This window comes from Pseudorca crassidens, chromosome 16 (genome assembly GCF_039906515.1).
Source record: "Pseudorca crassidens isolate mPseCra1 chromosome 16, mPseCra1.hap1, whole genome shotgun sequence".
In the NCBI taxonomy this organism is placed as follows: Eukaryota; Metazoa; Chordata; class Mammalia; order Artiodactyla; family Delphinidae; genus Pseudorca; species Pseudorca crassidens.
In genome coordinates, this window is record NC_090311.1 from 71,364,390 (window position 1) to 71,508,568 (window position 144,179).

General features: G+C 42.4%; 1 protein-coding gene across 10 annotated transcripts; it reads left to right on the forward strand.

Moving 5' to 3' along the window:
- The first annotated feature begins 2,824 nt into the window (after positions 1 to 2,824).
- On the forward strand, positions 2,825 to 94,966 carry RHOBTB1 (Rho related BTB domain containing 1). Of its 10 annotated transcripts, XM_067710868.1 has the most exons (12): positions 23,541 to 23,788; positions 26,577 to 26,627; positions 42,598 to 42,798; positions 55,213 to 55,414; positions 55,933 to 56,036; positions 72,388 to 72,573; positions 75,350 to 76,329; positions 78,029 to 78,147; positions 85,471 to 85,621; positions 89,416 to 89,504; positions 92,127 to 92,232; positions 92,775 to 94,966. In XM_067710868.1, the coding sequence occupies exons 4-12, from the start codon at positions 55,223 to 55,225 to the stop codon at positions 92,942 to 92,944; spliced, it is 2,097 nt and encodes a 698-aa protein (XP_067566969.1). In that variant the 5' UTR covers positions 23,541 to 23,788; positions 26,577 to 26,627; positions 42,598 to 42,798; positions 55,213 to 55,222; the 3' UTR covers positions 92,945 to 94,966. The 10 variants fall into 10 exon arrangements, with proteins under 10 accessions (XP_067566971.1, XP_067566973.1, XP_067566969.1 ...); XM_067710864.1 differs by lacking the exon at positions 42,598 to 42,798; XM_067710865.1 differs by lacking the exons at positions 23,541 to 23,788; positions 42,598 to 42,798 and adding an exon at positions 24,261 to 24,520.
- The last annotated feature ends 49,213 nt before the right edge of the window (positions 94,967 to 144,179 follow it).

Genomic DNA, 144,179 nt, shown 5'->3' on the forward strand with positions numbered 1-144,179 from the left:
ACAGAGACTGGAAGGAAAGAACATTATATGAAGATTGTTATTTTATGTTTGTGTATATCACTTCACACATACACATACCCTAGTTGGTCCTTTTTATGCATTTTCATGCATTTTGGAGTAGAGAATGGTGTTAAACATTTGGGGGGGAAATAAGATGGCTCAAGACAAAGAAAGTTTTTTTTCCTTTAGTTGGCTTGAAACAATCCATAGTTATTACTGAATGCCTATTCATTCATTCATTCACTCAGGAGTTACCTACGTGTAAGAACCATCATATTAGATGCTACATTTGGTAATGTGTGAAATAAAGCAACTACAGCAGGGAGCTTATAAATAAGAAGGCGATGCTAAATCACATGATACAGAGAAAGATGACACAGGAGTGTACCCGGCTAGCAGCAATGTGCTCCCCCAGCACATGGTGTGGATTTCTTTTGGAGGCCCATGGGTCTGAAATGCTCGCCCAGTCCAACAGAGCACAAAACTTTCTATTTAAAAGGTGATGACGAAACACAGGAAGCTTCCTAAATGGGAAGGGAGAGCCTGAGTGTGTGTGCTTTTCTAATGCTGAGGTTTTCTTTTTTAGTTACTATTGCTTGTTTAAATATTTTATTCTGCTCATAGATATTTTTACGCAAAGGGTGCAACTTTCAAAAGAGACTTTTTGCAGGGCTGTCCTAAAAGCCTCTTATCATGCTTGTGGCATTTACCTTCCGGGATCTTTTTTATTGTATTCAGATTATTTGCTGATTAAACTTCTTTATTCACTTTCATTTTATGAAATTGGGAGTAAGATGCAAACCTCAAGTCTGTGAAGAAAAAGATTAACGATGTCAGAATTATAATTCAGTCAATATTTGCTGAGCCATTTGGGTCTTCTGTATGAGCAGAGGGTAATGAAAACGGTCTACCTATATGGCAATGAGTGGCTCTGAGGACATTCCTGCCATAACTTTGGGTCAAACCAAATGACATGGTTTGTGTGACTGCTTGTTTATGCAGACTGCTTTGGCTGGAAGTTACACATATTTGCAATACTTCCTGGGGGACTTCTGCCATCACATCTGAATCCATGGTCTGCACTACAATCGAAGGCTTTGAGACATTAGAAAATGGACTTCCAGTCCTAACGATATAGCAGACGGTCTAACTAACCATTTATGATGGTCCAACTCTAGATTAGGAATGACGTATTTGTTTAAGTACATTGAAACCTGTGGATAGCTTAAGTGATATTGCTTTGAAGAGGGCAAGTAGCAGAATCATAGCGCTGTCAGTTATGTACAGGTTATGTTTAGGAATCCAGGACCAACCCAGCAAGGGGACAAAATTGTTACAAGTGGACAAGAAACCATAGCATTTTTTAAATTATTTCTATTTGGCCAAAATTGACTAAGCCAAATTTTATTTCCAGGGCTGCAGTAAATAACCTTAAATCTTCATCAAAGGACGGGTGAGTGTCTAAGTACTTGTCAAGTGTGAAACTTCTTTAGAAGAAAACAGAAAATGAGGACTGTTTGAGAAAGACTTGAACATTTACTCTAGACATTTTATGAGGGGGAAAAAAAACACTATATAATTTGCTTCTTCCTGAAGATGTGGAAATTTCCCCTAAAAGGTAAAAAAAAAAAAAAAAAAATATTGTAGAAAGAGCAGGTATAAGAGCTAATTTGCCCTCCTGACTATTTTGCATTTGTAGTTTGAGATGGGCCTATAAAATGGCTACTCTTAGACATTAATCATTTCTCTCTCCACCACCAATTCTGAGTGCTATATTTAAAAGGAAAATAGGGGCTTCCCTGGTGGCGCAGTGGTTGCGAGTCCACCTGCCGATGCAGGGGACACGGGTTCGTGCCCCGGTCCGGGAAGATCCCACGTGCCGCGGAGCGGCTGGGCCCATGAGCCATGGCCGCTGAGCTTGAGCGTCCAGAGCCTGTGCTCTGCAACGGGAGAGGCCCCAACAATGAGAGGCGCGTGTACCGCAAAAAAAAAAAAAAAGGAAAATAAAACCATTGTGTGTATTTTGATGTATTATCTGTTGTAGAAAAGTGTCTCTTTTCCTGTTCAGAAGGGTTATATGGGAGGTCAGAGATAGCCAGATGATTTTAATTTGGTTCCAACAAAAACTACAGATCACTAACTGCAAATAATTCATCCGCAGCCATTTTCTACCATGTGGCTCATTTTGAAAGTTTCTGCTCATAACACTCCTACCACTGGATCTCAGGTGCAGAAAAATGACCAGTTCCTTTAAAAAATATTATAAATAATCACTACATTTAATTGCACTGCAATAAGATATTAATAGAATAACCTTTTTTTTTTTGGTACGCGGGCCTCTCACTGTTGTGGCTTCTCCCGTTGCGGAGCACAGGCTCCGGACGCGCAGGCTCAGCGGCCATGGCTCACGAGCCCAGCCGCTCCGCGGCATGTGGGATCCTCCTGGACCGGGGCACGAACCCGTGTCCCCCGCATCAGCAGGCAGATTCTCAACCAGTGCGCCACCAGGGAAGCCCCCCATCTTACTTTTATAGCTTTTTTTAAAGTTTAACTTTATAGCTTTATTAAAAGCACTTCCACACATGGCAACTCATTTAAACTTCACGCTGATCCTAGGTGGGTGTAGTTAGATCCATTCCAGAGAACTTGGGGGACTTTCCCAAGGTCACATAGCTAGGAAATGGCTGAGCTCATTCTTGGGCAAGGTCTCCCCACTTTGAGTCTAGATCTAAGTGACATTCTAGTGAGTCAGTATTTACAATCATTGCATTCATTTTATCATACAAGGCAGCCTACTTCTAGCTGACGTAACGTAGTGCTATTATCATGTGGCGGGCAGCACACTCAAAGCACAGGTCTCCCTTTTAGAGAGGAGGAAGCAGAGCCCCAGCAAGTCTAAACGCATCGAGAATCACACAGCTAGTGAGCCGTGGAGCCAGGGACACGCCAGGTGAGTCCAGCTCCGAAGCCACACTGCTTGCCAGAAAAGCACTTTCTTTCCAGGGCGGCTATTATTCTAGACCGGGCTTTCACACTCCCCTAGCTGTTCTATTCTAAAACTGTCGGTGGTTCTGTGCTGACTTCTGCCTCGAGGTTGTACATTTGCATTGAATCCGAGGTTTTCTACACGTTCCAAATGATGTTGGGGTGGGCCCTCTGTTTAAGGTGTAACTTGCAAGGCACGGCGCCTCCCAAACATCAACAGAGGACCAAGTGAAGTAATCCCGGAAGCCTAGCCCTCTTAAAGTGACAGCCACCCCTCCCGTTCCTGTGGTTCGCTGAAGGGTTAGAAGAAAAGGAGGGTCTGAGTAAAGCACACTTGACTCTGAGTACAGAACAGAGTTAGTGACCCTCCCCTACCCACAAACCCAACCCCAAGTCACGAAAGATACGGAAGAGCTGTAGAAAGAAGTTTGAAAAAGACTCCACAAGCCTGCTCTCACCACTGTGGCCGTGATGGGGACAGCATCTTCCTGAAGCCGTAATAACAAGTTCAAGGGTATTAAAGGTGGTAAGCAATGCAGCAGGCCAGTCGGGGGACGGGGGTTAGGTAAGCTTCCAGGACTACCCAGAAGCCCACAGAAAACGCAGTCCCACTGTAGCCATTACAAGTGCTTCATGACTTGGGCTGCGATTGCCCGTAAGTAAGAACGTGTCGGATGGATGGTGGGGACATGGTCCAAAAGTAATATCATTTACAACTCTCTCATGAATATTTCCAGTTTAAATATCTGGCCCAACTGAATAGTTCAAACTCAGATACTATGAATATGACTTTCGGAAAAAGCAGTCATTTATTTGATACAACGTGCTATGTTGCAAACACAGATCATTAAATTTCCCATTCTCTAAGGGGGTACTTTGTTCCTGTGGGGAGCTTATTTACAACTGGCAAAACCACATGCCTGACTGTGGACGTCAGACTCTTGTTGGGTTACTTAGATAAACATACTATTTGATTAAATTCACCAGTGTAATCAATAGGGGTTCTGGCTGTCTCATTAATTACATTCTATGGAAATTCTATGGATGCATCATTTAATTAGATTTTTCACTTAGTACTTATCAGAGTATAGGAAATGTCATCACAGTTTCTTTGCACATAGTAATGAAGTCACTGGTACATTACCAAGATTAAATCATGAAAGAATATCTACCCTTCTGTTTTCCTTCCTGCTAAAATTATTCAAGCTTCTTACGGTACCACCTGTGATAGGCGGGACATGCAGAATTTCAAAGCTTTCCACAACACTTACCAATCTCCATGTCAGAGAAAATTAGTATTTCCAGTCTACTATTTATCATTATGGCATTTTAGACCCTCATAGCTAATTCTTAAGAACATTAACAACATCTACCTTTATTTAGTGTTCAATATGTGCAGTGAATGTGTTGAGTGCTCTGCTTACGTGATCTCACTTAATCTTCAGAGGAACACATTGCGGTTTCTGTCCATTATACAGATGTAGAAACTAAGGCACCAGTCACATAGATGGTAAAGGACAGAGCCAGGACTGAAATCCAGATGTGACTCATACCAAGGCCCATCTAATCTAACCCCCTTATTTCACAGATCCAGCAACCAACCCGGGGGGTAACCTGTCTTTCCAAAGGGCACACAGCTGGAGAGTGGCATACAAAACTAGGATTCAGGCTTCCGTCGGTTACCTTTATTGCCATGAGCCATCACTAAAGACCTGAGCTACTCAACTTCTAATTTGTTTCATTTCTATTTCAGCACAGAGCAGCCAGGCTCAGAGACACGTAAGCAATATCCATTAGCACGGCTGCCTGTGATGCGTAGAGCAACCCCATGTTTAATGGACTCTGTCTGAGTCCTTCCTGGCCTGCATAGCTCTTAAAGAGGTCTGGAGTTCATTTATTGCTCACCTGGTGTCAACACTCGGCATAGTTCCTCCAACGGTAGAGTTGGGTATCTGTGGATTTTGCTTGCTCCCACACCCCTGGAAACTTTTCCCAGGGAACGTCATACTGTGGCTCCCTGTTCAAGGACCAAGAACGGTGACTGCTTCATAAAGAGCCTTCTACTCTGAACAGCACAGATGTAGCCATGGCTTTTCCTTGCATTCAATAACTCGGATGAAAATTTGTATCATGAATGAATGTTGAATTTTATCAGTTGTTTCATCTGCATCTAGCGAGATCATGTGGTTTTCTATTCTACTAATGTGGTGATTTACATGATTGATTTCCTTAATAGTAAACCAACCTTGCATTCTTGATCACTTGGTCTTGATGTATCAACCTTTATTCAGTTGCTGCATTTTCTAATATTTTGTTCGGGACATATGGCTCTATGCTCCTGACGTCCTTGTCAGGGTTTCTCATATTACACTGGCCTCACCTTAGTCCGAGTGGTGGTCACATAGGTATTTGCATACATTAAAAGTCATTGAACTTAAGATGTTAGACATTTTACTGTGTGTAAATTACACTTCATTTAAGTGCAATTTAAAAAAATCATTCACAAGGCTTTACCTTGTCCTCAAGCCAAATTGATGAGAATGGCCTTCAAGGCTTCTGTCTGCTTGGACAGCTGGGTAACCACTGTTCCTGCACCTTACACTAGGGCCGCAGAAGGCTTCACTTGCTCTAACCATCACATTATTTCACACTCTCAGAACTTTGCTACTGCTCTTCCTCTGGCACAGAATGACCCCCATACGACTCTTTCTCCACCTGGGAGAATTCCTTTCATCTTTCAAGGCTTAACACAAACGCTGTTCCTTCTAGGACATTTCCTGGAAGATGCTGACACCACCCCCCCCCCCAGCCCAGCCACTGGCACATGAGTTGATCCCTTCTCCGTGCTGCCATTGCACTAGGCACACAGTGTTCTAGCACACAAAACAGATGCTGTGTGTGAATGTTTCTGTCTCCTCTGTTAGGCTAAATGATTTTCTGAGTCTCCTTCTCATCTTTGGGTATCTAGGGCCCAACAGCACGCAACAGGAGGACTTGGAAACACTGAAAGAATGAATGCTTCCTCCAATACAAAGCTGGGGGAAGGAAAAGAGTATAATATGGTGAAGTTGTTACCACTTTATAAAACCAATAAACAAACAGATGAATGTCTCCTCCAAAACAATTTTGGGAGGAGGGGAAAAGATCTGGTATAATTATGTCTATGTACCGTTGCATTAAAAATTAACTCAAGGGACTTCCCTGGCGGTGCAGTGGTTAAGACTCTGTGCTTCCACGGCAGGGGGCCCGGGTTGAATCCCTGATCAGGGAGCTAAGGTCCCACATGCCGTGCAGCGCAGACAAAAAAATAAAAAATTAACTCAAAAGTTGGAGGCATAACACAACAACTGTTTCACTTATTTGCTCCCCATTCTGCAGCTTAGGTGGGACCCTGTAGGGGAACCTGCTCCGCATGGCATCGTTTTGGGGTGACTCAGCTGGGGCCGGAGGAGCCGCTTCCAAGACAGTCTCATTCAGCTGGCTGGCAAGTTGGTGCTGGTTGTCAGCTGGGAGCTCAGCTGAGGTTGTCTTCTAGGGCCTGCCTATTTATGGATACACGGGGCCTCTCCACGTGGCTAGGCTACGCTTTTGCAGAACGGCAGTCCCAGCGCAGTCCAACTTCTTACATTGTAAGTAGTTTCCTACGAAGTCTGCAAGCAGAAGCTGCCAGGCCTTCTTAAGGCTTAGGCCCAGAAATTCAACCACACTTTACTGGCTGACGCAGATCCAAGGGCCAGTCTTCCACGAGGGACCCCCCTCGTGGAATACTGAGAGGCGGGGTCCACTGGGGACCACCAAAGTAACATGCTACCACAATGAGGACATCACCATATAAACTGTAAAACTGAAGTCATTTTTACTTCAAACTCCTACTCTTTCCTCTCTGTTGATGGTTGATATTTTCTGAGAGTTTCTGAAAAAAAATTTAGAAGTTCATATCGTTTAATTCCAAGTTTTGCCTTATAGATCCAGTTATGCTTACTCATCAAATAAAAAGAAAAAACTTAGCTCCTCCGACCTGTGCAATATCAAGGTCCCAAACCCTTTAAGAACTAAAACCTTTTGGGTTTCTTTTGCAAGAGACCAGCTCAGAAATGTTGATTTCTAAAGGAAATGAGAGTTTAGCAATTTTATACTGGACAAGTCTTCAGAAAATTTACAATCACATTAGTGTTCTTTACAACACACTGTGCTCAAAATTCAGTGTTTCCAGCCTTCGACTGTATGCTTATAAAAATGGTATCAAGTTCCCTGTGATTTCCTCATTCAGAGGTGCTTGACTTTCCCACCTCCCTAAATTTGGCATTAGCCTTCTCGTGCCCTGTACTCAGTCTTTTAACCACATGTTCTGAGAACCCAATTACTGACTTTGTAATCCGATTAACGGTGGGGGTCTGTGTCTGTCCTGGCAGAGAAAATACACTCACAAGTGATGTCTGCTCACAGTAAGTCCTTCCACTTTGCAGAGGTATTGTACAGTGGTTATGAATTTGGGTTTGAATTTAGACTTAGAATTTTAATCCTTGAACTGCCCTTTCTAGGGATATGATCTCGCACAAATGACTTAGCGCTCTATACCTCAGCTTTCTCATCTGTTCAGTGGAGAGGAGACTAGTACCTCAGAGGGCTGCCATGAGGTTTACAGGATCTGATAAAGCTTGCAAAGCACTGAACAGAGTGTGTCAGGCACAGAGTAAACATTCAGTACATGTTGTTGTTGTTATTATTATTACCAGTGGACAAACTGTTCAGAATACTTTGTTTTTCAGAAATAGATTTACTAAGTTTGTGATTATCCTAAAACCTCGGGCTCCACCCCCTTACTTATTCTGTGGACTTGCTCTGTAGCATTCTCATTAGCAACTAGCATCTGATTCAGGTTGGTTTTGAGGATGGGAGAAGGACGTAAGGTGAACTGACTTCTAAGGCTTAGCGGCAGTTAAGCCACTGCAGCAAATTGTTTGCGAACAGCTGTAGTCACTCCGAAGAGGATTACCAGCCTATTAACAGATGAGGTCCACATGACAGTCTTTCAGTGTGTTCACTGATAAAAGTTAATGGCTAAACATGGTTATGAATTTAATAACATGTTTAAACAAAAGATACCTCATCTACCATGATAGTACATATTAATTTTCAAAGTAGGGACATTCTTTTTTCAAACAACAAACAAGCTTGGTGTACACATGGGTTTTTGTTTCCTTTGCAATCAAACGCTGGACCCTTTTGAGTATCTATCATTAACAGGTTACAGAGGACAAATTTAGACTGAGAATGCTTTCCAATACTGGGTCTGCTGCTACCATGCTACCTTAACTACTTACAGTGTTTTATAATCAGCATTGCTGGTATGCACTGAACTGGCATTTTAGATGAATATATTTGTGCTGTGTAATGATGGCTGGCAGTTATCTGTGGTTTGGAGTAACCCAGGACAGTTACTCCTTGAATAACTAACCACAATGACCCGCACGTCCACCCAATCAGGGAGGAGCCTCCGTGCCGTTTAGAACGACTGATCCGCGCGGTACACTGCTGTGGTATTCTTAACGCTGATGTTCACAAAGTGTGTTTGAGGAACACTGTGGATTGTTGATAGGTATTCTAAGACCACAAAGAAGGGATCCTGGTCAAATAAGCACGGGCAGCTCAACACAGACTACTTCCCACTGAGAAATTAACTTTCACCGATAAATGCCCTGAGAAGTCTTGCAGTAAGAAAAATAACTTTGCTTAAGAGGAGGATAAAATGTAAAGTATTTCTCCAACTGACACTACCGTTTATAAAGAAGGACTTTTCCCCTTCATTAACAGAGTTTCACCCAGTGCTGGTCCAACAATCAACTTTGGGAAATGCTACTTGACCATTTCATCTCCTTCTGTTTATTAGTAAATTCACCACTAGATAATTCCAAAAGTTCTTCGGTCTACTTCCCTTCAATTCAGTTTTGCTCCCCTCTCCTCACCCTTTCTGACCCACTAAATCGCCAGATTTAGCAAATGAAAATACAGGATCCCCAGTTAGATCCGAATTTCAGAAAAACAATGAATAACTTTTTTAATGTATGTCCCAAACATTGCATGGGACAGCTGAATGTAATTGGGGGTCCTGCATTTTTATCTAGCAACCCTGACTCCAAGCCGAATGAGAGCCATCAGTAATTAATGAAACTGTCAGCTTAATTTAGTAACAAGTACATGGGAAGAATTCATTCAATGTTTGTTGAATATGTTTTTTGAATCTTTCACAATAACAAAAGTGTGAAGCGCTTTTTGAGATCACTAAGTCTTTGGTCTCTTTATCATAATTTCAACATGAAAAGTGTATTCACTCTGGACTGCCATGAACTCTGGTACTCCAGTCTGAGCACTTTCATTTTAGAGATGAGGAAATTGGGCCCTGAGAGAAGTGACTTAACTTGCCCAAGGAAATTCTCCCACAAGGAGTTGATAACGGCCAGTCTTGAGTTCTCGTTACCTAACTCTCCAGCCAATGGTCTGAACCCCCAACCGGGCTGTCTTCATTGTTGTACACTGTATTTCGTAGAGCCAGAAAATACCAATTAAAAAAAAAGGTGACGAACGGGTTAATAAATGTTCTGAATAATAGAGTTAGCTAAGTTTACCATTTTAATTGATAAAATCACAATAAAATTGAATACATTAAAATACATTTAAAGCTTAAATTATACTGAACATACCTTAAATTTTTATCATTCATAAGGCACATGAGTATGTCCCAGTATCCCAGTCCCCCATTTCTGTATAGTATGCAAGAGTACAAATTTAAAGAGAATTCCAGGTATCTTCTGGGTGCCTATGTGTTTCTATTCGTAAACTATCGTTCAGGATATGCACACTTTTTTCCCATCCATTCGCCACCTCAAACGTGTTACTGGGAAGAAACATCAAGGCCAGCAATAATCAAACAGTACGAAAGTCATGCTTATAAGAACAACTGTTGTGATGGGTTCCTTTCCATAGAAAGCGGAAGAACTATTTACATGCACAGATGGTATATCTTTACTATTAAAAAGAGGTATTATTTGGACTGAGGTATCGAAAACATGCTGCACCACGCCCAACACATAGTGGATGCTACCTAAATATTAACTAGTATAATTACAGATTAAAAAGTCAGGTGGGGGCTTCCCTGGTGGCGCAGTGGTTAAGAATCCGCCTGCCAATGTAGGGGACATGGGTTCGAGCCCTGGTCCGGGAAGATCCCACATGCCTCGGAGCAGCTAAGCCCGTGCGCCACAACTAATGAGCATGCACTCTAGAGCCCACAAGCCACAGCTACTGAGTCCACATGCCACAACTACTGAAGCCTGTGCGCCTAGAGCCCGTGCTCTGCAACAAGAGAAGCTACTGCAATGAGAAGCCTGTGCACCACAACAAAGAGTAGCTCCCGCCCGCTGCAGCTAGAGAAAGCGCACGTGCAGCAAAGAAGATGCAATACAGCCATAAATAATTAAATTTTTTTAAAAAGTCAGGTGGTCATGGATTCAACTAGAGTTTATCATACTAAGTGAAGTAAGTCAGAAAGAGAAAGACACATACCATATGATATCACTCATATGTGAAATCTAAAATATGACACAAATGAACCTATCTATGAAACAGAAGTAGAATCAGGGACACAGAGAATAGACATAGTCTGGGGGTTGCCAAGGGGGAGAGAGGTGGGGGAGGGATGGATTGGGAGTTTGGGATTAGCAGATGCTAACTATTATATATAGGATGGCTAAACAACAAGGTCCAACTGTATAGCACAGGGAACTATATTCATTATCCTGTGATAAACCATAATGGAAAAGAATATGAAAAAGAATATATATATATGTATAACTGATTTACTTTGCTGTACAGCAATAATTAATACAACACTGTAATTTAACTGCACTTCAATTAAAATAAATTAAAATAATTATATCTCAAAAAGAAAGTCAGGTAGTGATCACGGTGTTTATTACTATTATTCATGCACACTAGTACCTTACCTGTTTATTATACTTTACTCTTTGCAGAATATTTGCATGATCTCAAAGTGCCCTTTCATGGATGATCAATGTAATGTTGGCAGTGGTTACAGTGGAACAAATAAAGCCATAAAGGATAATTTTCCATTAAAACTGCAGCTCTGTCTTAAGTCACATAGGTGGCCTTGTATATATGAGTAACTAGAAGAAATTATAACTAAGGAAACTTGTGAAAGTTTTATCATTCACCTTTATTATAAACCAGTTACTCTGGGCTTTCTCGCCCACAGAGACACGACACTTTCACCAAAACTCCAGGCTCCTCTGAAGTGGATCTGTGATGGGAAGTGAGATTTTGTCCCTGGCCCCAGGAGTTATCGGCTTATGTTTACAAGCTAAAGGACTAGACTCCTGCAATGTTGATCACGACGTGTTTAACTGCTTATATCACTCACATGTGATTCAGTTAACTACTTGTTCATGAAGCGGGAAGTTTACCAAGTAGTAAATCAGAGGTCCTGTGAAATATTAAGATAAATATAATATTTACAGAGCTAAGGAGCGATTGCAGTTGTGTGCACGAGACATGGTCTTGACTCCAGAGCAAGGAGTCAGATCCTCAGCGCTTTTAGACAAGGAACCATGATGAAAGCAGAAGTGATGACAATTCAGAAAAAGCCTCACAATTCAGCTTTTTTCTGGGGACTGACTGGTAGGTCTCCTTCCAGGTCATTGGTGTTTCTAAAAAAATTTATATTTCTTTTAATGTGGTATCTATACATAAATTAGTGTACTATGCACTCAATTACTTCAGAATATTTACTTTCATGTGGTCAGAAGATCTGGGTTAGAATTCCGGGTTAGATAGAATTCAGGTTCCCCGTCTGCTAACACACAGCAAGTCACTTACCCTCTAGTAAACTTCATTTCCCCATCTCTCGAATTTTGAGATAATAATTCTCAAGGTTGTCATGAAGATTAAGTGACATGTATATTAGAGATGCTTGGTAAGAAGAAAAATGTGATATGAATATAGGTGGAATTAGTTTTCTGACATGAACTGTGTGTGTGTGTGTGTGTGTGTGTGTGTGTGTAGTCGATTTATTTTTCTAGTTTCCGCATGTAGTTTAGCTCACTTCTAGGGAAATGCAGCAATTACAAGTCACCGGCACAGCAAAAACCTCAAATCTCAAAAACTAAACCTTCTACCTTATGGATAGAATTTGGTGTAGGCTATTCTGTATAATACTTGCAGTCAGCATTTGGGGCTGAGTTGTGGGAATGATACAGTTCCTATAAGACTGATCTTTGCTACTCCGAAATCCAAGGATACACTGTGCTGTACAAGATTTTTAAATGGCTTCAGGATGAGTCATTTTACACTTACAGTGTGTATACAGTTTCACATTTTACAAGACATTTTCATTATTTCATTTAGTCTTAACAACTTTTTAGAAAGTTATTATTCTCATCTTCATCTCATATATGGAAATTTGAAATGCAATGGATGAAGGAACTAGCACAGAATTACATGACTAGTTAGTGGGATGGCCAAAACACAATTCCATTTTCCTACTCTTTCCACTACTCTATGCCCCCTTTAATGTGTCTCCGTTTGGGGTTTTTCGGGGTTTTTTTTGTTTTTTAACTTATGTCATGAAGAGAAATACAGTTTTGTATTTTTTGTATGAAACAGTTGGTCGGGCAAGATAGCCTTAAACATGCTATGACACATAAACCTTGTCATTTATTTGTAATTAGGTAAAGTTGAAGCTTAATATAACACCTTTTGTAATATTAGGAACATAGCTGATTTTGAACAAATGTCCCTTTCAAATGCAGACTTCTTTCCCAGTACAGAGCCCTATTTTTACTTTTTTTTTTAAAAGCAAAGATAATGTGCATTAGGCTACTGTGTTTTTCTTTTCTAGAGGTGTGACATACCAGGGTTACGATCAGCAACGCCATGCTAAACAAAGCCAGCCAGAGGCCCATAAAAGCTGTTAGCTACCTCCTCTTAACACATGCTGAGCTAGACCAGCGGAACACCACCTTAGTAAGAGAGATTCTGACAGGAAGATGAACGTAGTTAGAATTGCCCAGCCCGCAAAACCACATTTTTACCAAACTTGCCCCACCGTAACAGAAAACCTAATGAAGGGATGCATACAGAAAGGATTTTATGCAAACATGCACAAATACATTTAACATGCTATAATCAAAGGATACCTTTTTGTCTATTTCCAACACATGGCCTATATACACTGGTGCCCAGTAATACACGAACGCCAATGTAAAAAGCATTTTCACCTTCATAGAACTGACAACTGAAAAGCACACTGACTGTATTTAACGCTTCTGTCTTTAAATGGGTAACCAAGGAAATGCCAAGACTGAAGGACTAGTTAATTTACACTTGTAGCTTTTAGGTAAAGGACAGTCTCCTTCAGTTGATTTCCACAGCCAAGACTAGCTTGGATTTCCCCAGAAAATAGGAACTTCAGGGACCACAAGGGCTGGTTTGAGTAACAGCTGAGATAAATTCCCAAGTAGTCAAAACCCCACACAGCTGGGCTCCTGGGGCTAAAGGGTCTTCACTCTACCCACGTGAAAGCAATTTGGCCAAAGCCTGCCTGTGGTATTTGGGACAGAAAGGGTTCGTGATGGTACGTAATTCCATGTGGCTATCAATGACATGAGAGCTGGCGAGGGGGCCCCAGACACAATGCTCGACAGGCCCCAGAGCAGTCTGACATCTGGGAGAAGCACCTACTCCGGCAGAAGTACTAAAGGTCCTGAATACAAGAAAGAGTTTCAGGAGAAACAGAGGGCCCGGGAGGATCAGGTCATTTTCTTTTAGATCCCGCAATACTTTGCATTAATCTAGAGCCCCGAACAGGGGCTGTCTTACCTTATTGCCACCGTTCGCTGGAGCCGCATACAGTCCCTCCTGCCAGCTAGGTCCAGACAGACGCCACTGCCTGCTGGTGGGAGCCAGAGCCCCGGTCCTCCTGGGCAGCCAGCGAACAAGACGATTTGTACGGGACGAGGAAGTCGCCCCTCAGCCAACGCTGAAGTCCGGTGCCCACGGGCCTCACTCTGTTCTCTGGTCCAGAAGCATTTCTTCAAAAGCCAGAACACCCGAATACATGAGACAGCATGCCACTCACTAGGTCTCCAGCCACCATCTCTTTAGAGTACCGCAGAGTTGTCGGCTGTTCCACATTAACACCAGGAATCTGCTCCAATAGCTGTTTTTCAACATTGTTCTACCAAACACAGCTCTCCTTAAAACAGGGACATGTCTTCAAACGCTGGTAGTGCTTGTCTCCGTAACACCTGGAACCCGCCACCCAGGATAACATCCTCTCAACAGCCAAGTACAGCATCCTACCGGGCATCCAAGGACAAGGAGAGAGACGAAGCAAAGCCGGCCTCACTCAGGCTTCTGCTGCAGGCGTAGCTGCGTCGAGCACGCACACACACCGCCGGAAGAGGCGTCTGCGACTGCGCGGAGACAAGACGTCCACGACTTGCGCTGCGGCCACGTGTGGGGCGGGCTCTGCGTGTTGGTTACCGACAGCTGAAAACCAAGTTAATTAAATAATCCTGAAAGACCCTCTCTATAGGAGTTTTTTGTAAATACTTGAGAATACTTACTGTAAACACCTGAGAATATTCTCTATAAAACGGATGGCAATAGAAGTGTTGAACGATAGTGACTGAACTGAAAACGGAGTAATCTTAAGGTAGCATTTAATTTGCATCTGCAAATTCTGTGATCCCAGAATATTTTTTTATGTTTATTTTTATTTATTTGTTCCTATTAGTCACCCATTTTATACACATCAGTGTATACATGTCAATCCCAATCGCCCAATTCAGCACACCACCACCGCCACCCCCTGCCACTTTCCCCCATATGTTTATTCTCTACTTCTGTGTCTCAATTTCTGCTAGGCAAACTGGTTCCTCTGTACCATTTTCTAGGTTCCACATATATACGTTTATCTACGATATTTGTTTTTCTCTTTCTGACTTACTTCCCTCTGTATGACAGTCTCTAGATCCATCCACGTCTCTACAAATGACCTAATTTCTTTCCGTTTGATGGCTGAGTAATATTCGACTGTATATATGTTCCACTTCATCTTTATCCATTTATCTGTCGATGAGCATTTAGGTTGCTTCCATGACGCGGCTATTGTTAATAGTGCTGCAATGAACATTGGGGTGCATGTGTCTTTTTGAATTATGGTTTTCTCTGGGTATATGCCCAGTAGTGGGACTGCTGGGTCATATGGTAATTCTATTTTTAGTTCTTTAAGGAACCTCCATACTGTTCTCCATAGTGGCTGTATCAATTTACATTCCCACCAACAGTGCAAGAGGGTTCCCTTTTCTCCACACCCTCTCCAGCATTTGTTGTTTGTAGATTTTCTGATGATGCCCATTCTAACTGGTGTGAGGTGATACCTCATTGTAGTTTTGATTTGCATTTCTCTAATAATTAGTGATGTGATTCTTGGCCATCTGTATGTCTTCTTTGGAGAAATGTCTATTTAGGTCTTCTGCCCATTTTTGGATTGGGTTGTTTGTTTTTTTGATATTGAGCTGCATGAGTTATTTATATATTTTGGTATTTATATATATTTATATATATAGCTATTTATATATATAATATATATATTATATATAATATATATATACATTATATGTATCATTTACAAATAATTTCTCCCATTCTAAGGGTTGTCTTTTCATCTTGTTTATGGTTTCCTTTGCTGTGCAAAAGCTTTGAAGTTTCATCAGGTTCCATTTGTTTTTATTTATTTTTTAAAAATTATTTATTTATTTATGGCTGTGTTGGGTCTTCGTTTCTGTGCGAGGGCTTTCTCCAGTTGTGGTAAGCAGGGGCCACTCTTCATCACGGTGCGCGGGCCTCTCACTATCGCGGCCTCTCCTGTTGCAGAGCACAGGCTCCAGACGTGCAGGCTCAGTAGTTGTGGCCCACGGGCCCAGTTGCTCCGTGACATGTGGGATCTTCCCAGACCAGGGCTCGAACCCGTGTCCCCTGCATTGGCAGGCAGATTCTCAACCACTGCGCCACCAGGGAAGCCCCCATTTGTTTATTTTTGTTTTTATTTCCATTACTCTAGGAGGTGGATCAAAAAATATCTTGCTGTGGTTTATGTCAAAGTGTGTTCTTCCTATGTTTTCCTCTAAGAGTTTTATAGTGCCCGGTCTTACGTTTAGGTCTCTAATCCATTTTGAGTTTATTTTTGTGTATGGTGTTAGGGAGTGTTCTAATTTCATTCTTTTACATGTAGCTGTCCAGTTTTCCCAGCACCACTTATTGAAGAGACTGTCTTTTCTCCATTATATATCCTTGCCTCCTTTGTCATGGATTAGTTGACCATAGGGGCATGGGTTTATCTCTGGGCTTTCTATCCTGTTCCATTGATCTATATTTCTGTTTTTGTGCCAGTACCATATTGTCTTGATTACTGTAGCTTTGTAGTATAGGCTGAAGTCAGGGAGTCTGATTCCTCCAGCTCCGTTTTTCTTTCTCAAGATTGCTTTGGCTATTCCGGGTCTTTTGTGTCTCCATACAAATTTTAAAACTTTTTCTTCTAGTTCTGTAAAAAATGCCATTGGCAATTTGATAGGGATTGCACTGAATCTGTAGATTGCTTAGGGTACTATAGTCATTTTCATAATATTGATTCTTCTAATTCAAGAACATGGTATATCTCTCCATATGTTGGTATCATCTTTAATTTCTTTCATCAGTGTCTTATATTTTCTGCATACAGGTCTTTTGTCTCCCTAGGTAGGTTTATTCCTAGGTATTTTATTCTTTTTGTTGCAATGGTAAATGGGAGTGGTTCCTTAATTTCTCTTTCAGATTTTTCATCATTAGTGTATAGGAATGCAAGGGATTTCAGTACATTAATTTTGTATCCTGCAACTTTAACAAATTAATTGATTAGCTCTAGTAGTTTTCTGGTGGCATCTTTAGGATTCTCTATGTATAGTATCATGTCATCTGCAAACAGTGACAGTTTACTTCTTCTTTTCCAAGAAAAGAAGAAGTAAACTTCTTTGATTTCTTTTTCTTCTCTGATTGCCGTGGCTAGGACTTCCAAAACTATTTTGAATAATAGTGGTGAGAGTGGATATCCTTGTCTTGTTCCTGATCTTAGAGGAAATGATTTCAGTTTTTCACCATTGAGAATGATGTTTGCTGTGGGTCTGTCGTAAATGGCCTTTATTATGTTGAAGTAGGTTCCGTCTATGCCCACTTTCTGGAGAGCTTTTATCATAAAGGGTGTTGAATTTTGTCAAAAGCTTTTTCTGCATCTATTGAGATGATCATATGGTTTTTATTCTTCAATTTGTTAATATGGTGTATCACTTTGATTGATTTGCGTATATTGAAGAATCCTTGCATCCCTGGGATAAATCCCACTTGATCATGGTGTATGATCCTTTTAATGTGTTGTTGGATTCTGTTTGCTAGTATTTTGTTGAGAATTTTTGCATCTATCTTCATCAGTGATATTGGTCTGTAATTTTCTTTTTTGTAGTATCTTTGTCTGGTTTTGGTATCAGGGTGATGGTGGCCTTGTAGAATGAGTTTGAGAATGTTCCTTCCTCTGTAATTTTTTGGAAGAGTTTGAGAAGGATGGGTGTTAGCTCTTCTCTAAATGTTTGATAGAATTCACCTGTAAAGCCGTCTGGTCCTGGACTTTTGTTTGTTGGAAGAATTTTAATCACAGTTTCAATTACATTCCTTGTGACTGGTCTGTTCATATTTTCTATTTCTTCCTGGTTCAGTCTTGGAAGTTTATACCTTTCTAAGAATTTGTCCATTTCTTCCAGGTTGTCCATTTTATTGGCATAGAGTTGCTTGTAGTAGCCTCTTAGGTTGCTGTGTATTTCCGCGGTGTCTGTTGTAACTTCTCCTTTTTCATTTCTAATTTTAGTGATTTGAGTCCTCTCCCTCTTTTTCTTGATGAGTGTGGCTAATGGTTTATCAAATTGTTTATCTTCTCAAAGAACCAGCTTTTAGTTTTATTGATCTTTGCTATTGTTTTCTTTGTTTCTATTTCATTTATTTCTGCTCTGATCTTTATGATTTCTTTCCTTCTGCTAACTTTGGGTTTTGTTTGTTCTTCTGCTCTAGTTCCTTTAGGTGTAACGTTAGATGGTTTATTTGAGATTTTTCTTGTTTCCTGAGGTAGGCTTGTATAGCTATCAACTTCCCTCTTAGAACTGCTTTTGCTGCATCCCACAGGTTTTGGATCATCGTGTTTTCATTGTCATTTGTCTCTAGGTATTTTTTGATTTCCTCTTTGATTTCTTCAGTGATCTCTTGCTTATTTAGTAACGTTTTGTTTAGCCTCCATTTGTTTGTGTATTTTACGTTTTGTTCCCTGTAATTGATTTCTAATCTCATAGCATTGTGGTCAGAAAAGATGCTTGATATGATTTCAATTTTCTTAAATTTACTGAGGCTTGATTTGTGACCCAGGATGTGATCTATCCTGGAGAATGTTCTGTGCACACTTGAGAAGAAAGTGTAATCTGCTGTTTTTGTATGGAATGTCCTATAAATATCAATGAAATCTATCTGGTCTATTGTGTCATTTAAAGCTTGTGTTTCCTTATTAATTTTCTGTTTGGATGATCTGTCCATTGGGGTAAGTGAGGTGTTCAAGTCCCCCATTATTATTGTGTTATTGTCAATTTCCTCTTTTAGAGCTGTTAGCCATTTCCTTATGTATTGAGGTGCTCCTATGTTGGGTGCATATATATTTATAATTGTTATATCTTCTTCTTGGATTGATCCCTTGATCATTACGTAGTGTCCTTCCTTGTCTCTTGTAACATTCTTTATTTTAAAGTCTATTTTATCTGATATGAGTATTGCCACTCCAGCCTTCTTTGGATTTCCATTTGCATGGAATATCTTTTTCCATACCCTCACTTTCAGTCTGTATGTGTCCCTAGGTCTGAAGTGGGTCTCTTGTAGACAGCATATATATGGGTCTTGCTTTTGTATCCATTCAGCAAGCCTGTGTCTTTTGGTTGGCGCATTTAATCCATTCACGTTTAAGGTAATTATCGATATGTATGTTTCTATTACCATTTTCTTAATTGTTTAGGGTTTGTTTTTCTAGGTGCTTTTCTTCTCTTGTATTTCCCACTTAGAGAAGTTCCTTTAGCATTTGTTGTAGAGCTGGTTTGGTGGTGCTGAATTCTCTTAGCTTTTGCTTGTCTGTAAAGCTTTTGATTTCTCCATCGAATCTGAATAAGATCCTTGCCGGGTAGAGTAATCTTGGTTGTAGGTTCTTCCCTTTCATCACTTTAAATATATCATGCCACTCCCTTCTGGCTTGTAGAGTTTCTGCTGAGAAATCAGCTGTTAACCTTATGGGAGTTCCCTTGTATGTTATTTGTCATTTTTCCATTGCTGCTTTCCATAATTTTTCTTTGTCTTTAATTTTTGCCAATCTGATTACTATGTGTCTCGGTGTGTTTCCCCCGGGTTTATCCTGTATGGGACTCTCTGCACTTCCTGGACTTGGGTGGCTATTTCGTTTCCCATGTTAGGGAAGTTTTCGACTATAATCTCTTCAAATATTTTCTCGGGTCCTTTCTCTCTCTTTCTTCTCCTTCTGGGACCCCTATAATGCGAATGTTGTTGCGTTTAATGTTGTCTCACAGGTCTCTTAGGCTGTCTTCATTTCTTTTCATTCTTTTTTCTTTATTCTGTTCCGCAGCAGTGAATTCCACCATTCTGTCTTCCAGGTCAGTTATCTGTTCTTCTGCCTCAGTTATTCTGCTAGCGTATTTTCTAGCGTATTTTTCATCTCGGTTACTGTATTGTTTATCTCTGTTTGTTTGTTCTTTAATTCTTCTTGACGTTTGTTAAACATTTCTTGCATCTTCTTCATCTTTGCCTCCATTCTTTTTCCAAGGTCCTGGATCATCTTCACTGTCATTATTCTGAATTCTTTTTCTGGAAGGTTGCCTACTTCAGTTAGTTGTTTTTCTGGGGTTTTATCTTGTTCCTTCATCTGGCATATAGCCCTCTGCCTTTTCATCTTGTCTATCTGTCTTTGAATGTGGTTTTTGTTCCACAGGCTGCAGGATTGTAGTTCTTCTTGCTTCTGCTCCAGGATATATTTTTGAAGGAAAAAAAAAATCTCAAAACTCAGTAGTTAAAAAAATCCAATTACAAAGTAGGCCAAAGAGATGAACAGATATTTCAGCAAAAAGAGACATGGGACATGAGATGTTCAACATCATTAGTCATTAGGGAAATCCAGATTAAAACCACAATGACAAAGCTACTGTACAATTGAAAACAAATATTTTTTAATACTGATAATACCAAATACTGGTGAGATCTTGGAGAAACTAGATTTCTCATACATTTCTGGTGGGAATGTAAAATGGTACAGCCACTCTGGAACATAGTTTGACAGTTTCTTAGCATATGACCCAGCAATGGCATTCTTGGGCATTCATCCCAAAGAAATAAAAAACTTAAGTTCACACAAATACCTACAATGCAATGTTTACAGAAGTATTATTCTTAATGGCAAAATACTGGAAGCCACTCAAAAGTTCCTCAATGGGAAAATGGATGAACAAATTCTGGTATATCCATCTAATAGTTTACTTAGCAATAAAAAGAAATGAGCTACTGATATATGCAACACCCTGGATGAACCTCAAGAGCATTCTGCCTAGTAAAACAAATCTTTCATTCAATCTCAAAACGTTACATACTGTATGCTCTTATTAAAGTAAGCCTCAAAATGTCAAAATTCTAGAGATGGAGAAGAGATTAATGGTTGGTGGGGGGATGCAAATACCAAGACTTAGCATGAAGGAGTTCTTTTATGATGATGAAACTTCTGTATCTTGATTGTGAGATTTTTTTTTTAATCCTGTGACTTCGGTAAATAATTACCATAAAAGGTAGTCAAAAGTCTTTACACCACTTTTGTGCAGTATAATCCTGAGTGTTTAAATACACAGTGTTGGTTTAATTAAGCTTAAGTACCAAATTTTTCTTTTATTTTTGGCTGCACTGGGTCTTTGTTGCTGCGCTTGGGCTTTCTCTAGTCACGGCGAGCGGGAGCTACTCTTCGTTGTGATGCGCAGGCTTCTCATTGTGGTGGCTTCTCTTATTGTGGAGCGCGGGCTCTAGGTGTGTGGCTTCAGTAGTTGCAGCACACGGGGTCAGTAGTTGTGGTGCACAGGCTTCAGTAGTTGCAGCACGTGGGCTCAGTAGTTGTGGCTCGCGGGCTCTAGAGCGCAGGCTCTGTAGTTGTGGCACACGGGCTTAGCTGCTCCGCGGCATGTGGGATCTTCCTGGTCCAGGGCTCAAATCCGTGTCCCCTGCACTGGCAGGCGCATTCTTAATGGCTGCACCACCAGGGAAGTCCCACCAATTTTTATATTTATTAAAAGTGAATGGTATTGATTTTATTAGCAAGCCACAATTTTAGTATACACATGTGGATTATTTTGTGGTAATAACAAGAACAGGGCAATAACAAGATTCATGGCAGTGCTTCAGAGGATTATTTGCTGTTGTTCTTTTCCTTTCCTGTTGGCAAAATATAGTCTGTACTCATTTTGTCCAACTTTTTTAGAATCCTGAGTTTCATGTGTAAAATTTGGGGGCTACATAGCACCACTGTGGCAACCTCTTTCTCAAATCACTGCCCTGGTTGGGAAGGACTTCCTTAAATCATGCCCTTTCCTCTGCCGCACCTGAATTATTGTTTACACCAATTTATTTTCCTGGACATTCTTCCGGTCATTTTCCCTCAGATGTAGGCATCCAACTGGGTAATTCCATAATGATGGTTAATTCTTTGCCCCCTGGAGAAGAAGCATCCTTTGGAAGGCCTATCTGAGCCTCAGTGCCCCCTAGGGGTGGAGGGCAACGTCTGAACAGTTGCCTACCAACTGGGGTCTTTGTATAGGTGTCCTTCTGGTCCTACCACCTACCTGCTGCTTAAACAAGCCATTTAATTCTTTTTAATTTATAACTGGGGAAATGAAAGAAATTGAGAAGAGGCAGGATGTCAAAAAGCCAATTAGTGGTAAAATAAGGCCTTAGCACAGGCTGACCCAGGTGCAAATGCAGCTGTCAGAATCTCAGGAAACTGCCTCTGTGTGCCTCAGTTTCCTCATCTATAAAATGGTTATGTTAACAATGGCATCTACCTCATCCGCTGCTGTGAGGCTTGAGACACTGTGTTTGGAATCTCCTAGCCTAACCCGTTGCCTGCCACATGTGAAGGCCATAATACAGTTGATTCCTATTTCTTTTGAGGTTTTACACTATTTTTTAGCCCCTCTGGACAGTTTGAAGAGAAATGGCTTGCAATAAAGCGAACTGATTGCTAGGAGTGAACAGGGTTAATTAACTTTTCTCAAGAAAGAAATGTGTTCCTGAAAAAAAAGTATAATATATTGATTAAACCTTTCAAAATGGAGTCACTTTTACATAGACTAAGCAAAGTCTGTTTTGTGCCAAGTAAATGATCACCCCCTCATGTATCTGTGCTGAAGTTCTTAGAATAGACGCCCATACTTGACTTTTCATTATCCTCTTCTCTGGGTATCAAAGATTAGGGACTAATAATTCCATTCCCAACAGACAGTTCAGTGAGGATGGCTTAAACAAAGCAGGTTGCCCTTAATAACCTTCCTTGTAAAAACACTGAATATCACTATATTCTGGGGTCTCTGGGAAATTCAGAGAGCACCAGGCAAGACTTGGTCCCCAAAGGGAATATAACCTAGTGAGGAAGAGTAGGAATATCCAATGTAGTAAAACTCATCTGGGGAGCCTACGAAGGGAGAGCAAGTATTCCATCTGGAAATCTGAAGATGGTTTCTTGGAAGAAACTGAGGGAGAGAGGGGTATGTTCGCATGTATAATTTTTTTCTAATGTTCTGTTTCTTGAGGGATAACACAAAGAGACAGCCTTTGCAATAGAATGTGGGTCCCTCTTTCCCAGCCCTGCAAACCTTCAGGAACCCATTAGCTGAGAACTCCTCGAGGACATTGTTGCCATCTTTGTATCCCCAGCCCTTAGTACACAGACAGCCTTCTCGTTGAAGGTTTATCAAAGGAACAAGCCCCTTAAGGTAGCTGAACACATCAATACCTTTATCTCCTAATTGCCTGTTTATAAGCTGGGAATAAGGAGGTTTAAAACACAGTAATTTTAATAGGCTGACTGAAAGCACGTTGAGGGCCGGCACCAGGTTGGTTGTGTTCGCTGTCACCTCCTTAGAGCTTGACAGGGTACCTGACACACTGTATATCGACACTAAATAAGTACCTTTTACGTGCGTGCATGAAAACTGCCCCTGGTCCTGTCCTCAAAGCTCAAAGTCAGCCTGGAAGAGTAAGAAAGAGTTCACGAGGAAGGATGGACTGTCGTGGGCATCCAAGAATTTTGACAACCCACGAGCGGCCAGAATCAATTTCACTTCCTCACTCAGCCATTTGTAGGCGGTTGTAAATCGCCTACTTACTCGGGGGGCAGCCCGTGTGACCTTACCGCCCCCTGCGGGGACCCCCACGAGCCAAGTCACAGAGGAAGGTAACCCAGAGGGGGGAGCCGGCCAACACGTGCAGCGCCCAGGGGAGGAGCAGGCTGGGCTAACGCAGCCCTTAGTCAGCAGCTGGGCTCGGTTTTGAAACAAAAGCCCATGTCCTCCCTCGGAGTCCGCGGCCGGTCAGCTCCTTGGGGGAAGAAAACCATGCCGCCCAGCCGGTTAGTGGCCCAACTTACTTTTCCGGAGCCTGGGACAAAGGGCCAGCAGTTGTACGGGAATGGGTGGAGTGCTGGGGACAGAGGACGGGGTGGGGTGGAGGTGGGGGCGGGGGGGGCCTGGTCGTCCTGCCCCTCCCCGCCCGGCCGCTAGCGAGTGGGGCTGGGGTCTGCCAGGTACTGCGCACGTCAGCCCCGGGCCGTCTGCCTCCGAGGCCGGGCCCCCCCCGGGTCCGCGTCAAGCGGAGGCACCTTTGCAACCCGCGCCCCAGCGCACAGACACACCAGGCCCCGGTTTCATGAATGAAATCCAACCGTGTGGCTATAAATAGCCGCGAAGGCTGCTAACGTCACGGAGCGAGCGGCGGCCGCCAAGGCGGCGGAGCTGGGTGCCGAGCGCTCTGTTCCGCCCGGCCGGCCAGCCAGCCTGAGAGCCGGGTGGGGGCGGGAGGAAAAGGGGAGGGCTGGGGGGCGGCGGCGGAAAGGGGCGAGCCCCTCCGGCCCGGCACCGGGAAGAGCGGCCGCGGCGCCGGGCGAGCCCGGGAGGCGAGGCAGTGCCATGCTGCCTTTGTGCAAAGTTGGGCGGCGGGCGGCGCGCCGCGCGCAGGGGCCCCGCACACCCGCGACCGCGCGCAGTCGTGGCTGCTGCTGAGTGGCGGGGGCCAGCGCCCCCCCCGCCCCCCGCTCCCCCAGCCCTTGAAGGCGGAGAGAGCTGGCGTCTCGCTCGGCTTCAGGGTAGGTTCTGTGTCGTGAGTGCGCTATGCTGTGAAACTTCTCCGAGCGGCCGCCGCGGAGCCTCGCTCCACCCGCCCCGGCCCCGGCGGGTGGCCTGTGGGAGCCCCGGGCCGCGCGCCACGCGGCGGGCAGCGTCCCGAGCGAGAGTCGTGGGACCGAGCTGCTCTGGGAGCCGCCCTCGCCTGTCTCGCGAGGCCGGGAGCCCCGCCATCAGAGGCAAGCAGAAGAGATTCCTAGGAGCGCCCGTCCAGCCGCACCCCTAACTTGGAGCTGAGAAAATGCACAACAGGCACCCTTTGCAGGCGGGCGGGGCGGGGTGCCGCGCAGACCAGAGGGCTCTTTTCCTTGGAAGGACGGTGGTGGGACTGCAGAGGGGGATACCCGAGCCCCTTGGGCTCTTGCACCCCCCTGACCGGTCAGCCCAGAGTTCGGCGCTCCCCACCACCAGCCGGTGTCCATGGAGTCTGTTGTGAGTTGCTGTGACAACAGTAGGAGCTGCCATGAGGGGCTGGCAAAACACCTTACCTTGTCTCTGCGCGCTCAGCTTTCGGGGAGAAAAACGGGGGGTGGGGATATGCAGACAGGGAATCCAACCCCTACTACAGAAGACGAAGTGGAAGGAAGGCCCAGCTATGTAAAAATGGACCACCCGATCCTACTGTCGCTCTGCCGTTTCTACCCTCAGCAGTATCAAACATCTCAACCGAGGAGCAGTGTCAATATTTAGACTTGGAGGAGCCAGAAACTTAGAGGGGAGCGCCAGGCGCAGGGTTCTGACTTGGTTTTGCACGTCAGCACACGAGCGGTGCCTTTCGAGCTGACTGCACACGTTTGCTGGGGTTGGGGGCGGGGAAAGGTACGAAGATCGGTATATACACAAAGGCACCCAGACCTAGGAAGACCTAGGAAGTTAAGACCAGAGGAGTCGCCTTGACTTTGAACTTCCCCCAACCCGTGCTGTTCACGCAGCTCTGTTGAACCCCAGCCAGACGCTCAGCTTGAGGTTTCACTAGTTTGGGGCTCCCCACCACCAACCGGGGCAGTGCTGCATATTCTACACCGTATTGTGGATCCTCTCTAAGCTGCAGAAGTATGTTATCAGTAGTTTTCATCTCTGTATAACTGTGCTCTCACTATCAGCAGATATAAATAGCCAATAGGCTCTGTGTGCAGCAAACGCTAGGCTTTTCTAAACATACAGATAAGTTTGTTTAAAAACACTCTTCAGAAATTTGGAGTTATATTTCATTTCCGGTAACTCTGTAGATGCCCAAGAGGGTCACTGATTGCTAGAAAAGAAACACAAGCTCTTTTCAATGTAAATAATGTCTACACACCGCTCCGCAGGTGAAGTGGGCAGCAAATTATTATTCAACTGGGGTTTCCTCTGAGATACCTGGATTGTATTTGGACATATTAGTGGGAAGGGGATTTAACTTGTTCATCCCAGCGTGGAAGACTTTGAAAACTCAGTCGGAAGCAATGAAATCATAGTACTCTAAGCTTGCGCCATTGATTGTTGTTTTGAGAGGAGCGTAAATTTAAGTGCATAGGGGCTATTGTGATCACAGAGGTGAAAATAGAAACATAGGTAGTTTGATGTCACTGGCACAACAGCATAACTTATTAACTATACAAATGTAATCAAATAGTAAAAACCAGAATCATTTGGACTTTTACTTATGATAATATGGTCCAAAAAATGCTATTTTGGAAGAATAGCGTGTCCACTTCGTTGACTTCCATATTGTCAAATGCCTGTAAGGTTTTCCTCGTTCCTATTCCTGAGTTTGTGGTTTACATGCTTTATTCTGTATCATCCCCAAAGGCTCAGAAACAGACTTTCAGAAATGCTGCAAAAAGTTAACCTAGCCATTTCAGGAGGTATATGACCCCAAGAAATGCCATTGTAACACCGACACTTGGCAGAAGTAAAGCAGATTCTGCCCTTTTGGGGGGAAAAAAAGGAAAACAATGTATGTTTAAAATGTCAGTGGCTCCCCATGTGCTCCTAGCAAGCAGTAGGATTTATAAAGTATTTCTCTCTTTTGTGTAGGTAAGTCCAGCTGTGAGCAGGGTGTTCTGTTCTTCGCTTCCAGCAAGCCAGGTCAGTGTTCTTTGTGCAAACCCATGACCATAAATTGCTGACATCCTATGTCTAGTTCTGAGCATGCATTTCAGAACAAGTTTCTTAGTCATCTGTCTTAAAACGGTTCGTCTTTGTCATGTTTTTATTGACTCAATTATGAATATCACAATTTCAGTGATTATTAAAATTATTCTATTTACTCTGAGCAAAGTGGTACTAAAATGGGCCTTGAATCAGTATGTTCTTTAAAGACTTTTCATTTTCACTTTGGGGATCCAAGTGGCGCCAAAATAGCTGAAGATACTGGGGATTTGGGTGCTTGATAATTAAGATTTTACATCTATGCTAATCTTAGCGCTCTAAAGCTGAAAGAAAATTGATACAATAATACTTGACATTTTTGAGCATGAACCAAAGTTCAGGTAACGTGCCGCATTCTTTATACTATGTTCTCAATCTGCATCAAAAAAATCCCTGTTAGGTGTAACTACTCCCTTGGTCGCCAAAGGACAGGTGAGGAATTGAAAGGTCAGAGAGGTTAGGTAATAGGTTCAATTCCTGCTTCTCTAGTAAATGGAAGAAATAATATTTTTTTCCAAATGCTGTCTTACTCCAAAACCTAAATTCTCTAATTGGAAAAATCTTATCTCCAGTAGAGAAACTGGGACCACGAAAGGTTAAGCGACTTGCCTGAGATAACTTGGTAATTACAGCTTATGTAGTAACATTCAGTGGCACAGCTGTTACAAAAGAATAAATTCCATTCTCTTAAGTATTGTGAAACAGCAAAATATTAAGTATTCATATGTACTTTCTGGCATGGCCCTGTCAAAATTTAAGAAAGTTTTTACCATGGGGTCTCTGGTTTTAAGGATCTCACAAACAGATTTAAAAGACAAGATATTAAACATTCATGTAGGAAAAGTGAGAAAATAAATCAAGATCATACATGCCAGAAGTTTGAACTGAGGGTCAATGGTACATTTACGAGAAGTTCAGCATTTTCCACCCTGTGGGACTACTTTGCAGTTCTATGTATGCATGGAAAAGAATTTCCAAGCACATTTTTGTCAGGATAGATAATAAAAGGGTGAGAGATTGAAGAAAGACAGAATGTAGAATTTCAAACCAAGAGGGAGACATGCATTCGTTTAGAACTGCTAAATTACAGTATCTCAAACTCAAGGTGTTATTGCTTCAAAAGCGTTGAAACAAAATTGTGAGCTGTCTGAATCTTCACAGCATCAATGAGAAAGCATTACCATTTGGCGTACCAGATTCCTTCTGAAACCTCAGTTTGTCTGATATGTGCCACGTAGATAGATTTGTATACCTAATAGTTAAATACCAGCTAAAGTTCTGAAAATGGCCAGTATTTAAAGATTAAGCAGGACATTTTCAGTTTTTGCCGGAGTTGACAACCGTCTCCTTCCCCCCTTTCATACTCCCCTCCTACTTTTTGTAGAATAATTTGTAACAGTTGTTAATCCTTCTCAGAGGGTATTATATAAAGGGATAATAAAAAATAAAATGGGGAATAGATTACTAGAGAAAGCTTTACTATATCATCTTTTTTAATGTACTGAAAAACCCCAACCCAAGCTAATAACCCTAAAAGCTTAATTAGTCAAGAGATACTTTTAAGCATTTAAGGGGTTGTTATAAGCTGTCCTATTACACCTTTGTCCTGTAAAAGTTGTTATATAGTGTATCATTACAAAATAGATCATAAGAGCACTGTTAGACTGGGAAGATCCCATTACAGGTTAAGGCCTCATTATCAACTGATATTTGCTTAGCTATGACCATGGTATGTCGTAAATTATCCGTATAACAGCTATAAACCTATAATTACTTAAAGAGTAAAATTATACTCTGAATCCTATGATGTTAGCACCGAAAGAAGCTTCAGAATGAGCATGGTATCTCCAGTAGTAATTTAATTAGCAATCATTTGTTTGCTTTTTTGAACTTCAGAGACTTTGGTTAATATACTTGACTTATCTTAAAACACGCCTGGAAATATTTGACACTTTACTGTGTTTTTTTGCTCAGGAAATTTACCTGTAGAAAACAGGAATTTTTTCTTTAACCTTTCTATTGGTCTTCCTTTTAGAAAACAGGCAGTTCAACCTCATTATGTGAAGGATGGGGTTCAAAGAGTACAGGCAATTGGAATCTGGTTCTTGTGTTCATCTTCTTTTGTTCACCCAGGCTTCCCAACCTGGCAACACCAAAGCAAAATTTGGACGGGGAAGGAAAAATAAGTCACAAAAAGTGTGGCGTTTGTAGAAAGGGGGAGGGGGTGGGAGAGTGTTTGAGTGCCGGGGGAGGGGATGGGGAAAGGGAGAGCTTTGGCAGGGAGGGCAAGAAGCAGTCACTCAAACGGATGGGATGTGCATGGATTGGTTATTGACATGTCAGCATCAAAATTGTTCGGTTTTTTTGGTGGGGCTTATAAGCAAAGTCAAGTCACCTCCTCCTAGAATCTTTTGTTCTTTGTGCGCATTAGGCAGAAACTGGGAAATAGGCAAAAAAAAAAAAAAAAAAAAAAGCCACTAAAATGAAATGTGGGTCTGACAGGCACTCTTTCCAGATGTCCCAGGACACTCCTGTCTTCAGACACTCCCTCCCTCCAGCTGTCCTGTCAAATACATCAGCATTTCTCTTACAAGGTTTTATCCACTGAGGGTGAATTAGAAGGTTTTTACAAAGAAAGAAAGAGATAGATGCTCGTAGGTCCAGAAGAAGCATGATTACATTTCTCCACTCTGCACCTGAGTTTGTTATTGCATAGACACAGATGAATGGCAAGTTCCCAGTGCTAATGAGGTACAGTCTCAGGCTCCATCCCTCTGTGGAGAAGTTTCCTCTGAATTGTTACCCAGTGGTAGTCCAGACCCCTAATGACCACTGGAATAACAATAACCAGTACTTATTATGCTCCTACTAGATGCCAGACACTTTACTGCATTACAGCTAATATTCACTATTAATTCCAATTTTACAGAAGCCTAAGGGAAACTCAGATATGTTAAGTCAGAGAACTAATTAGAGGTAGAGCTTGGATTTGTACCCAGATCTAAGAACTTGAATATATATTTGTTTTAAATATATCCTGGGGGGAAAAAACCACTTTAAAAACATTAAATTCCAGGTTATTCTTGCAGATGGTAGAGTACAGGAGTTAAGTAATTATTCTTGTAGGGTTTTTTGAATTTTGGGGTTTGTTTTGTTTTGTTTTTTTGTTTTGTTTTATATTTGGTAACTTGAACCACTCAGCAGTCTTGTCTGGACAGACTTGTTAACTCTTCAGGTCATTTCTAATATATTTTGATGGAAGTCACAATTGTAAGCAGTTGAGTCATGGAGGGTTGAATCATGGACCCAGAAAGGTTCTTAAGGATACTTAATCCAACCTCATGTAAGTGAAAAAAATCTGCCACCCAGAGAAGCAATGTAACTCGCCACTCTTACAGTTCATAAGTGGCACAGCTGGAACTGAACCCAGGTTTCCAAGGCCCAGCCCAGGGCTCAGTTCTATTACATAACACTGCCTGAAACGTGCCAAGTCTTCAGAAGCCTCCAACTTAGCCCAAATTACAGCTATCAAGTTTGAAATACATCTGAAACCTAATATACAGCCAGAAGTGGGTGATAAGAGGATTCCAGCAATGTAATGATAAGGTGGGTTCTAGGAGAAGCCTCACTTATCTTCACTGACACCAACATAGACCAGTCTTGCCTCGTCTTCGAACCATAACAGCTCCATACTCTTGATCCCTTCCAAGCTGTCTCTGTTGAGATACCTGTTTTCATCAAGTATGGAGCTTTTTTATTTTGTCTCTGGAGTTCTGGCTTTTTATTAACTGTGTGATGTGGGTGACATACTTCTTTGAACCTTATTTTGCTCGTCTGTAAAATGCTAACAGTATCACCTGTGTCAGAGGGTTATGAGGATGCTATGAAATCACACATGTAAAACAGATAGTAGGTGCTCAATAAGGGTGAGTTCTCTTCCTAGCCATGCTAAGGTATCTTAAGGGAAAATGTTATAACACATAAGGGCATTCATGTCATTTTGCTGCTAAATGTTCTTCAGTCATCTGAAGTCTGATATTGCAAGGGATGATTACAGTGACCTTTTTTCTTGGGTGAAAATGGGCCCAATCGTGTCTCAGTACCAGCGGCGTCTCTGAGTACCAGTGGCGTGGGCACGCCTGGGTACAATTACATTTGTCTTCTTCACGGTCTAGGGTTGCCAGGGTTTACGTGAATTATTTTATTGCTTCGGTTTCTGCTCAGACTAATACCAAGCTCCTCTTGGAGATCTGTGGCTCTCATTTCCTTCCAGACACTGTTTAAGTATCTAACGTGTTTTCCACATAGACCTTTGCATCTCAAAGTATCCACTGTGTTTTCAGCCAAATAACTAAGAAATATTTCCAGAGAATAGTGTTGCCAGTAAAACAATTTTGCTTTCAATTTCAAAACATGTGAGAGCTTCCTCCCATCATTTCAATTAACTCTAGTATTGAATCTTTCCTGTGCATTGGCCCTGTCTTTTCTCTTTGCCCCGGGTTGCCGACTGCTTTATTGACTGGGAAATACATAAGCACTACAATTTCCCCCTTTCACCCTCAGCACTTGATAGCTACCCTGGCCTAAATTACATCCCTGGGAAGTGTTTCATCACATCCTCTCTCCAGCTACCACACTTTGTCATGTGGCCCTTGCTGCCCTGCTTTGGGTTTTAGGAACCAAGCCTTTGGCAATGTGTCCTACTCATCATATACATGCAGGAAAGCTACTGATAACGATTATTTTCTTACTTGTACTTTCCCCCCTGTTTTTGACATTAATAGGCCAAGTGGCCTAGAATGGCCTTTATTTTCCTAGTGGCTCAGTTTCCCTTTTCAGTATTTGACAGATGTGACAAATGGCAAGATGTATGTCCTTTTCTTCAGGCTTCGGTGTAGCGATTAGTTGTTTTCCCCAGTGCTGCGGCTCAACTGGTGCGAGATGCTTACAGATCACCAACTGATCGGTTATACAAGTTTCAGTTCATACTAAGAAGTTTATTTTTAAAGCAGTGCTTTAAAGCAGTGCTTCTCAAACTTTAATGTACATACACATCACCTAGGCATCTCGATAAAAAGCAGACTCTGATTCAGAAGTTCTAGGATGAGACCTGAGATGATGCGTTTCCCAGGGGCTCCTCACTGATGCCAGCGCTACTGGTCCGAGGACCACATTTTGAGTAGTGAAATATACTGTACTCTCTAAAGTATAGTCATTACTCTATCTGATACTGAAACTCACGCCTTGGAGGCTGTAAGGCTCCCATCTTATTTTGTTTGCTTCTTTCTTAAATTATAATAGAGAGTCATGGAATCTTAAACTTGAAAGGGATATGCTGGTAAATCAACCAGCACTCTGGGGAATAAAGGAATGCATTTATGTGCATACATAAGTTGATTAAAAATTTTACTGACAAAGGATGTGTGTAGCATACGATTTATAAATAATAATAAAATAAAGAATACTCTTTGTTGTGAACTCCATCTAGCTAATTGGTTAGTCTCACAAAACACTTGTTGCTTTTTGAGAACTCACCTATGGTACAACTGATGAGTGTAATTCCCATATAAACGTTGTCTGATCCTTTCCCTTATGTTAATGAGTAAGATAAAAGTGAAATAACGAAGACATATGTCAGAACTGTACGCATTCATCAAAGATATGGGGGCTTCCCTGGTGGCTCAGTGGTTAAGAGTCTGCCTGCTGATGCAGGGGACACGGGTTCGTGCCCCGGTCCGGGTAGATCCCACATGCCGCGGAGCGGCTGGGCCCGTGAGCCATGGCCGCTGAGCCTGCGCATCCGGAGCCTGTGCTCCGCAACGGGAGAGGCCACAACAGTGAGAGGCCCGCGTACCGCAAAAAAAGAGATATGAATGAAAAAAAAAAAAAAAGATGTGAATGACTGCTGAACCAGATAATAGCTTTTAAATATAATAAGATATTTCCTTAAATGTCCTGTTCATAATGTAACAGCTAAACATATTACACACTATTAAGTTTAATCTGCATTGTTAACATTTTTAAATCACTTTCTTAAGTCAAGACAATCAACAGAACAAGAAAGCAAGCCCTGATGTGAAGCGGTTGCCAGTTTCACTGGTATAAATACTCCCATCATGGCCAATTTGAAGCCATCATTGTGACTGAGCTGGAATTGGAAAGAGATGGTACAGTAGCACACCGTTACATAGCCTTTCCACCATACAGGTAAAATGTGCACAGATAACCTCAAAATATAGATAACAGTAAAATAAATACAAAGGGGTGAGTTCTGAGTATTTAGTACCTTTGTTTTTAGTATACTTTATTGAATTGAAACTTTATCTACTTTAATTTTCAACACTGACCCTATTTTAACAGGTTTGCAAAAGTCCTGAACATTTAACAGTTGGTTCGTGGGCTCGTAGAGGCTGGCTCCAGCGCACCACTGGACCTGGATCATCTGGTCCCGGTGATTCTCAGCCTTTGCTGTACACTGGAATACCCCCAGGAATTTACAACCTACAGCTTTAGGAAATTCATGTCAGGGCCCAGGAATCTGGATTTGTTAAACATTTTTATTGAACTGTATCTTATTTCAAGACAAATACACAAATCATAAGTATATAACTTAAAGAATTAATCACAAACTGACCGCACACCTTCACCTAATCTAACTAACACCTGAATATAGAAACAACATCACCAGAGCCCAGAATCTCTTCTTAAGCCCCTATTCAATCACTACCCAATTGAGCCAACCACTGCCTTGACTTCTAATACCAGGGATTAGTTTTGCCTGGTTGTGAACTTTTATATAAATGCAATCTCTTTTGTGTCTGGCCTCTTCCCCTCAATATTATGTTTGGAAGATTCATTATAATATATGCAGCCGTAGTTCATCCATTGTTTCTTAAAGAAGCTCTTCAATTTTACCTTCTTTTAAATTTTTATTTTATCTATTTATTTGGCCGCACCAGGTCTTAGTTGCGGCGCATGGGATCTTTGTTGCGGCATGCGGGCTCTTAGTTGCAGCATGCATGTGGGATCTAGTTCCCCGTCCAGGGATCGAACCCGGGCCCCTGCATTGGGAACGTGGAGTCTTACCCACTGGACCAGCAGGGAAGTCCCAGTTCATCCATTTTTAGTGCTGTATAATATTCCATTGTGTGAACAGGCCTCAATTTATTATTTCTATATCCATCATACTGTCGACGGTTTGTTTCCAGTTGTTGACTATCACAAGTAGTGCTACCAAGGACATTCTTGCGCAGGCGGCAGTATTTGAAACGAAACAAATTCCCCCAGTGATTCGAATGAGCAGCTGATTTCTTGACTGCCTCCTCTATCATTTCCCCTCCTGTCTTTTATTTCTCATATGATGTGACCGAAGCTATTGCTTCTTTCGTGTGAATGTACTTTTAACACCTTAGGCCGTGAAGCTGTGTGCTTCCATTCATTACAGCACGTTCTCCTGGCTCTTTTCAATATAGGTTCACCAACACCCCCTTTCGTCAAGACATCTGCTCTTGTGCACTCTAAATAGAGAGGCGATTTGGCCTCACATCAATAGCACGGAGGAATATTAGACATGGTAGAGATGGAGCCAAGGCTAAATCTGGCAGCCGAGCATTAAGGCTCCTGGAAAGAGGCTTCAAGGAAGGGAAATCGTTTCCCTTTGTGTGTATCAAACCAAAATCAACGGCAAACCTTTGGAATATTTCCGATTCTAAATTTTTCAAAATTGATTTATTTGAAATAGACCAGGGACTCTCTTCTGACACGAGAACTGACATCTCTCGAAGTCTCATGATTTGATCTGGAGAGAGTACAGAAGGAGGTGTTGCCGTGGGCTTGTTCTACACCTCGTGTGCAGCCAGTGTAGCCCTGCTGCGTCGTTCTAGGCTGAGTGGCTGTGTAATTTGTGCCTTTGGGCCTATTGAGATATTAGTTCCTTTGATAGAAGTCAAGGGAGCTGAATGGCCAGGAGCTCCAACATGATGCTGTTGATGGAGTAGGATGGGTGCTCAGAATGGAAAGAAAGGTGCCAACAGCAGCAAGGCTGTTTCCTGCCATGTGAAAGGCAACATCACTTACAGCTTTCATGATATGCAGAGAAAAAGTAAAGAATAGACACTAATTCCACTTAATGAAAGAAGAATGTATTCCCACACACATAAATATCATAGTCCCTGGTTTTCCTACCTCCCCAACCTCACTTTTTTGTAAAATGTCTTTGTTACAAAATAACACATGTTCATTATAGAAAAGATGGAATATGTATTAGATAAGAAAAAAAGAAAAATTAAATCAGTTATAATCCCAGTTGGCATTAATATTTTAACGTATCTCCCAAATATTTTTCTGTATATTTAGGTACATAATTTTTTTTAGGTACATGATTTTTAAGGAATGGTGTTACTCATGAACCTCTAACTGAAATTATAAATGTACTCCTATAACATATTTTTAACTGCTATATACTCTCCCATTATATGGACACTTTTTAAAAATCCCTCCCCTGTGGTTGGATTTCTAAAATTGTTTCCAATATTTTGTTTCCACAGTAATATGATGAACACTCCTTTAATGGAATCTTTTTGTAATCCTAAATAGTTTTTTAGGAGTAAAGTCTTATAACTGGATGAAAGTTATGGACATTTTAAAGTCTTTTGAGTGCCAGTGGCACTCCAAAATAATGATACCATCTTCCACTCCCACTAACAGTGCCTCATCCTGCTTTTAAATAATGTACAATCTTTCATGTAATAATTCCTACCTAGAGTTGGAGGGTATAAGAACATGTTCTGAAAATACTAGCTAGAATCCACACGTTGCTGGCAGCCAATAACCTCGAATAAAATACGAGATTTTTAAGGTTTTTGTCTACCAGCATTTTTGTGTTTCTGGTCTAATGTTGCTAAGAAATCCTGGGGGGCAGGTGGTGGTGGGGGAATAGTTTTCTTCATTTGCCTGAATGAGAGCATAAGCTAATCCTAACCGACATGTTATAGTCTCATCAATGATTAAATGCAATTGTTTGATTGTCATCATATCTGAAGGTTTCGCAGCAGGTGGTCTTTCCGGTGCTACAGACGCTAACCCAAGTGACATCTTTAGAGAATACTTGGAATGAACAATTTATGACAGAGGACTATAGAGACTTCTCTATACAAGGACGGATTTTTAAGGGCATCTAGTCTGCAGACTTGATATGAATTTTCTCAAACGAGCACTTTGACATCTCTTTAAAGACTTGACCAATATTTTCATTATCAATTCTTGACAAAGCTTCCTGATCCAGCCTTTGGCTAAGGCTCACCCATATGAGGACTACAGGCCCTCTGAAAACAATGTATAGTGTCCTTTGTTGCTTTATATATATTTTTGACTTTAAAAAAGGATATTGAAGTATAACATGCATAGAGAAATGTGTCTAGATCAGTTTGTTTGTGTACAGTTTGATGAATTTTTGCAAACGGAACATACGTCTGTAACCAACACCTAGATCAAGAACCCCACTTCTGGTCACCACCCCACTGCACCATCAGTATGTCTGAACCGCTTCAAATTTTATGTCCTGGGTAAGTCACTCATTTACAGAATTTGATTTTTGACTGAACCCTTCCTTAATATGAGCTAGCTGCAGTCAGCTTTGATCAAACTATCTCCCTTGCAACTGAGAATATGTAGAATCTGCCTTTCCGAGTAAAAATTATAACATTAAATTCATGCACTGAGTGTGCAATATTTATGTGTTTGTGATTTGCAGGTATACAAATACACAACAGGCATACAAACGAATTTGGAACTTTTTTTCTTAATGAATATAAAGCTGATTATACTACATTATCCAACTTAAAAAAATCTTAGCTACAATTGATTGCCACAGAATAGTTCATGGGCTAAGTTCCCACAATTTCTTAAAATTGCTCATTTTCATTACCGTAAGTATTCCCTTTAAACACTCAAAATTTAAAAGCCAAGAATTTTTCATCTCTTTGAAATAGAATCATATATTAAGTATCCTGGTTGTCCACAGCTGTCTCTTTTGGCTCAATTGCTATGTCTGATATTCAGCAAGATATCATTTAGGTTCCTATGTTCTTTTTTTTTTTGCGGTACGCGGGCCTCTCACTGTTGTGGCCTCTCCCGTTGCAGAGCACAGGCTCTGGACGTGCCCGCTCAGCGGCCATGGCTCACGGGCCCAGCCGCTCCGCGGCATGTGGGATCTTCCCAGACCGGGGCACGAACCCGTGTCCCCTGCATCGGCAGGCGGACTCTCAACCACTGTGCCACCAGGGAAGCCCTAGGTTCCTATGTTCTTTTTAGTTGAGAGGTTGAGTCAGAAAAAAACAGGTTTAATAGGCTCACTATGCTTTTTAAATACATGATTTTGAAAAATAATTAATCTATCATCAAAAATCATTTTTTATTATTACCGGAGTGTACCAGTGTACTCTTAGTAGAATTAACAATCAAGGGTTATGCTTATGTACTCATTACTTTTTTTAAAATAGTTTTCCCATTATAGAAGTAATACATCTAAGAATATTATTCAGCCAATAAAAAGGAATGAGGTACTAATACATGCTACAACATGGATGAACTTGAAAACATTATGCTAAGTAGAAGAAGACAGACACAAAAGGCCATCTCTCGTATGGTTCCATTTATAAGAAATGTCCAGAGTAGGAAAGTCCATAGCAACAGAAAGTAAATTAATGGTTTCCAGAGCTGGAGGGAGGAGGGAACAAGAATGTCTGCTAATGGGCACAAGGTTTCTTTTAGGGATGATGAAAATGTTTTAGAATTAGATAGTGGGAATAGGTGTACAACTTTGTGAATATAATAAAAAAAAAAACCTGAATTGCACACTTTAAAAGGGTGAGTTTTTTGGCATGTAAATTTTATCGCAGTTTACCAAAAAGAGGTAATATATTTTCACCGTAGAAAATTTGGAAACTACAGGAAAGCAGAAAACTGGCAACAAGTTACAGCCCCATGATCCAGCCACAATCACTGGCATCTGTTTAGTGTACTTCCTTCCAATTTATTTTCCATGTATTGTTGCAGGAGGAGGAGACTGGTATTGTTGCCCTTTAGATGGCAAGGGCACAATTTATTAAATTTTAAGTATTCACTTATCAAAACCCACCCATCTCTTCCCCTCCAAACAAAGGGCGGGTCCCCAAGGAAGATCCGTTCGTTGGCTGAGGGGAATGCACGTGAGAGAGGCAGAGAGCAATGGCCAGCCCTGTGAGGGGGGATGAAGCAACACCTGAAGGGAAAAGCTCTAGGGTCCCGAGAGGCAAAAAGACAGGTTTGAGCAGTTGCCATGGAGGCAGAACTCTTCAGGGAAACATCCCAAAGAGACTTTTTAGAAGTTTCGCTGCAAGATGCCTGATACATTATGTGAACCACATCTCTCTATTCTTCAATACCTGTATTGTTTTCAAGGCTTTCTAAAAGTCACATTTTTGTCCCTTTTAGATGTGTCACTGTGGTAAGGTGGTACTTAGAGGGAGAGAACAAGGAGGCTTGATTTTATTCGAGTTACACATATTCATTTTATGTAGTTTTTGTCAACTATATTTCAGATGACTCTCCTGCACTTTCCCCTCCGTAGTGATACATTAGCACTTCTCTCAGTGACTGCAAACTTAATGTAAACATAATTTTAAATAATGATAATCTTAACAGATCAGACTTACTGAATGTTCTCTTGATGGCTGGCATAGTGATTAAAATATTTTACAAGCATTATCTAATTTCATCTTCACAACAACCATTGAGGGAAGTCATCCCCAGTTTACAGACAAGGAAATAGAGGCTTAGAAAGATTAAGTAATTTGCCCAAGATCACATACCAAGTACCTTAAATAATTATCCCCCGACTTATCATAGACAAGTGGTTTGCAATTTTTCCTTATTCTTAATAAAGATGTGATAAATATGTTTGCTTTTAAACATTTTCCATTTATAAAGTTCTTAGATGGGTATTTTTCAAGTTTCCAAGTGGTTGAGTTTCTTGGTTGCTGTCATAAAACCTTTCCTCTTAACTTTTTCATTTCTTTCTTTGTGGCTAGAGAATTTGGTTGCTATAACTTATGTTTTGAAGGATATTTGTCTTTATGATCAGTCCATATGTAGTCAACTTTTATAAAGGTGCCAAGAACACTTGAAAAGAAAGCACTCTCTTATAGATTTTTTTAAATGTGGGTTATCTATTAACTTAATGCCACTTTTTATGCTACTCAAGCCCTCCGTGTGTTGTATTTCACTTTTGCTTTCTTCATCTGATGGTGATTCTGATTATTCATCTCATGTCAGTTATTTGCATTAACTTCTCTTTTTACTTATAGAATTTGTCTTCCTTTTTATTACATGCCTTTTAATCTATCAAGGGTCATTATTACTGCTATGCTTCTACTATGAATTGCTCCTTTTTACCTTCTAATTATCTTTTACAGATAATTTTTCTATATGAATTTGAAACCAAAGGCTAAATAACTGTAGGCTGGTCTTATATTCTCGACTGGTTCTGGTTTCCACAGTTCTTTGAAACTGAAATGTCCATTTTTTTCATTTTTAATTATCTCTGGGTGTTTTGGCAAGTATCTTTGAGCAGTTTAATTCCTTAAAGACATTTGAGGTTTTGCCCCCAAGTCTTTTTTTTTTTTTAGTAATGCAGATGGCTTTTTTTTTTTTTGGTCTGCATTGGGTCTTAGTTGCGGTACATGGGATCTTTCATTGCAGCGTGTGGTCTTCTCTCTAGTTGTGGCGTGTGGGTTTTCTCTCTCTAGTTGAGGCGCGCAAGCTCAGTAGCTGTGGCGCGTGGGCTTAGTTGTCCCGTGGCATGTGGGATCTTAGTTCCCCGACCAGGGATCAAACCCACGTCCCCTGCATTGGAAGGCGGATTCTTTACCACTAGACCACCAGGGAAGTCCCACCCCCTGAGTCTTTAACATCCAAAAATAACTTTATGTTGCCTTCACACCAATATTAATTTGACCTGATTCACAAATTTGTTATTATATCCTTTTCCTTTGAAAGCTCTGTGGTTTCTACTGCATTAAAATAATGTATTGGTGAAGTATATGGTCATCTGTATTATCCTTTCTTGATAGAAATGTTTTTCGCCATTAGTTTTAGAAGATGTTTTGCTAAGATACTTACAGGATTATTATACAATTATTTTTTGCTGAAAAATATATAGCTTTGGAGTCTTCTTATCTTCTCCTTCTTTTTCTCCCCACTACATCGTCCTTTTAGTACTGGGAAAAATTTGTTCTATTAAATCACATTTTGCAACCTTATTTCTTCAAGAGCCCTACTATCTATGGGATTGCTTTTCAACAGCCTCTTACCTGATACCTTCCGTTACATCATTTTCAGAGGGCCTTACTTCTGGATTTAGAGTTTCTCATGTTTGCCCTCTACCTCACGGATTCATTTTACTACATTTTCAAGGCTGCTATTGACTGTTGCCAGTATGGTTTTGAATTTGGCTGACTCATATTCCATTTATACACGGCCTTTACTTACCATGTTCTATTGCCTACTTATAGCCTCATCTGCTGTTAGTATACCTGCATTATCTTCTTCTGCGTGATCAAGTACATGGATAGGATTTTTCTTCTTACGTTTCTTAGAGCATATCTACTTCAGTAGAAGAATTTTCTCTATGTCTTTAGCTAATTTCTTGTACTTTTCTTTTTTATTAATTTTAATTGGAGTATAGTTGATTTACAATGTTGTGTTAGTTCCTGCTGTATAGAAAAGTGAATCAGTTATCCACATACATATATCCACTCTTTTTTTTTTTTTTGGCTGCATTGGGTCTTCGTTGCTGCACACGGGCTTTCTCTGTTTGTGGTGCGCGGGCTTCTCACCGCAGTGGCTTCTCTTGTTGCAGAGCACAGGCTCTAGGCACACGGGCTTCAGTAGTTGCAGCATGTGGGCTCAGCAGCTGTGGCTCGTGGCCTCTAGAGCGCAGGCTCAGAAGTCGTGGCACACGGGCTTAGTTGCTCCACAGCATGTGGGATCTTCCTGGACCAGGGATCGAACCCGTGTCCCCTGCATTGGTAGGTAGATTCTTAACCACTGTGCCACCAGGGAAGTCCCTCCACTCTTTTTTAGATTCTTTTCCCATATAGGTCCTTACAGAGTACTGAGTAGAGTTCCCTGTGCTATACGGTAGGTTCTTATTAGTTATCTATTTTGTATATGGTAGTGTGTACATGTCAATCCCAATCTCCCAATTTATCCTTCCCCCCCACTTTCCCCTTTGGTAACCATAAGTTTATTTTCTACATCTGTGACTCTATTTCTGTTTTGTAAATAGGTTCATTTGTACCATTTTTTTAGATTCCACATATAAGCAATATCATATGATATTTGTCTTTCTCTGTTTGACTTACTTCATTCAATATGAGAATCTCTAGGTCCATCCATGTCGCTGGAAATGTCATTATTTCATTCTTTTTTATGGCTGAGTAGTATTCCGTGGTGTATATGTACCACATCTTCTTTATCCATTCCTCCATTGATGGACATTTAGGTTGCTTCCATGTCCTGGCTATTGTAAATAGTGCCGCAATGAACACTGGGGTGCATGTATTTTTTTGTGTCCAGGTTTTTAATAGACCATATGTTGAATGGTCACTGTTTAGTCCATCCATATAAAAAAGGATTGAAGTATATTTACATTCCAAAGGCTTGGAATAACCGTAGGCTTTCAGGGACCAAGGCAGGGCTCTGTAGAGATCCAGGAACCCACCCAGTCCCCAGCGGACAAGCAAAGCTATTCAGTTTGGTTCGGGTTGAGGACTTAGGAGGGTGAGATAAGGACTAACGTGAGGAGTGTCACCACAGAGGATATACCGACGTCCAGCCTCGTACGCCCTCACCGCACTCCCTCTGGCGTCAACATCACAAGCTCAGTCTCTTCTGTTTGCAGTGTCAAAGCGGAAACAGCCTGGCGGGGCCAGCTGAAGGAAGCAAAAACCCGTCTCCTCCATGCTCGGTGCTGCCTGCCCGGCCCAGCCTCAGGAAGGGGCAATGACAGCAGCCTGCTGGCGTCATAATGGCTCTCCAGCGGCTCCACAATCTCCTCTTTCCACCCTGTCCCAGTGAGTCCAGCTCGTATCACTCCAGATCACAGGCATCTGTGGCAAAGAGCCTCCTGCTTCCCTCCAGGCCAACTCTCTTCCCCGTGGAAAAGAGTGACCTTCTCATTTGGCTCCATGGAAGTGAACTGGGTGGAGATCTTTGCAGTTTCTGGTGAATGGATACTTCTTACTCTTAGTTTCTGGTACTGTTTTGGAGTCTGCTATCTGTACAGAATAAGGTTAATTTTAGTGAGACATGGGTAGAGGGGGGTCCAAGGCATCTGTGCTTTCATGGCTAACTTGCCTTAAGTCCAGCTAATTGCCTTTTGTGATGTGGCTCTTGTAGGTATAGAGTGAACTCTGTCTTCCAGACTCATGTTCGTATCAGTTATGAATCTTTCTCCCTATGTAGTGGATGCCTCCCTTTTCCTCTTCTTTTTCAGCCAAGCAGTGAAGAGAGTTGGGAATCCCTTGAATTAGGATGTCAAAGTCTAAAAGTGGATGAGAACTTTATACGTCCCTTATACATAGATATTATCAAGATTCATAAATTGGCTATAGGCACTAGAGCACAGCGAAAGACCACATTCCTTTATTTTTCTAAATCAGGTCCAGCCCGAAGCCACTCTTATCTGCCTATATCGGGGCTCCTCTGCCTTCCCGTTTGGTGGAGGGGCCTGGACCTTGGTCCGTGGTGGTTCCCATGGTTACTGATGCTCTTCCTGCTGGGGGAGCCATGGCTGGTGCACTGCCATCTGTCAGAGACAGCTCTCATGATGGGCCACACAGATGTCCCTCAACGTGTTCCTCTGCAGGCTTGGCAACATGCCGCAGCTTTCGAGGCCATGGGCTTAATTATCAGTCACCAGAGACAGCCGAGCGCCAGGTCTCTGCCAGCCCCAGGTGGAAGGCTTCCTAAGGAAGGTGGAATGACCGTGCTGTATATGCAAGTGAACAGATATTTACGGCAAGCCACATACTGCCAAGGCACCATGAAAGGATCTGAGGATTTAAAGGTGAATAACAGTCTCTGTTGTCAAAAGTGCATAATCTTGGTGAGCCTAACTGTGAATATTACAAAACAAGAATTTGATAAATACCCTAGGAGACAGGATAAAGGGAGAACGTGCTAAGTGCTTCTCGATCCAAAATGAACTTGAATGTGTCTGCTTTGCTCCATCTCTGCTGATTCCACCCTGGTCCCAGCCACCACCCTTTCCCTCCTGGAGAACTTAGGAGCTTCCTAGCTGGGCCTCGGCCACTGCTCAGAATCCCCCCACATGCTCTCCACACGGCAGTCTCGGTGAAACCAATGATCCTTTAAAAAAAAGCAAGTCAGAACCTGTTATTCCTCTGCTGAAAACACCTCAGTGGCTTCTCACTTCACTGAGAATAACATCGAGACTCCTGACCGTGGCCTAAAAGGCCGTGTGTGACCTGGCCCCTTCCTGCCTTGCAGCCCTCTCTTGCCCCAGTTCCCTACACTTGAGCTTTTCCCACCTGCTTCGTTCCCATCTCGCGACGGGGCCCTTCTCATTCTTGAGAGCAGGGAAATGGAACCTCCTTGTGGAGACCTCCCACCCATCATTTCCTCTCATAACCCCTTTCGTTCTTCCTCAGGGAGCTTATCAAACGTACAGTTATGTCCCCAGGTTTAGTGGTCCCTCCCCACCTGACTGTGAGGGTCCCTGAGGGCCGGCACCACCCCTGGCCTGTCTGCTGCTGTCCACCTGTAGGCCTGGCACTCAGTAAGTGCAGCCTCTGTTTCTTTAACTATGACAGCCCGAGTCCTAAGAACTATTTCAGCGGATGGATCGGGGGCACGAGAAAGGGCATTTGAGCAGAAATAACGGCACAGTCAACGTCAAAGGCGAGGTTACCTGGCATGTTTGTAGGCATGTAGCCCACACTTTACTTATGGTGGTTTTGAAACCTACCCTGGAATTTGTATGCACCTTTTAAGCTGTTTCTGATTTGTTGTCTTTCACTGAGACAGCATGTATTAAGGGCAGTGGATAGACAGAAGGAGAAGTCTATTTCGAATCCTGGCCCACCTTCCCCACTGACACTGAGTTTTTAAAAAGGAAGAAACGTGATCTGGTGTAGGTCTTCACAGGGCTCTGCTGAGAACGAGTGAATGTTTCTAAAAGTGTCCCTGTATTATCTGTATTCCTGGACTTCTCTGCAGTGCTTTTTCTGTTACTTAATCTCTTTTTTGTTTTGATCACAACTTTCAATTGAAAAAATATTGTTGCTCTGAATGATGAAAGGCAGTATTATCCTGGAGATATATTTCGGTGAAGTTTTGATTTAGGGAAGCCCAGCGCAGCCCAGCCCAGCCCAGCCCCGACTGTCTCTTTCCCCAGGTCTGGACCCATTCTCCATTCCAGCTGAGATGTTTATATAATGCATAAGGCAGCTCCTGCCTCACTAGGACTGGTGATTAAGAGCTCAGGATAATGAAATCTGCACAGTTGAAACTTGGCTGTTGGCTATAGTTATTATGCAACTCTTAACATTTCCCTTTTGTTCCGGCCAATAATATAAAATTCTCAGTTTTTCTTTCAAAGTTAACTCTTCAAAGACGCTGAAATTTGTTCCGCTAGTATTTTTTAATGACCAAGTTAAATTATTTCTTAATGTTCAGAGTATATGCTTTTCTAAAGGACAAGAAAGTTTAGTGGCTGTGCAAGAGCCCTGTTCAAACTGTTAGTAACAGCCGAATGGAGCTTAAAGTACAAAGGCCCCTCTATGGGCCTTAGATTTCTGTCTTTAAGCAGACTGCTCACCTGGCCTTGACTGCAGTAGCAAATATAACAAAAGATACGGAAAAAGTGACAGTAAGAGGCGGCATATTCCGAGAGTGGGGTGATGCGGAGGAATTAGGAGATGCTCAGTGAGGCATCTTAGACAAGTGATAAATCTTTCCTTGCCACCCGCTCTAATGTCTGAATTTCTAGTGTTAGAAGAGATCTGCACCCTTACCTGAATTCAGATAGTGGCCCTATCCTAATGTGCACCCACCTGGGACACGCGGAAACATCTAGAGTTTTATAAGCCACAGTGCCTCTGAATTATTCAGTTATGGAGACAAGACTCTGACCGTCACCTAGCTGTCGTGTGACTGAGGAAGCGAACGTGCCTGAGACGTCCTGAGAACCTGTTTCTTAAGAGAACAGGACAGCACAAAGGCCATCATCTCAAGGACTGAAGGTGGGTGTGGGGAACCATCACAGGAAGGAACATGCTTTGAAAAGCAAGCAGCCTAGGGCGGCTAGGGTCATGTTAGGCTCCATCACTGTTTTGCCCATGGTTTGCCCAGGAGTATATTAGGGACCCATGACACAGCTTTATAGAAGAGGGGCATCGTATGCTCATATATTCCAAGCACTTCCGTATATAGTAGTACCCCAGAAACAGCTGATGATTCATTCAGTGAACAAGACGGGCACTTTGAAGTTACAGCCGCAGGGAAAAAAAATTAAAAGGTCACAGACCACCATTCAGTGATTTGCTAATATAAGAAAAAATGAGTGTGAGAGAGAGGAAGAGAAAGAGAGTATCTATGTTTTTGACTGCTTCTCCTAAAACCATTTATTGGTACAGAGGAGCAAGTAATTTAGTCTGTGGGGAGGTGGGGCAATTATGAAAGCTTTTTAGAGGAGGTATTATCTGAATAAGATTTTAGGGAATGAATAGAATTCACCAGGCAGATGAAGAATTGCGGAGGTACACACAACGTTTAGAATTTTTTTTTTTTTGGCCACGCCATGCAGCACGTGGGATCTTAGCTCCCTGACCAGGGATGGAACGCGCACCCCCTGCATGGGGAGCGCAGAGTCTTAATCCGTGGGCCGCCAGGGAAGTCCCCAGTGTTTAGAATTTTGAAAGCCATTTTGTGCGGCTAAAGCAAGCTGTGTTAGTTTCCTACTGCTGCTGTAACAAGTTACCCAAAGTTAAATGTCTTAAACCAACAGATGTATTATCTTATAGTTCTGGAGGTCAGAAGCCTGAAACGGGTCTCACCGGGGTAAAAATCAAGGTGTTGGCAGGCTGTGTTCCTGCTGGAGGCCCCAGGGGAGAATCTGCTTCCCTACCTGTCCCAGCTCCCAGAGGTTACCTGCATTTCTTGGTTTAGGGCCCTTCCCTCTATCTTCAGAGTCGTCCTTTATTTCTCTCCGACTCTGACCTTCTGCCTCCTTCTTGCCTCCTTCTTCCACATGTAAAGGACTCTTGTGATTACACTGGGCCTACTCAGATAATCCAGGATAATCTCTTTATAGTAAAGTCAGCTGGTTAGCAACCTCAGTCCCATTTGCTACCTATTCCCGCATGCCGTGTAACAGAACATATTCACAGGTCCCGGAGATTAGAACATGGACATCTTCGAGGGACCATTATTTTGCCTACTGCACAGTGCAGTGCAAGAAGTTGAGGGTGACGGTGTAGATAAGCGTTGGCATGATTCCTCAACCCTAGGTAGAAAAGATCATCCTATCGTCTGATATGGAAATGTATATATTAGTTTTTAATGGAGGAGTCGAGGTTCTGGAGATTTTCCTAAAGAATAATGTATATGTTTCAATTAACTATCGCTCTGAAACAAACCACCCCGAAAGTTGGTGGCTTAAAGCAACAGTTTATTATTTCTTAGGATTCTGTAGGTTGGCTGGGTGATTCCTCAGCTGGTTTCAGCCGGTTCACTCATAAAACAACATTCAGCTGGAGGGTTGGCCGGCCTAGAGGATTCAAGATGGCCTCCCATTATGTGGCATTTGGTGATGGCCATCGGGCCGGACTGCCTCGGTTTTCCTCACTGAATCCTCATCTTCTGCTGGGCGGGCCTCAGAGGACAGCCTTGAGGTTGCTCCAGTAGCACGAAGGTGGAGCTGCGGGGCCTGTGGAGGCCTTCATTCCGGAACTCACACAGCGTCACATTCACCACATTCTTTTGGGTTGGGCCAGGAAGTCACTCACATTCAAGAGGAAGGGAAATAGATTCCATCTCCTGATGGGAGTCGCTGCCGTGGCCATATTTCACCCAGCACTGGGCTGTAAAGACAGGATTTTTTTGCTCTTAGAGTAGGATTTTGGAATTGGAGATTTCAGAGGTAAAATGTTTCTGAAGGACAGCGATATCCAGCACACGGCCAAAAGGTACGAATAGCTCCAGTACGGTGTGGTGAATGTCACTGGCACTGAAGAGGCGAAGAAGCTCTGAGGCTTGGGTGTGGGGTGCGTCATCCTGTGGACGCAGCAAGAAGACTGAGTTGGTGGTGGATGTGCAGGAGCGACGTGAAGTCCAGTAGATGGCAGTAATAATGGCGGGGGCAGATATGGGATAACCAAGCAGATGGCGTAACCTGAGAGCTAGAAGATCGGGACCACGCTGTTCTAAGCCGGCCTTGTGGAGGGCACCGGTACCCAGAGCAGTGGCCTCCCTGCACCTCACCAAGTCCTTCACTTCCCAACCTCCACAATATCTTGTTCACTTACCAGTTTTTTTTTTTAATTGAAGTATAGCTGATTTACACTGCTGTGTTAGTTTCAGGTATACAGCACAGTGATTCAGTTATGCATACATATATGTTCTTTTTCAGATTCTCTTCCATTATAGGTTATTACAAGATATTGAATATAGTTCCCTGTGCTATACAGTAGGACCTTGTTGTTTCTTTTATATACAGTAGTGTGTATCTGTTAATCCCAAACTCCTAATTTATCCCTCCCCCTCCCTTTCTCCTTTGGTAGCCATAAGTTTGTTTTCTATGTCTGTGAGTCTGTTTCTGTTTCATAAATAAGTTCATTTGTAACATTTTTTACATTCTGCATATAAATGATGTCATGAAATTTGTCTTTCTCTGACTTACTTCACTTAGTAAGATAATCTCTAGGTCCATCCATGTTGCTGCAAATGTCATTATTTCATTCATTTTTTATGGCTTAGTAATATTCCATTGTATATATATACCATGTCTTCTTTATCCGTTCCTCTGTTAGTAGACATTTAGGTTGCTTCCATGTCTTGGCTATTGTAAATGGTGCTGCTATGAACACTGGGGTGCATGTATCTTTTCAAATTACAGTTTTCATCTTTTCGAGATATATGCCCAGAATAGGGATTGCTGGATCATATGGTAACTCTCTTTTGTTTTTTAAGGAACCTTCATACTGCTCTCCCTAGTGGCTGCACCAATTTACATTCCCACCAACAGTGTAGGAGGGCTCCCTTTTCTTCACACCCTCTCCAGCATTTATTGTTTGTAGACTTTTTGATGATGGCCACTCTGACCAGTGTGAGGTGATACCTCATTGTAGTTTTGATTTGCATTTTTCTAATAATTAGTGATGTTGAGCATCTTCTCGTGTGCCTGTTGGCCATCTGTATGTCTTCTTTAGAGAAATGTCTGTTTAGGTCTTCTGCCCATTTTTGGATTGGGTTGTTTGTTTTTTTTGATATTGAGTTGTATGAGCTGTTTGTATATTTTGGAAATTAGTCCCTTGTCAGTTGCATCGTTTGCAAATATTTTCTCCCATTCCATAGGTTGTCTTTCTGTTTTGTACGGTTTCCTTTGCTGTGCAAAAGCTTGTAAGTTAGTTTAGGCTCCTTTGGTTTATTTTTGCTTTTATTTCTTTTGTCTTGGGAAACTGCCCTAAGAAAACATTGCTACGATTTATGTCAGAGAATGTTTTGCCTACGTTCTCTTCTAGGAGTTTTATGGTGTCATGTCTTATATTTAAGTCTTTAAGCCGTTTTGAGTTTACTTTTGTGTACCATGTGAGGGAGTGTTCTAACTTCACTGATTTACATGCGGCTCTCCAGCCTTCCCAACACCACTTGTCTTTTCTCCATTGTATATTCTTGCCTGCTTTGTCATAGATTAACTGAGCCTAAGTGTGTGGGTTTATTTTGGGGCTCTCTATTCTGTTCCATTGATCCGTATGTCTGGTTTTGTGCCAATACCATGCTGCTTTGATTCTGAAGTCTGAGAAGGTTATGCCTCCAGCTTTGTTCTTTTTCCTCAGGATTGTTTTGGCAATTCTGGGTCTTTTGTGCCTCCATATAAAGTTTAGGATTATTTGTTCTAGTTCTGTGGAAAATTTGATGTGGATTGCATTAAATTTGTAGATTGCTTTGGGTAGTATGGCCATTTTAACAATATTAATTCTGCCAACCACCATATGACCCAGCAATCCCACTACTGAGCATATACCCTGAGAAAACCATAATTCAAAAGGACACATGTACCCCAATGTTCATTGCCCCACTATTTACAAGAGTCAGGACATGGAAACTACCTGAACGTCCAACAACAGATGAATAGATAAAGAAGATGTGATACATATACACAATGGAGTATTACTCAGCTGTAAAAAGGAACGAAATTGGCTCATTTGTAGAGATGTGGAGGGACCCAGAGTCTGTCATACAGAATGAAGTAAGCCAGAAAAAGAAAAGCAAATATCGTATATTAACATATACATGTGAAATGTAGAAAAATGGTACAGGTGAACCTATTTGCAGGGTAGGAATAGAGACATAGATGTACAGAACGGACATGTGGACACAGGGAGGGAAGGGGAGGGTGGGATGAACTGGGAGATTAGGATTGACATATATACACTACCATGCGTAAAATAGCGAGCGGGAACATGCTATAAAGCACAGGAAGCTCAGCTTGGTGCTCTGTGATGAACTGGATGGGTGGGATGGGAGGTGGGGAAGGAGGTGCAAGAGGGAGGGGATATAGGTATGTATATAGCTGATTCATTGTACAGAAGAAACTAACATCACATTGTAAAGCAATTATACTCCAATAAAAAATGAAGCTAAAAATATGTATATTAATTCTTCCAATCCAAGAGCATGGAATATCTTTCCATCTCTTTCAGTCATGTTCAGTTTCCTTTATCAATGTTTATAGTTCTCAGTGCGTAAGTCTTTCACCTCCTTGGTCAGGTTTATTCCTGTGTATCTTGTTTTTGGACATGATTTTAAAAGGGATTTTTTTTTTTTTTTTACTTTCTCTTTCTGATATTTCATTGTTAGTGTAAAGAAATGCAACAGATTTCTGTATGTTAATCTTGTATCCTGCTGCCTTGCTGAATTCGTTCATCAGTTCTAACAGTTTTTGTGTGGCGTCTTTAGGGTTTTCATATAGAATACCATGTTATCTGCATGTAAAGACAATTTTACATCTTCCCTTCCAATTTGGACACATTTCTTTTTTTTTTTGTCTGATTGCTGTAGCTTGGACTTCCAATACTATGTTAAATAAAAGTGAGACTGGGCATCCTTGTCTTGTTGCAGATTTTAGTGGGAAGGCTTTCAGCTTTTCACTGTTGAGTATTATGTTGACTGTGGGTTTGTCATAAATAGCTTTTATTATGTTGAGATATGTTCCCTCTATACACACTTTGCTGAGAGTTTTTATCATGAATGGATGTAGAATTTTATCAGATGCTTTTTCTGCATCTGTTGAGATGATCAACAGAGGTTTTGGTCTTTTCTGTTGTTGATGTGGTGTATCACAATGATTTTACGTATGTTGAACCAGCCTTGTGACCCTAGGATGAATCCAACTTGATCATGGTGTATGATCCTTTTTATGTGTGGTTGGGTTCAATTTGCTAATATGTTGTTGAAGATTTTTGCATCTATATTCATCAAGGATGTTGGCCTATAATTTTTTTGGTAGTGTCTTTGTCTGGTTTTGGTATCAGGGCGATGGTGGCTTCATAGAATGACTTTGGGAGGGTTCCCTCCTCTTCAGTTTTTTGGAAGAGTTTGAGAAGGATTGGTATAAGTTCTCCTTTATATGTTTGGTAGAATTCTTCAGTGAAGCCATCCCATCCTGGACTTTTGTTTGCAAGGAATTTTTTCTTTTATTACAGATTCTATTTCATTTTTAGTGGTTGGTCTGTTCAGATTATATCTTCTTGATTCAGTTTTGGTGAGCTGTATGTTTCTATAAACTTGTCAGTTTCTTCTAGGTTCTCCAGTTTGTTGGAATAGTATTCTCTTATGGTTTTTTTTTTATTTCTGCAGTATCAGATATTATTTCTCCTCTTTCATTTCTTATTTTTATCACTTACCTGTTTTTAAATAAACTTATGACTTCTAGAGAGTGTACAAGTAGATTTTTCAGGCAGCATTTTTAACTGTCAGCATCCATGTCCTGAAGACTCAGTGAAAGTATGAAATAAAGTTCAAGTCGGTTTTGAGTGAGATTACAGAGCTGCACAGTATCAGGTTGCCAGTATCACTTCCGCCTAGCTATTCTTTCCCTTTTATACCTTCCTTGTCTCCCCAGATATGGATCTAAAGGCAAAAGGGTATCTTCATAGATCAGCAGGATTTATGGTGGCGAAATTTATTAACAATGTTAAAGGAATATTTATTACTCTCTTTTCCGGGTGAATAAAAATCAGAAACCAGAGAGTCATTATCCAGATGGTCGTAAGCGTGCATTCAACCGTAAGAGTGCTAGATATGGATAAATTTGAGCCCATAACAAGCAAAAGAGGATACAATTGCATAGTTTTATAATTAGACCATAATGTAATGTTTATTGGTTTATGTGTAACAGATGAATACTTGGTTTACAGTACAAGAAGAGCAGGAGTTTACACCCTTGGCTGTGACGTCATACTCTTAAAGTACTTTTTAGACTACCACTAAGTAAATTTCTACCCAAAAGGAAAGATTTGGAGCCTCGGATTTTGGAAAGCCAGCAAACTCTTCCTGGAAGTGCCCCATGTAAAGTGCATGATCCGGGCTATGAGAATTTAACTCTGCCTGCCTTTCACTTCCCTTATACGCTGTCACCTTTGCACAGAGTTCAGCACCTTTGGCAGTCACTTCGGTTTTGCACAGATTGCTAGAGATGAGAGGACCAAGGGATGTTATTCTCACCTTTGATGCAGAAATTCTTTTTAGGACTGTGCATGAGATGTGTCTATAAATAAGTAAAGTGATGATATTTTTGTAATCATGGCCTTCATCTAAAACCAGAAGGGCTTTTATCCCCCTCCAAGTCATCTTCTGTAAAAGCTACACAGCTATTCCACCTGAGCTGCCACTATCCAAATTATTTGGGGGACTTCTCTTTGGGGGGATGCTATCAGAGTACGTTTGCAAGCCAACGAGAAAACCATTGTTACAGTTTTTGTGTCATGTCTGAATTTTTACTAAATCCAAACATTCTCCCCAATTTTATGGATTGGTTCTCTTTGACTTCTATCTATCTAAAAAATAAAATAAAATTCACTCAAAAGTATAAAGTTTTAATGTCACTTAGGACATTCAAAGTAATAGACCTCAGGTTCCAGAGTTGTGAGACTCCAAGTGGAACCTGGTTTTTTCTGACATAGGCTACCCCATGGCAAGATCACCAGAATCTTGTCAAAGACTGTTGTGAAGTCCTACCACTTTTGTTCTAGGATCTAGAAGTGCCCCATAAAAATATTTTTAACCTACCTTTGCAACTCTGTTATCCTTCAGTTAACTGCGACCTCCTCTCTTCCTGTCCCCACCCAGAACTTTCTCTGCCTTCTTTGCATCAGGTCAGCTGTGCTCCATCTTGTATTTATGTGCTGCAGTTTTCAATGAATTACCCTTTAATTGCTCTACTAAAATGTATCCTTTTTATAGATCTTTATGATGATTAAGTTTATGATTTTTGCATCTAATCCTGGTCTTCCACCTGACTCAATTTTGTTGTCATCTAAAAGTATTCATTTCAGCATGATGATTATAATTTTGAAGCCATCGGTGTGTCAGGTACGGCCCTGGGGACTGAAAACATCAGTTCACCTAACCCTCACCGCGTTAGGAGATGGGTACTATCATTCCCATCTAACAGACGAGGAAGCTAGGACTCAGATAGTGCCGCTGACTTGCCTAAAGTCAAAGAAATGACTAGAAAGCAGAGAGACCAGGATTCAAACTCTCATCCATCCAAGGTAGGGTTTCCCAACCTCGCACTATGGTATTTGGGGCCAGATAATTCTTTGTTGTGGGAGCTGCCCTGTACATTGTAGTATGTTTAGCAGCACCTCTGGCCTCTGCCTACCTGAAGCCAGTAGCCCTTCTCCACACCCATTGTGACAACCAAAAATGCTCCAGACATTGCCAAATGCCTCCAGACATTGCCAAATGTTCTAGAATTTAAGCACCGCCCATCTGATGCCAAAGTAATGCTTTTGCCACATTATACTATTAAATCGAGAACTAATACAGTCATAGAATTTTAAGGCTGGATTTTAAAGAGGTTGATTTTTGGAAGCACCACACCTGGCTAATCACCAGAATTGGAGATATTTAAAGACTCTTTTCCCACCCAAGACCTTCAAAATCAGCATTTACCAGGTGGGGGACAGGTATCTATTTTAAGCCTCTTCACGGGTGTAGGATCAGATCTTAACCTCACCACACATCTGTTCCTTGAATCACTCCACTCAATTCCTGCCAGATAGTTCTCCAGCCTCGGGTTTAACACCTCCTGTGATGGTGTTATCCACATTCAGATGGTCCTAACTGTGCAAAAGCATTCTTCTTTAACATTCTTCTTCTATCTCTCCCTCTATACCCTTAATCTTATATTATCCAAATTATCATTTTTCTTAAGTCAATTGAATTAAACATGTATTGAGGGACTTGCCTGGTGGCACAGTGGTTAAGAATCCTCCTGCCAATGCAGGGGACATGGGTTCGAGCCCTGGTCCAGGAAAATCCCACATTCCGCGGAGCAACTAAGCCCGTGCGCCACAACTACTGAGCCTGCGCTCTAGAGCCCACGAGCCACAACTACTGAGCCCGCACACCACAGCTACTGAAGCCCATGTGCCTAGAGCCCGTGCTCCGCAACAAGAGAAGCCACCGCAATGAGAAGCCTGCGCACCGCAAGGAAGAGTAGCCCCCATTTGCTGCAACTAGAGAAAGCCAGCGTGCAGCAACAAAGACCCAACACAGCCAAAAATAAATAAATTTATTAAAAAAATTTTTTTAACATGTTTTGATTCCCAATTATGTATTAGGCCCTACTCTGAGTCTTTTTTTTTTTTTTTTTTACCATGGCTGTTAAGACCATTATGGACTCTTTTCAAGAAAATGACCATCCAACAGTTTTCTCAGTTTAACAATAGACTTCCTCAGAAGAGCAATCATAATACATTAAAATCTTGCATGGTTGGCCACCCATCCAGCTGCTACCAGGAAGCAGTCCGCTCTGCAACTTGTGGGGTTCCTGTTTTGGGGAAGCAGAGCTGCCAGCAACTTTCCTCTGCCTCTTCACCCCTCACCCAGCAACCCTCTTTTAACCCTTTTTGATGGTTTCAGGAAGATTCTGAAGTAGCTCCTCATTCTGGTAAAATCATTCTCTACCACATGCTCCAGATTTCTTCTCTGAAAACAGAGAGGAAGGGAATTTTTTTCAAAATCTTTCTTTATAGTGGTCCTCTTAAGAATATCTTTTAATGAATTTGATTAATAAAAATTAATGAATGAGTATAAGGATAAATTAATTTTAATAATGTATCAAGGGACTTCCCTGGTGGCACAGTGGTTAAGAATCCACCTGCCAATGCAGGGGACACGGGTTCAATCCCTGGTCTGGGAAGATCCCACATGCCTTGGAGCAACTAAGCCCGTGCGCCACAACTACTGAGCCTGCACGCCTAGAGCCCGTGCTCCGCAACAATAGAAGCCACCGCAGTGAGAAGCCTGCGCACCGCAACGAAGAGCAACCCCACCCGCCGCAACTAAAGAAAGCCGGCACACAGCAACGGAAGACTCAACTCAGCCAAAATAAATTAATTAATTAAAATAATAATAATAACAATAATGTATCCAATCTCACACTTACAGTTCACTCTTCTTTAAAGTCAAGTAGTCCCTTTCTGCTCACACTTTGGATTCTCCCCTAAGTCACCAGGATAGTTTAGAACCTACAGGAAATTGCTTTTTAATGAGAGATCTTGGATCACTGGAAGATTGTAACGGACACTCATACTGAAAAGGCTGCTTATGACCGAATGTGTAAGGTTAAACCTGCAGGTGCCCAGTCTCTTTAGCGGGTTGACGTGAGTAGCTAGTGAGCTAGAAATGTGTGCAAGCAGCCCTGACTCGCCTGGATGGAGCTCCAGTAGGCAGGTTGTGTTTAGAGAAAACCAAGGAGAAAATAACATGTTAACCGGAATCAACCGTTTGGGGTCAAAATAACAATCCGGTGTTTTTGTACTTGTGTGAGATATAAAAAGAAAAGTTGAGTTTCAGTTTGGCTTAGTAGAAACTTCCAAACTTCTGGCTTCTGCCTGGGTACCTCCAAAGAAGTACCTGGACCAAGGGAAAACCACCTGGCCCCCTCCCATCTTTGACCGCTCTGGAAAGCACCAGTGTCTTGAATGTGGTGTCCGCTCTCTTCTTCTAGAGTTTTATAAATGGACACTGACATGGACTACGAAAGACCCAACGTGGAAACCATCAAGTGCGTGGTCGTGGGAGACAACGCCGTGGGGAAGACACGCTTGATCTGCGCCAGAGCGTGTAATACGACGCTGACACAGTACCAGCTGCTGGCCACCCACGTACCCACAGTGTGGGCCATTGACCAGTACCGGGTCTGCCAGGAGGTAAGACAGACGGCGTTTCTTTAGAATCCTAAGGGTACATCATTGCTGTTGCCAGTCTGATTTTTATTTATTTTTTTGGATTTCTAGTTGCTTGATTTTTTTTTTTTTATCGAAGTCTAGTTGCTTTACAATGTTGTGTTAGTTTCTGCTGTACAGCACAGTGATTCAGGTATACCTATGTATACATTCTTTTATATTCTTTTCCATTACAGTTTACCACAGGCAATTGAATACAGCCAGTCTGATTTTTTAAAAGCAGGGGAAGGGGTTAACTTGTATATTCGAGACAAAACTCACCTTTTTAGTGTCACAAGAGAAAACGAAAGCCAGAAGGCCGACTTGGAGTGTGGCTATGGCATCCTGAGGGAGGGCTTTTGAGGCACGCGGCTCCAGGAACAGAATTAGGACTTAGCTAAGTCCTGTTAGATAGAAGGAGAACGCTAAATGCGAGTGCGTCCCGGGGGCTCTGAGGGGGAGCCTCTGACTGCCGGTGAGCATGGGTGCTGTCTCTCCTGCAGGTCTTGGAGCGTTCCCGGGACGTCGTTGACGAAGTGAGCGTTTCTCTCAGGCTTTGGGATACTTTCGGCGATCATCACAAAGACAGGCGTTTTGCATATGGCAGGTAAACCAAGACTAGTGCAGTTCAGTTCAACTTCAGTACAATTTCCTTTCCCAAACCCATCTCTGCTTCGTAAATCAACAAAAAATCACATAATATGGCCTCGAGATGTGTTGGGTTCTGCACTGTGTCTAAGAAAAGACAAGACAAAAAAAAAAGAGCAACCCCAAACAGCATTGTTTCCTGATGTCAAGAAAAGCACTCTGCGTGGCCACGTGGTTCCTCCCAGGAAGTACTTTATTTAAAACAACCAGTGCTAGTTAAACTGGACGTTTGCTGGGTGCAGATTCTGTTGTGCTCTCCAACCTTGGGCCGCTTTGATTGTTGTCTTCCTGAATAATACTTAATTTACCTTCTCTTAGAATGTTTTAAGTTTTTTTAGCACTTGGCCACCCCGCTTCAGAAGGTCTCTTTGGTCTTTTTGTGACCATACTGCAGTCTGATGTTACTTGCTTTGGGCTTTGTTGTCTGAAAAGTCTATTGTTTTTATTTGAAGGTCATTTTTAAAAAAGAAAGAAAAATATCTCTGAAGTCCTTCATAAAGGCACATTTCCAAAATGAACTGAAGCATTCATGTCTACTTTTCATTTAAAAAAAAAAAAAAGGAGGAGGAGGAAAAATCCAGTAAAGGGAAGATAAATCTAGGACATTAATATGAGTGGGAACAAGGTCAAAGTACCGTAAAATATTTAGCAACTGCTCTTGGTCACCATAACTCCAAAGGAGCCTCCGGGACTCCAGCGGTCTTAAAGTCCCTCTCAGTGAATCTGTTTGACTATCAAAATCCACATAAGGAGATTTCCTTACCCCTTAATAGTAAATGAAGACGTTTCCTTTTAAGTTTAGAAAGTTTAGAATTTAGGTCTCTGTTAACATCAAGCATCATGCTACCTCACAGGATTGGATTAGATACTCCAAACGAGTTACTCCTTTGTATTGAGATAAGCTTTTCTGAAAGGACCTCTCTTTTCTTCAAGCCAGTAGCCCTCGTAAGCCTCTGAACTTCTATTGGCATTTATCCAAGTGGTCTAAAATACTGACTAAACCGCTGAAAGGGTTTGCCCTAGTCCTGAGAAGTCGTTCACACACTGAAAGAATCTGCAATTTAGGCGTTTGTTCAAGGGGGTCTCAGAAAGAGGCATGTAGAAATAAAACTGATTTTAACGTCCCCTTGAACAACGAGAACTGTTGAACTTAATATCCAGCATTACAGACAGGTTTCTTCTTGAGTTTCCTGGGTTGTTTTTTGTTTTTCTTTTCCCTTTCCATGATGTTCTTGATTCTTATCTTAGTTGCCATTTGGGTTTTTTTCTGTTGTCTCATTATTACACACGCACAGAAATAAGAATCAGTGAACCTGCTTGTAAGTACTATGCCGTCAGATTTTGTAATACCTGTGGTTTTAAGGAAGCATAATTAAATGATGACTGGAAGCAAAGTCAGGACAGCACAATAGATTTCAAAGGACTGTTTGTACCCAACTTCTAAAAAGGTGTGGTGAATAGAGATGAGCTTACTGAGATATTGGGTTTAGCTTCCACATGCTGTCTCAACAGCTCAGTGGTTTATTGCCACTTGAAATTCATGTATTTGGGATGATGAATTCTAACTTGGTTCCACCATGTAAAACTTGTTTTGTGGTACTAGAAAGGCGGCCTCATTATCATGGGAGGTTCCTGCTTAGGGGTGATTGAATGGCACAGTGACCTTCATAGGTCTGATACTGACAGGCATCTACGCTGGGCCTCGTCCAGCTTCTTGATGTATGTCGTGCCTGTGCTTGGTCCCTCCCAACAGAAATAAGCTGGTCTCTCAGTTCAAAGTGCAGTGTTCTGGCTCTGACAGTGTTTTGCTCTGTCAACTGTAGCCATCCCCCACCCCTTTGGTGGAAACAGGACGCGCCTTCCAAGCCAAGTCTGACTCCCTGAGCCACACAGAGGGGCTCAGGAAGCCCTCCCGTGTGTCTCACCGAGCTCTCTGTGGGCCTCACTTTTATGTGCATGTCTGGCCTTGCATTTCCTCTGTCTTTTCTGATTCTCCGCAGCCTCCAGGCTTCCTGCCACAGACCCCACCACTGGTAAAGAACAAAAACCAGGGCTGTTCTGTCTCGGATTCCAGCCTCTGTCTATAAACGCTAACTATGTCAGACCACGTTGCTATAGCACCAAAAAGTTACATTGTATGGAAAAGTCTGGTAGTAGTAGAAGTTTCTTTTCCTCAGTACAGGGCTCCAACCACTGGATCTCATTGCTGTGTGAGAGCTGTTTAATTTCTGTATAACTTCCATTTTTAGCTCCCTATCATTCGTTACGGAGAAAAATCATAATTCCAGTTTCTGAAATTCAGTTTGGTTTGCAAACCTGTTTTTTCACTGATGTTTTTACTATACTTGGTATGAATTACAAGTCGGCGAGATGTGATACATTCCTGAGACTCGGAAATGTATTTGGAACCTTTTTAAAATAATTCATTTGATTCTTATGGCGACAGTGAGAGAAACCAGATTCATACCAAGATGGCTTAGACCTCGCCTTCAGTTTCCTCGGCGTCTTAGCACCAAGCTAGTTAACAAGTTACCCCCTCAAACCTCCTTTGGCACAGGCACGTTCTAGTTTGCAGGGTGGGCCAGGGTGGTACCAGTCTGCTGACTCGAATTTGCAATTTTCCTCACGTGGTATAACTACAACCAGAATGTCAAGGCTCTTGTTATAATTTAAAGGTAATTATTCAACCCATTTTTTAGCCAACTAGATTAATAGCTCCAATTCATCAAAGCCCTACAGTGTGTCAATCAAAATATCAGACGCTTTGCCAACACTAGTTTAGTTCATCCTTCCAGGAACCCTAGGAGGCAGAGATGATCTCTACTGCAGTTGAGTAGAGAGTTGAGTTCTTTTACTACCATAACCTGCCCAATAGTGAGTTTCAAAAATAGATTCAAACCCAGCTCTGCCTGACTCCTGGCTCCCACTCTTTCCATTGTGACAAGCTACCTTGACCTCATTTTAAACAGAATGCAACTGAAACCACCACCCCACATTGATGAGCTGGGTATCCATTTGCTCTTCTATATTTGTGTGGTGGCTTAGAATGAGAAGAGATCTCAAAAAGTCATCTGGTCAACCCCTTTCCTCCAGGAAGGGAGATCACCCATCCAAGAAGAAGTAGTGATAGGAGTCCTTCTGTCCGATGGACATGAAAGGTAGCAGAGTGGCATTAGCATCCTAACACTTACCTAACACATTTGAAATACTTCAAACCCCCTTTTGTCTGGAGCGAATGACTCCAACTTTTAGTAGCCTTCCTTCTTCCTACCACCTACTTTCTATCCATTTTCGCATGAACTTTTGAAGCTCTTTCCTGGATCTTTTAAAATGTCAAGAACAAAACTGTACATAGTAGCCATGACTGTGATCAGCTGCTCTTTTCTGGCAAGAAAAAAAAATAACTTCTTTTTAAAGGGATATCACTCAAGAGTTTTCCCCTAGAACTATTAAAAGAAGGAAGTGTGGACACTTAGGTACCTGGCACTGAACATGCAGGCAAGTAGGATGGGCTCTGCCTTCAACAGAATACCTGGGCCCCTCTGCCGCCATCCTACAGTCACACCACACATAAATGAGTACCCATTTTAGTGTCCACTTTCCTTGAAAACCTTCGCCATTGCTGTGTCTTGGGGTCACATAACCTTCAAACACATAAAGCCTATGGGGCTGGAGGCAATGATAACAGCAGCTCCAATTTAATCAGGGCTCCCCATGAGCCAGGCCTGTGCTCACGGCTCTACGTATCTTGTTGCCACGTCATTCTTGTGGTGACCCTGTAAACTAGGCTCATGTCACAGTTGAGCAAGCATGTACAGAAAGGGGCCAAGGTCAGATGCCTAGGAGAGAGTGGTACTGAGCTTCTCCTGGTAGTTCTGTCTGACTCCAAAGCCTGCTTCTTCCCTTGCCCCCAGGCTTTTGTGGTTGATGATGATGATTGATGGCCAACTTACTTTACATTTATTCCCAGTCCAGTCTCATTCTTACACTATTCTGTGTGGACATGGAAGACCAGCGTTCACCATCTATCACCAGCTCTAACTAATATTCCATTTGTTCCTCTTAAGTTCTTTAATACGTAGCAAATGACTTAATTCTCTGTATGCATCCATGAGTGACTAAACATGAGTCCTTTCATTTCCAGTAAAAATGTTACAACCGAGCAAACTTTCTGAGAGTGAGTGGGATGCTGGGGTACTCTCTATGGCATGTTTTCTCCCCCCAATTTTACGTAAGCATGCAGAATCACTGCATTTACCCTTACCCCGAAGAGTTTCTAGGCATATTTTCAGTACAGTTGGAACTCTTATTATATAGATTACTCTTACACACTGATTTTTCTCGTGTTTTTACGTCCAATGAGAAGTACACTACATGTTTTAAATGATAACATCAATCAGAGCCATGGTTTCTGTGTATCTGTTTAGATAAGACAGCTCTAGTTTCACGTTGAAGGCACATGTAATCAGATACAGCATGAATACATCTCATCTTGAATGCCTGGTTGAGGCCCTTTAAAAAATTCAGGACTGTGGGTGACCAGTGTTTATGTCTTTGTTTGGGATTGGCCGAAGTTGTGGTTAATGGCATGGGAAAAAAGCAAGAAACAACGAATGTGCCTCAGGAAAGTATTTTGAAGTAGTTCTCGTCCGTGGCACCTTCTAAACGCTTGGCCAGAACTAACATTCTGATGATGACTTCAGGATGGCAAACAGCCTGTCAGACAGGAAAACATATCAGGTGGAAGAGGGCCAGGGCCAGGATGAGGGTGAGGCACTCACCTTGGGTGTAAAATGTAAATCATAATAATTTTTAAAAGATAGGATCTGGGCTTCCCTGCTGGCGCGGTGGTTGAGAGTCCGCCTGCCGATGCAGGGGACGCGGGTTCGTGCCCCGGTCCGGGAAGATCCCGTATGCCGCGGAGCGGCTGGGCCCGTGAGCCATGGCCGCTGAGCCTGCGCGTCCGGAGCCTGTGCTCTGCAAGGGGAGAGGCCACGACAGTGAGAGGCCCGCGTACGGCAAAAAAAGAAAAAAAAAAAAAAAGGAAAGATAGGATCACTGTTAACTGATCTTTTCTTTCTGTCTCAGGCTCAGCATGGCAAATGTTACTGGTCCTGACCTTATTTAAAATTTTGGTATTTTGCTCATCATGGATTTTTTTTTTTACCTTAATTTTGATTTTTGAAAAAATAGTGTTCATCTGGATTACTGAGGTTTTGGGCACCTCTTTAAATTTTGCACCTGAGGCCAGTGCTTCACTCTTCACCCAAGTCCTGGCCCTGAAGGTGGACTTTATAAATGGGTAACAAATCAGCAAAGGGAGGAAAGTTCCCAATGCGGGTACTTGATGGAAAAGTCATCCAAACCACTTCTAAATGTGTGATCCAGAGGGATCTAGGAAAACTACTGCAGCTTGTTTCCCAAAGATACTTCGTCCTGCTGTGGCATAAAGGACTGAGACTTGCCCAAGTTATAGAAAACAGTAGAAAGACATTAGAAGAGCAGCTAGTTGGACCAAGGGACAGGAGTAGTTGTTCCCTAAGAGGTTCGACTAAAACTGCTACTTCTCATAGTTGATTATGCCGAAGCTACCGGTTACCTGATGTCAGAGATCTGGGGGGAGGTGAACCGGCATGTTTTGGCCCGTACCTGGATGATCCGAAAGCAGCCAGTCCTCAGGCCACGCTTTGCTAAACACTGTCACGGAAACATCACAATACTCTCTACTGAACCTCAGCCAGACGGGAAGAATCTCATGAATGCTGGAGAGAGCTTCCGAGTGAGGGAAACCGGGGAAAAAAGAGCACATACTGTGTGTGGATCCCTTGCTGTAAAATTCTAGCAAATGCAGCGTAATCTATACTGACAGAAAGGAGAACACTCGCTGCCTGGGAAAGAGGATGGAGGGAAGGAGGGATTACCAAGGGACACAAGGACACTTTCAGGGTGATGGAAATACTTGTTTTACTGACTGGGATGACAGTATGGAGAGTGTATACCTATGTCAAAGCTAATCACATTGAGCACCTTAAGTATACAAAGTTTAGTGCATTTCAATTGTAGCTCAATAATTTTTTAAATAAAATATTTTTATGGGCCGTCTAAGTAGTCTATGATATGTGAGGAAATTTTCATGGCTGACAATGTATGTTTTGATTATTTATAGAACTTAAACTTAGTTCTCATTGAAAATATCAATAGAAATCATTTGTATGAACTTAGGGGTGAAAAAAATAAGACGAGATCCTTAATAGCTGAACATGGGAAATGGAATGGTTCTGGCATCTCAAAGCTAATGATGGGACACTATCAAATTGTCCCCAAATCATGCTGGATCCCTTTTCCCAGAGACAGAGCCCTCAGCTGTGTGGATCGTAATTCACCCAAGTGGCCTGTGTCTTTGGCTGTGGTCCTGTTTGTATCTTTTTCTGAGAAGATATATTTGAGCAGGTACCCCGTGATAACTGAATAAAGGACACCACATTCCTGAAAGTTTTCCATTTCTCCATCAAATAGTAACAATTTTCTCTTTCGTAGTTGGTCCTTTCTGGAACTAGAGAATGGTGCGAGACCAAGAGAAAAAGGAGGGAAGCGTAGTAAGCCACACCACCCCAAACCTCCCCCTTTTTTGCCAAATTTTTGAATTTATAAATTGGGGCGGGGGGGAATGCCTTGCTTGAATGAGTATTCTTAAACAGAATTACATGTATTAACACTAACGTTTTTCCAACTATAGTTTGTTTCTCCTCTGGGTATCATTTCCAAGGTCTTTACAAGAATCATTTTAAAAAATAATTATATACTTATGGTACTCCATTTACCCATAGATGAGGGCATTAACTAAAACAGTTGAAAGTGGATTATTACTGCTTTGTGCTAATCCAAAACAAAAATATGTTAGACTAAATGCATACAAGTAATTAAAAATTTTTAACGTACTGGAAATTTATGGATTCTGTACTAAAGTACTCAAGCATAGGATTGCAGTCACGCCAGATCATCTGGCACAGAGAAAATATGTCTGTGCCGTGCTCTGTGCCATCCCCAGCCTACTGTCCTCCACCATCCTTCCTGCTCTGAACTCGTACATCTTGTACTGTAACCAGAAGACACAGTATCAGAAGAGCTGGGATCCCTGTGCGCAGCCCAGCCCTGTTCCCGGGATGAAATTGTCCTTGGGAAGCAGCAGTGCCAAATGAGACAGGAACAGGGCTTGGTTGATGACTGGGGTCAGTCATGTTCCAGGACCTGGAAGGATGCTGGCTGCTGCCCAAACACTGGTCACATGACTGGGAAAGACAGTCCGTTATGGTTGAGCCCAGGAAAGCATTTGTGGACCCAAAAGATGCCGCAGACATATGAATAACGTGGCCACTGAGATGGGTAAGGAGAATAAGGGACATATATACTGTTCAATGCATTAACATCGTGTGTTCTGCCTTCTTTTTACCTTTTTGCTGTTACTACTTAATAACTGCAAGCTTGACAAGTTGGGTCAAATACAGCTAAGTTTGTTGACTTTTCATCCTTGGACAAAGAGAAAACATCAGTTTGTGGTGTTTCTATACTGGAATCATCTGATGAAGAAATAGATATTTCAGCCCGTACAGTTTTCCCTTATAAATTAGGTGGTAAGAAGAAAGAGACAGCTGCTGGGTAATTCTGCAGTGTCCTCAGAGGATGCTTCTATTACCGTCTTTCAGCAATTCCATATCAATGAGCTAGTCAGCCAAAAGGGAAAGATCTCTTGATGAGAATGTCCTGCCATTCTTATTAGCTGCAATATACAAGATATGTCTTCGGTGACTTTTGAACCCATAATCGTATTTGTCTGACAATAATTGGTACCATATGGTTTACAGACCACTTTCACAGATATTTTTCTTAGTGAATCTTAACAATAATCGTATCAATAACTTTTAATTTTGACCATTTATTAGATTTCCAAAATTATTCCACTACTTTGTTCTCTCCCCAGAACTCCTCTGCCTCTCGGCCTAGAAAATATAGTTAGAAGGACAAAGTACTGAATTACCAGAAGATAAAACAAAGAAGCAAAAATCTCTTCTAAACTTATCACCTTGGTTATCTTTCTATTTTAGTACTTTTGGGGTGGGGCAGGAGAGTTGGCATGTTTTTTAAAAAACAAGATGGTCTGTGAAATAGAGGGTGTTATGTTAAGCCTTAATTCTGTGAAACTAACCCAGAATTAATCCTGAAAGTAACCTGCCCATTTCTTTATATTTCCTTTGTTTCTGGATACAATCTAATTCCTAGAAGAGATCATTAATCCATTTTTATTCTGCCATTATGAAAGTATCCAATTAGATGGGTAAATAGATTTTTAAGATAAATCCAAATCATTTAAAGATATATTTTTAGTGGATAATCTCTGCTATATACCAGAGATATTATGTAGCTATCTTTCAGCCATAATTGTCTGAAGAAATGTAATAGCTCACATATCATTTTTTCATTAAAACTTTAAGCATATCCCCTAACTGACTTATTTTAGGCCCAAATTTATTTCTTTTAGATGTTGAGTCTGCAGACATATTTGCATCTACATCCTGCAATATCTATAAGGCCATTTTATTTGATAAACAGTCACTGAGGGCTTCTTTTGTTACAAACACTGTGTTGTGCACAATGGGAGAGAAACTAGTAGGAACAGAACAAAATCCCTAAAAATGAGACTCAAAGAGTAATGGGGAAAGACAGCAACATTTTAAAGAGTTACAATTCAGTGTTAAAGTGCTGAGCTAAAGATGTCAGTACCAGGAACAGGGAAGAAAGAATTTCTCTGAGCAAAAATTCCACCATCATTCTTGACTCCTTTTGGTCATATCTGACACCTGCTCCATCAGCAAACCCCGGTGGCTCTAGCTTCCACGTGTATAAAGAACGCAGCCACTTCTCACCACCTGCACCACTCCCAGGCCGAAGTCACCACCATCTCCCTCTGGATTATTATTTTTTAACTGGCCTCTCCTTCTGTCTTATCCCTCCTGACAACCCACGCCCCACCACCATTTGGTCAGTTCTCATGATGGCAGTGGGGTGATCCTGTTAACACATAAATTAAGTCATTCTGCTCAAAAACCCCTAATCGTCTACCAGTTCACTCCGAGTAAGAGCCAGACACCCATTAGGCCCTCTGTACCTCAGCCCAGCATTGCCTCTCTGAGCTCAGCTCCTGCTGTTTTCCCCCTCGCCCTCAGGAAAATACCCCAGGAATGCTCCTGCCTCAGGACCTTTGCACTAGCCGTTCCCTCTTCCACAGTGTTCTCCCCGCAGATATCAACGTGTCAGCTCCTTCACTTCCTTCAGGTCTCTCCTGAAATGTCACCTTCTCAGTAAGGCCCTCCACGGCCACCTCATTTCGGCAGCAGCTTATGCTCCCCAATATTTCTGTCCCCCTTCCCCACTATATCTCCTCCTTAGCACTTGTCACCACCTAGCATACTAAATACCTTACCTATTTTTCTTGCTTTTTGTCTCTATTCTCCAGTTGAATATAAGCATGACGAGGGTTAGCACAATGAGAACAGTGATTTGTGTCTTTAACTTGTTAAAGACACAAATGTCTGGAAGAGCACCTGGCACATAGTAGGTTATCAGTTAATATTTCTGGGAGAAATGATTGAATGATTGCTTATTGATACTGGATAAGTGACTTGGCAAGTCCTTGTACCTTTATTGATTCACAGAGGATTGGGGAGAAGCCTGGGTGAGAGTGGTGGGATGATCTTGCTGGTTCACCCAGTTTCGTTTCAGAAGAGTCAGGAGGTTAATTCCAGAGCCCTCCCATCTGGCCATCTAGCTGACATGTGGGCACTGTTACATGTGCAGCTGGTCTTGCTCTTAGGAGAAAACAGTGCAGGAAGGCATTTCCTCAGTCATGTAGCTTCAGGGCAAGCCGAAGAGAAATGGGAATGAGGTGGAGTTTAGGCAGAGAATTTGTTACCACAATTTCACTTTCTCCTGTCAAGGAAGCCTTCTCTGTATCAGTGTTTCCTGCTTTCATTGATCAGGAGTTAAATGAGATTGCTTAAGCTATTTCTTTTAATTACTTGTGCTTCACCCAATTTCACATGCACTCCACTTCTTCTGATGATTGTGTGAGGTGTAAGAATACAGACAGTCTCTGACTTATAATAGTCCTATTTACAATTTTTCTACTTTACGGTGGTGCAAAAGCGATACACATTCAGTAGCAAACATACTTTGAATTTTGATCTTTTCCCAGGCTAGCGAAATGTGGTACTCTACGCTCTCAGGCTGCTGCGCGTTGGCAGGGAGCCACGCAGTCACCAGGGTAAACAACTGATACATTTACAACCACTCTGTACCCGACAGCCATTCTGCACATTCAGTACAGTGTCCTATAAGCTACATGAGATATGCAATACTTGATTATGAAATAGGCTTTTTGTTAGATGTTGCCCAACTGTATGCTAATGTAAGCGTTCTGAGCACATTTAGGGTAGGCGAGACTAAGCTGTGATGTTTGGTAAGTTAAGTGTATTAAATGCATTTTTGATTTATGATATTTTCAATTTAGATGGGTTTATCAGGACATAACCCCATTATAAGTCAGAGAAGATTTGTACACTAAAGGGAGCATAGATAGAAAAATGGGATATCAAGTTAAAAAAAAGCTGGTTTCCAAAAGATGATAACCCACAGCTTTCTCTATGGTCAGGCCATTGCCTTCTGGGATATCTGCACTATGATGGCAGAACCAACCATTTTTAAGACTTGAGTATTATCTATTTTAGGATCTGGTGGCATTGGTGGGATGTTGACATGGCTTCCCTGTACTTGAGAGTGTGCATCGCTTGGTCCCATTTTTGGAGGGTGGGGGAAGACTGGTTTAAAATGTTGCTTCCTACTAAACATGCAGTTACGGGCTTGGAAGAAATAGCTACGCATGCTAATCACTCCCCAATCTGGATATATTTCAGGGTGTTTTCACAGTTTTCCCCACATAACATCTGTACTTAAGAAGCCTCACTGCTATTGGTAAAGTATTGACTTGATTTCTCTGCTCACATCCAGGGCACTGCATGGTACTGCCCTGCTCTCCCTAGATCCCCTGCCAGGCACTCCCCTACAGGCCTCTCCATTCTCCATGAGTGTGAGCTCACACAGCCATTCATCTCCAGGTGGTTATGTTCACCATCACTGACAACTCCCTCCGCATCTCATACACACCGGGCTGCTCCCCTACTAAAATCTTCCAAAGCCACGTGTTACACATTCCTTTTCTCTGCCATGCTCCCAGCTGTTTTGTGCTGTTTTGATCTGTCTGTTTGCACAGCGCTGTCAGATTATATGCATGAAAGGTGTATTGCTGACATGAATGGTTTTGAAAACGTTTCCGTAGAGGCTACCTCGGTTATCAGTGGGGAGAAGGAGGTCAGGGACTCCTACTTGAGTCTTTGCCAGAAGAGGACTTGTGTACATTGACAAAGAAACCATTGAAATGTGATCATGATCTCTACCAATATATAAAGGATATGGTAGTCTCTACTAAAGAAATAATAGTAGGCAGTAGTGACATAGAAAGGCTTAAAAGTATATGTTAAAAAGGAGATACTTCCAAGCAAGACTCAGGTAAATAGAATTGGTCGCTTACTCTTGGTTACCAAGTATTCATCAGCAAGAGACCCAAGCAAAACTGGCACACCAGAGAAGGGCCCTCGGATGCCCTGCTCACAGCTATCTGGAGGACTGCATGGAATCCACTATCCTTCATGTTGCCTGCGTTGGCCTGGTCTTACTTAGATAAAGGATAATTTAGCAATTATTTTTTTCACCTAAGCAGATAAGAAAACCCAAGGCCCATGGCTCCTTAGCTGGACAGTGATGGCAAAGTAGAAAAGGGAAGAAAAGGGAAGAGAAACTAAAAAGATGGAAAGCACTTTTGTGATAGGAAAGAACATAGAAAATTTATTCCTAACAGCAAATTTTTAATAATGATTATCTACCTTTTTTTTTTTAATTTTATTTTTATTTTTTGCTGTACGCGGGCCTCTCACTGTTGTGGCCTCTCCCGTCGCGGAGCACAGGCTCCGGACGCGCAGGCTCAGCGGCCATGGCTCACGGGCCCAGCCGCTCCGCGGCATGTGGGATCCTCCCGGACCGGGGCACGAACCCGTGTCCCCTGCATCGGCAGGCGGACTCCCAACCACTGCGCCACCAGGGAAGCCCTATCTACCCTTTTTAATCACTTCTTCAAAGGATAAACTTAGCTTCTGTTTGCCTCCCTGATCTTTTCCCACCAAGTTTGCTAATTTGACTGTAGGTATTATAAAGACAGGCCATGAAAATATGTGGCATTTAATGTTTAAAGTCTAGCTTGAAAAAGAAAAAAAAATGTATATATACACATATTATTACCTTAAAAGGAAAATCCGCCATGTATTTAATTTCAATCTATTCTTTAAAGACTTCACATAAAAAAAATTTCACTCTACGCCCATAGCCATATATAATAAAGAGTGTAATGAGTAAAGTACACTTTTTAAAAAGTCTGTCCCGGGCCAAGGTATGTGGGTATGATGCACTATTTTCAGATTTTGTTTTCTTTAATCCTCCAACAAAGATTGGTCCCAACTTTGCATGCACGCCTTATGTTATCCAAATATCTCTGCCAATCTTTCACATGCTATCTTTGGCCAGTGTTCTCCTTGAAAGATAGCTGAAAAAAATATGCTTTTCTGTTTGTTTAATATCTGAAGAAGAACTGCTACAACTGAGGTTGGCTTTATCAGCTCAAGCGTTTTGGGGATGACTAGGTCTCTTTCTGGTCCCACCCCTCCATGAAACTAGAGATCCGCAATTGTTTCAACACATAGATTTACTTTGGATTGCTTTTCACTTGTCTAATCAAAACATTATTTCATGGGCATTATTTGATGCGTCAGTACCCTAGTGAAACTTTTATATTGATATTTTCCCCTTAGAAACAATAAATCACATTTTTCTCCAAAAAATAAACATTCATAGGCCAGCAACACTCTAAAATCCTTTGTAATCCTGGCTTTCTTTAATACAGCCACTTAGCCCGGTCCAAAAAAATCCAAACCTTTCCTACCCTTCTCAATATTCAAGTTCTGGAGTTTAGAGTTTTGTCTCCTATGTGCTTTGCCTCTGCATTCTCGAATTCTCGTGCTTTCTACTCCAAATGGCTGTAGGACTCCACTTAAATCCCATCAGATTCTTTTTACAGCTGAAATAGGAACCCTGAGGTCACTTCTAGGCCAACTCTGCTGCCTAATCTGTGAGAATGTCCTCATCACACCTCCCCCTCCCAATTATTTTTAAACTCAACTCTTCAAAGTAAAAAAGTGTAACAGAGCCCAGAGAAGCAGAAATGCTAGAACTTGCCTTTTTCTTTTTATCTTTCGCAGGAATGGCATTTTTAAACACCAGCTTGTGTCAGACATTGAACAGTCTCCACCCAGGAATGAATGTTTTGATTAAAAGTTATTTAGTATCTCTAGCTCCTTGGAATTCTGCCTAAAGCTGGAGGTATTCTTAGCTGCAGGTCTTGTGCCTCTTTGACCAGATAGAAAAATGGCTCAAAATCTAGAGGGAATAAATGGCATTCTCAAAATAGCTACTTGATTATATAGGTGTTTATATCATAGAGGATCCTGATGTGTTGAGAATTAGGAATTAGAAAAGAATGCTGGGATGCAAGGAATATGTCAAAGCAGCGTCTTTCTATAGCTCTGTCCCTATGGCCATTGATTCTCAGGCTTTTGCTTGAAATCAAGTTTAGAACACTACATTCGTATGGCAGGCCTCTGTACATGTTTCTTAACTTGAATTTGTATTTAAATCAACAAGGGTTAAAGACATTTAAGCAGGTTGGTAGATAAAATATGATCTAATTTTTAAACTACTTTTAATGTAAAATCATGGGGACAGATTCCCATAGCATCTAAACATGCATTTCAAAAAAGGAAAAAGAATAACTTTATTCCAAGGATGCAAATAGAATTTTGACTCAAGTTATTTTCGCTTCAGAGGTAGCGTTGCTCTCAGTACAGCCTCTTCTCTTTAACTATCATCCTTTTGAGGCAAAATATTTACAGAGCATTGAATTATTTTTCTGGCTTTCCAACAGCATTTCATGCACTGAGATATTGACGTGACATAGTTAGAAGTTGGGCCCTCCGGACGTGTATTGTGCAATGGCATTGTGCTGCTATCATCAGGAGATGCCGTTTTTTCCAGCCCCCAAGGTCCTGTCTGTACTTGTTTACGGGTCATCTGGATAGAAACTTGTATAGGTTCAGTGGCATGAGTGTTATCACGGTAACCTTGGCAACAGAGCTAGCTCTGATTTCAAAACCTCACATGCTGTATCATAAAATTAGATAGCAGAATTGACATTTTGCTACATGTCTGTCATATAAATTCAACTCTGAGAGTGATTTTCTTTATAGCCATGTGCCTTAATATGGAAATAGAAGGCACCAATTAGAAAAAATTTATACATATATCAATAGGTACTGTTCCACATTTAGGTGGTGGATACGTTTTCTCAATTCCTTCCCTATGATTCTGAACCTGAGATCCTGCCATATTATTCTCGCTGTGCAGAAGTCTTAGCTGCTTTATTTTACGATCAGGCTGAAGCTTACAGCAGAGCTGCATCAGATATCCTATATAAATAGGATTATGAATAATAGAAAACTCAGCTCCTAAAAAATGTAACATTCAAAGCATTCTTGACTTTACTGGATACTATTATTTATGCTGATTAGAAGTGAGGCTGTGCACAGAATATTCTGCTAACTAAATCAGAATCCCAGAGACAAGACATGCTTCCCTTTCATTTATATAGTGATGCATATTTTTACACACATTATATTTTCCAGTACCCAAGAATCTTTGATAAGATCTTTATTTCAAGGGCATTTTAAACATGCAGATTAATACACTCATCTGCTTTGAGTCCTAGGGTCCTCTTTTATAATTAGTAAATATTTTAATGTCAGGATTTTCCCCTCTACTTGTCGTGGTCTGGTGCCGTTTTTCTTGGATATAAATTTAAATACTCAACTTGTGAATTACATTTAATGTAAGCACCCTGCAGTTTGCTGCATTGCAAATGATTATTTTTAGAAATTTTATGGTTGCCTGGATATATTTGTTTCTCTTCATTGATATGTAGGGAGAGAAGCTCATTAATGATTTAAAAAGATGGTGTTTTGATTCATCGACTTGATTCTTCTCATTATATAAACAATAAAGGCAATAAATTAACATCTAATAAAATTGTGAGTTTATTTCTGAATATAGCTGCAAAATAGTCTTGAATCCTTGGTTATAACTTTTTCTATTCTTTATATTCTTCTGCCTCCATGTTTTCACAGTCATCATTCTGCACATTTGAACCTAGAAAGATGGTTTATAATTCTTATTAAAGATACCTTTTAGCAATTATCTGTCAAACACCATAATTGACAACTGTTTTGTAAAACAGTTCTTTGGCTCCTAGAATGATAAGTTATTATATAAAACATGGAAGATCCTTATGTCACAACTGACTATAAAACAATTTTCCTTTTTTCCATATATCTGCTCTGTGTCATGTAGCACATTTGAGAAATCTGCTTCCAACATTTTCTCATCCATCTTATTAGCCGTCTGACTAACTCCGGCTAGTTTTATGTTAAATACTACCTTCTTGCCTTACACCCAGCAAAAAGTCGAAATTCCTGCAAGTTCAGGACTTTTCCTTTTCAGAAAAAGATAAGTGGTTGTGCTCTCTCCATGTGTGCTTAAGGGAGAAGAAGGGCAGAAATCCTTCTGTGTATTTGCCGACCCTGTACAGCAAATACCTGTTACATTTTTTTGTAATGCGTAAACTGTTTGCTTTATCTCATTGAGTCATCATCACCTTTCTGTTTACAGTGGTAAATGGTATTTTTTTATTATTTTCTTTTATCTTGAAACTATTTCTTGTGATGAACAGAAATAGTTCAGCATGTGGTGGTTCCAGACCTGAGTCTAGTTTGGATAACCCATCCGTACTGTAAAATAACGTCACTGGAAACCCTTCTGCAGTGCAACATGGAAATGAACTCAGGCTGTGCGGGTGCTGGAATGTGGAGGCTTAATGGGCTGTTTGCATGACACCAAGATGTATTTTAATATCTGGTCTTTTTTTTTTTAAACTGTGACATGATATGGCATTAGATGGATGGGGGAGGGGAGGACCCATAATGATAAAAGAGAAAATACAAGTTAAAAGGCAAAATACAGCTTCTTGTGTGATTTCCTTTTAGGTCCGACGTTGTGGTCCTCTGTTTTTCGATTGCTAATCCCAATTCCCTAAATCATGTGAAAACGATGTGGTATCAAGAAATCAAGCACTTTTGCCCTCGCACACCTGTTGTTCTAGTTGGCTGCCAGCTAGATCTCCGCTATGCCGATCTCGAGGCTGTTAATAGAGCCAGACGCCCTTTAGCAAGGTAAGCCGAGGGACTCAGTGTTTCCCTGTGCCGGCCAAATTAAAATTTAGAGGTAGCAGATGTCTCTGTAGCCTTGGGTTCTGTTCTTCAGTGGCTCTGGGGCCCCATCAGTCAGCCATATGCTTCAGGTTTGCTTGTTGAACATGAGGAAGGGGTGTGTGTCCCTGACCCCTCTTACCTCTTAGGCAGGAGCCCACTTCTGTAAAATGGTTGACCAGTGATTGAAGTGAGTTCTCTAATTATGATACGGAGTGTATAAAAGTGCTTTGAACTTCGTAAAGTAGTAAACAAACTGTTAGCTACTCATAATAATGTCTTTCTGGAAATTATATTATAGTAAAGTTAACTGACGTTCAGAGCCATCAGCCATAATTCTTGCCCCCAGGAACATCAGGTTCATGCAAACACATATATCCAGGTGTTTGTTTGTTTTGTTTTGTTTTGTTTTGTGGTACGCGGGCCTCTCACTGCTGTGGCCTCTCCCATTGCGGAGCACAGGCTCCGGACGCGCAGGCTTAGCGGCCGTGGCTCACGGGCCCAGCCGCTCCGCGGCATGTGGGATCTTCCTGGACTGGGGCACAAACCCGTGTCCCCTGCATCGGCAGGCGGACTCTCAACCACTGCGCCACCAGGGAAGCCCTATCCAGGTGTTTTTAATCTTCTCATTTTCCTCCATCCAACCTCTGAGAGTATTTCATTCCCAAGTTGGCAGTGTCAAGTTTTAAAAAATTATATACACCTATGGTTGCAAAACTGCTTTTCAAATGGCTCTAGTGGTGATATGTTTAGAGCGTCACACGTTTAAAATACAACTTGAAGGAGAGTTTGTTTCAGTCTGTATAAAATGTGGATACCAATCTTGGTGGCGGGGGCATGGAATAAGAGTTTTTCCAAAAGCTGTGCTCCTTCAATATTCTCCTTTAAAAAATAATTTTATACGTTTTATGCTTAACTCCATTTTTTGCTGGTGAGCATAGCTTTCCCCAAAATGTTGATATTAATACCTTCCTTCCAGGCAGGTACTTGCCTTAATAGGGTTGTTAGAAAATTTTATACAGATACAAGTTTTTATGCTCTCACAGCAAAAGCAAATGGTACTTTGTTGAGATAATTTCTGATGTTCTAGGTATGTCTTGGATGAATGTTCTGAAAACAATTCATGTTCCTTCTATTCTTAAATGCAGGGACTAGGAATTGAATATCGTAAGCCACGTAGAGGGAAAGAGGACTCTGGGCAAATGAGAGATGAGCCCCTGGCCCCGGAACTTTCTGTTGCAAAGGTTAGGATAGTTGGGCCTCACACCGTGGATGTGCGGAGGCCTGGAGGAGAGTTACAGAGCTCCAGGGGACAGTCCTTTCCATAGACAGTTCTGAGATTTGATGAAGGAGGTGGCATCTGAGCTAAGCCTTAAAGAGATTCATCAGTTTGTGATGAAGTTAACCCTTCTCCCTCTCTGCACTTCCCTTCCGCCTTTACAACAAGCTGTAGTTTTCCATCTAGGTCCTCAAATCCAAATTCTACCCAGTATTCTTATTGTTCCTAAGGCCGGTGCCTGTCACACACATCACCCTTGGTCTCGTAAGCCAAATATTTATTTAGGAAGATCATCTCCTAAGAGTGTGTCTCAGAACCAAGGATGTGTGTGTGAAGAGCATAACGACAGATCCCATCTTGCCTACGTTCTGGAATCCATCTGTGTCTTGACCACGGTAATGCCATAATTACGGCACTCTTCTGCCAGTACTGCTTCCAGACATTTGGCTTCCTGGGTTTTGATTAGATTGTAAATGGGCCTTGTGTGCCGGTCTAAAGGGTGTAGACTTTATTCCATGGGCTCTGTGGAACCAGAGGAAGTTTTTTTAAAGAACTGCGGCTAAGTCATACTTGTATTATGTGAGGAATTTTCGTGCAACAGTGAGCACTGTGAGAGAAAATGTGGAGAATCTGAAGAAAGATGAGTTCAGAGGCTTATGTACTAGTCCAGGCAAAAGATGATGAGGGCCTGACTGAAGGGTGTGGAAGTAAAGAGAAGCGGTGAGATATGAAATAAGGCTCACACACCTAATAGAGGAGACTTAATGAGCTGTCGGACATGGACCATTTAGTCTAGAACCAGGGAGTTCTAGACTCTCATTGCTTAGGAAAGGTCTCTCAGCAACTTGCAAATGTGACCTTAGGCAAACCCTTTAACCTTTCTGCCTCAGTTTCTTCAGAATGTAGAACAAATATAATAGCCATAGAGTTGCTCTGGGGCTCAAGTGAGAAAATGACTATGGATTGATTTTTAAGGTATACAGCAAAACGTAAGCATAAGGGGATAATAATGAAAATGATGCAGATGATGGTGGCAATGATGATAACAGCCAACGTGTCTCAAGCACTTACTGTGGAACAGGTACTGTGCTGGGCAAATATCTCATTTAAACCTTCCAATCGTCCTTTGAGATGCAAGTACTCACTATTATTCTTCCTATTTTACAGATGGGAAAACCAAGGCTTAAAGAGGTTAAGTAACTTGTCCAGGATCACATAGCTAGCAAATGGCTGATACTTGAGTTACTGTTGTTACTACCAGAAGCAATTTTTTTTTTTCTCCTGCAGTCCTAAGTCCTTTATATTTGCAAGTCTTAAGGTTGGTAGATTTTTCAAGAGTCTGGTTAAAAGCCTGAATAGGATTTTAAATGTATAATCCATGTAGGTGCTTAGATAGGCCCTGGTTACTATTTTCTTTCCTGAAAGAAGACTGATTCTAATTTTTAAAGTATTCTATTTCAGGCCCATAAAGAGAGGGGATATCTTGCCCCCAGAAAAAGGCCGAGAGGTTGCAAAGGAACTGGGCATACCCTACTACGAAACAAGCGTGTTTGACCAGTTTGGAATCAAGGATGTGTTTGACAATGCAATCCGAGCCGCCCTCATTTCCCGCCGGCACCTGCAGTTCTGGAAATCCCACCTAAAGAAAGTCCAGAAACCTCTACTTCAGGCACCGTTCCTACCTCCAAAAGCCCCTCCACCGGTCATCAAAGTTCCAGAATGTCCCTCCACAGGAACGAACGAAGCCGCCTGTTTACTGGACAATCCTCTGTGCGCTGACGTCCTGTTCATCCTCCAGGACCAGGAGCAGATCTTCGCACACCGGATTTACCTCGCTACCTCCTCTTCCAAATTTTATGATCTCTTTTTAATGGAATGTGAAGAAACCCCCCATTGGAGCGAAGGAGCCTGTGAGCAAGAGAAGCAAAGCAGGGATTTCCAGGGGCGGCCCCTGAGTCTTGATCCAGACGAGGAAAGGGAGGAGGGCACCCCAAGGACACCTCAGGCCGATCAGTGGACGTCCTCAAGCCAGAACCTGTCCCAGCAGGAGACCCCGGGGCTGGAGGCCGAGGGCTCAGCGGCGGAGACACAGACCCTGTCAGGCTGGAGTAAGGGCTTCGTTGCCATGCACAAGGAGATGCAGGTCAACCCCATTTCGAAGCGGGTGGGCCCCATGACTGTGGTCAGGATGGACCCATCCGTCCAGCCAGGCCCTTTCCGGACCCTGCTCCAGTTTCTCTATACAGGGCAACTGGATGAAAAGGAAAAGGATCTGGTGGGCCTGGCTCAGATAGCAGAGGTCCTAGAGATGTTTGATTTGCGGATGATGGTGGAGAACATCATGAACAAGGAAGCCTTCATGAACCAGGAGATTACAAAAGCGTTTCACGTCCGGAAAGCCAACCGGATAAAAGAGTGTCTCAGCAAGGGGACGTTCTCAGGTGAGTGGGTCCAATGGCAAAGTCATCGATACCTCTGGTTGCCTTTGATGAAACGTTAGCCAGACACGAGGAGGGGAAGGGTAACCGTCACTAGCGTACGTAAGTACTCTTCCCCCACGTACCCAAGTTCCACGTATTTTGCTTATTTCATTCTCACAGACTTGAGGGTTAAATCTGATGATCTCCGTTTTGCAGATGGGGAAACGGAGGGACAGAGAGGTTAGGTAACTGGCCCACGGTTGCACAGGTAGTAAATGACTGAGCCAGGATTTGAACGCAAGCTGCCCCCTAAAGCCCCGTGCTGTCACAGCGCTCCTCAAGGGTAGGTCGAGCTACCCGTGAGCCTCAGCCATTGGTTTGATGCTCACAACTGCCCTCCAGGATTCCTTCCCTGATCAAGTCTGTTTTGACCCTTCGGCACACACCCATGACAAAAATCAGTGACCTTTGTTCCCGAGGCCACTGAAATCCTTGAGGCCATTTCGGTGACCCTCTGCATTCCCATCTGGAAAGCCTCATCTGTCTCTAATCCCTCTCCTTTCACTTCTTACCCTCCTTTACCCTGCTTATCTGTATCCTTCTTGCCCCTTCGTTGTCTTTGATAACTGTGCCAAGGGCTGCCCACAGCGCCCTTATGTAATTGCTTAAGCACCCTGGTGGCCTGTATCCAACATGGGCGACTGGCCCATGCTTGTCCTATCTTACGGGCGTGTGTCGTTTTTGTTCTGTGATTGTCCTCTCTGTGTATGTTTCACTGTAAAACTTTGACTTCCTGACTTCTATTTACAGGGATACTTGTATTTTTCTTTCTCTTTCATAATGCCTGTCATAGTAATATACATGTAATAGGGGGTAGCTGAATCTGTTCATTAATTTTGAAGCTTTGCGTAATATTTACTCCAGACATTGACCGTCATGGTACAGAAGCAGTCTTGAAAGTTAATGAAATGTCACAAACCCACAGTAAAGTAAACAATAGACCTTAAGTGAACATGATGAAATCTCCCTTTCCCTACTACAGAGGTATATTAACCAAATACAGTGTGGGAGCTTCAATTGGATTCTGTTTAAAAAAAAAACAAACAAACTATAAAATACAATTGGGGGTAATTAGAAAATTTTGAATATGAACTAGATAATGGATGATATTAGGGAATTATTCCTAATTTTCTTAAAAATAATAATGGTATGGTTATCTAGGAGAATGTTCTTATTTTTAGAAAATTCTTTATTAATAAAGTAGTTAGGAGTGAAGTATCATGCTGTTAAAAAATGTCTACATAAATGTAAAATATATAAATATATATATCGCTAAGGCAAACATGACAAAATGTTAAGCATGTGAAAAGCAAGTTGTCGTTGTACTATTCTTTCCACTGTTCTCTATGTTTGAAATTTTTCATAATAAGGCTGCAAAAATATTCCTCTCCTTTACGTTACTTTATGGTTCAGAGAATTTGTGTTGTGACCCTTTGTGTAATTTTAACTGCTTACTCCTTAATCCTCGGAGGACACGGTGAGAATTGGGTGTGCCCAAGGCGGGGGGTCGGGGGGTGCCGGGGAGGTTGGGGAGGGGTGGACACAACATCAGTGTTTAAAGGTATGGAGGAGAGAAGACGAGAGATGTAGGCTGAGGCGCGTGGGTGGAAGTTTCTCGGGGAGGTTGGCTCACGCTTGTGCTTCCTCCATCCTTGGGCAGATGTGACATTTAAGTTGGACGACGGAGCCATCAGTGCCCACAAACCGCTGCTGATCTGCAGCTGCAAGTGGATGGCTGCCATGTTCGGGGGGTCGTTCGTCGAAAGCGCCAACAGTGAGGTAGGTGCCTTCCGAAAAGCCCAAGCGGCATGTTTATGAACGTGCATGTGTATTTATGTTAGGAAGTGTTTAACTGGCCAGAGGACTTCGATTCTTTAACTGCTAACTTGGAATAGGTTTGTTTGTTTCCCTGCAGTGAAAGACTGGAGTCCTAACCACTGGACCGCCAGGGAAATCCGGAATAGTTTTTTAGGCAGTGCTTCAGTGTCAGGTCACCGTCGTCTTTTTTCTTTCTTTTTTTTTTTTTTGTTTGGTACGCGGGCCTCTCACTGCTGTGGCCTCTCCCGTTGCGGAGCACAGGCTCCGGACGCGCAGGCTCAGCGGCCATGGCTCACGGGCCCAGCCGCTCCGCGGCATGTGGGACCTTCCCGGACCGGGGCACGAACCCACGTCCCCTGCATCGGCAGGCGGACTCCCAACCACTGTGCCACCAGGGAAGCCCCTTCACTGTCTTCCTAATTCTGCAGTTATGAGGAGTTATGAGGAGCTGTTGTCGCTCGCTTGTTCTGTGTGAGCCCCTATGTGCTCCTGTATCCTTCCATCCTCACAGCTCTCCTTGTCCCTGAAAACATGCTCAGCTATATTTTTTAACAAATGTCACCAGGCAGGGTACTCTCAAAATCACATCGAAGCAGGGCAGACCGTCTTCCAGAAGGTGGAGACTGAAAAGTGTCTTTAGTCACTTACGTCCTGGGCTCAGCTCTGCTAGTAACAGACGGGGGAATCTTTAAAAGCCACCTCCTCGTGCCTCGGTCTCCTTATCCGCAAGACGGGGGTGCACTAGGTCACGCTCAAGGTGCCTGGAGCTGCAACTCTCCGAGGCTGCGCCCTGATCTGTCTCAGCTCTAGGGTTTGTCAACTCTAGGGAAACAGTAATGGAGCAAAGGGTGACTCCTCTGAAAGGCCTCTTGGAGTGCTTGTTACATCTAGTAGAAGCCACTGGGTAACCTGTCAAACGCTGGCCCTGTCTCCAAAAGAGGGATATTCTTTTTTTTTTTTTTTTTTTGCTATACGCGGGCCTCTCACTGCTGTGGCCTCTCCCGTTGCGGAGCGCAGGCTCCGGATGCGCAGGCTCAGCGGCCATGGCTCACGGGCCCAGCCGCTCCGCGGCATGTGGGATCTTCCCGGACCGGGGCACGAACCCGTGTCCCCTGCATCGGCAGGTGGACTCTCAACCACTGCGCCACCAGGGAAGCCCAAGAGGGATATTCTTACAGCAGAGCAAGCAGTATCTTGGAGACCCTGTATCTCCACCTTTTTACGAACTGTTGGAAAAGACAGAAAAAGCCCCTTCGAGCGTTTCTAACTTTAGCCTAGAGGTGGGCATTTCTAACTTTAGCCTAGAGGGGGGCGTTTCTAACTTTAGCCTAGAGGGGGGCGTTTCTAACTTTAGCCTAGAGGTGGGCGTTTCTAACTTTAGCCTAGAGGTGGGCGTTTCTAACTTTAGCCTAGAGGTGGGCGTTTCTAACTTTAGCCTAGAGGTGGGCGTTTCTAACTTTAGCCTAGAGGTGGGCGTTTCTAACTTTAGCCTAGAGGTGGGCGTTTCTAACTTTAGCCTAGAGGTGGGCGTTTCTAACTTTAGCCTAGAGGTGGGCGTCTCTAACTTTAGCCTAGAGGTGGGCGTCTCTAACTTTAGCCTAGAGGTGGGCGTCTCTAACTTTAGCCTAGAGGTGGGCGTCTCTAACTTTTTAGCCTAGAGGTGGGCGTCTCTAACTTTAGCCTAGAGGTGGGCGTCTCTAACTTTAGCCTAGAGGTGGGCGTCTCTAACTTTTTAGCCTAGAGGTGGGCGTCTCTAACTTTAGCCTAGAGGTGGGCGTCTCTAACTTTAGCCTAGAGGTGGGCGTCTCTAACTTTAGCCTAGAGGTGGGCGTCTCTAACTTTAGCCTAGAGGTGGGCGTCTCTAACTTTAGCCTAGAGGTGGGCGTTTCTAACTTTAGCCTAGAGGTGGGCGTCTCTAACTTTAGCCTAGAGGTGGGCGTCTCTAACTTTAGCCTAGAGGTGGGCGTCTCTAACTTTAGCCTAGAGGTGGGCGTCTCTAACTTTAACTTTAGCCTAGAGGTGGGCGTCTCTAACTTTAGCCTAGAGGTGGGCGTTTCTAACTTTAGCCTAGAGGTGGGCGTTTCTAACTTTAGCCTAGAGGTGGGCGTCTCTAACTTTAGCCTAGAGGTGGGCATTTTTTCTGTCGAGTTTTGCAGGTATTTCTTAACCATCTTTTTTAAGAAAAATAAAACATGGGGACACAAGCTTATTGTCCTAAGAGGCTTGTTATGCTTATCTCAGCATCTCTCCAAACTTTTAACAGAAATACAGAAAACAATAGCTAACTTTTCCAAGGGGGGGGGGCCCTCACACCAGAAATCCGAGCACTCCCTTTGTGACCCAGACGCCTGCATCTGCATCCCCAAGTAGGGAAACAGAATCCTAGAATCCCAAGCCAGGAGGGCCAGCTGTCACTAGGCCACCCTCCTGCTTCCAGAAAAAAACTACAGCTGCTCCTAAACCGACCCCCAGCCAAAGACTGTCTGTTGGGGGAAGAGATGTTAGAATCATCCGGATGGCGTCTTCTGGTGTCTGCCAGCCTTTGTAAACCAGGAGGTCCTTGCCTGTGGCTAAATGAAGTCTTTCCTGGGCCATCAAAGGTGTTTGGGAGCATCGTTACTGAGATGACAGCAGCTGGTAGAGGCCACCCAGTGAAGAAAGGGCTTGAGGCTCAGATCCCCCAACTCCCCTACATAAAAAGCTGAGCGGCCTTGGGCAAGTGACCACCTTGCTGGGCTCCAGCCTCCCCATCTGCAGAAGGCGATCGTAAACCCGTAACGTGGTTGTGAGGTGTGACAGTTGATACTTGCAAAGCACGTCGTAAGCGCTAAATGCAAGATGACCTCAGTCCTATTTGGATGCCGGCAGCACTGATGATATTCCTTCCCTCTCACTTGCAAGAAAAGTGGGGGAAGCCACCAATTCATAAAACCTCATCCAACTGGCACGTCGCCGACTTCAGTAATCTCCTGAGATAAGGAGTCCAGAGGCTCGCTTCCCTTCTTTTTCCAGCTCTCTGAAGTGTGTGCCAAGAGTGCCGCAGATAGCCTGCTCTTCACGCAGCAGAGAGAAGTTGATCGAGGTCAGGAGCCCATTGTCCCACAAAGGGACACTGTCAGAGCTGACCTCACAAATGCTAATCCCCTTTATCCCTTCCCAGAATGGACTGTAATTGTGTCCAGATTAAAATGTGCGGGAGAGGTGACCAAAACAAAAACTTGTCAGCGATGTGAACCACACGCGTACGCGGCGCCAGAGCCTCTCCCAGGGACGACACCTGTTTAGCTTCACCCTGCCCCCCACCCCCTAAGGACCAGGTCACTCACCATTGAGAACTGCAGCTGAGCCTGATAGGGATGTAGAGATTCAACCCAGCTCAAGAGACAAAGGCCCTGGAACCAAGCAACCGAAGGTCTGCTTGGCTGCCAAGGTCTGCCAGGGCACCTCGTATACAAAGAATGGCATGAGCTGTGGATATGTCCAGCCTTTCCCGCCCTTTCTCGTGATTTCCAGGGTGGACTGTAATTTACATAGTTATGAACTCTAGTCTCAGCTTGACCTTGGGCAAGAGTCTGACCCCCTTTAGACCTGTGTCCTCATCTCTAAAACGGGGACCGCAAGAGAACCTTTTTCAGAGGGCAGGTAAGGCATGAGGATACGCGTGTAAAGCATCAGATTTGGTGCCTAGAACGTGCAAAGGCTCAAGGAGTGTCAGTGACTATTATCCTGGAGGATTCCTGTTAAATTGTTTCCATGAGGAGCTCAAGATCTTTGTCCCCCAAAAGCCTTCAGGTAACAAGCCCCCAGTTCCCTTCCTAAACTAGCGAAGTGTAGTAGAGATGGTTATGGGGGTAAGAAGAGGCATTTGGTTAAAGGCCCAATAAATGCTTCATGGTTAATTGAGGCGCGTATTCACATGGGCCTTTTCTTCCTAGGCCACCTTTTAACTCTTTGTCTTCTGAAAATCTGACATCCTCCACAAAATCCAGCCTTTTTTTTTTTTGCATTAATAGAATTCACATGCATATCCAGAAAGGAATAAAATATGCCCACTGATGTTCCTTTAACTTTTTTTGTCATTTAATATTTAAGAAGACACTGTAATTTACTTCTGTTTTTCTCATTACTTTTAATGTAGCAGTAAGCATAATTTTCTCCCCAGAGGTACTCAGCAAGTGGTTCATTAAAAATGCATGGCCGGCTTGTAGGAAGCAATGCTCTGGATCTAGAATACTCTCTCATTCTCTATGAGACCATCTCTAATTATAAGCCTGATAGTCTGAGCTGATCTTCACAATTAAAATTTTAAACCAACTAAACTGGAATATGGGTCGTTGTTTAGGGTAGCATTATATTCTTTTATTTTTTAAAGCTACATTCAGCAGGTAGGGCACAACATTTTTAATTCCATTTCTTGTATTTGTATTATTTTTTAAAGTTCTATAAAAACGGTCGCTCTGTTGCTATTCAGTTCATTATAAATGTTGAAATCACAGAAACAGCCTTTTACAGAGAATCAGCATCGAGGGGGAAAGAAATGCATGTTCTGAAAGTGTTTTCGTTTTTTCTCATTTGCTGGTTACTTCGGAGGGTCCCTAACATTATTTGCCCCAAAGAGCCATTGCTTTAAAAAAAAATGTCAGTGTTATATTAAGCAAGAAGGAAACAGTAGGTCATGGATGATTCCAAATGTCAGAATGCTCTGAAGACAGTGGAAGTGTTGGGCCAGGGCTGCTTGCTGGAATCCACTGTCATCTCCGGCCGCCAGAAACAACTTCTTTCCATTTAGGATGTCCATTTTGCCATGACTTAGAACGCACTCTTAGCAAAAATTGCTAAAGTCATCTGGGTAACTTCAAAATCCGTCATCTCAGTGAAGAGAAGCTTTAGATGTCATGTATTCCAAACCCCTCCCGTGTCACGGATGAGGAAACTGAGGTTCAGAGAGGGTGATCTGTCAAAGGTCACAGAGCATTTTAGCAACACCTCTCTGGGCCTGCCCCAGCCTCTTGCCCTGTCCTCCAAGCCGTTATTTTCAGGAACAGCAGACATCCCCATCCCTGGGAGAACAGGTGCTCACAGGAAACTCTGGGACTTTTTCGTATTGATAATCACTAACACTTTAGAGCACTTAGCACTTGGTAAAATGTATATATTTTTACTATCACAATGGCCCAGATCTTAAAGTTTCACAAGTTAATTAACCTTCAGTTATCTAAAAGGGGTACGAATCCAAGCACCATTCTAGAGAAATGAAATTTTGCCCTATGTCATTTGCCATATTTGCCATAAATTCATGTCTGTACAAGATAAACGCATGTGTGCGCAAACATGTAGACACACAGATATAACCGGTGTTAGAGTCACTGGAATAGCAATTACAACACCACAGCTTCCCTATTTCAAAATGGTATAAGTAATACTTTCTACTTGCCAGGTTTTATTTATTGTAGAGGTTGTGCTAGAAACTTGAAATGATCACGCTCGTCAAGTCATTGATGGTAGTAACCCATGCAGCTTATTAATAGAATCATAATTGTTTTCCCTCCGTCTGAGAGGGGAGGGGGTAATTTTCTTAATATTTCTAGGAATTTTTCTGGGCCCTCTTTGATACACTTAGGGAAACTCCAACTGTCTGAAAGGATATTCCCTCTCTGAAGTGGCTGGTGTCTATGCAGGAAAATTATATAGATGGTTGCTATAACCTAAACAGTTCTGCAACCATACCACTAGAAGACTGCAATGGCCACAAGGCCCCTGTAGATTGTGGAGGCATTTTGTGTGTGTGTGTGTGTGTGTGTGTGTGTGTGTGTGTGTGTGTGTATACACACACATATATACACACATACATACAAATATATGGAGAGAGATTAGATATATAGTATAGATGTAATCATATATAATATACAGATATAATCATATATAATTCATAAATGTAATCATATATAGATATATATTTTTCTATGCTGTATAGAGAGGTTTATTAAGTACCAGAATTAAGAAGTGTGTGACTGTTCATCCTTTTGAACTTAGAAATCTAATTCTAAAAAACTGTTAGTGAAATAAGGTGCTGTAGTGTAGCTTTCTTCCTTACCATGAAGGGTTTCCAGTCCTACACAGCAGTTCTGAACACAGACTTCAGAATCATATTTCCTGGGTTCAGATATCAGCCCCAGCCTCCTAGCTCTGTGACCCTGGGCGCTGGACTTAACCTCCCTGAACCTCCATCCCTTTACCTGTAAGATGGCAAAAATAAAAGTCTCTTCCTCCTAGGGAGGATATAAGGATCAAAATAGATAATGCATGTGGAAAGCTTATTAGCACAGTACTTTGTGCATAGGAGGCCTTCTATTGGGTTAATTCTTATCGTCATTCCAAATAGCAAGCACTAGGGGCACCGTTCCGTGTTTTGCCAGGGTACGTCTCGTGGCGTTAGAAACCTAAAGTGAAGAATATCTGCTATAACGTGTATATCCCTGTTGATCCAGGCCCAGACATTCAGAACTCTACTTCCCAGGCAGTCCCTGGCTCCCCAGCAAACTCTAGCGTGTAGGAATATGGGCAACAGCTACAGGTACTCAGGAAGGAGATTAGGGGGATCCTCCAGGGAACACTTCCCCATTCCCCAGCCATTCCCCTAGATGTCCCAAGCACAGGTTTCTCTGGATTCTCTGCTGATACCTGATAATGTTCCAGTAGTTCTATGTCTATGTCATAGGAAAGATAAAGTGTGTATGTCATGCTAACATATACTTTTCAATTTTTTTTTATTGACATAGAGTTGATTCCATGCTCGCATTTAGTGAAAGGTTGGAATCAAGCCAGTCACTGTGGCAACTAGGGTGGCTGTTCATCCTTTGTTTTGACATCTTAGAGAGCTGGGCTCTGTCATGTGTCAGCAACAGTGCAGTGTGCAGCTCCCCCCAACACCTGTCATGTTGCTAGGAGATTTCTTTCCCCACAATCGAGTATTATAAGGTACTTGGCAAGGAGGGCCTGTAATGTCATCCATTTACAGCCCATTGGTCTGATTTATAAGCCCAAACAGCCATTTAAAAATTCCAAATCAGGCTGTCAGGCAGCCCCACTTTTTTGTCATCTACAAATCAAACGGTTATGTTTCAAGCCATAAATAGTAAATGACTTCTCTGCACAGCCTCAAAGCAAGGTGTCCCAGACTCACTAACAGTGAATCACACAGTGGGGATATTTACAAGCAGTAGAGCCTGAAAATGTGCCCACTGCTTTCTTCAGCAGAACTTACCTTTTCAAATAACCTTTCAGGTATATCTCCCGAACATAAACAAGATGTCAATGCAGGCGGTACTGGATTATCTTTATACCAAGCAGTTGTCACCTAACTTGGACCTGGACCCACTGGAACTAATTGCTTTGGCAAACAGATTTTGCCTGCCACACTTGGTCGCGCTTGCAGGTAAGGCTGATGACTCAGGGCCGTGCGGTGTCTGACTGTCATATTTATCAAAATCGCATTTAAGCAAAAATAAGATTTCCAGGGAATAAAAATTTATTTTTTAGCACCCAATATAGGACTGTCTGGTACAGGGTGATATGAACGGATCAAATGTATCAGACAGCCCAGTTCAATTCAGCAACTATTTTTTCAGCACCTACTTTGTAGTAGGTCCTGCTGATGCACATTTAAAGCTGAGTAATGCATGGCCCCTGCCCCTGAAGCCCGTGCTCTATGCCCTCTGCCTCATTTGTGGGTGGACCACAGAATTGGAAATTGGAAATTCCATTTGGAATTGGAAATTCTGTTGTGTCCATTTATCCCCATAATATGTGTTCAGACACAGCGTCTAAGAAAGAGGCAGGGGACTTCCCCGGTGGTTAAAAATCTGCCTGCCAGTGCAGGGGACACGGGTTCGATCCCTGGTCCGGGAAGATCCCACATGCCACGGCGCAACTAAGCCTGAGTGCCGCAACTACTGAGCCTGCATGCTGCACCTACTGAAGCCCACACGCCTAGAGCCCGTGCTCCGCAACAAGAGAAGCCACCACAGTGAGAAACCCACGCACTGCAACGAAGAGTAGCCCCTGCTCGCCTCAACTAGAGAAAAGCCCTCGCGCAGCAACGAAGACACAACGCAGCCACGAAAAAAAAAGAAAGAAAGAGGCAGTAGGAGGCAGTGGGTAAGAACATAGGCTACAGATCCAGATTGCCTGGGTTCAAATCCTGGCTCCACTATTTACTGGCTGGCTGATTTCCTGCTTGATTTAACTGCTCTGGGTCTCAGCTTTCTCTCTCTTTAAAATGGGGATCATAATATTCTACTACAGAGTTATGAAGATTAAATGAGTTAAGAGATTATATGTATATAAAGAGAGAGAGAGGCCTTAGGAACAGTGTCTGGCACCTAGTAAGCGTTATGTAAGTGGTTTTCTTAAAGCTATTTTAGAAAATGTTCTGACATTGTCAAGACCATTTTGGGAAAAAGGGAGACTTGCTTTAACTTCACAGAATCTTATGTATCATTTCTAGACTTGCTCAGTTGGTGAGCCAAAGCAGGTCAAAATAAGATACACGCTTTCGAATATTGTTTTTCTTGAATTTAAACCTTGTGCTTCATCACCAAAGGTTTCGATTAGCAATAGGGTGTTTATTGCTACGTTTAGTTGACTCCTGTTAACCGTGAAAGCAGAATAGTGCCTGTTTTGCTCACTGGCTTATCCCCTGCACGCAGAAAAGTGCCTGAGCATATGAGGTTCTCAGTAAAGATTTGTGGAATCATTAAATGAAAATGAATGTATGAACAAACCAACCAGTCGTATCTGCCCTTGACTTTCTGCCAGTGTCTCTAGAGAAAAGATTTACTTCTCTGTATTCCAGGTTTCTACTACACTCAACCAACTGGAGATCAAAGTTTTCTCCTTACCTCCCTTCTTCACCAGTTGGATAACAAGAGATGGTTGAAGTATTGCTATTCATTTTTTTAAACGGTTTTTAACCAATATACCTGAAGTCATAGATTCAAATGAGTATTGCTGCTAGGAGGCTGCAATGGGCAATTCTTCTTTTCAGAAGTAAGAGTCCCAAGCCATTTGACTATCCAGTTTTTACAAGTATTTGTCCTTTGAAAACAAATTGAATTTTTTTAAATAGTCAAAAGTAATTTGGAGGCAAATCTGTTGAACAAGGTTTGCAATCAATCTTGAAGTAGTGCCATTTTTGCTTAAATATTAAGTGTGGGGATGAAAATATGGAAGAAACTGACCCAAAGAAACCTTCTTGTGTGAACTATAGACTTCTATGTATGTTTACTTTTCTTATTAAATGCTATTATTAACTATTATGATTATTTAGTAAATAGCTTCCTAAGGTGATTCCTTTAATCCTTTATATAGTGTTTGGTGTGTAGTATAGAGTGTTTAGACCATAGTGTTTAAAAGTCGGTTTCTGGGGTGAAAATGCCTTGCAAGGCAAAGTGTTAAATGAATATCAAGAAATATTGCAGTTCCCTAAAATTTAAAACCCAGTGACTGGACTTCCCTGGTGGCGCAGTGGTTAAGAATCTGCCTGCCAGTGCAGGAGACATGGGTTTGAGCCCTGGTCCGGGCAGATCCCACATGCCGCGGAGCAACTAAGCCCATGCGCCACAACTACTGAGGCCACGTGCCACAACTACTGACGCCCACGTGCCACAACTACTGAGCCCACGTGCCACAACTACTGAAGCCCATGTGCCACAACTACTGAGGCCACGTGCCACAACTACTAAAGCCCGTGCACCTAGAGGCCCTGCTCCAGAACAGGAGAAGCCACCGCAGTGAGAAGCCTGCTCGCCGCAACTTGAGAAAGCCCATGCGCAGCAATGAAGACCCAATGCAGCCAAAAATAAATAAATTTATTTTAAAAGAAAAAACAGGGCTTCCCTGGTGGCGCAGTGGTTGAGAGCCCGCCTGCCGATGCAGGGGACATGGGTTCGTGCCCTGGTCCAGTGACTCCTCTGGGAGATTTAGTTCCAAATAGTTCTTTGTTTGTCAATCGAGCTGAGGAAGCTTGTGTCAAAGAAACCATCCCAATCTTGATACCCTGTTGACCAGATGGGGGCGTACTGACTAACAAGTAAGTATGTATCGATAGAACCAGAGCAGAAAGTAAGCATGATTTGGACCATATACTAGAAGAATAGATGCAGTGCTAGAGATGAAAAAAGAATACGTCAGCATCAAGGAGCCAGAAATGCCGGGCCAAGACTGTACCCACACGTCAGCGCCAGAGGAGGGCAACAGCCTAACAGAGGCAAGACACAGATCAGTCTCCGAACCACAGTTTGAATTCATCTTAGAAGCCTGGAACACAGCTTCAGAGCAGAAATGGCTCTCCCATCTAGACTTGTCTGACTTCTGGCTGAAGTTTCCCCCGAGCCTTTGGAATCTGAGAGGTTGAACATGTCCCTTGTCTGCTGCTGCTGAGACACACGTACACATTCACAATTTTAATTCCCCATTTGGACTCATTCCGGTTACTCAGTCTCTCCACGGTCAGAGAGTACTGAGAATTGGAGGGATGTGAATGGGGAAACTGTCAAGCAGGAAGATATGACGGAGTCTAGAGGATTCTAGGGCTTCCCTGGTGGCGCAGTGGTTGAGAGTCCTCCTGCTGACGCAGGGGACATGGGTTCGTGCCCCGGTCCGGGAAGATCCCACATGCCGCGGAGCGGCTGGGCCCGTGAGCCATGGCCGCCGAGCCTGCGCGTCCGGAGCCTGTGCTCCGCAACGGGAGAGGCCACAGTGGTGAGAGGCCCGCGTACCACAAAAAAAGAAAAAAAATAGAGGATTCTAGGCAGGTACTGGCCTGTCCAGAGCACGCTCCAACAGAACTATCTGCAGTGATGGAAACTTCCTGTGTCCGCATTGGCCGATACACATGAAATGCGGCTTGCGTGGCTGAGGACCTGAAGTTTTTACTTGGTTTACTTTTAATTATTAATTTAAGTTTAATAGTTTCAGGTGGCCAGTAGTTACCATATTGGACAGAGAAGGTCTGGAGGACTCTAGATATTTCAGAAGGCGAACAAGGATCCCCGGAGTCGCCGGTGCACTGGCTGGAGACCAGGACTCCCCGTGCTGAAAGGCGCGCGGCAGAGCGGGCCCTGGCTTCAGTTCACGTGGAGCTGTGACCCGTGCTTCCTCCCCTCGTGGCTGCTCCCGGGCCATGGCCTCCAGGCACTAACTTTCTCCCGCTCCCTCTCTCCTCCCCAGAGCAGCACGCTGTCCAGGAGCTGACCAGGGCCGCCATGAGTGGCGTGGGCATCGACGGGGAAGTGCTCTCTTATTTGGAATTGGCCCAGGTTTGTAGCAGTTTGCCTTTCACCTTTTCAGTGTGTTCAACCAGTTCGTTTAACGCTGATGCAACATTCCGCTGTTGCATCTGTCTAAATAAAGATGTCACCACCGAGTCACAGAGGCCCCCCACTGTGTGCAACGAGAAGATCTGAGAGTTTTACCTTTCATGCACGGTTCACCCTGCTGGGCTTTGTTTGAATAAAACAACAAGGACCCCACCCACACGCCAGCCCCCTTGTGCCCCCCCCCCTGCCCCGAGGCACCAGCTTCACATGTGGGAGAACAACTCAGGGCATGGGAGGAGAAGGTATTCTCTCTCCTTCCTTGAATTCTCAGACACGGATTGGCCAAGATCAGACAGTTTCTAGAATTTCGTGAAGTCCAGTGATGGATGCCTCACGTCTCACTGCAGCCCTCCTGGGTTTTTTTTTTACATCAGTACTTGTTACTGTTGACGTTGTGTTTCCATAATCCCCATACACACTTGCCCCCTTCCTCCATAGAGGGTCTGAGATCCAGCCTCGGCTTGGTCACTACATAACTTACTTAATGCACAAAGCTAAACTCTGCCTCAGTTTCCTCATCTGTAGGAAATAAGGATGGTAATTCACACCCTGTCAACCTTACAGATTATTTTGAGAATCAGGTGGGAGAGAATGTTCCAGAAAGAGCACCAAAGAGAGGAAGCCCTTTCATAGTACAAGGCACGTATGCAGAGTTATCTAGTCCCTGGCCTAGACTTACTGGCGATGAGGTTACACTCTGAAGGAACTAAGAATAAACTCTTTCGTTTTTTCTGTGGCCTGTTAGGTTTGGCTTCCTTCATTCCCTTTCTCAGGGCAGTGGTTCACTAAGTCTTAGGTCAGGCAGTTTCAATCCAGATTTCTCAGAAGGGAAAACGGTGGACCAGGACTTCACAGCAACCTGCTCACTCTGACTTAACATTCAACAAGGATTTGGTATTTTCTCCCCCTGTACCAGGCACCACCCTAGACGAGAGGACATGGAGATACAAACAGGGTAGATTCTCTGCCCTTGGGGCCGTCCTAGGCCACTGAGGGAAACAGACACAAGCACAACTTATTAAAATCCAATGTGAAAAACAACCTCACAGAGGTTCCAGTTAAAACTGAGAGCAGACATCAATCACAAGTCAAATCAGCAAGCCCCCATCAACACTGTCCAAAAGGGAATTTGGGGGTGTTTTGAAACAGGCCTGGAGGACAGCTTATGACCTGTGCCCTCTCCAGTAAGTATTCCTCCTTGAGAACAATCAGATGACCCAGAACTTCATATAGGGCCAGCCCACTTGAGGTAATGATTTACAGTTGTGTCTGTTTGTTTGCTGTGTGTTCCCACCCCGTGACCTCCCCCGACCCCGCCCACACATACACCCTGCAAAGAAATAATATGATTCCTGCTCATCTCTGACAAGCCGTGGCAGGAAGAGTTTAGGACAGAGTCTCCCACATCTTAGCTCATTTGTTAGACCCTAACCCAAGAGGTAAGTATTTAACAGTCAGCTTGGGGACAGGTGGGACGCTGATCTGTTGCATTTTCCAGTTTCTGGGGTGTAAATACCCCTACCTGGCCAACTTTAACAACTTGAAGTCACCGAGCTCCGTGATGCTCTCGAGCAGGTACAAGCCAACGCCAGTACCGCACTGCTCTGCTCTGACTTGCAGAAGGAAATCTATTATCGAGAGAAGTCGGAAGCACCTGCTAGAATTGTCTGTCCTGTTGGGCTTGTGATCTACAGAGAGTTCCTTGAGTTAGTTTCTGAGGGCGTTGGCTTTCCTCTTGGCCTCTGTTCAGGGCACTGACGGGGGCCCTGGAGGAAGCGCACTGTAGATTTCAGGGGTTCACCTGCTCAAAGAAACTTCAAGAGCGACAGACAACAGAATGGATGCCTGACAGGGGCCTGGACAGAAAGAGTGAGGGGTGGGGGGACCTGCCAAAGTGGGGGAGGGAATGGGGAGTGGACTGTGGGTTTTTGAGCATCGGGTGTTTTGCAGTCACGGCTTCCTCAGCTGCCACTGTCCTGAGCGTCTGCTCAGAAAGGAGAGGGTGGATCGAGGGTCTGGATCCCTCCGTCCCCGCCCACACTGCCTGCTCTTCTTATGTAACCAGAGGACAGGTGGAGGACAGGCACACATGCCGCGTGCTCCTGCACTGATCTTTCGTGCTCCTGTTTTAGATCTCTGGCCCCAGCCACCTGAGCTTCGACATGCAACACGGAGGCTTCTGTTGCCGGGGCTCCTTAAACGGAGATGACATCGCTGCTTTCTCCCATGGTCTGGTGCCTTCCAGAGGCCACGGCCACTTACCATTAGAGGGCAGGTGGAAGGGGAGAAGAGGAGGGCAAGGCATACTTTAGACTCCTGATCTGATACAGTGATTATTTTTAGCGCACATATCCCCGTGGGGGGGGGGGGAGTGTGCCGAACGCTTACGCGTGGCTGGCGTCGGAACCATGGGCAGAGTCAAAACCGTGTAGTCAAAACAAGAGGTTTCCGAATTAGTCATCTGGGCCCTTTATTTCTTTGACCCGTCCTGTGGCTTTTTATTTCTTTGTAGCCCCACTTTAGAAAACAGAGTCTGACCCCCTTTTGGTCACTTCCCTGCAGTTTCACAACGCCCACCAGTTGGCCGCCTGGTGTTTGCACCACATCTGCACCAACTACAACAGTGTTTGTTCCAAGTTCCGCAAGGAGATCAAATCGAAATCTGCAGGTGAGGCCGTGCGGTCCCCATCTGTCCAGTTCCCCTCACCTGTGACTGAAGGCTTTACCTTCACTGCCCCCGAGAAGGAACGCGGGCAGCCCCCAGCTCATGGAGAATTCCTTGTGCGGTCGTCACAGATTCACGTGACGTGACCCAAGGAATTGGAGGTTGGAAGTCATCTCTGGAGAACTCCACGGCCGGGGGGATCTGGGCGGAGGGGGCGGTCAGGATGCCCTGCTGTGGAGCGAGCAGAGATTGCTGGCTCGCCCTTGTCCAGGGAGGCATGCTTGGGAGCGAGCTTACGCTCTGAAGTGAAGGGGTCCTGGGTTCAGGCTCTCTGTGTCCAGCTGTGTGATTTTAGGCAAGTGATTCTACCTCTCAAAACTCTGGTGTCACAGTCTGCCACTGGCCCTGCCCACAGTCCCTGCCCATTGGGTAGTTGGGATGAGCACACGATAATCATATATAAGAAGCCTAAGCACAGAACCTACTGGCACAAAGAGGCCATGAATGAACAGCAGGTATCACCATCTGCATCTTTCCTTCCCCAGACAACCAGGAATACTTTGAGCGGCACCGCTGGCCCCCCGTGTGGTACCTGAAGGAAGAAGACCACTACCAGCGTGTGAAAAGGGAAAGAGAGAAGGAAGATATTGCACTAAATAAACATCACTCGAGACGAAAGTGGTGCTTCTGGAATTCATCTCCAGCGGTCGCCTGAGGCAGAAGAGAAAAAAAAAAAAAAGGAGAAATCTGACACACCACTTTTCAAAGCACTGCTGTAAAATCGGTCTTACTATTAGAGATAAGGTGTAGTTCAGGTGGCAGGCGCTGCTCTTCCTCCACTTTCATGCATTTATCTGTGTTGGGATCAAAGCACAAGCTCACCATCCATGAGCCTGGACAAAAAGGGAAGTTGACGCCCACTGCATTCCTTAAACTTGTATATTTTTTGTTAGAAGGCTTAATAAACTTTAGTCCGTTATCTCATTTCTTTTTATACAAAGGAAAAAAAAATCCAGCTCTCATGTTTCGAATTCCAAATTGGAAAATATTTTTATATGGTCTCTTGTAAATGAAAATACTGTGTATTACTTTATTTTACAAGCCACACATTAACCATGAAGTCGCCCTGTGATTCTCTTTGCCCATGTGATCACCAAGCATTATTACTTAGAGGGTTATCCTTCTGTCGTGAAGTAAAGGGTTGGAATGAAATTCCCCAAAGTGCAAGTTAGGGAGTGTTTCATCTTTGTTCTGCTGAATAGCATCGGTATAATTACAAAGTCCACTCCAAGAATGTGTAATATTTACGATATTTGCCATGTAAGTGCTAGTAATTATATGGTTATATGTGCCATGTAAAATATAGTGATATCACATCTTCTGTTGTATAAAACATCTAGATTTAAGAGGACAATCTTTATAATCATTAGAAGGGCTTATTAAATCCCAGCATTATCCAGGGCAAACTCTCTGGTGGACCTGAATACAGAAGATACCGTAAGAGCATTGGTGTTCGGATTGCTGTATTAGGACGTACATCTCTCAGTGTTCCTTGATCTTGCCGTGTTTCTGCATGCAGATTCTCCACTGACTTGAATCGAGATGGGCAAGGGAAAGGGTCCCCGGACTCTGTCCCAACGTCTGCAGGCTTGTCACACCTCCCCACTGGAAACAGGCTTCCTCAGGTCTCTCACCTGCGGCCAACTTCACTTTGTAAGACCCATATTTTTAACTCTTCCCAGGGAAAACTCATGTTGCTGCAGAAGTATACCAAGGCAGACCACCCACCCCTGCTGAAATTCAGCGGGGCCTGTGAAGGCACGAAGCTGGAGGCTGGGTCGTCTAGGGTCACTGCATTCTCCAACGAAGACGGGAATTTTACTCCAAGAGTCTAGGAAATGGTGCTATTGTGAGTTAGTTCTGACCCTTTGTCATTCTGAGTTTTCAGTGTTAAAATAGAAAGTACTGAGCAGGGGAGTTTTGAGAGGCCGTCAATCACTGCTTCTCTGTAAATTAAAATGTTACAGCACTCACGCAGAGCATTTTCAGGCCACACTTCCATACCTGTCAAGGGATGTTGTATGGTGGAGGCTGGGACTTATTCTTTCAGGAAGTCAATTTACTGATGCTAAAAGCTGTTGATTTTTTTTCTACCTTTCAGAAGTTGGAAAAGAGACAGTTGAATCCAAACTCCAATGTTGACAGCCAAATATATTTGAAAATCTATCCAGATTACAGATGGACATTTATGACTGGCAGGGGATACACACCAGATTCAAAAGCTGGGAGAGGCCCAGCCATAAAGAGGCCCCTTTATCACCCTCTCATGACAAAGGAGGGGGCAGCAGAGTAGGGAAGGATAGGATGATTGTAAATGCCTCTACTTTAATTTGGGGTCAATAGGTTGTAAGTCATTAATGGAAGGAGAAAGGAGACAGAATGAGAGGAAGGATCGGCATATATCCCATCATAAAATGGTAGGAGTTGAGTTTTCGATGAGTAGTCAGAATGGAATTTATACAACCAAAGCTCCCATGTGATTGTAATCTTGCCAAAATGTAATGGACATATAAATGAACCTGGGTATAAGCAATAATATCCACTAGTGTTTGTTATCAGCTACTGTAACCAAGTGGCTGGTTCATTTGGTTAACGCTGATTATGGCCTTTTAACCATGGTGGTTTGTTTTGTGTTTTTTATTTCACGAAAAGCCAGTAAAATCGTTTAGCTATAAAATGCCTCCAGTTTTTCTTTAAGGACTACCATCATTATGTGTGTCATTTTCATTGCTTTTTTAAAAAACTGTCAAAACTTTAAAGGTGCTGGGTCACGGGGGCTGTGTGTCCTCTAGGAACCAGGCAGCTTGAATGACCGTCATCTTTGTTTTCAGTATTGCCAGCATGGTGCAATGCCATGATGTAAATGCGGGGTCTGGATCTTGGCTCTTGGCTAATATGGTTATGTCATTAGACGTGGTACAGTTCTGGAAAAAACAAAAATGGACTAATGGACTAAGTCCATTCCCCTAATGGACTTCCTATAACCGGATTTTGGGGGATTCCACCAGCAATTAAGTCAAAGTTTGCGTTGGTGGACTCATGAAGATTGGTCTTTTCTTCAGAAGCAGATCTGAGAAAAGCCTCTGGAAAAATCTGTTAAAAATTTCTGGACTTCTAGGCAGTGTAATATTTGCCCAAGTTCAGAAGGAAGAAGGGTCTCCAGTGAGGTCACAGGGGGGGATTTTCTGAGCGGCAAATTCCCTATGCCTCCATGGAAAGGAGTTGACAGCTATAAAAAACAACCGCAGGAAAAAGACAGTGAGTTTCCAATACACTTACACACCTTTTAAAGGTGGGTGGTCCAGGTCAGACACCTTTTACGTAACGCATACCAGTGGGGTCTTACACATAGAAAGTCTTGGTCTAAATCTCTCCTGTGGCAATGCCTAGCAAACCATCAAGGATTTCAGCAGCCCTGTATCAGCATTACAGGAACCACAAATTGTACTGGTTTACAGGTAACTCCAGTATTTTCATTATAGACATTCAAAAACAGGAATTCTATGCTTCTAAGATTTTTTTTTCACACTTACTTCCATTGTATGGTATATCAGTTGTCAAAATTCAGTTTTTCATCACTGTGACATTGGCTAAGTAGAATAAATTCTGCCAGTCAGAGGAAAAAACAAAGTGAATTCTGAATTTGGAAACTTAATGAGTGCAGCATTTCTGAATTGGATGCTTTTCTGCAAGCTAAAGATTTACCAGACTTTTTCTTACGGAAATATATGGGGTATTTCTTTAATTGAATGCCCTAATTGGATGCCAGTGGGCAAGCAGCAATAATTCCTCTTTTCTAGAAGAATGTGACTATTGCATAAAAGAGGTAGAGTTAAAAGTTAGCCATGGAGAATGTGTTTGTGTTCTGTGTGTGTGTGTGTATGTGTGTAAGTAATCAAGAAACAACACAAGGAAGAAAAAGAAAAAGGCTAAACACAATTTTAAAAAATAAAGAGGGAGAAGGGGCACTGACCAGAGCCACCGAAGTTGAATTAAGCACCGTGAGCCTTGGATACACCCCTTTCTTCCAAAGTGCTAATTTATGAGATTATTCCATATCTCATGACTTAATTTTCAGATGAAGAGTTTGCTCTCTTAAAATTCCAATTAGGAGGCAGGTGATGTATCACCGGCATGGCAACACTGCTGACCTCCTGTCAGAGGAGAAGCCATGCTCTTCCCTTTGGCTGCATTTGAAAATCTCACCCTGTGCTGCTAGTGCCTTTAAGTTGGGTATTTTCACTTAAGCCATTTAGCTGCGGGATATTTCACTGGGTTCATGTGCAGGTGCCTCATCAGTTAGACATTTACAGACTATAGTCTACAAAATATGGAAATAATTTGGGAGCAGATAACTCTTGGGTGGAAACAAATCAATCATACAGTTGCACATCCACAGACGTGAAAGTGTTAGAAACAACAGTAGGAGACATGAAGTGACTTGCCAGCAACTCCCTCCTGTTGCTCACCAGTTCTCCAGGAACAGAACATGTAAGTGACATGCATTTCCAGAATGTAGATGAAATGGGTGATTCCCAAATGTGGCCCCATGGAAGGAGTATTTAAATTCTTTGAGTCTGAATACATTCTCAATCCCCAAGACAAGAATGGTTAGACGGAGCAGGCAATCAATAAGAAAAGAACTTGATTCATATCTCTCTGCTTGGATGCCAACCAAAGTTTGGGCATTTTTTTTTGTTTCCTCCCAATCGGATAAAAATAAACATCCTTTTGATTTGATGATTCACGGTAGTCCCCAATGGAGGGATAATACCCATGGAATGTTAGGTTTAACTGGTGTGGGAAAAGATACACTACTTCTCCAAGCTTTAGTCATCCAGAAAAGAATGGAAACAACTTTCACTGAGTTTTTAGTGCAGATTAAGTGAGATGATTTATGTAAAGCACTTGGAACTGTGCCTGACACATAGTTATCACTCAGTAAATAAACCTGTGTACTCAGCATGTGAAATACCCAGGCAAGAAATCCAGGAGAGAGGACAACTCTGCATGTTACAAAATTACTGTATTGTCTTTTCCTGCATTTCTCAAGCTGTGTGCCAGCCTCGCTGCTTAGTGCTTCATGACAGTGATTAAAGAGTTAGAAAATAAGAGCTGTGGAAAGAGAAAAGGCAAGTGGTAGGAGGATGGAGGAGAGTATGGCTCTTTCCAAGAAGACACTGCCCTCACTGTTCCTCCCTTCTCTCCATAGAATAAGGGCTGGATTTTCTGCCTTTAAAAAAAAACCCGAGAGATAAAAAACCTTTCCCCCCAAACCATCCAACAGCTCGGGGTTTTTGAGCGCAAGCCACATGTTCTCCTTGCTTGGCCCTGCAATAAACCTTTCCAAAAAAATAAATACATCCCTAGAGAGCTTGTGCATATGCATTGAAGGTTGCCTTCTAATTTTATTTCACATATGAAGTCTAAAGAAAAAGTAACCTACCAGTACAAATTCTACAGATTTTTCAAAGAGTCTCTTGAATTCTGTGAGTCATATCAACGTGAATATAAAACTTAGTTTTCCATTCTGGGTGGTGAACCACAGAGCAACACTACCTAGTTCATGAGATGGAGGGTGTTCAGACCACTGTGATTTCTCCCCCAGCCTCACGCCCACTGGGATGCTGGGACCTCATGACCACCACTAGTATATCTTTCAATTTTTGTATTGGAGAGAATTCTTTAAAAGTAAGTAGTCATAGTAAATGGCCAAACATTTGAAATTTCCAACTATTAGAGAAATGGGCTTACCAATCTTTTTAAAAAATAATAATTATAAGGTGGACTCTCTCCGCAGCAAATTCTGTACTGCGGGTACCCTTGCACCCATTTTGCTGACATTTGCCTAGGTAGCCAGGGTGGTGAGGCCTTGGGAGGCTAAGATGCACTTTCACATGCTCTTCCAGTTTTATTCCACTATTTCCTCACAGTGCCCAACCCGATGGATTGATGTTCCAATTTGGCACCAATCTATCAGAGTCCAAAGCACAGAGATGAGAACCAAGCTAATAATATTTAACATTTTTTAGTACATGTTGGGGCCAAACAATAAGTGCTTTACATGCACTTACCTCATTTAATTCTCACGACACTGTCTTATGGGGAAGGTGATGGGTTGCCCAGAAGCTAACCCTGAGTCAGAGAGTCACAGGCAAGTGATTTATTTAGGAAGTGCCCTTAGGTGAGACCAACATGAGAGGCAGAAGGAAGCAGGAAGGTAAGAAACCAGCCTGGTCTTGAGGTGTGCCCTGCAGTATAAACTACACCTCGGAGTTGGCTTTCCTATTCCTGCACAGATAGTCAAAGGCTAAGTACTCTGGGCAGGGGAAGGGATTAGTGTAAATTTCTGAGCATTTTAGGCCTGTGTTGGCGAGTTGAAAAAAGTGGCTCCAACCATACAGAAGAATAAATTCAAAATGGCTTAAAGACTTAAACATAAGATATGACATCATAAAACTCCTAGAAGAGAACATAGGCAAAACATTCTCTGACATAAATCACACCAAGGTTTTCTTAGATCAGTCTCCCAAGGCAATACAAATAAAAACAAAAATAAACAAATGGGACCTAATCAAACTTACAAGCTTTTGCACAGCAAAGGAAACCATAAACAAGATGAAAAGACAACCCTCAGAATGGGAGAAAATATTTGCAAATGACACAAACAACAAGGACTTACTTTCCAAATATACAAACAGCTCAGACAACTGAACAAAAAAAAAACAAACAACCCTATCCAAAAGTGGGCAGAAGACCTAAATAGACATTACACCAAAGAAGACATACAGATGGCCAACAGGCACATGAAAAGATGCTCAACATCACTAATTATTAGAGAAATGCAAATCAAAACTACAATGAGGTATCGCCTCGCACCAGCCAGAATGGCCATCATTTAAAAGTCTACAAAAAGCAAATGCTGGGGAGAGTGTGGAGAAAAGGGAACCCTCCTACACTGTTGGTGGGAATGTAAGTTGGTGCAGCCACTGTGGAAAACAGTATGGAGGTTCTTCAGAAAACAAAAAGTAGAATTACATATGATCTAGCAATCCCACTCCTGGGCATATATCTGGAAAAAACAATAATTCAAAAAGATACATGCACCCCAAAGATGCAGACCTACTACAGAATGGACTTGAGGACACGGGGAGAGGGAAGGATAAGCTGGGATGAAGTGAGAGAGTGGCATGGACATATATACACTACCAAATGTAAAACCAATAGCTAGTGGGAAGCAGCTGCATAGCACAGGGAGATCGGCCTGGTGCTCTGTGACCACCTAGAGGGGTGGGATAGGGAGGGTGGGAGGAGGGATACGCAAGAGGGAAGAGGTATGGGGATATATGTATATGTATAGCTGATTCACTTTGTTATACAGCAGAAACTAACACACCATTGTAAAGCAATTATACTCCAGTAAAAATGTTAAAAAAAAAATAACTACATAATAAAAAAGAATTAGTGGGAAAGTAGCATGCTTGCATCATATAGAGTGAGACTGGTATTCAGTTACCTCTGTTGCACCAGTTTGTGTTGCAGTTTACCAATTCAATATAGCCCTGCATTTAAAATTCCTTTTTAAGATTTGTGGATTTTATTTTTATTAAGAATATAGATATAAAGTACTGTAGTTTACAGCTAGGCCTTGAAATATCTTTTTTAGGATCTGTTAGGAATAAGATTGATATTGTATTGTGTGTAACCTGCACAATGTGGAAAGCTGTGCAAAATCTTTGCCTCTGTGCTGTCAGCGTGATGTGTTTTCTGCATGGTTATATATTACTAGTGATTTTATCAAAGCTTCTAAAACTTAAATTACATGGTAAAGTACCTGTAAGAGGCTGCATAAATGTTAGTTGGCACGTAAAGACAATTGTAGAAGTTGAAGACATGATTGCTATATTTCAATGTTTATTCCCACTCAACATATTGCCTTCTAAGCTTTCTTTTTTGTTCAAAGCAGGATCTTAAAGATAGGTTTAAGTTAATGGATGTAACGCAGGGTTCCTACGCTGTACTGGCGCATGTTGGTGGTCCTCTGTGCCCTAGATATATGCACACAGGGTGCAAGTAAAAATCTACAGAGTGGAAAAAAAAAAAAAGATACATGCACCCCAATGTTCATAGCAGCACTATTCACAACAGCCAAGGTATGGAAGCAACCTAAAGTGTCCATCAGCAGAGGAATGGATAAAGATGTGGTACATATATACAATGGAATATTCTTCAGCCAACAAAAAGAGTGAAATAATGCCATTTGCAGCAACATGGACGCAACTAGAGATTATCCTAAGTGAAGTAAGTCAGAAAGAGAAAGACAAATATCATATGATATCACTTCTATGTGGAATCTAAAATATGACACAAATGAACTTATCTATGAAACAGAAACAGAATCACACACATAGAGAACAGACTGGTGGTTGCCAAGGGGGAGGGGGTTGGGGGAGGGCTGGAGTGGGAGGTTGGGGTTAGCGGATGTAAGCTATTATGTATATATAAACAACAAGTTGCTACTGTCTAGCAGATGGAACTATAGTCAACATATATAACTGAATCACTGCTGTACAGCAGAAATTAACACAACATTGGAAATCAACTATACTTCAATTTTTAAAAATGAGTTGTAAAAAATAAAAATAAAGTGACTCCAGTAGCATGTAGGAAATCCTCTGAGGTGAGTCATGGGTGTCGGTTGTTAAAGGTAAGCAGAACACAAAAGCCAGGGAGGGACACCCAGAAAAGTGAAATGGACCTAACGGCGCCAGGTTACTCTGGCCACTAACCTCTATCCTGAAATTCTGAAAAACAACCTGGACTGTTTGATGGGGCACACTGATGGCAGTCTTGTGTGCTGACAAAACATTGCATCCTCTTTTGCTTCCTGTCAAAAAGCTTCAGAAATCAACTTGAAGAGCATCAGAAGAGAAATTCGTCTTGGATTAATTTTTCAAAATTACCGAATCTCAAACATAATCATCCTCCCCCAAAATGTACCCAAGACCTTATTGGAAAGGGTATCATTGAATTTCCCCTAGATTGTGCAAAACAAATTTAATAACGATTTAATTGAACCTCAACAAATTTCTGCCACACAGCATTTTCTAGATTTACAGCAATTTCGGAAAAAAGCCCAGGATGGCAATTCTGATTCTCCCTCAACACACCCACCATCTCCCTACACACACCAGAATCAGTCCAGAGGAAATGATCAAAGTCTAAAGATTTTAAGTCTTTAAAAATTTTTCTTTCAATACCAACTGTTTGATTTCCATGGCATTCACTGCCTGATTTTTACTGAGCTAACCAAAGGGAGAAAAGGAGAGCCTGAGGTGGAGTCAGGGCTCAGAGCAAGGAAGAAAAGCTCTGCCACTGCTTGCTTTATTATGTGACATCTTCTTTTTCTTGAAAGCTACTGCCTGGACCACTCTCTGTACTTCCTTGCCCGATTCCTGCATTAACCCACGTTCACTTAACTGACAGGAACTCCACCCACTTCACCCAAGCTTCTGGTCATCAAGATGGTTACCTCCCCCAAAACAGAGCTGCCATATGATCTAGCAATCCCACTCCTGGGCATATACCCAGAGAAAACTAGAAAAGATACATGCACCCCTGTGTTCACAGCAGCACTACTTACAATAGCCAAGACATGGAAACAACCAAAATGTCCATCAACAGAGGAGTGGATAAAGAAGATGTGGCACATATGTGTGTATGTATGTATATATATATGTGTGTGTGTATATATATATATATAATGGAATATTACTCGGCCATCAAAAAGAATGAAATAATGCCATGTGCAGCAACATGGATGGACCTAGAGATTATCATACTAAGTGAAGTAAGTCAGAAAGAGAAAGACAAATACCATATGATATCACTTATATGTGGAATCTAAAATACGATACAAATCAACGTATCTACGAAACAAAAACAGACTCAGACACAGAGGACAGATTTGTGGTTGCCAAGGGGGAGGGGAGGTGGGGGAGGGAAGGATTGGGAGTTTGGGATTAGCAGAGGCAAACTTATATATAGGATGGATAAACAACAAGGTCACACTGTATAGCACATGGAATTATATTCAATACTCTGTGGCAAACCATAATGGAAAAGAATATAAAAAAGAATATATATATATATCCATACGTGTATAACTAAGTCACTTTGCTGGGCAGAAGAAATTAACACAACACTGTAAATCAACTATACTTCAATAAAATTAAAAAAAAAAAAAAAAAGATGGTTACCTCCCCAAGAGGGGCAGCTACTGTATTTCAGCAGCTTCAACTGTCTGAAAATTATTCAGCTGGAGGCCCAGCTATTTTCTTATTGGATCTCCCATGAAAGACACAACCTCTTTAAAGGCTATGTCCTCTCTTTACCCTCACACAAACTCTTCAGAGAGGGTCTGACCTTCTTGAGCTAACGGCCTTTTGTTCAGTAAAAGTTCAGAGAACAAATATTTCTTCACAAACAACAATAACATTCTTTTCAGTGGAGGAACCAGACAGCCCAAAAGTCAATTCAGACGGCGGAGGGGACGGTGCCAGGATATCTGTGTTTTGAAAGCATTCCGGGCAATTCCAACGTGCGTGGGGGTTGAGCGGCTCTGTCAATCTGATGTGTCCTGACTCCCTTCCTGACCCTGCTTCCCCTGCCTGCCGTGCTTCAGCCCAACAGGGCTTCTTCTTTTTCTTTTTAATTAAATTTTATTGGAGTGTAGTTGATTTACAATGTTGTGCTAGTTATGCATGTATATATATCCACTCTTTTTAAAATTCTTTTCCCGTGCAGGTCATTACAGAATATTGAGTAGAGTTCCCTGTGCTATACAGCAGGTTCTTATTAGTTATCTATTTTATATATAGTCAAACACATCTTTTTTTTTCTTTTTGGGGGGGGGTCATCCTGATCTTACCCTGACCAGGGATCAAACCCGGGTCCCCTGCAGTTGAAGTGTGGAGTCTTAACCACTGGACCACCAGGGAAGTCCCAAACAGGTCTTCTTGACGAGCTTTCACTAGGCTGTGTCCTTGTCCTGTGATCTTTGTACATGCTTTTCCCTCAGCCATCAGATGCTCTTTCCCCAGTTAACTGCTCGACTCACCCCTCGATTCAAGGACCTGCGCCAGAACCGTAAAGCTTCAAGAAGCACCCCTCTTGCTCCTTGGATGTCCCACCATATAAACCTCATTGAGTTTCTATCCAGTTGTATAACCATCTTCAAGGAGGCCCAAGAGGCTCACGTGATAACTAGAAGAAACCATCTCAGCTTAGGGTTGAAAAGAATTCAGCCCGGAAGTTCCGTAATTACACACATCACGGCTCACTTGTCAATGTTACCATCAGTGCAACGAAGCAGCAACCCAGTCTCCCACACACCTGAAAAGAGTGCTGACGATTTCTAGGTAAACTCATTGTTCTACCTCCAAACCAGCCCTCTGGCCTGGCTGCAACCCCAGCTGCTCTCTGGCTTCCCCCTCCCTCTGGGTCTAAGGAGGCCGAACGCAGGTGCAGAAAGAGTGGAGGGCGAAGAAATGACCAGCAGGGAGACCCGTTAGGAAGTCCTAGTATAGCAGTGAGGGCTAGAGGACGGGCATGTTGGGGGGAAAAGTCCCCCTTCCCCCAGGGTACCCTTTCCAACCACAGACATGCTGTTTCTTTCTCTCAAAATCACCAACTCATTATGTATTCCTGGGCATCTGGCACTCTAAAGCCCCAGCTGTTCTGCCCTTGGCTTTCAGAAACTTCAACAGGAACTGATATTCAGACCATGCAAGGTGGATGGACACATGGCAGATTATATCTAAGACAGGTGTCGGAAAGGGTATTCATCCAATAGGTTTCCTGGTGCCACCCAACAGCCAGACTTGCAAATACCTCGAGCCCAAGCTCTTCATGAGAGTCTAATTGTTATTTTCAGCACCACAGGCACAACCACCTTAGACGGGAGCCCTCAGCCTCCTGTCCATGCTTCCGCAGAGTTTTCACAGCCCTCTCCACGGTGGAGGGTTCCTGGAGCAAAAGTCCCGGAGCCTCTCTGTACCCCTGTGGTTCCTCCCCACAGAGCAGCAGAGGATGGGATGGCCCAGTCTCTCTCCCTTGCCTCCAGGAAGTGCAGAAAGGGAAAGGACCCTTTCTATTCCCTGCCCCAACGGAGAGAACACCTGGGTCAGGACTTCAAGAGGCTGCCTGGGGACCGCCATTCTCTCAAGGACCTTCCTTTCTCTGCCAGCAAGGGATGCTGTGAGCAGGCTGCTGCCCTGCTGAAGCCCACTGGGTAAGAGTGCCCCGAGCCCACTGTGCCACCCAGTGCTCCCCACAGACAGGGACGAAGGCTTGGGTTTGAGAAGCAGCAGGAAGCCCTCGCTTGGTCTCCAGTCCAACGTCACCAGGAAACCCTGAAATTCAGGCTTATTGCATATGTGACACCATGTAGCTAACAATGATCGCCTTCTGGGTGCTTATATCTTTCCTCTAGTGGTTAGAACCTGCAGACAAGAAGAGATGGCTAAATGACTCCCCAGGCACACAAGTACCTTTATTTCTCTCGACTCACTCAGAGCCCGCACTGTCCCCACAACAATTCATAGTGCTCTGCAATACATCTTCCTATTTGTTTTACAAATGGGAAACCAGACCCAGAGAGGCGGGAAAAGTCACCAAGTTTCCACACTTAGTACCAGAGCAGGGATTTTAACTCGCTTCAGTACCTCATTTGCACCCTTTGTTTGTTTACTTATTTACTTTTTTATTAGAGTTAGACAAATTTATTCTAAATTTCTTAGAGACAGATAACAATAGCCATGTGCTATAGGCTGAATATTTGTGTCCCACCCCCAAATTCATATGTTGAAACCTACCCCCCAGTGTGATGGTACTAGGAAGTAGGGCATTTGGGAGGCGATTAGGCCATAAGGGTACAGCACTCATGAGTGGGATGAGTGCCCTTGTAAAAGGGACCTCAGAGAGTTCCCTCCCTCCTTCTGCCATGCGAGGACACAGAGAAAAGACAGCCATCTAGGAACCAGGTAGTGGGCTCTCACCAGACACAGAGTCCGCTGGTGCCTTAATCCTGGACTTCCCAGCCTGCAGAGCTGTGAGAAATAAATTTCTGTACCCAGTCTATGATTTTTGTTATAGCAGCCCAAACGACTAAAACACCATGAAAGCTCTAAAAACAAGGAGAAAAAAATAGGAGATGGATAGCCCTATTTGATATGAAAATGTCTAAGGTGGCTTTACGATGAACAGTTAATGTCAGCCCAAGAACAGACATAAAAATAGAATACAATAGAAAGTCTAGAAATAAACACCTGCAGAGTATATTTAGCCTACGATTAAAGTTGTACTTCACAGGACTGGGGAAGATATGGAATTTTTAATACATGGTGTTGGGACACCTGGATAGCCATTTGCAAAGAAAAAACGAAACACATCCGTACTTCCACATCATTTTTAACTTTAGAGATCTCAGTGTAAAAATAAAACAAACATAACTAGAGCGAACTAATACAAAACTCTGGGTGAATTGCCTGAGAGTGGGATGACATTTATGAGTCTGGTTCAAATCTTTAGGAAATAAAAGAAACAACTGATAGTGTCAACTATATAAAATCAAAATTCTATCCTGAGAGCCAGAGAATGTAAGTGGCGTCACCCAGGCCACAAGGGGGTTAGTGTAAACTCCTGAGGGTAAGGCCAGGTCCTTTGACCTCACTCTTGGGTACTTCCCTATGCTGTCCCCCGTGACTTTCTAATACTGCCCATAACCCTCCTGTTCTCTTCTTGAGGCCACGTCTGCAAACTGTCTCTCACACCTACAAAGCCCTCTTATCCCTATGTGCACGGAATCCAGTGTTAGGTTCCAGGATCCTTTGAATGAAACGTGCATCTCCTTTCCACCTCACTAGTTGGCTAAAGTTTAACCTATGATGGGATTCTGAAGTCATCCACAGTTCACCAGAGCTGTAATCTGCAGCTACAGGTAACAGATGAGCCCCGAGTCTGGCAGACGTGGGCTCTGCAGTTGCATCTGTGTTCTCCGGAGAGGTAGGAGGCCAGCTGGACACAGTATTTCTCCGGTAACCCCTGTTTAGGAGACACTTCATTGGGAGCGGTAACAATGACACAGAAAACCTATCCCCTGCCCTCAAGTGTCCTGGCAGCAAATTTGGAAATTAGGAGGCTGGAAGGGCCCTGTGAGGTCATGTAATCCAAACGCTAGCGGGTCTTTAAGGAGGCCATCAGTGTGAACCCGGTAAGCAATCCTAGTAATCAGCGCTGGTGTGTACAGCACAGAATGTGCTACAGTTCAGAGAAGGACGAGATCAGAGGCAGAGGGAACGAGCTTCCACGGGCAGAGACAGATGGCTACTGAGAGTCCTACCCAGGCTTCATTCATGATTTATCCCCAGCCCTAGCCATAAATCCTAAGCCTTCTTCCTCTAAACAGCCTTGCTGTTCTAACCCACCTTGCTCATAGCAGGCTCTGTAGCCTGGGCTGTCGCTTTGGGTGAGGACTCTGAAACGTTTCAGACCTCCCTCACCCCGGTCTCTTCCCACTAGAGCCCCCTTAGTTCTTTTGCCCTTTCTACCTTCTTTGCCAGTGTCTGATATCATTCTCTCTTAGGCCAGGCTGAGAAGAAAGCTCCTCTGCCCTCTGGAGAAACGCAGTATCCAAGCTGTGCGGCAGGCACGCAAGGTGCCGAGGAAGACTTAGGGAGAAAGGATGAGGGATGGGGGCAGGGCTAGCAGAGCCCGAGGGAAAGTCCAGCCACAGCCCAGCAGCACTGGGTGACGGTCACTGGGAACACTTGGTTCATACAGATGACCAAGAAGCACATGAAAAGGTGCTCAACATCTCTAATTATTAGAGAAATGCAAATCAAAACTGCAATGAGGTGTCACCTCACACGGGTCAGAATGGCCATCATCAAAAAGTCTACAAATAATAAATGCCGGAGAGGGTGCGGAGAAAGGGGAACCCTCTTGCACTGTTGGTGGGAATGTAAATTGGTGCAGTCACTATGGAGAACAGCATGGAGGTTCCTTTAAAAAACTAAAAATAGAGTTGCCATATGATGCTGCAATCCCACTCCTGGGCATATATCCAGAGAAAACTATAATTTGAAAAGATACATGTACCCCTATATTCATAGCAGCAGTGTTTACAATAGCCAAGACATGGAAGCAACCTAAAGTGTCCATCAACAGAGGAACGGATAATGAAGATGTGGCACATATACACAATGGAATATTACTCGGCCATCAAAAAGAATGAAATGATGCCATTTGTGGCAACATGGATGGACCTAGAGATTATCATACTGAGTGAAGTAAGGCAGACAGAGAAAGACAAATATCACATGATATCACTTATATGTGAAATCTAGAAAAATAGTACAAATGAACAGACTTACAAAACAGAAACAGACTCACAGATATAGAAAATAAACATGATTACTAAAGGGGAAAGGGTCAGGGAGGGATAAACTAGGAGTTTGGGATTAGCAGATACAAACTACTATATATAAAACAGATAAACAACAAAGTCCTACTGTATAGCACAGGGAACTACTATATTCAATACCTATAATATACCATAACAGAAAAGAATATGAAAAATTCTCTCTCTCTCTCTCTCTCTCTATATATATATATATATATAAAATATATATACATATATATAATATATATAACACTGAATCACTTTGCTGTACAGCAGAAACTAACACAACATTGTAAAGCAACTATACTCCAATTAAACAAGTATAACACATGGTTCAGAGCGACTTAGGCACCTCACTCTGCTACTTAGCTGCTGTCTCAGATTGTGGTGTGGCTTTCTGAACCTGCTCTGCTACGGGCAGAAGGAAGATACAGTCTTATCCCTTGGATTCACTGCTTCACTTCTTAGGACATCGTTCCCATTGAGAAGCAGATGTGATGGCGCTGACTCTTCTGGAAGGGCTATTAAAGGCTATGCTCCCTAACTAAACTCCTTCCCAAAGCAAAGACGCATGGTGACTTCCAAACCTGTCTCATCAAGAGAATCACCCAGGGAACTTCAGGTAATTACAATTTTCCAGGCTCCAGACCTTATCTACCAAATCAGAATCTCTGGAGAAAGGAGCAGCACAGAATTCTACTTGTTTTATGGCCCGCCATTAAATTCTGATGATCGGCCACTTTGCAGAAGCAGCTAGATTTAAACTGAGAGTGAAGGGTGATGATCTAGAGACCCCATGAGGGAACTATCAGCACACGTGGGAAGGTCTCTCCTGAAATGGTGAGTGTGTGTTCCGATTGTGCCTAGAGCCAGGAAAACACTGTGCCGTAGGGATGAGAAACAAGACGGCATGCCACCCCCTAGACTGTCCCAGAACTTCAGACTGAGCCCCCGAGGAAAGGGTGCCACCTGCAGAAACTCGATGGCTGCTCTCACAATGCATTCTGTTCACAAGAAGCAGGGGCTCTGAATGACAAAGAGAAACAATGAAAACTTCTTTCCAGGGGTGTGCCAGGGCTGACCTGCATCTGTTAACGTCTCAGGAATTCCGCAAGCCAGCTGACAACGAGTTGGTAGCTTGCAATCAGCCGTGGTGGAAGTATTTATACCACAGAAAGTGAAAAATACTATAACTCAGAAACTTTCTTCTTTTTTTCTGGAGAACCCGTGACCAAACATTTACTAGCACCCTCCTGCCTTCTTCCCGTTCTTTGGGACTACGGTGCACTTGGTACATAAAGCATTTGGCAATCAGCTGCACAGACGGAGTCGTGATGGGCATGAGAGGCCCTCCTCTAGCGACTCACAGGCAGATGACATCAACAAGCAGGATGATTCAAAAGAGCACAGGAAAGGCACATACCCAGAGAAAACCATAATTCAAAAGGATGCATGCACCCCAGTGTTCACTGTAGCACTATTTACAACAGCCAGGACATGGAAGCAACCTAAACGTTCACTGACACAGGAATGGATAAAGAAGATATGGTACATCAGAAAGAGAAAAACAAATACCGTATGCTAACACATATATATGGAATCTAAAAAAAAAAATGGTTCTGAAGAACCTAGGGGCAGGACAGGAATAAAGATGCAGATGTAGAGAATGGACTTGAGGACACGGGGAGGGGGAAGGGTAAGCTGGGACGAAGTGAGAGACTGGCATGGACATATATACACTACCAAACGTAAAATAGATAGCTAGTGGGAAGCAGCTGCATCGCACAGGGAGATCAGCTCAGGGCTTTGTGACCCCCTAGAGGGGTGGGGTAGGGAGGGTGGAAGGGAGATGCAAGAGGGAGGAGATATGGGGATATATGTATACATATAGCTGACTCACTTTGTTATACAGCAGCAACTAACACAACAATGTAAAGCAATTATACACCAATAGAGATGTTAAAAAAAAAGGTGTGTTACATATACACAATGGAATATTACTCAGTCATCAAAAGGAACGAAATGGCGCCATTTGCAGAGATGTGGATGGACCTAGAGCCTGTCATACAGAGTGAAGTCAGAAAGAGAAAAACAAATATCACTTATAGTATACAGTATAGTATCACTTATATGTGGAATCTAGAAAAATGGTACAGATGAACTTATTGGCAAAGCAGAAACAGAGTCACAGGTGCAGAGAACAACCTTACGGTTACCAAGGGGGGAAGAGGGGCGTGGGACAAATTGGGAGATTGGGATTGACATATATATACTAGTATGTATAAAATAGATAACTAATGAGAACCTATTGTTTAGCACAGGGAACTCTACTCAATGCTCTGTGGTGACCTAAATGGAAAGGAAATCTAAAAAAAGAGTATATATATATATATATATATATATACACACATATAGCGGATTCACTTTTTTGTACAACAGAAACTAACACAACATAAGAAAGCAACTATACGCCAAGAAAAATTTTTTTAAATTTTTAAAAATAAAAAGGAAAAAATACATTAAAATAAATAAAAATTGCCTTGGAAAGTTAAAACAAAAAACCATAGGAGAACTGATTTGAGCATATACAAAACATCTGGGGACTCCAGCAATAACCCGGAAGGCTTCTACAGGTGGAACACACTTTTCAAGTGTGGACTTAGAGGCTATTGTCGCCTTCTTTAAACCCACAAGTGAGGGACTTGGAGGTTACAGTAGAAACTCCTTCTCCAGACTTCCTATCAGATCTGTGTGTGGTTTCTCCTTAAATAATTCTGAACACAGCTCCCCGCTCTCTGTATTGGCCCATTCCATCTATGGGCAGCTCTAGTTGCTCTTTCCCACATGAAGCCGAAGTTTGCCTCTCTGTCATTTCCCCCATGAACCCATTTGGTCACTGGCATCTCCCAGAGCTGCTTCCAGTAGAAGCCGTACAGAGATGCTCCCCAGTTTCTATGGAGGGAGCAGGCCCCCTGCCCGTACAAGAGCGCCTCCACCACAGTCACTCCTGGGGCTCTTCCCCTTGGCCATCATCCCATCGGGGAGGGGCTTTGTCCAAGTTTGTTTCCACTCTTGAATATTCTGCCTCCAAGAAAACAGCACTCTCGCCAAACCATGTTTCTCTCTCCTGCCGTTTAGTGTGATTTCCATTATTCATGAACCCTTCCAGTAGTCTTAATGCCAAAAGCTTTGCTGCCAGAGGGGCCGAATTGATTTTGTGGAGTGGTTTGCACACTATATATAAGATCTTCTCATTTATTTATGTGAAAGGAGCCTACCCTGGGCTGAGCATCGGGCTGGGCCAGGCAGTGCAGGGCACTAGGTTTCTGGGCCACATTGCCTTGGAAACCACGGGGTTTGAGATGAAGCCCAAGGCGGGGGGCGCCCATAGCAAATGGAGACCTCTTCCCTAAGGGGCTCCCCCAGCCCTCCCCCGCCCTGGGTAATGAGACTCCAAAGGCTACTGCCAAGTTCCGCTCTGGCCAGCTCCCAGCTGTAGAAATATTCAAGCAGTATTAGTAAACATGGATTCCAGGGCAATGTTTAGCCTTCTGAATGAGCCTGCCTTGCTGGGCTCTATTTACTCTGAAAAAAAATCATGGCGCGATGGGAGGAGGATGGGCTTTGCAACCAGACACACCGGAGTTCAAACACCAGCCCTGCCACCAGAGAACGGACCCATCTCTCCCAGCCTCTGTTTCCTCATTTGTAAACTGGGTTAGTATGCAAATTAAATGCTAAAAACCACAGGAGCACCTATAGCAGGGCTTGGCATGTAGAAATGCCCAACAACGGTAGTGCCCTGTGATTACCAAGAGCTTCTTACCAACCTCATCTGAGCATTGACATGGGTTTTCTTCCTTTACTTAGCAAAGTAAACTGCTGCTTTATCTTTTTAGCCCTTGTGGTAGGTAAAATAATGCTTCTCTCCCCAAAATAGCCACGTTCCAGTCCCTGGAACCTATGAATGCTACCTTACACGGCAAAAGAGATTTCACAGACGTGATTAAGGATTGTGAGATGAAGAGGCTCCCCTGGATTACCCAGGTGAGCCCAGTGTCATCACCAGGGTCCTTACAGGTGAAAGTCGAAGGTAGGGAAGTGAGAGAGGAGGACAGGTTAAAACCGAAGCAAAGGGAGAGATGCAAGGGAGGTTTGCAGATGCTAGGCTGCTGGCTTTGAGGCTTGAAGAAGGGGGTCATGAACCTAGGAAGCCTCTAGAAAATGGAAAAGGCAAAGAAATGCATTCTCTCCTAGAGCCTCCTGAAGGCACTTTGCTGGGCGGATACCTTGATTTTAGCCTGGTGAACCTCATTTCAGACTTCTGACCTCCAGAATTGTTACTAAACTCGTGTTGTCTTAAACCACTAAATTGCGGTAATCCGTTACTGCAGCAATGGGAAACGAATACAGCCCCTAATCCCTGTCCGCCCGGGAAGACCTGCTAATCTCCTCCTCACACCGTGGAGCATCCCTGGAATCCTCCAGCTTGGCTCTGGCCCTAACCCAACGTGCCTGGACGAAGGAGAGAAGTCAAGTCTGACGTGGGACACAACCGCCCCAACAATAGGTAACATTAGCTGGTTGCTTCTAAGTACGTGACAAGTCTTAATTCATTTCATCCTCACCACACATCTATAGGGGAGGTACTTTATATCCCCCTCTTACAGATGGGAAGCTGAGGCACAGAGATGTTAAGTCAAATACCCAACGCCCATACCACTGGTAAGGGACAGGAGGCAGATTTGCCCTTAAGAAGTCTTTCTTCAGAGTCCAAACCCGAAACCACTCCTCTGTGCGGCCAAAGTCTCCACCCTCGAGAGTGAGAAGCTGGAAGCGCCATCTCAGGTTCTCCCCTTCCAGAGATTCACCCCATCGGCATGACCTGAGATTTAAAACAGCATTTTCCCTTCCCTCTAGAGGTGGAAGAGTGGTTGCAGAGAGGCTAGAAGCCAGTCTACCGACCCCATTTCTGAGATGCAGTCACAGGCAGAATCCAGAAGGATTTCCACAGCGCTTAGAAAAGGCTGGTCTGGATAGGGCGCCCCCCTCACACAAACCTCCCCCCTCCCACACTCTGCTCTGCCTTAGGATGGGCCCCAGAAAAAGGCTCCCGTCACCCCCCAGCTGGCCTGGCCAGTATGGGGGCTCCATGGGACAAGGCACCTGTTGCCCTCCGGGTGGCCCTGACACAGGCATCAGGTGAGAGAAGAGTGCAACGGTGTGACTGATGGGTTCTTAGAGAGGTAATATCTGAAACGTGTTCAGAACGTTGCCTGGTCCACCGTACGGCTATGCGAGCGTTTGTTTACTGGACTGAGTCTCTTTTCCTGGACAGAAGGGTGCCAAGGGGCGTGTCATGTGAGGTGGTGCTTCTCAAGCTTTCACGGGCACCCACGTCACCTGGGGAGCTTCTTGCCATGCAGACTCTGGTTTAGAAGGTCTGAGATGCAGTCAAAGGTTCTGTGTTTCTAACAAGGTAACGCAGATCCAGCTGGGCCGTGGATCGGACTTTGAGTACGGAGGGTATAAAGCCCAGGTAACATTACCAAGGAGCCAACCTCGTTGTGAGAAGAGGCCCTGAGGGTCCAGTGTGTACCCTGACCGCAGCTATAAGTCTGGCCTTTCAAACCTTTCTCCGTTTCTGGGCAAGCGGCTCTGGGCGGGAGGCGTCCCTCAGTCTGGCCAGGATGGTGGCAGCGGGCCATTTCCACTGAAGACCTGGCCATGTCTCAAGCACAAAGGAGGCACTTAGCCAGGAGGTCAAGGAAGGAATTGACCAGTAGAAGCTTAAAACCTCAAAGCTTCCCCATCCCCTACAAGGTAGACACTAAGCTCCCTAAGATTCACGCCCGTGTCAACAAGACTCAAAACCCTGACCTCCTTTTTACCACATAGCTTCCCAAATATGACTGGCTGTGACCAGATGGCCTCCCACTTGATGAAACAATGTCTCCTGTCACTCGAAAGTCCCAACAGCTTGCAAGTTCAGACAATGAGGCGAACTGCACCCCTCTGGGCCCCTCAGAGCTCGTCGTTTGCCCCCTCTGCCTTCCAAGCCCTCACTTCTCAAAGTGTGGTCCGTGGACCGACAGCGTAGGTACCACCTGGGAGCTTGTTAGACATGCAGACCCTCAGACCCCAACCAGCGTGACTGGATCAGAAGTCGCGTTTTAACCAGATCCCTGGGGGTTGGGACAGGGGGATTTGTGTGCCTGTGAGAGTCAGAGCACGGGCCTGAGCCACTTCTATTTCTGCGTTTGCCTCACGGCACGCTCAGCCCCGATCTCAACTTCCCTCTCCCGAGCAGGTCAGGCTGACCCGCGAGCCAAGTACAAATTTAGCCTCGTCTCCCGCTCTCCTTGGTTATCTCTCCTTTCAGAAGCTTCCCGTCCTTTCCTCATCTTCCTCTATCAGGGCCAATTCTGAAACGCTGCCACCTTCTTAAATTAGTCCCAGAATGTGTCAACCGCCCTCATTTGAGAATCCTTGCAATGATTTTTTTTTTCTTTCTAAATAAGAAATTATCTACCTGAAGGTGTTAAGCTGTGGCCAGCCAAGCCGCTCTGCAGAGGCACGTGGCTGTGCTGTGTTTGCCACTCTGGCCTCTGAGGCTGTCTGTGCACCTGCAGAAGGAGTCAGCCTCGGCGGGACAGAGGGGAGGCCACCGCTAGGGGCCAGTTCTGTGTAGAGTTCTTGTCCTAAAGGCATCTTGGACTGCAACAGGGAAAAACAGCAAAATTGCAAGCAGCTGTCATGCCTCACATGGCACCTGCCAGGCTGACCCCGGTCGTCCCGGGGCAGGTGGGGTTATTCCAGGGAGTTGCTTTTAGAAATGAAACAGCAGAGGGTTCCTTTAAGGCGCTCAAGGCCTGAGGATAAATTTCGAATTTACCCTTGGAGTCATGAATGATGCTGTTCCCCTTTTTATTCGTCGTGAAAACAGCCTTCACAACTCTTCATGAAGGCTTCTTAGATTGCGTTTTATTTTTTTAACCCAGTCCATCAATTTCTCGCAGAACATAAAAATACATGTAGACAATTTGTAATATAAATGCAGACATTTTTCTCAAAGAAAATAAAAACTAGTTCACCAAGCAGAGATGATCACAGATCATATGTGGGTCTGTTTCCTTCCTCCCTCAGTCCTGTATGTCTAATATATACACATAATTATGTTTTATGCCCTTACATACGTATGCACCAAGATATAGAACATCCTTTATAAAATGGGAATGATACCATAGAGTTTTACACACTGCTCTTTAACTTAAGTATGTACTATCTCATGTCATTAAACTTTCTTTGAAAATATAATCTGTTGTGTGGTTCTGGTCATAATGTATCTATCCACGCCTCTAATGTTGACTATTTCTTTTGTTTTGATTTTTTGACTATTTTTAATTTTTGATACCTTTACCACGTGGTTTAATATGTTGTTGTTTTTCTAAAACTTTGTAATGTTATTGTATTTTACCTTTCAAAAATATTTTTAAGAACATAAAAGCAATTTGCTTAAATCTTTCATTTATTTAGCAAACGTTTATTGAGCACCTACTCAATGCCAGGTGCCCTGCCAAATGGTAAGGGTGTAAAAATGAAGTACTGAGGGACTCACGGTCTTGCAAAGAGACAGGCAGATAAGCAAATGCAGACTGTAGTAATACCTGTAATAAAGGGAAGTACAGGGTAGGAAATGAGACTCCTAGTCACAGACAGCAGGATACCCCACAGAGTCCTTAGTGTGGAGGATAATTTCAGACAGTACTGAGTAATGCATCCCCTCCGAGATAAAAATCACTGTCGCTTACGTATACGTTCTGTCTTCTGCCACGTCTGTGTTTATGGTGGCAATATATTTTCATGACCTTTTCCATTTCTCTCTCATTTTCAATATCAGCACAAAGCTTCTCAAATCTCTAGAGGCGCCAAGAGTCCTCTGCAGTTCCCCGTCTCACGTAACCACATTTTTTCCAAGAGAAACCAGTGCCAGGATGACAAGGATAGGCTCCATCACCCTGGAGAGCGAGACCCACAAAGGCTAGGCGGGTGGCCCGAGTTCCCGCCACAGGGGCAGGTTCAGAGCAGGACTCCAGATCCAGCTGCCAGCACATTCTAACCATCTGTTCTGGGTTGAATTGTGTCCCTCCCCAAAGATGTTGAGGTCCTAACCCCGGTACCAGTGAATGTGATCTGATGTGGCAATCGGGTGTTTGCAGATGATCGAGTTAAGATGAGGTCATTAGAGTGAGACAATCCAATATAACTGGTGTTCTTCTAGAAAGAGGAAATTTGGACACGGAGACAGACACATGCAGAAAGAATGCCATGTGAAGATGAAAACAGAGGCGGGGAGCATGCATCTACAAGTCAAGGAACACCAAAGATTGCCAGCGAACCACCAGAAGCTAGGAGAGAGGGATGGTACGTATTCTCTCTCAGAGCCTTCAGAACAAACCAAACCTGTCAGCACCCCGATTTCAGACTTCTAGCCTCCAGAAAATAAAATTTTTTAAGCCGCTCCATTCGTAGCACTTTGTTACATACAGCAGCCCTAGCAAACTGATGTCACCACGTGACCCCAAGTTGATATCCATCACCTGGACAATTCATATAACGTTGAACCTCTTAGCTAGACTAATTCTAAAGTGCACTCAGTTCTGCGAATCATGGATTTTAGAATCAAGCATACTGTACATCCTATCTTTGATAAGGAAACACATAGCAAGAAAGAAGGCCAGGTAATAGCAGTCCCAAATTCTTAATGAGAATCACAGTTTGCCATCACAGTTTGAAGATGGACATGTGCAGAAAGGAAACTCTAGGTAAAACTTTGCTCCAAATCCCAAAGTTCTTGTCTAATGAGCCACATTCATTACATGTGAGGTACTAGAACTTCTGTCCCTCCAGCCTGAGTCCTAAAAGCTCTGTGAAGGTAGGGACCCTTGTTTCTTATAATATCCTCAGTGCCTAGTAGGTTTGACCCTCAATATTTGCTCAAGATGTATAATTTTGAATAAATGAATGAACAGCCTCTTTATTTCTTTTTAAACTCACAAGCTATTCTTAGCCATTTTAGATCACTGGTATCCAGATTCGGTTGTGTACCCCTCATACACGTGTATTTATTATAAACATATGCAACGCTACGTGATCAAATACACAGAAATAGAAACATCCAAAAGATAAAATGAAAAAAATAAACATAATGAGAGGTTCTATGAAGCTCTCCTAAAGCTCTAGTGGACGTTCTTACGCACCCCAAGGCGTCCTCAGCCACCACGACCGCTGCAGATTTTACCACAAAGAAGAGCAAGAAAACGGAGATCCCGGGCAAATGAAGGCTTCTCCCTCAGACCCAGAGAAGCAACCCCTGCTCCGACACCCGCTTCCTACTCATTTGGCTTTGGTAGGAAGGGGCAGAGTCAAAGGAGGGAAATGCCTCTGATTGAAGAATAGAAGGTCATAGGTACCTCTCCAGACCACACCCACGAAAAACGTAAATAGTACGATCAAGTGTTTGTTAAAAAGATTCACCAGGGCTTCCCTGGTGGCGCAGTGGTTGAGAATCTGCCTGCTAATGCAGGGGACACAGGTTTGAGCCCTGGTCTGGGAGGATCCCACATGCCGCGGAGCAACGAGGCCCATAAGCCACAACTACTGAGCCTGCGCGTCTGGAGCCCGTGCTCCGCAACAAGAGAGGCCGCCATAGTGAGAGGCCCGCGCGCCGCGATGAAGAGTGGCCCTCGCTTGCCACAACTAGAGAAAGCCCTCGCACAGAGACGAAGACCCAACACAGCAAAAATAAATTAATTAATTAATAAACTCCTACCCCCAACATCTTCTTTAAAATATATATATATTTAGCATAGGACCTCCCAGAGCTGTAATATGCTAATATGCTTCGGAAAGCCCCAGGAGGCTGGAGCCTGGTTCCCCTGGAAGAGATTGAGAACCCTACAAACTGGGACTATGGGATTATATGATTCAATTTGTCTAAACTATTCAGAAAAAGCGTTCTTCTTTTTGCCTACCATCCCCCTCAGTGCTTTCTCCCAACATTGTTGATCACGGAACTCTTTTCTTCAGTAAATCCTTATTAACATTTTGAGAGAAATTAGTCCAAGACTGAGCTAACCAGAGAAAACAGTTATCTAAAAGTATTAAACTTCATTAGAAACATTCCATTTTTAATTCAAATATAACTAAAATTTTTTTCACTTAACTTGGGAGTAAATTACTGTCTTCTAACAAATTCTCAGAAACTTAATAACTTTGTCATCAATTGAATTTAGGTTCACATCTTTAAGCCCTAAATACATAATGGACATAAAAAATAAATAAATGCAAGCAAAAACATTTAGCTCTAGCTCACAATGAAAAGACACACATTAAAAATGGCTATTATTAAATTAGAAAGAAAAAAGAGAAAGACAAAACGCTAGTGAGTATGATGAATGTGCTGGTTTGATACACTGTAGTGTTTTATTTCAATGGAACAACCCTTTTGAAAAGTAATTTAACAATAACTATTCAGAGCCAAGAAAATGTCCTATACCATTTTACCCATTAATCCCTTTTCTTAGAAATAATTGAAAGTCTGGAACCAGGACAAGAGATGAAGGAGGGGCACTTTATACATTCATTGCATTTTTTTAATGGAAAAAAAATCTAAATATTTCATCCTACAGAAAACAGTGAATTTTGGCACATCTCCTAGAAGGAATATCATGTAACCACTGAAATTCTAAATTAAAATGTGGAAGATGTAGCAACATAAGAAAAAACTTATTTTATAATAAGGAAGAAAAGAACAGGATACAAAATTGCATAACAATATGAAAACCATATGTCCACAAAAGATTATAAAAAGATGAGTTCTTGTAGCAGGCTGGTAAGATCATAAGCGAATTTTTTGTTGTTGTTTTTCTAAAACTTTGTAATGTTATTGTATTTTACCTTTTAAAAATATTTTTAAGAACATAAAAGCAATTTGCTGCTATATACATTTTTAAACCCAAATGAATTTCTCATACAGTACAAAGCACATTTTTCAAACATTCTCCCACTCATCTGTAGACGCATTAAAATTCAACTAAATTTTCAACGATACAAATTATCTTTCAACTTGAAAGGTGTGTGAAGGCCCTTAGATAAATAGAACCATTTCTGGTGCCCAACATGATTATTTATTTTAAGTCATTTTACAAAATCTAGTTCGTTCTTGCTGCACGTGGTAATTAAGTTCAAACATCCCGAAGAAGGCAGCCTCCTCTCCCCGAGGCCCAGAAAGAATTTCAATGGCCATGTAAATCTTCCAATTAGTTCACAACATAAAATTACAATTCACTTTTGATATTTTCTCCCTCTGGGTTTTTCTCTTTTACCATTTTTGTAACCCATATTGTAATTATGCCTGCTCAATCTGATGCAAAACAGCCCCTCTTTTTATGCTAGGCTTATAAAATGCAAGCTGGCTAGCTGGTCACTGTCCTGTTTAAACATACCTGTTCCTGGGAATTCCCTGGCGGTCCAGTGGTTAGGACTCCGAGCCTTCACTGCCAAGGATGCGGCTTCCATCCCCGGTCCGGGAACTAAGATCCCGCAAGCCACCGCCAAAAAAACAAAAACAAAAACAAAAACACCCGTCGTTCTTGAAGACAAAGGGTCACTCTAAGCTTCTGGGAAAGACTCTCCCAGCGACTGAAGACCTCCAGACTGAGGCCTCACCCACGCCCCTTGTCAGTTGACCTTTGAAACACCATCACTCTCAGGTGGTGGGATTTGCAGGTGTTATCTCTAATACCCGTTTCCATTTCTCTAACCTGGCTTCCAGAATTGCCCCCATTGTAATTCAGGGGCTGAAGATAACAATTGAAAGTTACCTTCCCACCAATCAACTGGGAAGTAAGTAGCCATGCCAGTTACTGGCAGGGTAATTTACTGAGATACTAATTTCTGTTTGGTTTTCCTGTGACCTTCCCTCTTCCTATTTTAAGCAGACATCCAGACCCTTCACAACTCCTTGCCTCAGGAGTGTCACCTCTCCCCCCGACTCCACCTCCACCCAGAGATCTGAGGTTAGCTGAAGTCAGGTTTTTTGAAATACTTAACTCATTAGAGAGATTATACAGAGTCCTTGAGAGAGACAGGAGAAAATAGATTTTGAGAGCAGTGAGAGCGAGGGGAGAGATGGCCTTCTGTCACTCACAGCTCCCCTCACCTCCATCTCCCATCCACCCCTCTCAACCCTGGAGAGGAGACGTGTATCTGGGAGACTAAGCCCCGGGAATTGTGCGGAGCGATAGAATGGCGGGCAGTTCTTCCCAGAGGCAAGAGGCACCCCTGTCCTGGGCCCCATGGTTTAGAGGATTCCGTTTAATCACAAACACACACACACATAACTATGTTTATATTCATGAGAGGACGTGCTAAAAATCCGCTCTGTGCATAACAACTTTTAGGTCCCAAGGAAATACTTCTCCCCATCTCTTGTTCTGTTTCCTCAAACTAACTGCATTTGAATGCCATGAAATTCTGCACGTCGTCCCACTGACAATGTCAGAGATGGGGACTGCTTGGAAATGTAGGGGGGATCTGAAAGACGGAAGGCTTTAGGTAAGAGAAAAGACAAATGAATTCATTTGTCAAATCCTTTCACTTGGCATGAATGCAGTAAGTCTAGCAAATGAAATATTAATTCCCAGGAGTGCCAAGGATTCTTTTTTCTTCTGCTTCTTCATGTCCCAATTTATCGTTACAGAGCAAGTCAACAATTAGAGCGGTGTTTGCAATATCCGCACATGGTAGCTGAGAAACATTTCACAATATTAAAGGAATCATATTAAAGTCTTTTACACATAGGTCTAGATTATGACACACACAAATGGATCCTGATCTAATTCAGTGGCAACTAGAAGAACAATGAACGCTAGAATTGTGAGTAGTGTTTTTTAAATTTAATAAGATTAAATTAAAATTTCAAAATTAATTTAAAACTTAAGCTATATTATATATCTTTGATTTATCATTTTTAATATTAACTATAATATGTATTTTTATTTTATTTTAATAGATAATGTTAAAATATTAAAAGCTAAATAACTTTGAAAACATACAAATATTGTTATTTTTTTAAATTTACATTTACCTGAATTCTATATTTTTTGATGAAAATATGTTCAAATTTCATTTTTTAATTTATTCAATCATTACTGTCAGCAGAATATAAGTTATGTGAAAACCTTGATAATAAAATAGTGATTTTTGCTGATATAAATAAAAGGAAAATAAGGCTATGGAATAAGTACATAATTTGTAGTGTATGTGTGTATGTGTGTGTGTGTTTATTTAATTACTAATTACTTATCTAATCATCACCAGCCCACTAACAAAACGCCCAATTATGCTCAGTAAAAATTTAATTCCTTTGTCATTGGGTGTTTGACAGTGTTCCATCATATAAAACCCACTGTTTTACGCATTTTGATTCTGTCATAATGAAGGTGTATTTGTCATGGTAGAAGGACAGAATATCTCATTAAACACCTTGGTACCTTGGTTTATAACTTCATCATTTTTAGACGTAAGGCACGACCTTGATCTGTACCCTTGCCACAGCGGCTCTGCTGTCGGCGGAGGCTCTGCTTCCCAACCCACCAGCGTCCAACACAAGCCACAGCTGAGTCTCTTTGGCTCTGATTGGGTCATGTGACCCTGAACCCCTGAACCATTCTCTCCAACCAATTAAATGCAGCGTAGCCTAGGCCAGCCCTCAAACACCTGCCCTTGTGGAGTCTGGAACGGACCCAGCTCCACCTGAATGTCATGAAGTGAGTGTGATAGGAAGGGTGGTTCCCAGAGGCAGATCAAGTTTTGTGAGTTATAACATTTTTTCAACTGGGGGGCAGGGGGAGCTTTCTAAGAAAAAGACAGAAATTACGAACTCAAAACTTCAAAATTAGATATTGAAAGAAAATATTTCAAAGAAGAAAAAACAAACCCCAAATCCCCCAAAACAAAAGAAGGTCACCATTATCACAAAATCCTCCCTAGAATATCTCTATTAGTGTTGGGTTTTTTCCTACAGTTTCTGGCTGAATACTCTTCAATCACTTCTTCATACAACAATCACTTCAAAATATCTTTCACTGTTGTGGCCTCTCCCGTTGCGGAGCGCAGGCTCCGGACGCGCAGGCTCAGCAGCCATGGCTCACGGGCCCAGCCGCTCCGCGGCACGTGGGACCTTCCCGGACCGGGGCACGAATCCCCGTCCGTTGCATCGGCAGGCGGACTCCCAACCACTGTGCCACCAGGGAAGCCCCAAAATATCATTTTTTTAAGGAGAATAGAAAGATAATTCAGTCCTTATTCTACTATGGTTGAATAACATTTTTTTAAATCACCGATAACTTTAAAATGTACTTTCAACTTCATATTGTATTGGTAATTTTCTGTGTATTTTATGCCAAATTATTATTATATTATTATCATTGCCAAATTTGGGACTTTTTTCACATTTCTCCTATGAATGTGCTGGATGATTTCAAGATATTTCAATTTTTCTTCACAAAATTTGACTCATCTTAAATACTCTTCAAATTGACGACACTCATTAACCAGTTTGCTGTCAATGTCCTCTTGTCATATCAGATCAGTCACCGCAGTGGGCAGTAGTGAGTATTCCTGGAAGTCAGGAGTCACATTAGGATGCCAGCAAACACTGAACTATAATCGAGTGACTATGAACCACATAAATTCATCCGCTGAAGCACAAACTCAACTTCCCCTTAACTGGACTCAGAAATATGCCGTCAGCCCTTCTAATACTTTAAATACAAGGGGAAATGTGAATGAGGAAGGTCAGGGTGGAAAGACAGAGTCAAGCCAATGAGAAGCTTGGAGACTTAGGCTTCGGTAGCTTCACAGTATACCCACCTCTGGTGGTTCCCCAAGGAAAATTCTGAAGCTATTTCCTGAAGAAGGGGGAATGGATTCTGTCAGGCCAAAATAGCAGCTGTCCACTACAAGCATGCTGGCTTTTAGTCCTTCCACCACTAAGTCCACCTTTTTCCCCATGAATAAATATACCTTCTACAAAAGATTTTTTGCTGCCCTCAATTAAAATGACACTTTGTTTTTTGCTTTTGCTTTTCTCTCCCTAGAATATCCTGTACCCCATCTTTATGTGACCTAGTCATTCCCATCTTACAAGGCCCAGCCCAAGGGCTGTCTTTTTTACCCCTGATCTCCCTACCCCAGAAGTGTTCTATGGTCAAACAGATTTGGGAGAAGTTGCATGACTTCTCTCTCTCTCTCTCTTTTTTTTTTATTTCTCACAATTGAATTTTATTATTTTCTTTTTCTAAAAATTTGAAGTATCGTTGATTTACAATGTGGTGTTAGTTTCAGGTGTACAGCAAAGTGATTCAGCTATGTATATATATATATATTCTTTTTCAGATTCTTTTCCCTAATAGCTTATTACAAAGTACTGAGTATAGCTCCCTGGGCTGTATAGTAGGTCCTTGTTGGTAATCTATTTTATATAGAGTAGTGTGTATATGTTAATCCCCAAATCCTAATTTCTCTCTCCTCCCCCCATCCCCTTTGGTAACCAAGTTTGTTTTCTATGTCCCTGAGTCTACAAATAAATTCATTTGTATCATTTTTTTCAGATTCCACATATAAGTGATATCATATGATTTTGTCTTTGTCTGGCTTACTTCACTTAGTATGATCATCTCCAGGTCCATCCATGTTGCTGCAAATGGCATTATTTTCTTCTTTTTTGTGGCTGAGTGATATTCCATTGTATGCATATACCACATCTTTTTTATTCCTCTGTCAATACGCCTGTGAGTACTCTGGGGCTTGAGAAGTTCCGCTCTACAAGAATAATCATTACTGAGAGCTTACTCTGTACCAGGCTGTTCTCATTGCTGTACATGTCTTACCCTATTTAACCCTCACTACTTACTCTACAGAATACATTGATTTTACTGATGAGGACACTCTAGGGTTAAATAATTTGACCAAAATTGCACTACAGATAAGAGAAAGATCCTGGTTTTCAGCTCAGACACTCTTAGCCATTTTACTATACTGCTCATTTCCTTTTGTTTAAGCGGGGCTTCCTAACAAATTTAATCAACAGGCCCCCTCTCTGCACAACCCTTATTAATTCACCCATAAAAATAGGCTACACCCCATGCACCTAAGTTGCACCACTCCTGGGCCCTATCCCCTCTGCATCCTAGCAGAGACATTTGTGTATCCTTCTTATCTCCTCCAGTAAGTCATGAAAACCTCTAAAGGGACCTTCATTTTAATCATTTTATCCCCCAAGTCTCTCACAGTATCTGACACACAGTAGGTATTCAATAAATATTTGTGGACTTAATACATATTGATAGCATTTTAAACTTTCCCAACCTGTATTTAATTTCAAAAAGAAGAAGTAAATCCAATAAATTAAATGCTAGAAAACGGAGACTAGAAGGTTTTATACAACTTTTCCAAATCCTTTCATATTGTTCCACTTCTGCTGTTTACTGAGTGAATAAGGAAATTAAAAAGCAGTGGCAGGCTGTTTAAATAGTCAGACAAATTCAGTTTGGAATCAACACAAAGATGTATTATTTTTGAAGGTCCTTAACTGAAAAGGAATGGAAAATAAATAAAACTCAAAATCAATCGTAGCTTGATATCTGCAGCTTTGAAAGAGGAAATAACAACATTCTTAATAATGTCTAATAATTCTCATAGCACAGGGACACAAAAAATATTCATTCTGAATGACAACATGTCAATTCAGCTTCTTGTCCTTCAACCTGGAATAAACAAGGAGCACCCTCTGAATGTCCTATTTTTAAGAGCGACAAATGCAGAAGGGATTTTAATTTCCGAAGCTTCAAGTTCAAGTCATGAGTCATCTTCTCCATCTCAGTCACAATTCTGGTATACTTTTTATTAGCTAAAATAAATATTTCTTACTGCAGGGGAAAAGGAATAGAATCTAAGCAAATTGGCCCACTCACTGTTGAAAACTTAATCCAAACACATTTTGCTACCAACAGAAATAAACCTCACCCAATTTTGCAGTGTCTTTCAAGACAACAAAATGGCTTATCTTAAAACTCCCTTAACCATATTATGAATATATCGCATATCACCAATCCATATTACATTATTTTGATTCCAATAAGCCAGTCCAAATATTTAATGTGAATAGTTCTGAAGAGCAAAATTCTCTGCAGGTAACAACATGTGGACCAGAGCTGCCTGACAGGTAGGATCCCAGCTGTGAAACCAAATCCGATCCTCCACATGACCTCCAGAAGGTTCCTGCCCCTGCCTTGCTTTTAGCCATTCAGTGGCTCTCCAGTACCTTCAGAAGAAAGGGTAGACCAGCAAGGCCCTCCAAGACCTGAATTCTTCTTTGCTCTTTAACCTTATTTATTACCACTCCTCATACAGAACCACTTCAAGTTTCCTGCACATGCCTTTTTATTCCATACCTCCATGGTTTTGCTCAAAATGCAAAATACCTTCCAATTCTCACCCTCCTTCTTCCTCCCTCCTCTGACCCTCCCTGCCTCTTCAACCTAAAACCCTAATCTTTCGAAACAGTGCGTAGCCATGCAATTCCACTCCCAGGTATACACACATCAATGTTCATTGCAGCTTTATTCATAATAGCCAAAAAGTGAAAACAACCCAATTGTCCATCAACTGATAAATAGATAAACGAAATAGGGTGTACCCATACAATGGAATATTATTTGGTACTAAAAAGGAATGAAGTAGTAACACATGCTATGACATGGATGAATCTTGAAAACATTATGCTACATGAAAGAAGCCAGATACAAAGGACCACATATTGTATGATTCCATTTACGCTAAATGTCCAGAATAGGCAAATCTATAGAGACAGAAAGTATATTAGCGGCTGCCTAGGGATGGAGGGGTTGGGCGAAATGGGAAGTGATCGCTAATGCATACAGACTTACTTTTGGGGGGGGTAACGAAAATGCTCTAAAATTGATTGTGGTGATGATTGCACAACTCTATGAACATACTAAAAGCCACTGAATTGTGTACTTCAAATGAGTGAATTATATGGTATATGAATTATCTATCAATAGCCGCTATTAAAACAATGCTCAGGGGCTTCCCTGCTGGTGCAGTGGTTGGGAATCCGCCTGCCAATGTAGGGGACTCGGGTTCGATCCCTGCTCCGGGAAGATCCCACATGTCGTGGAGCAACTAAGCCCGTGTGCCACAACTACTGAGCCCACGTGCTGCAGCTACTGAAGCCTGCGTACCTAGAGCCCGTGCTCCATAACAAGAGAAGCTACCACAATGAGAAACCTGTGCACTGCAATGAAGACCCAACACAGCCAAAAGAAAAAAAAAAGGTACATACATATGAACACTAAGACCTTATTAATTTTGATTATCCAATGAAGACTGGGATGGTCCAGTCTGAAACTGACCTATGAATTTTCTCTGAGGGTATATTTTGCCAAGCAAAATAACAGCATAAACAAAACTTGTAGGAGTTTGTTTAACCTACTTAGCAGGAAAGAAAAAAATTAAGGGCTTTATCGACTCTATTATTCCTTTTTTCCTTTTTTTTTTTTAGAAGATGTTGGGGGTAGAAGTTTATTAATTAATTTATTTATTTTTGCTGTGTTGGGTCTTCGTTTCTGTGCGAGGGCTTTCTCTAGCTGTGGCAAGCGGGGGCCACTTCTCATCGTGGTGCGCGGGCCTCTCACTATCACGGCCTCTCTTGCTGCGGAGCACAGGCTCCAGACGCGCAGGCTCAGTAGTTGTGGCTCACAGGTCTAGTTGCTCCGTGGCATGTGGGATCCTCCCAGGCCAGGGCTTGAACCCGTGTCCCCTGCATCAGCAGGCGGACTCTCAACCACTGCTCCACCAGGGAAGCCCTGGTTTCTTTCTTAATTCTTTTGGAGTTAGTATTTTCCTGATTTTTAATAGGGAGCCTATATTACTTTTACAATCAGGATAAATAAAGGTCATTGAAATGAAAACAGTTCTTTTTTTTTTTCCTCCAAAATAATTCTTTTTTGAGGCCACAACAGTGAGAGGCCCGTGTACCGCAAAAAAAAAAAAAAGAAAGAAAGAAAGAAACCAAATCACCGGGATTGCATCACCAGCTCAGGGCATTTACTTAGAAGCCTCTGTACCCTCAGCTGGAGCTCCCATATCATCTGTAGCCCACGGGAGAATCTGGGTCCTGCCTGGTCCTTTTTGATCAGCTCCCAGAAATTTGTACTCAACCAGGTCACCAGAGTTGGCACTAGAAAAAGCAGTTTTATCTCGTGTAAGCTCAGAGGGCTTTTGGAAGCCCAGACTTATATTTCCACCCCCTCATCACTTACAGGGTACCACGCCTCCCGTCTGTTTCGAATCCAGTGGCATTTCCTGGAATTCAACTGCCTTCCTCTCTCTACAAAGGAAGTGAACAGTTTAGAAACCTAGGATCTCCAGAATGGGAACTCAGTTATTGGCATAAATGTCTTTATACTGCTTCCCACGAGTGTAATTATCAAGTACCTTCTGTTTTGCTTCCGGTTTGTAGTACTTCATGTCAGACATTTGACTCAGGTCAAGTTTCTGACCTTTTCCTTTTTTCTGTTTTTTTTACACTTTTATTGGAATATAGTTGATTTACAATGTTGTGTTAGTTTCTGCTGTACAGCAAAGGGAATCAGTTATACATACACATATATCCATTCTTTTTTAGATTCTTTTCCCATATAGGTCATTACAGAGTATTGAGTAGAGTTCCCTGTGCTATACAGTAGACCCTTATTAGCTATCTATTTTATATATAATAGTGTGTATATGTCTGTCCTAATCTCTCTGACCTTTTCTTATATAACTTAGTTTTCCTTGGACTCAGCTTTCAAACTCATTTGTCCTTGGGACACAGTACGGTGCAGTGGTTGTGTGAGTGTGAGTCTTATGACAGCACGCTGTGTGAGCGCTGCAATGGTGAAATAGGCACTTTGATACATAGCTGGTGGGGATGGTAAAGGATCCAGGTCTCTTGGAAGGTAATTTGGCACTAGCTATCAAAATTACAAATACATATAGCCTTCAATTCAGTAATCCCATTTCTGGGAATGTATCCCACAGACAGACCTGCACACAGAGGAAATGAATGTGAGCTTCATCCTTATTGTAGCATTTATACTATTATTATGTTATTTATTATAATTATATATTATAGTACAATAGTATAATTGTATATTACAATATAATAATATAAGTATATATTATACTCTATATTCTATTGATACTATTATTGATATTTATTGTAGCATTCATATTATTATTATATTACTTTGTTATAATCATACATGATAATGGTATATTATATTATGGTATGTTGTATATAAGTGTATATTATTCTATTCTTTATTATTATTATTACTCTAGCAAAAGATTTAGAAACAACCAAACTATCCATCAGTAAAAGATGGATGGTTAAATATTACAGAACATCAGCATAATGGAATACTGTAGAGATGTTTAGAAAGTGAGAAAGTGGGAGTTCCCTGGTGGTCTAGTGGTTGGGATATGGCGCTTTCACTGCCATGACCTGGGCTCAGTCCCTGGTCGAGGAACTCAGATCTCGCAAGCTGCAGGGCACAGCCAAAAAAACCCAAAACCAACCAAACAAAAAAGTCTGAAAGCCCTCTATGTACTGATATAGTAGATATTTAATTCTATATACAGAAGGTACATAATTCATATTATATGAAAGTGAATAGATTTTTTATAATATGTGATCTATATTATATATTCATGATGTATAATACCATATATATGTGTGTACCATATATATATATATATATATATATATATATATATATATATATATATGCTGAGAAAGGCAGCTTGGAGAGAGGTTAAGAGCACAGAGTCTGGAGTCAGACTACCTAAGTCAGAAGCCTGACCCCACGTCTTCCCATCTGTGTTATCTTGGGCAACTCACTTAACCTCTCTGTGTCTTGATATAATCATCTATAAAATGGAGATAATAATAGCACTTATCTCATAGGGTTGATGAGAGTATTAAGTGAGTTAATATGCATCAAATGCTTAGAACTGGGTGTGGCACACAGCAGAGAAGAACCATATAAATGTTAGTTACTTTTATATTCCATGAAGTGAAAAGAGCAAAGTTTGGAGGTGTATAATATGCTACGTTTTGTGTAAGAAATGGGAGAAAATAAGCACCCCTATTTGTATTTGCTTTTCTTTGCACAGAACAGCATTAGAAAAATACTTACAGGAGGAGGGGGTGTAGTGCCAGACATAGATAGGAGAAACTTTTTAAGTGCATTTCTTTGAATGTCCTTTCAACTTTTTGAGCCACGTGGATTTAATGCCTTTTCAAAAATATATATATATTGTTAGTTTTTTTTAAAAAAGAAGTATGAACCTCAGATTCATGAGAGTCTGAACTCTGACTCTACCGCTCACTAGCTCCAAAGCCTGGCACAAAATTACAAAATTTATGACTTCTCCGAGGCTGAGATTTCTTTCTGTATAAAAATCATATCCACCAGTAATTGAGACGCACCAGTAACAGTGTAGGGCGGGCCCATGGCACGTGCTCAGGAAGTGTTAAAGGCCCCTGACTCCACTTGCTCTTCACGTCACTTTCTTCCAGGTGCCCCCAAAGACACTGATTCTCCTCCTCCAGCTGCTGGCATTCCAGAACCTGAGACCAGATTACCTGGGGATGGGAGAGGAAGGCCAGACTCTGGGATGAAATCAGAGCAGGGTTCAAATCCCAGCTAAGTGGATTATTACCAACTGCATGGACTTGAGCAAGTGGCCTCGGTTTCCTCATTTGTAAACTGAAGACAATGACAGCGTCTCCATCTTGTAGGGTGACGGTAAGAACTAAACATGGTGTTTGTGACGCACAGCTTAGCACAGAGGAGGCGCTGTGTCTGTGGAAGTGACTGTGACACGGAGGGCAGGAGGGGCTGGGAGAGATGGGGAATGGCATTTGTTCCCAGCTCCCGCTCTCCCAGTGTTGTCTGTGCCTTAACTGCTGAAGGCCGGGTGCTAAGTCTTGCCCTCTTTAGCCTCCTGGGGGAGAGAGAGCGTCTGGGTTAAGAGGACACGTTATCATTCTCAATATGCAAACAAGGCAGATAAGGCCCCAGCTCTCCAAGCATCTACACTCCTGTGGACCATAAACAAGCGAGCACAGAGAATTAGGATCATGTTTGTGGGCTGCTGCCTGAGTGAGATAGTTATGAAGGTAAATTGGAGAGCTCCAGTGGTTGGTTTAGGGTTTGACTATGCTTTTTTCAGATTGAAGATGTCCTGGTCTCCAGTTTTTTGAAAGATTGAGGACTTCAGACACGATATTCATCTAAGGAGAAGGAGGGGAGACTTCAAAATAGGAGGCAGTTTAAATCCTGTTTCCACCATTCACCTGGGCCTGTTCTCTCAATTGATGGAGTAGCAGTTGGGCTGGAAGGTAGCTAATTCTCCAGGTCCTGACACCAGGATCCGCTGCTCGATTTGGCATCAACCATAATATCTATGTGATGTCATTGCATAATATGATTTTTATGTCTTTGCAGACTTTATTGTTTTACTTTTCCTCTTGCTGAGAGCCATGTGCAGCTGTCAGTGTCATGGAGTCAGGTTTTTACTATCCTGAATGTGAAAGGCCACATTTCTGGCAAGATGTGGATAAGCAAAACCCCATGTGTGTCTATAAAACTAAATAGTAATTCCAAAGTATCTCCTAGTATGAGCCTGGGATGTTACCCAGGTTTTAAAATATATAATTTAAAATCCATGATCCTCTTGAGAAAAAATTCAGGAAAGTAAAATAAATCTGCTCTTTTATATACACATGCCGCAGGGAAAACAGAATTTTATGTAAATAGCTGCAGGTGGTGATGTAACAGTATTACAATAGCCCCTATCAATTCTTGGAGTTTTCCAAGTGTGCTCTGAACAAAGGCTCTGAGTCTTTGCAAATTCTGTTCCTTCTCCCTGGAGTACCCTCTCCCTTCCTCCCTACTTGTACCTAATTCGCCTGAAAATTTTCTAATTTTCTTTCAGTTACAACCGAGACAACCCTTTCTCTGGGAAGAGATCTTCCTGTGCTCTCCCCAAAAGTGGGTTAGTGGCCCCTCCTCTGTGCTCTTTCAGCAACCTGAGTCTTTAGCAAATGATTTAAATAATCTTTACCACACTGTTTAAATAAAGTTCTTTTTTTGCCCTTGACTTCATAGGCACAGAATTGGTTGAAAAATAATCCTTGGTTTGTAATGCATTATCATTGCTGGCCTATGCTTGGCCCTGTTTTATAGTTAAGTGTTTTATTTTATCTCTGTATTTATTTGTAACCATATTGCCCAGTAGAAATATAATGGAAGACTTTAAATTTTCTAGTAGACCCATTTTAAAAAGTACAAAGTATCGTATGGAATTAATTTTAACAATATATTTTATTTAACCCAATATAGCCAAAAGATTATTATGTCAATAAATAATATAAACATTATTAATGAGATATTTACATTCATTTTTTTCCATATGAAGCCTTGAAAATCTGGTCATATATTTTACATTTAGAGCATATATTGATTGGGTCTAGTCACATTTCAGATGATCAATAGTCTTATGTGGCCAGTGGCTACCATACTGGACAGCACAGATTTATAATATAGCCAAACTCCATGCACACATGACCAAAAACAAGAACTAAAATACTACCAATAACTTATGTCTACCTATAGATGCTTCCCTCATCCTGCTTCTTGTCATCTGCTCTGTTGGCCCAACTAGAGGTCAAGTTCATGGAGGACAGAAGATGTATATTATATAGATGTTTATGTTTCATTATCTTCTCAAAGTGTGGTCCCTAGATGCTGCGAGTCCCTGAGACACTTTTATTTCAAAGTGTTTCTTATAATACTATTAAGCCGTCGTTTGCCTTTTTCATAGGCTGACATCTGCACAAATCACAAAAGCAATGGTGTGTAAAACCGCTGGCACCTTACCACAAATCAAGGTAGTAGCCCCATACAGCACTGGTAGTCACTGTAATCGTCAATGCCATGCACTTCCGGTTTTTTTAAAAAAGAAAGTTGCACTTAAAAAGTCCTTGATTGGGCTTCCCTGGTGGTGCAGTGGTTGAGAGTCCGCCTGCTGTTGCAGAGGACGTGGGTTCGTGCCCCGGTTCGGGAAGATCCCACGTGCCACGGAGCGGCTGGGCCCGTGAGCCATGGCCGCTGAGCCTGCATGTCCGGAGCCTGTGCTCCGCCAACGGGAGAGGCCACAACAGTGAGCGGCCCGCGTACCAAAAAAAAAAGTCCTTGATTAAGCATTAAAATGTACTAATTTTATTAAATCTTGACCCTTGAATGCTCATCTTTTTAATATTCTGCGTGATAAATGGGGACACACATAAAGCACTTCCGCTGCACATCGACGTGCAAGTGTTGTCCCAGAAAAGCATTTGTGCCATTGTTAGAGCTGTGAGCTGAGCCAGTGGCTTTTTTCATGTAACACTGTTTTTACTTGAAAGAACAACTGACGGACAAACCATGATTATTCCGAGTTGGGAATTTAGTGGACATTTCCTCAAAATAAACAAAGTAAACCTGTCACTTCAAAGAAAACAACTCACAATATTTATTGACAATAATAAAAATTTGAGCTTTCAAGTGAAGACTCAAATTTTGGAAAATGTATATCTACCACTGTGAATTTCACAGCTTCTCAATATCTAAACAATTTTCCGGAGAAGTTGGTGGTGATATTAACAAATGTGAAAAATGTTTTGGTTGTTACGTAAAGAAGTGACAACATTTGGAAGATACGTATAGCTCAGGGAGCCAGTATTTCCCAAATGGCCAGTGTATAATGTTAACAAAATCACTCACGGATAAAAGATCCACTCAAAGTGCAGGAGGAAACAGTGGATTTTAATGTAAGAGAGAACAAAGTGTTCACTGATGTGGTTTCAAATGTTATGCTGCAACTAACTTTTAGGAAGTTATACTTACTGAATTTTGCTATAGTATCAAAGATTATCCACAATCATTTGAAAACGCTACCAAGATGTCCCTCCCTTTCCCAAATGCGTACGTGTTTTCTTTCTTTTCCTTCATATACTTTGAGCAAAAAACATATTGCAATAGATTGAATCCATATTGCAAGCAGATATGAGGATTCAGCTGCTCTCTATTAAGCCAAAATTAAAGAGGTTTGCAAAAATGTAAAACAATGACATTCTATTCACTTTTGTTTGGGAAAATATAGTTATTTTTCATAAAACGTATATTATTCATGTTTCTATGTAACAAGTTCAGTATTGTTATTTTATTGTTTTTTTAAATAAGTTTATTTACTTATTTATTTATTTACTTATGGCTGCCTTGGGTCTTTGTTACTGTGCGCGGGCTTTCTCTAGCTGTGGAGAGTGGGGGCTACTCTTCGTTGCAGTGCGCGGGCTTCTCATTGCGGTGGCTTCTCTTGTTGCGGAGCACAGGATCTAGGCATGTGGGCTTCAGTAGTTGTGGCTCGCAGGCTCTAGAGTATAGGCTCGGTAGTTGTGGCACACGGGCTTAGTTGCTCTGCGGCATGTGGGATCTTCCCAGACCAGGGCTCAAACCCGTGTCCCCTGCATTGGCAGGTGGATTCTTAAGCACTGTGCCACCAGGGAAGCCCTGTTATTTTTAAATAAATTAATAAGTTAAAAATTTTAAATTTCTGTTTTAATTTCTAATATAGTAAGTATTGATAAATATAACTAAAATAAAGCTCTGAGACCCTCAATAATTTTTAAGAGTGTAACGTATTTCTGAGATGAGACCAGAAGTTTAAGAACCACCAGTCTACCACATTTCCTATTCTATTCTATTCTATTCTATTCTATTCTATTCTATTTTGCTTACACATTGTATTGTGCTTACATATTATATTTTACTTGTATATTATATTTTGCTTACATATTATATGTGTTAATATAGAATATATTTTATAGCTTTCATAATATTTTACTATTATCTTAAAAAGTGATCAAAGTCAACATCACCGGTGATGGGACAAATCAACATCATGTGCGTCCCATATAATGTACTGAGATAGACACAACATCTTTTCTATGGTATTCTTAACAAAAATGTACATCCTGAATCTAATCGTAAAGTAACTTCAGATAAACCCAAACACTGACATCTACCAAATATTTTACTTGTACTTTTAAAAAATGTCAATATATGAAAAAAATACAGGACTTCCCTGGCGGCGCAGTGGTTAAGAATCCGCCTGGCACACTGCAACGAAGAGTAGCCCCCACTCGCTGCAACTAGAGAAAGCCCGCGTGCAGCAACGAAGACCCAACACAGCCAGAAATAAATAGAAGTAAATAAATTTCAAAAAAAAATTTAAAAATATATACAAACAGGGACTTCCCTGGTGGCCCAGTGGTAAAGAATTCGCCTTCCAATGCAGGGGACGAGGGTTCGCTCCCTGGTCAAGAAACTAAGATCCCCATGCCGCGGGGCAACTAAGCCTGCGTGCCACAACTACTGAGCTCGCGCGCCTCAATGAGAGAGCCCGTGTGCTGAAAACTACAGAACCCATGCGCTCTGGAACCTGCGCGCCACAACGAGAGAGAAGCCTGCGCGGCACAATGAAGAGCCAGCGCACCACAACAAAAGATCCCACTTGCCTCAGCGAAGATCCCGAGTGTTGCAACTAAGACCCGATGCAGCCAAAAAATAAAGAAAATAAAAATAAGTACTAAAAAAGAAGGCAATTAGACAATATTATTTTTTAAAAATACAAATAAAAACAAAGCAAAACCAAGAAATGGTTTCAGTTTAAACTAGCCTAAAAAGATATGACAATGGAATGCCACCTATCATCTGGGGGTTTTTTACTATAAAATAATATTGGGCTTCCCTGGTGGCACAGTGGTTAAGAATCCGCCTGCCAATGCAGGGGACATGGGTTTGAGCCTTGGTCCAGGAAGATTCCCACATGCCACAGAGCGACTAAGCCCGTGCACCACAACTACTGAGCCTGCGCTCTAGAGCCCGCGAGCCACAACTACTGAGCCCACGTGCCACAGCTACTGAAGCCTGCATGCCTAGAGCCCGTGCTCTGCAACAAGAGAAGCCACCGCAATGAGAAGCCCTCACACCCCAATGAAGAGCCGCCCACGCTCGCCACAACTAGAGAAAGCCCGCACGCAGCAACAGACTCAATGCAGCCATAAATAAATGATAATAAATAAAATAAATATAAAAAATATTAATGGCAATTGGAAAAATCTGAATAAAGTCTGTAGATTAGAAAATAATAGTCACTGTTAATTTCTTGATCTGGATCATTGTACAGCGGTTATGTCAGAGAATGTTCTTGTTTTTAGGAAATACACCGTGAATAGGGGAAAGGTATCATTTCTATTATTGACTCGGATGTTTCAGAAAACAATATGAGAGAGAGGAGGTCGGAGAGAAAAGAGCAAACATGGTAAAATAATATTTGGAATTTGGGAAAAGGAAGTTCAGAAATTCCTCGCATTATTAGTGCAATTTTTCTGTTAGTCCGAAATTGTCAAAATAAGGAGTTAAAAGGGAGAAAGTTTACTCAACAAATACACGAGTGAATCTTTTTCTAGATACTCCACTTTTTTCAGCTTCTGGATTTAGATGTAAGAAGGATTAAACAGAGGAAAACGAAAAGTCTCTTACAGACATAGAGAACAGACTTGTGGCTGCCAAGGGGGAGGGGAGGTAGGGGAGGAATGGATTGGGAGTTTGGGATTAGCAGATGCAAACTATTATATATAGGATGGCTAAACAATAAGGTCCTACTGTATAGCACAGGGAACTATCGATATATTCAATACCCTGTGATAAGCCATATGGAAAATAAAATGAAAATGAATATATATATGAGTCACTTTGCTGTATAGCAGAAATTAACACAACATTGCAAATCAATTATACTTCAATAAAATTTTTTTAAAAAACAAAACCAAAAAGTCTCTTAAGGTTATTATTATATCCTTACATTGCTTTAACAATATGTGCTAAAAGTGCCTCCAAAATTTACCTCCCCCTGTCATTTTTCTTAAAAGGGCCTTTAAACCCCAGAAATTGAGGTTTTCATTACATGCACTGCAAATTATTTTGTTCCTACTTTGATGTGGCAGGAAAGAGGATCCTTTGCCAGTCTCTAAGGCAACATGAAGAGGAAAGAGTAATTAGAGAATTACTGTTGGAAGAATTTAGAAAGGCGCTTGCGTCCCATCTTAGCTTTGGCCATCAGGAATTAGGACAGCCGGCAGGGAAGCTTAACCTCAGCGGCTCTCAGTTCCAGGAGGCTCTGGACCGCAGGGCCAGTGGGTGGGACGCCGGATCCGTGAATCTTCGTTCCACTCCTCTGGTCTGGAAGTGCACCGCTTGTGGCTTGACTGCTTTGAGGGTAAAAAAGGAGCTTGGGGCATCTAGGATTGGCTGAAAACGTGTGTGGTTAGGAGTCTAGCCCTGCGGATAATTAGAAGCAGATCCTGGAGTGAGGGAAGGTTTTGTGTTTGTGTTTTTTTCTTTTTAAAACAACACGCCCTCCGTCTTTTCTTAACAATTCAATTCTGCACAGGTCGCCTCGCCCGCCTCCCTCTAGCGGCCCCGAGGGGGATCGTCACAGCCGGAGGAGCCATTGTTTTGACCGTGGCTTCCTTGTCCGGACAAGGGGCGTGAGCATTGGTTTCTTGTTTTAAGAGATAGAGCCGGGCTTCCCTGGTGGCGCAGTGGTTGAGAGTCCGCTTGCCGATGCAGGGGACACGGGTTCGTGCCCCGATCCGGGACGATGCCACATGCCGCGGAGCGGCTGGGCCCGTGAGCCATGGTCGCTGAGCCTGCGCGTCCGGAGCCTGTGCTCCGCAATGGGAGCGGCCACAACAGTGAGAGGCCTGTGTACCCGTCCCAGGAAAACTTGAAGAGGGACCCACTGGCACACACGGAGAATCCCCAAAGCCATACTTAGAAGAAAATACAGAGACCTTATCTCCTTATCACTCAGGGCCTGCAAGCCGTGCACACCCCGCCCAACTTCCTTTCTAACCTGCTCCCAAGCTCTATGGGCTTCCACCAACTGCTTTATTTTTACCGTGTAGCCAGCAGCACTCTCTGGCATTAGACTGTGCATCCATGTATCTGTTCATCGTCTGTCTTCCACTCTACAATATAAGCTCCAGGAAGGCTGCTTTTTCTTTCTTGCTCTCTCCTCCACACCGATCTCCTGATACGTGTATTAGATTCCCATGACTGACCTAACAAATCGCCACAAACCTGGTGGCTTAAAACAACGGAAAATTATTCTTTTACATTTCTGGAGGCGAGAAGTCTGAAATCAGTTTCACCGAGCCAGAATCAAGGTGTTAGCAAAGGCCACACTCCCTCCAGGGCCTGTAGGGGAGAATCGGTTCTTTGCTTCTTGCAGTTTCTGGTGGCTGCTGGCAATTCTGAGCTTGTGGCTGTATCACTCCAGTCTTCAAGGCCACCTTCAAATTTCTCTCTGCCTTTCTCATAAGGATACTTGTGATGGTGTTCACGGCCCACCCAGATAATCCAAGCTAGTCTCTTTGCATATCAGGAAATTGAGGTTCCTAAAGATTAAGTGACTGCCCATGGTCAGACAGGTAGGAGTCTCGTAGACACAGGTTTGAATCCAGGCAGTCTGACTCCAGGGCCCCTCCACTACCCTGTACAGGAGTCTGATGGGCACTTGTGCATTTATGGGTTTTGCTTTATAGATGAGCCCAACTATCTATCCTTTACTAAGTCCTATTCTAGACACTACAGGGACACAAGGAGGTCAAGGATCGCGCCTTATCCTCCAGGATGTAGCCATTTATGTGGAAAGAAAAGGCATAAAGTTGGATAGTGGTTACCCGTGTGTGGTAAAGTGACTAAAAGAGCGTGAACGGGCTTCTGGGAGCCTGTAATGTCATTTGTTGACCTAGTGCTGGTTACAGTAGTGTGTGAAACAGTTTGGAAAAATTCACACTATACACTTGTGATTTATGCGCTTTTCTTTGTGTATATTTTGAAAAAGGCATAAAATTAAGGCATAAAGGCAGGATTCTGGGAAATGCAGGGGCTTCGAGAGAGGCCATAAGGCAGTCTCTCCCACAGCACTGGATGTCTAGCTTTCTGACTAACTGCCTGACTAATAAAGGGCTGTGAAGTAGGAGGTGAGGGAGTGGAATTTTCCAGGGACTTTCCTATCAAAATTCCCAAGGTCAGCCCACCTCAGACTCAAGTTTGGCTGTAAAGCAGAGTTAAACAGACATTTTAAGTAACATTTAAAATGTTGCCAATAAGGATTAACTGCCCCCCCCAAAGAAATCTACTGTCACATAAATTTGGAAAATCCTAGGCTAAACAAATTTTGATCCCTTTCTTTGCTGCAGGACTTGTCAGAGCCTTTAATATATTAACATGACCTCTAAGTCTCCAAAAGGGAGATATATTTTGTATTTTTTTCCCCAAACTTATTTTACTATGGAATACTTTATTTGTTTTCTTAACATTTTCAGGATTAATGTTCTAAGGAACAAATTTTGGGAAGTGCTATTGTAGAATCCTAATTTATAGATCCAATTCATCCAAAAATAATGGAGACCAAAAGTCATCTTTCAAAGCATTCCCTGAGGCCTTTCTAGGTTACTCTCACTGTCCCTCGACAAGCCATAAGAGCTGGTTCAAATGACTAAATAAAATATCCCATAACCTAAATGTCTGGATAAATGATGGGGCTGGGGGGGCACAGAGGACAACTGGGGAGCAGGGGAAGGTTAGAGTGCAAGTAGAAAAAATTACAATGACTTGAGTTCCAGATTATCCTGAAAAGTCGTAAGAGTGGTCTGGTTGAACAAAATGATTATTTACTATGAGGATGCAGGGCTTTCTCCCACAGCGAAAGAGTGGACTCTGGGACTCAAGGACAAGTTGGAACTGGACACCTGGATGCCACCAAGGCTCCCTCTCTGTCCTAAGTGCCCCCTTCATCCTTCAGTCTCTCAGGAGACCTATGTTTTTGCTTCTTGGCTGGCAAGATGGAAAATACAGTTACCAGCAGTTCCAGAGTTTATGTGTCACTGTCCAGTCATGAGGAGTGAGACTCAGCTGACTTAATCTCAAATTCCTGAAAAAGGGATATTGGTCAGGCTGCTAGCCACTGGTGAGAACACTGGGTGGGTCACAGCGCATGCCACAGTCACACCGTGACCGTGTTGGGGGAGGGGTGCAGTATGGATGCCCACATCCAGGTGGGGAGCTGGGCAGATCACCCGAAAGATCACCCATCTTTTGGAACAAGGATCCATCCTGTGTACAGCTGCTTTGTAAAAGCACTTTCTCACCTTCTATGTACATAAAGAAATACGATTTTTTTTTTTTTGATGACTTGGGAACTTTCAGTTCTTCAGAATCATGATGCAGAACAGTGGCTCTCCTCCCCTGACCTGTAGATGTCTCCTGTGGAAGGGACGCTGCAGACTGTGCTAGCCATTTCTGAAAATCATTTCACCCAAGTAACATGAGAGGAGCTTGCATTTTTTAAAGAATGATTTGTTTCTTTCCCCTAAAATTTGAGTCCATGGAGGGAAATTTGGTTAATTAAAACAATATTTGTTTTGGGAAACTGGTTGTTTAAAGCTTCACTGGGCAAGATTTCAGTTGTTTTCTGCTATTACATCCTCCATATTTAATGTCGTCGTTTTGAAAATGGATTGACTTCAGAAGTATTTTTCTCTTGCTTTGGAGACTTTGCACATTGGCCCAAATGGGGTTTTATTTTTCATTTTAATTTATACAGTATAAATATATGTTGGACTTCTTTGGAGTTAACAGTTTCACTGTGCAGATGTTTCTTGAAAGCCTTTTCAATTCATAGTGTTGGTTAAAAAAAAAAAATTTTATTTTATTAGCCTGGCTGCCTGCCAGGGGTAGGTGGGGAAACTGTTCCATTTTGCATAAAACTGTAAGATTTTCTTTCCTTGTGCTTTCCCCACCCCCAGCCAGCTACATGATTATTAGGATTAAAGATGCCATAGTGACATCTTGTGGTCAGCTGCCAGAGACACAGCAAACAGTGGTCATGGTGGGATGACAGAAGTGATCTGTTCATTCTCCCACAAGTATTTCTTGATTTATTTTATTTGCTTTTTATTTACCAGTTGGCTCAAATCACCCTAGATTTCCAGGTTGTTTTGCTTTATGGAAAGTATTGAACTTTACCCCCATAGGAAGGATAAACATGCTGTGTTCTGGAAGGGGAAAGAAGGACATAACTCTTACTTTTGGCTTTTTGTTGGACGCCCTCATGAAAACAATGTTGCACAAGTTATTCAATAATAACTCTGAAAAATACCCAAATCTTTTCCCTAAAAGGGGACAGGAAAGAGTGATTCTAAATAAGCTTTCATTCTTTATTCTAATTCTCAGCTTTCAGAAACTAACAGGCGGTGTGTTTACTTCACTTGTTTAGTATTTAGATGAAAACGTATAAATAATAACCCTCCAATCTTTATTTCCTCTCCCTAACTAGTGTCAATGGAGATAAAAATCTGCTTGCATAATTCTTGGCTTTTAAAAGAAAAATGTAGCAAATATTATGCAGAAATTTAAAAAATTATGTTTACCAGAAATTTTGTAAAACGTAGAAGATATGATGTAATGTTAAAGGAGCAAAACACCAAGTTATATATCAGTTGAGGTCCTATATACATATCAATGTGAAGATCAGCGTGGGTGTAGAAGTCTACACAAGCGTGGATGTAAATGTCAATGTCAAGGTCCATGTGGAGGAGGGCATAGATGCAGAAACAAGCCCAGAAAATAACATATATACTAACAAACATTTTCTGTTTCATAGTATTATAACTAATATTTACTTTCTTATGCTGTTCTCGATTATCTATGTTTTCTTGACTGAACATATATTAAAATCATAATCAGGAAAAATACTTGGCACTTTTTTTTTAAGGATCAATGTTCTGTTTGTTTATATGTAAAATATCTCCATTTCAGGATGACACAGAAACATGAAAAAAATTCCTGCAAAGTGAGACGCATAGCGATGCACTGAGATGAGGGAACCGGAGTGAATCATAGACCAAGATCAAAGTCACTCAGGGAGAGCTAAAATACTTGGCATTCCAGAAACCTAAAGGTCTGTCCTGTCTCTTAGGTGCCTTCCCTGTGGAGCTGAGGATACGGGGTCTCTCTGGTGTAGGGGGCCACTCTCTGCAGGAGAGGTTTGCCAAGGCCTCCAGAGAAACTGTGAAACAGTTCAAGTTTGTCTTTGGTGCAAAATGTGCATCTCTTTTTTCGTACCTAATGTATACCAGGTGCTTTGCTAGAATCTCGACATATGTTAGTACTAAGATTGACAATTCTCCAAGGCATCTATAAAAGTGAGAAAAGTGAGCGTTGGAGAAATTAAGTGCCCCAAATCACACAACTGGTCGGACTGGGATTTGAGTTCAGTGTCAGTGGGCTCTAAAGCCCCTCCTCTATACACTACACCTGGCTCTCACCGCCCTTTTCAGCAGATGAAATACTTTACACACACCTTTAGTGTCTCAGATCTCCAGAATCATAAAAGCAAATTCCTTTAGAAGCCATTGAAATATATCCTGAGAAGAACCCCTGGCAGGTGCCTCAAATTCCACTGTTACGGTGAACACCTTTATCCACGTGCTCCTCATGTTTCCATAGGAGAAGAGGTTTTCTTCTCCACTCCCCCCAGAAAAGAGTGGTAAATCCTTCTGGTTGCCTCTCTTCCCCATCACTCACTCGACCCCCTAGGGAGAGGAGTGTGATATTTCAGTGGTGATACTTTTGAGAGTCTAACATCCTTTGGATCACATGAACCAAGGGGCAGGACCCCTGACTGTAAAGGTAACACATACAGCCAACAGCCCCCTCTTTGTTAACCAATGTGTTATACAAAGCCAATAAAATATTAACTTTTCACATTAAATAAGTTAATTCTAAAGTTTAGTTGGAAAAATAAACAGGCAAAAGTAGTCGAGAAAATTCTGAAAAAGAATAATTACCAGATTTTTTCCAAACCAGAAATCAAAGCATATTATAAAGCTATAGTGATTAAAAATGTATAGTGCTGATACATGAATAGACCAAGAGATCAATGAAAGAGAATAAAAAGTCCATAAATAGACCTAAGAGCATGTGGAAGTTTAGTATGTGATAAATTTAATATAGCTTAAAGAACAGTATCTCAAATCCATGGAGAAAAGATACGTTTTTCAATTAAAGGCTTTAGGACAACTAGATGGCTATCTAAAATAAAGTTGGATCCCATACCTCACAACTTCACCAGGAAAAATTCCGAGTGGTACAAAAATTTAAATGTAAAAAAGAATAGCATATGACAAGTGACATAAGAAACCATGGGAGAATTATTTAATAATCTCAGAGGGCAGAATATCTTTGCATTTATGACACACACGAAACATAGAAGTCACAACATTCCGCAGAAAAAATCAAAGACAAATGACAAAATTGGAAGGAAAAAATATTTGTAATAGACACCATGCTAATTTTTCTAAATATATAAAGAATTCCTAAAAATCAACAAGGAACAAACCAATGGCCCAATTAAAAACTAGACAAATGATTTGCAGCAACATGGATGGATCTAGAGATTATCATACTAAGTGATGTAAGTCAGAAAGAGAAAGACAAATATATCACTTATATGTGAAATCTAAAAAAATGATACAAATGAACTGATCTACAAAACAGAAATCGACTCACAGACATAGAAAACAAACTTAAAGTTACCAAAGTGGCAAGTGGAGAGGGATAAATTAGGACCTAGGGGATTAACAGATACACATTACTATATACAAAATAGATAAACAACAAGGACCTACTGTATATTCAATATCTTGTAATAACCTATAATGGAAAAGAATCTGAAAAAGAATGTGTATATATATATATATATATATATATATATATATACACACACACACACACATATGTATAAGTGGATCAATTTGCTGTACACCAGAAACTAACGCAGCATTATAAATCAACTATACATCAATATAAGTAAATACATAAATAAATTTTAAAATTGGCAAATGATATGAACCAACTCTTCCCAGCACAGAAAAGACAGAAGTTTCGGGCTTCCCTGGTTGCACAGTGGTTAAGAATCCGCCTGCCAATGCAGGGGACACGGGTTCGAGCCCTGGTCTGGGAAGATCCCACATGCCGTGGAGCAACTAAGCCCACGAGCCACAACTACTGAGCCCGTGTGCCACAACTACTGAAGCTTGCGCGCCTAGAGCCCGTGCTCCGCAACAAGAGAAGCCACCGCAATGAGAAACCCATGCACCACAACAAAGAGTAGCCCTGCTTGCTGCAACTAGAGAAAGCCCGTGTGCAGCAACAAAGACTCAACGCAGCCAAAAATAAAATAAATAAATAAATTTATAAAAAAAAAAAAGAAAAAAGAAAAGACAGAAGTTTCTTAAAACATCTGAAAAGGGGTTCAACGTCACTCACAATTGGAGAGACGTACTTTACAACTATCAGGGAGCGTCGTTTTGCACCCGGCCCGTTGGCAGACCTGAGACTTTGGTAGGAGACTGTGCTAGTGAGGTTGTGAGGAAAGAGGCCTGCTCCTACACTGCTGGTAGAAGTGGAAATTAGAACAGCCCCTGTGAAGGGCAGTCTGTGAATGCCCATATCCTTTGACACAGCCATTCCACTCCCAGGAATTTAAAGAACAAAAGATGCTCCCGTATGTAAAATGACTTAGGTACACGGTCATTCATTGCGGCAATGTTTAAACACCAAAAAGCTGAAAACATCAACCGAATATTGGTTAAGTAAGTTATAATACACCCACCTAAAAGGCTACCACGCAGCTATAAAAGAAGAAAAGGATGACATTCGTTATGTGTGGATATAGATCATCTCCATGAGATATTGTTAAGGTAAAATCCAGGGCTTAAAAGTGCATAGACTGTGCTATCATCTTGTGTTACAAATGAAAAAAGGAACGCAAAAAAAAAAAAAAAAAAAAAAGGAACGCACTGAATATACATACCTGCTGATGTTTACATAATCTCTCGCTTGAAGAAGTGCTAACTGTGTTTAGTTAAATAGCCAGAAAGGATGACCTCTGAATGTCTCAAACTCACTCAACATGGTGAGACCTTCGTGATGGTCAGGGCTATGCTCTCCACCCAAAGGTCAGGGGAGACCAATAGCTGAGGCGTGAACAGTACCCTCGGGGAGGCCCGAGCACTCCAACTACCGTGTCCTCCCCAGAATGGGGGGATCTTTTC

Excerpts from the sequence above, each read along its gene's own strand:
- RHOBTB1 (XM_067710870.1), top strand. The coding sequence starts at position 55,223 with ATGGACACTGACATGGACTACGAAAGACCCAACGTGGAAACCATCAAG. Across the intron at positions 85,622-89,415 it reads ACACTTGGTCGCGCTTGCAG|AGCAGCACGCTGTCCAGGAG; the intron begins GTAAGGCTGATG and ends TCTCCTCCCCAG. Across the intron at positions 89,505-92,126 it reads CTTATTTGGAATTGGCCCAG|TTTCACAACGCCCACCAGTT; the intron begins GTTTGTAGCAGT and ends ACTTCCCTGCAG.